Source organism: Cyprinus carpio, unplaced genomic scaffold (genome assembly GCF_018340385.1).
Source record: "Cyprinus carpio isolate SPL01 unplaced genomic scaffold, ASM1834038v1 S000006585, whole genome shotgun sequence".
Classification (NCBI taxonomy): Eukaryota; Metazoa; Chordata; class Actinopteri; order Cypriniformes; family Cyprinidae; genus Cyprinus; species Cyprinus carpio.
In genome coordinates this window covers 853,912-998,090 of record NW_024879238.1, presented here as the reverse complement: position 1 = coordinate 998,090, position 144,179 = coordinate 853,912, and the positions used below count along the sequence as shown (strand labels likewise).

General features: G+C 40.1%; 2 protein-coding genes and 4 pseudogenes across 2 annotated transcripts; 4 read left to right on the top strand and 2 right to left on the bottom strand.

The window, feature by feature from the left end:
* Nucleotides 1–29,199: 29,199 nt before the first annotated feature.
* On the bottom strand, nt 29,200–59,730 carry LOC122144056 (annotated as a pseudogene).
* A 13,434-nt stretch (nt 59,731–73,164) lies between these two features.
* Nucleotides 73,165–75,743, bottom strand: LOC122144055 (annotated as a pseudogene).
* An 8,288-nt stretch (nt 75,744–84,031) lies between these two features.
* On the top strand, nt 84,032–85,368 carry LOC109062318 (proteinase-activated receptor 1-like). Its single transcript, XM_042754702.1, has 2 exons — nt 84,032–84,125; nt 84,344–85,368. Exons 1-2 carry the CDS (start codon nt 84,077–84,079, stop codon nt 85,366–85,368), a joined length of 1,074 nt encoding a protein of 357 aa, XP_042610636.1. The 5' UTR covers nt 84,032–84,076.
* Nucleotides 85,369–125,180: 39,812 nt separating this feature from the next.
* LOC122144054 lies at nt 125,181–126,446 on the top strand (annotated as a pseudogene).
* A 2,849-nt stretch (nt 126,447–129,295) lies between these two features.
* LOC122144071 lies at nt 129,296–130,826 on the top strand (annotated as a pseudogene).
* An 8,710-nt stretch (nt 130,827–139,536) lies between these two features.
* Nucleotides 139,537–139,868, top strand: LOC109089465 (proteinase-activated receptor 1-like). Its single transcript, XM_042754731.1, has one exon. It carries the CDS (start codon nt 139,577–139,579, stop codon nt 139,829–139,831), a length of 255 nt encoding a protein of 84 aa, XP_042610665.1. The 5' UTR covers nt 139,537–139,576; the 3' UTR covers nt 139,832–139,868.
* Nucleotides 139,869–144,179: the final 4,311 nt, after the last annotated feature.

Here is a 144,179-nt window from a genome sequence, read left to right as displayed (position 1 = left end):
TGGACAGGTGTGACCATAATCGCTGGGGGAATTGGAAGTGGTTCTACCAACTCTGGCAGGCAATTGCCGAGGTGTTCGCGGACTGAGCATTGCAGATTGGACAAGCATTTACATAGCTACTGACGTCTGGTAGATAATGTGTGCCACCAAAAGGTATTTCAACTAAAGCAGTAGAAGCGATTAATCCCAGGATGTCCAGAAGCAAGAAGTGCGGAACCCATTGATGATTCTGGTTGGCGTAAGACTGGATGGAACACAAAATTTTCCCTAACTGACATCTCCTGGAGGGGAATGGGTGCCATGATGATGGAGGGTGGTAGAATAGTTTCAGGACTCCCCATCTGTGAATCATGCAACGTCACACGGATATGCAGTGCATGCTGCCTTACTATTTTGCTCCCTGGGTCGTATGTAACTGCAAAATTGAATCGAGTGGGAAGAAGAGTGCCCATCTTGCTTGGCGGGATCTGCTAAACGCTAAGCATCCTTGATATACTGTAGGTTTTTGTGGTCTGTAATGACTTTGAAAAGGATGGTGAAGAGCACCTTCAAGCCAATGTCTCCCATTCTTCAAGATCAGATTTGATGGATAGCACCCTTGTTACCAATGTCGTAATTGCTTTCTGCCCAAAGTTAACTTTCGAGAGTAGAATGCACATGGATGTAATTTACCTGGTGTTCCATGACGCTGAGAAAGAATAGCACCAATTCCACAGTCGGAGGCATCTACCTCTGATGATGAAAGGAAGTGTAGGATCAGGATGCTTAAATTGGCTACCGTGGTGAAACTGGACTTGAGCCTGTTGAATGCTGATGTAGCTGCCCCTGTCCATACTAGCTTCTTTTGGGTTTTCTCTTTAAGTAGTGATGTGACATTGGGTGAAGCTATTGTACTGAAGTCACGGATGAATCTAATGCAGAAGTTTGAAAGCCTAGGAATCATTGCAACTCCTTGACATTGTTGGGTTTGGGCCAGTCCAAACAGCTTTACTTTGGTATCATCCATCTTTACCCTGCATGGCTACTATTGTATCCAAGGAATTTGGTTGATGTGACATGAAACTCACACTTTTCAGCCCAACAAAAAGATTCATTTTGGAGCAGACGTGGATAAGACAGTTCTTACATGACTGATATGTTCCTCCATAGAGAGCATGAGTAGACCAGGATGTCGCCTATATAGACAATCACATACTGATACAAGAGATCTTTGAAGACTTCATTAACGGGTTGACTGGAAAACTGAAGGTGCATTGGCCAATCCATAGGGCATAACCAAATACTCGTAGTGCCCCCCTACTGGTGAGGAAAGCTGTCTTCCATTCATCCCCTCACACGGATTCCTGATGAGATTATATGGCCGATCTGAGGTCCAGTTTAGTGAAATAGCGAAGCCTCGTGAATTGTTCCAGAGAAGAAGGAATAAGAGGCAAGGGATGGTGATTCTTAACTGTGATCGCATTGAGTGCTCGATAGTCAATGCAAGGCCTTAAACCGCCATCTTCTTTGTCAACAAAAAGAAGCCAGATGCTGCAAGGAGAAGTGGATGGTCTGATAAACATTCAAAAGAAAAACAGGAGAAATAACTTAACTAAAAAATAGTAGTGGAACTCAACTCGAGTAAATGGAACTGTTACAAACAGATAATGCATAAATAACAAAGTACTTTTAGAAGATATGCAGAGCATAAAGCTCGAATTCCCAATAAAGTTTGGGAAGGTCAACACACTCTGTTGTGGACCCCGAAAGAAAAAAAAAATCAATAATAAATCAAAAAAGGTTAATAAAAATAATAATAACATATATATATGTATATATATATATATATATATATATATATATATATACATATACATACACACATACATATACATACATAAAAAAATGTATAAAATTGTAATCGGGTTTTGAAAAATCAAAGTGTAAAAGGTATACTATATATCATACACAGAAATTCTCTTCCCGTTAATGAAAGCAACTGGCCCATTAAACCCAGCTTTCTTTCCTTCCCTTCTTGTCTTTTGAACGAGTGGCCAGAGTTTGTTTCCCTGAGCCTCTTTGTCTTCCTCCTGAGAGATCTTCCAGGATCCGGAATTTTTCTTCTGTTTCCCCAGCATCTCAGATCGCTTGACTTCTGCCCATATTGCATCCACGGTAAGTCGCGGGATAAAAACTGGACGATGATACGTGCTGGTTGGAATTTCCAGACTTGGGGCCAAGTCTATCTGCGATGCCAACCATCTCCTGTAATTTCTCCGCGGAATGTGGAGAGAGGTTCCTGAAAGCTCAATGATAACCATTTTGACGCTCTCCAGCGAGTTGATCAGTACAGGACCTCAGAACACGGCCAGAAATCCCCATCAGGTCCGGGCTGCTTTCCTGACGCTCACTCCAACCTTGTCCCTCTGACACAGTGATTACATGATTATCGCTGCCTGACTGCTGCTACCAGACGCGCTGATCAGGGCAGACTCAGCTAGCTGCCTTGATTGTTTTCTCAAAACGTCAGAAATAGTTTAGCTCGTCAGCCAGCAACAGATCTGCTCTCACCTCTGCAGAGGATTTATTTCCAAAGGCACAGATGGTTCTCAGCCTCGCCTACACATCGCTTGGGGGGGGTCATTAAGTTGAAAATGCAGACTCTTATTTGTTCCTTGTATTGATCTTTATGGCTCTTACTGCATGTCGGAGAGCGGTACACAATGCACAATGTTCTGTCCACCCACAGTTTCTGATTTGAGAAGGTCCCAATAATTATTGTTTCCAGTTGTTTGCTTGGCTAGCATGTTTACAAAGCTTGATGCTACTCCGTGACCTCTGCGATGTCAGAGGAACTCGCTCGAAACATGTCCCAGTCTATCGTCATCAATAGCCGCCTCGTAGCATGGCTTCGGGAGTGGATGGACCAGCACGCCACCACCCTCTGCACCAGGGGTTCTTGAATGAGCCTTTGTTTATATTCCGGTGTGTGAGGGAAAATGGCTGGCATTGTCCGATCTTTTTCAAAAGCTGGTAGTGAGCAAGCTTTGTAGGTATTCTAAACTGAGAGTAGCAATGATCCATTGTATTCCGTCCTCTGGTTGGACAGGATACATGTTGATAAATGTTCGGGCATAACCTGCCTGAGGTTGGCTTTGTTAAAGTCCCCAGCGATGTGATAGAAGCAGCGATCAGGATGTTTGTTGATGTAACCACTGAGGATACTGTCGAAGCTTAAACAAAGCCAAGCTTGTGTCTGCCTTGTGGTGGAATGTAGACAGCAGAAACGATGATCGATGAAAACTCCTGGGGCAGATATAGAATGGGCGGCAAATAATGGATAAATGTTCCAGATGAGGAGCAGTGAGCGACAGAGTGGAGATATTCCTGGAGTCACACCCATTTCTTGTAAAAACATGAAACACACTCCTCCACCTTTTGATTTTACTTCAGCCTCGAATTGTTCTGTCCATTCTGTAAAAACAGATAAGTTATCAGACGCCATTATTACAACAGAGTCTGGGACTGAGGTCGCGGAGCCACGCCAAGCTTCAGACAAACAAAGGATGTTACTGGAAACTTATCCTGGCTCTAAGATCGCCCATCTTATTCTCCAGCAGAGATTACCACCGGCGCAGCAGAATGCTCGCATAGGAGGGCTACGTGCTCTTTTTCTCAGTCTGCTGCGAATCCCAGCACGCTCGCGTGGTGTTTCTTGATCCATCACCTCGGTGGTTGTTCAAGTGGCCATTGTTCGGCACTTCCAGCGTTCTGAAGAATCTCAGATGGCCACTGATGGGTTGGAGGATAAATTTATTGCTTACCTGAAACAGGTCAGTGGCGCAGTGTCCAATGTCCAAAGTGTTCCCTTGTCATAAATGATCAGTGCAGTCATTGTGTGAGTAAAAAAGAGAAAGCTAAAGTAAAAAAAATCACAGAGAAAAAAAATCAAATAGATCATGGTGAGAGAAATATATATATTTATATATATATATATATATATATATATATATAAAGAGAGAGAGAGAGGAGAGAGAGAGAAAAAATAACTGAGTCCTAAATGTCATGTCTAATGTTCTCTTTCCCTCAAGAAGTACTTAAACGCTTACTTCTGGAGCAGGTTGTAGACTTTCTTTAGCATGTAGTGATGAAAGCAACAGTAGAGAAACCTCCATCTATCGAATTAGCAGGATTAAAACAAGCAACAAACATGGTCAGATTTATGCTGTTCTGAACGCGCATTATGTAGATCTCTTTACCAGCGCTTCTGCAGATGCAGCTTCACCAGACTCTCTCTTTCTGCCTTAAATCGCAGGTGTGTTTGATCAGGAAACTGCAGTGTTGAAGCAATTACTAATTCTTACACAACTCTACATTTCTGTGTTCTTACAAGATGACTTCTACACTATCAGACAACAATTCAAGTTTCAAATATAACAGTATATTGAAATCTTTAATGAATTATAAGTAGGAAGAAACTCAAAAGCTGTTTACTACAGAGAGAATGAAGCTTAAAGTGAAGGTTAGATCAGATTGAGTGGATGATGCTGAACTGTGTGATATTCTTCATGACCAGTGCAGTGTAGAGCATAGCAGTACAGTAACAGTACTGACTAAGTATTCTCCACACTTCCATGCAAGCCAATCAAATAAGTACATGTAGAGTATAGCAGTACGACCACATGTGTTCCATGAGATATTCGAAGATGGCAACAAAACCAACTTCTTCAGAGAGTGACCAGAAGCCTTTGCTTGGACTTGGATGCTCACCTCTTAGTGTGATTAGAGTTTCAAACACATGCTGTTTCACAAAGGAGACAAGCATACATAGGGAGGATGTGTATGTTGTTAAAAGTCTGCATTCACCACTACTAGACCTGCCATCACCAAACTGAGTCTTGTCGCACATAAGCATTAGCATTCACACTCTACAGGGAACACTATCCAAAAACTGTGCATAGGAGGCTGGGACTGATACAGTACTCGACCACGGGACAAGACCACAGGAAACAGATGATTCTTCTGCACAATCTGACTTTGCTGCAGCCTGGGAGTGGTGCCGTTGACTTCGGCTGGTCAGAGGAGAAAACTGACCCCCGACCTGAGCCTGGTTTTCTCCCAAGGTTTTTTCTCTCCATTCTGTCACCGATGGAGTTTTTTTGGTTCCTTGTCCGCTGTCAAGCCTCTGGCTTGCTTTAGTTGGGGACACTTCCATTTACAGTGGATATCGTTGACTTGATTGCAAATTATTGCACAGATACTCATTTAAACTGAACTGAGCTGCATGATGACATCACTGAATTCAATGATGAACTGCCTTTAACTGTCATTTTGCATTATTGACACAATTGAGTTGAATGATGTGATTGATGAATTCAATGATTTAATTGATTTAATTGTTTTTTTTGTTTTTTTACACAATCTACTTGACTTAAAAGCATTTAGTAGCAGTGTTTTGAATTTATCCTCCAATGTGTAAAAAACAGTCATGTAGTCTGTGTTTTTGACAGCTTCGCCTTTGTAATGACTGAGGGGCAAAGTTTGTATTGGGATTCAGAATTTAGCTGTTTGTACCGTTGGGTGTGAAGTTTTAAAATTGTGTGTGAAGATTTGAGAAAATGGTATGAGTTGTTCCTAGAATTCGTAATCTAAGCAATTCTGAAAAAACTGTATAAAAGTTTGGGCTGCTAGAAGTTTCTGCTCATTAAAGGTGGAATTATTTAATCTATGAAATACAGTAAAAATAGTGAAACATTGTTATTTGGAAATATCTTTGCTTTCTGTGTGAATCTCTGTTAAACTGTAATTTATTTCTTCTGTGATGCTTAGCAAAAGTTGTGAAATATTTTAAAACATTTAGAATAACTGTTTTCTATGTGAATATATTGCAAAATTAAATTTTTAAAATTAATTTAAAATTTCTGATTATTATCAATGTTTGAAAACGGCTGTGCTGATGAATATTTTTATTGAAACTGTGATACATTGTATTTCTCAGGATTCACAGATGAATAGAAGTTCAAAAAGAACAGTACTTATCTGAAATAGAATTCCTACTGGAGCGCTATAAAATCTGTTTACTGGCTTCTGATCAATTTAATGCATCCTTGATAATTAAATAATAGTTTTAATTTCTTTAAATCTTACTACCAAAACAGCAGTTTATATTTGAAAGAACTATTTATATGGTACCTCAAGTAGCTTCAGAATACTATAGTATCACCCATGAGATGTGTTCAGAAAGCATAGTAATATTACCATGGTGCTTTTTTTTTTTTTTTTTTTTTTTTTTTGGCTTTCTTCACTGTTTCTTTTTCTGTTTTAAATCCACAAAAATAAATAAAAGTGAGTGATGTCTGTGGCTGTGGTTAAAATGTACACTGTAAAATTATTTTCTAGTAGTATTAAATAAAACAAAGATTATTGGAGTATAAGAGGAAAATACTATTTCGATGTTTTTCTAATCTCATAAAATCTACTTTTGATTTAATGTGTTCTGTGCTGCTTTTTGTAATCATCTGTGAGCTTTTCCAGCCGTTTCAGAGTGATTACCTAGTCTGAGCTTGATGTTTGTGAGAGATTGGTCATTAGCGGCAGATCGACAAAAAGGATGTCCCCATCACAGCTTTAATGCACAGCGGGCGATCAGTGTAATGTTCAGTCCAGACTCATCACACACACTCAGCATCATGAAGCAACACTGTGCTATCAAGTACAGTGTCTTCTAAAGAGTTCTGGCCGAGTTCCTTGGGACCTTTGTGCCAGTGGTGAGTATATCTGCATGCTTACAATCCTTCAGATTCAGTTCATACCGCATTTCTCATTAGGTTTCTGTGGCTCTTACTAACACTTCCTTTGCTGTTCCTCAGGTTAAAAGCCTTAAAAATCTTAAATCAGAGCAGAAAGCCTTAAATAAAAAATCATAATGGCCGAAAAATGTAATAGCAAAGGCAATAGACAATGTTCCATGAACTGCAAAAAATGAATATCTTTCTCAAAACATTTTCTTGTCTTCATTTTCAGGCACTAAATATCAAAAAAACATCCTTAAATCAAGATATATTCACTTTTAGTTTCAAGATTCAAGTCTTGTTTTCTGGAGAAATTGAACAAAATGAAATAAGGACATGATGGAAGCCAGAACAAGTATATGACAATGGGAAAATGAAAACTTCTGAGTTGATTTTTTTCAGAATCCATTGGCAGATTTTCCTTCTTTGCATTGTAAAAAGAAATGCGGTTGTAAGTTGTTATTGTGTTTAAATCTGGAAGTGTTTCTAATACACCTTCATCAGACCTGCAGAAACCTTGCTTTTCTGCACAGACTCACAAACAGAGTTCATGTTATAAATATATAAATGATTACTCCTCATAGTGTTATTGTGCAGCGTGCTGCTGATCAGTGATAGCTCATTGCTCTGTGTGTGTGTGTGTGTGTGTGTGTGTCAGCCGTTGCGCCTTCTGCGGCTCAGGGCTCAGACGGTGTTGAGCAGAAACACTCTCGGGAACCGCTGACCGTCACATTGGCTTCAGCACCGACCTCAAGGATGGGCGCCTATGTGGCCGGGCGCGTGTCGGGTAAACAACAAACAAACACACTAAAAAGCACACACACACACACACACACACACACAAAACAACAAACAAACACACACACACGCACACACACACACACACACACACACACACGGACACACAAAATAAAGTATTTCCTTCAAACCCAATCCACAGCAGCTCCTGAGTTTGCTGGGGTTCGATTCTTTCTGGGTTTCTGGATGAGTCTTCTTCTCTCAGATGATCTGAGATGTTTCTCAGCCAGTCTCTGAATGACATTAGTTTGACCAAACGCTGCTCTTGCTTGCTTTCTGAGGCCAGTCATATACAGGGCCTGAGCATCAGGACAGATCCATTGATCTGTGTGTGTGTGCATGAGTGTTTGTGTGTGTGAGTGTGTGTGTAAACATGTTTGTTTTTGTGAACTGTATTGGGGGGACATTCCACAGGCGTATTTTTTTTATTTGTGGGAAATTTATATTGTACATTAGCAAACTGTATATTCTGCCTCTATAGCCAGGGACACACTTAACGACTAGCTGAAACATTCTGAGTTCAACACACAAAGATATGGTTTATAAGCTGCTTTTGAAAAAATGGGGACATGGGTTATGTCCTCATAAGCTGCCCTCTCCTCCCCTTGTAATACTTGTGTCATACCCATGTCATTATACAAAGTTGTGTCATTATATGTCACAAAACACGCACTCCTGTACACTCTCACTCAAACTCACACACACACACAAGCTACATTACACACACACACACACACACACATATAAATAAATAAACACACACACAAACCTGCCTCAACAAACCTGCTGGGAAGTTTCTAAGTATGCCTCGTGGAAGAGCTTGATTAGCTGTTTCAATTGTGTTTGATTGGGTTAAGGAGATCTCTGCAGGACACCCGGCTCTCCAGAGAAACAGTTTTGGCACCTCTGGTTTACAGTGTGTATATTTAGCATATATTTAAAATATATATTTAGACTGGAAATATCTGTCATGAGGTGGTCACCCCCTGAACCCTACCCGCGGTCTCTGTGCCATAGTCATCCTGGGAAGCTGAAAGATCTGGAAGGAAGTTTCCCATCTATGTGACCTTTAGATGTTGGTAGCATTTGTGGGAGTAGCTGCAGTCTTTGGATTGTGATACTGCGGTGAGTTTGAGGAATACAGAGGTTTCCCTACATGTTTGATGTGTGAGATTAATGTGTGTGTGTGTGTGTTCCAGATGCCTTCATGGACTTCAACCAAGCCCGGGATTCTTATTGGGATCACAGGAATTAGCAGCCACTGGACACATCTTTGCCTCTACACCCCTGGTAGACACCTCCGACATTGTCCTGAAGCGGTTTTCCCGTGGATGGAGTCAGTCTGCCTGTGCATCACTGAACTGAAAACACACATTCAGTCCGCGGTTTCACAACCGCAGACTGATGCCATTTGACTACACGTACATCGACCGGCTGAACATTTCCATGAAGAAACTACAACACCAATCAGATGTGAACTCCATGACCTAATTCAGCTCCTTCTGTCCCCAATAAACAAAGTCATTACTCAAACATGCACCAACATGAAAATTGGTTACATTTTGTGCACTCAAATGCACCAACATGAAAATCAAGATTTTAACAAATTTATTTGTACTAGCTATTTGTATAAGCAACTTCCACAGAAAATTAAGTTTCTCCAATATTTAGTCATAATCTCTCCTCTCTAGGAGGGAACGAGGGAAATAAGAGCTTAATAAGTCTTTATTAATCCAAAGTAGAGAATGGAAACCAGGAGACATCCAACAAGTAGAGACCTCGACAAAACCAGAACTGAAAGGACTGGGGCACTAAAGACATACATAATTGGGGAGGCAAGAGACACACCTGGGATCAAATGCGCACACAATTAACAGGAAACAAGAGCACTGGGTCAATGGAGGCAAACAAATCATCAGACTGTGGTCCATAATCACATGACACCACACCCCTCCTGAGAAAGTTGAGTCCTGCTTTTCTTGTGGTAACAACAGAGGGAGGCGTGTGGCTGAGAACTCTGGGAGGAGGTTCTGAGGAGGACAGATATCCGGGGAGGAGTCGGCGGGCAGGAACTCAGGAGGGCAATGAAGGAAGGAGGAGCCGGAGGCAGGAGACAAGTGGAGCTTGGGGCAGGAGGAGTCCCAGCAGACCCCGAGCCATGGCCATGATGCTGGAATCCGCAGTGCAGCCATAACGGGGAGGAGGAGCCATGGAGGGAAAGGGAACCTGAGATGGATGAGGCAGAGATGGAAAAAAACCAATGAGCCAGGGAAGCTACCGGGGATCTGGGGGGCCAGAAGGAGGTGGAGGCGAGGGGCTCTAGCGACTAAGGCGAATATCCGGAGATCGGCAGGGGCCTACGAGAGCTGAGGACCCAAGGAGGGCTGGCGGAGGAAGGAGCCCAGCAAGAACCAGTGGGATGGAACAGCGAGGCAGCCCATCGATTGGACTAGAGCTGGCGCTCCAAAACCAGGGGAGATGGTGGGCTGGGCCTCTGGGTTTGGAGTGTCCACCCACAAAGGCAGTGAGAAGGGGGAATTTGGCAGGGACCATCCTCAGACAACAGGTGCTCTGTGCGGATGTTCAAACTGCCATCGGTGAGAACACACACAGTGGGTGGATCTCAGAAGCTGGTGATGCTTCTACCTGCATTCCAGAATAGCGTCTGGTGTGTGGGCCCCCAGGCCATTTCTCCCCTGGGCTCCAACACAGAAAAGGAGGTATTCAGGGCAAAGGAGGAAGGGGAATCCATGGGACACAACAGAAAGAAAACCCCTAGGGACAAAAACGAGAAACAAATGGTGGGTAAAACATGGAAGTTACTGTTTTTTGGGTGGTCAGCTTCTCAGCCTTCTGGGGAAAGAGGAACAAAGTAGCTGGAGATAATACAAAATAAGTCTTTATTAATCCCAAAGCCTGCCACAGCCTTTGGGCCGAAGCCCTGCTGCAAATGTTTCAGGTTTCTTGGGGTCTTTTTCCTGGGGAGGGGGGGTTCGGACCAAGGTCCAAAATTTTTCCCCTTCCCGGGGGTTAGGGAAAAATCTGCCAACAACTCAATATAAATTCAGACCTTCCCGTTTTGCCCTGCCCCTGCCGGGTACTTTGGGGTTTTCTAAATAAAATTGCAAAAATGGCCGAATGTCTCTGACCCCTTTTTTAGTCCTGCCCCACAAAACCAAGCCCTTTATAATTTAAAATTGCAGTTTTTTTGTGTATTTGGGGCCCCGAAACCTGACGAAATTCTTGAGGGGGAACTAAAACTTTTGGGCAACACCCTGCCACGACCAGTCTGCCCAGGGCTCATCTTATAACAGAAACGGGGGGAATTAGGGGGCCTGTGCAGAAAAACACATGGATTGAGGGGGGGGACTCTAGCATTTCGTTGTTTACCCCCCAGATGTGGCGTCACCTGGGGTTTTTAAAAGAAAATTTAAAACTTGACAGGCTAAAAACCAAAACACTGGCAGCAATATACGGAAAGTTTTCCATTCCTTTTTTGGTTTGCTGGATCTTACAAACTTATATATATTTTATATATATATAATATATATATATATATATATATATAAAATATAAAATATATTTTATATATATATATATATACACCCCAAAAATGTATAAAAAAAATAATAAAAATTCCAAAAAAGGGTTTTTCCCCAATAAATTTAAAAAAATTTTTGGAGGGAAAAATTTTTTAAAAATTCAAATAAATTTTAAAATTTAAGTCAAAAATATTTTGCATGTGCATTGGGGAATCTGAATCAAAAACCAGTAAAAACATTCAAACTTTCAGTTTTTTCCCAAACCCCCCCAGGAGTTTGCGAATAAAAGCTAAACCCTTTATTTTAAAGATTTAGCCATAAACTTTAAATTTCACATTTTTTTGAAAATCCAGTTTTAGTTAAAATCCTAATGCTTGCCCTTCACATTTTAAAACCCCAAGGTTTTTCTTTTTTCCGAAAGGGGGGTTTTGGCACCAAAATTTTTATTTTTTCCAGGAAACTTTAAAAAATTGTCCACCCTCCCCCAGAAACCCTTTTAAAAATCTAACCAATCGATGAGGACTTCAAAACCCCCTGAAGGGGTTTCCACTTTGTTTTTCCCATATGCATCAGATTTTTAACCAGGGTTCGGGGCAGCCTTGGGCTAAAGCCCAGGTTAGGGTATTAAACCACGGGAATAACCGATCCCATCTGCCATCAGGTGGGGGGGACGGGAATGCGGGTCCTTTATTCTAGGGGTTTGGGGGCGGGAAAACATGGGTTTGCTCCTCGGCGGGGACCGCTGGCTGTGGGCCCTTTTTTCCCTGCTGGGAAAGCGGCGTCTCAGGGGCCCTGAATTTGCGGTTCCCTCTAAACCCCCGCCAAGCCCCTGGGCCCCTGCCTTTTCCTTTCACCCGCTGCTGGATGGGGAAATGGGGGGGTTTTCCCGGGTATGAGTGATCGGGCCCGGTGATCAGGTTAAATTTAAAAATTGGAAAAGTGTGATCAGGTGAAAAGTGTGGTCAGGTTATTTTGTAATCAAGTAAAAAGTGTGATCAAAGAAATGAGTGTCAGTCAATCAAGAACCTTATTTTTTTAAATTTTTTTAAAAAGCGCTTTAAACAAAACAGATTTTTAAAAGCCCCTAAAAAACATTTTTTGGGGAAAAAACGGGGGCATCAATAATGCAAAATGACATTTAAAAAGGGGCAGTTCGTCTTTTAATTCGTGATGAAATCTCCATCAGTTCATTTAAATAGTTTTTTGGGGCAATTTTTTTGCAACCCGATGTGAGTGTGTTCACTGGGTGGGTGTGGTAAAGAAGCATGATCGGGTCAAATTGTGATAAAGGTTAAATTTTTGTTCAGGTTTTTCAGGTGTGTTTTTGATTAGGTGATCAGGTGAAAGGGTGTGACCCGGTACAATTGTGAAAAGGGTTTCAGGGGGTAAAGTGTGTCGGTTGTTCTAAGGGTTTAAAAAGGGGGGGGCCCCCTTTAAACCCCAAAAGGTTTTGGGGGGTTTGGGTTTTCATCCCGGGCAGGGATTGTAGGTGGGAAAAGGGTTTTTTTCCCCTCTCCCCCCCCTTTAAAACCACGAGGGGTGCCTTTAACGGCACCAATCCCTAAATTGTCCCCCCGGGGGCCCCCAGAAAAAAAAATGGCTCCCCACTGCTCCGGGTTTGTGTTCATGGGGGTATGTGTTCATTTTGGTTAAAAAATTTCCCCACAAATTCCGAGTAGGGGTCCCCATCGGGCCACTTTACTTCACTTAAAAGGGTTTTGTTCACCCAAAAAATTTAAAATTCTGTCATTAAATTTCCCCACCCCCAGGGCGTTTCAAACCTGTAAGACCTTTGTTCACCCGGAAAACAAAATTAAAATTTTTGATGGAAAACTGAGAGCCCGTCTGACCCTGCATAACAGCAAAGCAACTGAAAAAGTTTCCCAAATCCCGAAACATACAAAGGGAATCTGTAAAAAAAAAAAAAAAAAAAACCTGTGACTCAGTGGGTTTTATCTGCAATTATCAAAGCTATAAAAAAAATACTTTTTTGGCCAAAAAAAAAAATAAAAATTTATTCAACAAATTTTTCTCCTCCACGAACCCCGGGGCCTTTTTTGGGATATCTGTTCTAGTCAGCTGGGACACTGTTGCGTTTCGTCAGATAAAAATCAAAAAAACGGGGGAAAAAAACCCGGGTTGAACAGCTGAAAAGGGCCATCCTCCGTGATTTTCTTTAAAAACCCCGGTGTGCAAAAAAGAAAACGTTAAATAATTTTTTTAAAAAAGTTTATCCGTACTTAAATTTTGGGGATAAACCCACTGATGTCACATATTTTTTTAAAATCTCTTTGCTACGTTTCTGGATTTGGGGAAATTTTCATTGGTTTTTATGGGGGGTCACATTCCAGATTCCATAAAAAATTCTTTTTGTTTCTAAATAAATTTAGTTAAGGGGTTTGAAACGACATGAGGTGAGAAATTAATGAAGAATTTTCATTTTGGGGAAAATCCCCCTTTAAAGTATATCAATGCAGGTTTCGGGTGTTTGGTTTTGGTAAAATGGATCAGGTGTTCAGGTACGAATTGATCAGTTACGGGTCATCGGTATATGTATCAGGTTGAGTGTGATCAAATATGATGTGATCAGTGAAAAAAGTGATTTGGTGTGAGGTGTCGGGAGTTCGGGGAGAGTGTTTGGGGGTTGACTTTTTGCCATCTGCTAATACGTTGCATTACATGCTTCTAATGGCGACTCCCTCAGGGGATTTTTGGACTTTCCCTTGTTGACAGAGTTTCAGTCCCACATCAGTTTAGTTTGATTTAAATGAGCTCTGCGTCTTTAATGTCTGCCATCTCGTTGATGTTCTTGCGTAACATCACATGCCTCAAAACTTTAAATGTGATGAAAGTGCGCTTCCAACACTTTTGTTTGTTTTACTGTATTTGGGAAACCGCTCAAAATGTTTTTGTCAGGGTTTTATTACCTTTCTGAACCAAAAAACCCGAAAATAACGAAGAATAAATTTATATTGGAAACAACCAATGAAAAAAGTACATTTAAAAAGGAAAAAAAAAAAAAAAACAGACAGCTGTTCTTCACCAGTGTTATTTTAGCCTCATTAATAATTTTTAAACTTTTTACCACAATACATTAAATATTTTTATAGTAAAAAGGAAAAAAAAACGCTTTTTGATATAAGATTTTGGTCATTTGCCCACCCTAATAAACACAAGTGAATGCTTTGGGTAAATTCTAAAGTAACGCTCCCAAGCCTTATGAGCCTAACCCAAAAACAAAGCCTGGCTCAAATTTTAAATTTAACTTTTAAACAAGCTTGTAGAAAGGCAGTGTAAATGGAAAAGGACAAGTTTACATATTTCATTCCAGTTGTTTAAGAAAGTTTATTGGTTTGTCAGAGTGCTTAAGTCTGCCAAGGCTACATATTTTCTTTTCAATCATGGAAAAAACAGAAATCTAGACCCTGGGTTTTATTTTCAGTTATTAGTATGTTGTAGATCCCCGGTTAATACAATGTCTTCTGCTTCCTGAGGCTCTATGTGAAAGCTTTGAGATTTTTCATTGATAAAAATTTGAGACCCAGCATACGCCCTTCTCATACTTGAGATTTTTCATTGCGTTAGATTGCATTTTGCTTCCTGGTATGTTTTTGAACCTATTTCTCTACACAACTACTTAAAAGATAGAACTATTGTAATATCAAATCATCTTTTTTGTTCTTTTGATATTATACACCCTAAATGTTTTAAATGAATTGTTGATTCTGTTGGGCTGAGGATTGGTGTCTCTTTTAATAGGGAGTCTTTGCTTTTTGGCTCTGTCCTGCTGCCTTTAAAGTTACTACTGTCACTCCCTATATACTCAAGAAGCCTTCGCTGGAGTTCTTCTGTTCTGAAAGAAATGTGGGGATATAAGGAACTAGATCCTTAAGTGGTTTTCAGTCATGCCTCCATGACAGAGAAAATTCTTAGTCAAAGTTAGGAAACTTTTCTTCTGTTACTCATCTAACCTGCGGTCTTCCTCAAGGCTCTGTCTTGGTACCCTCTCTTTTCTCTTCTTGTACCCGTGTACTGCACTCTGGGATCCACTTTCTACGAAGACATGGGTTGTCTTTTCATTTTTTTATCTGTAAACGATACCCAGAAGGTACCTGCCTATCAAGAGAAATGATCCATTTCCTTCTTTACCACTAAAATGCTTAGATGGTAAAATCTGGCTGGTCCAAAAAAATGGTATCTTTAAATGAGAAGATAAGAAGGGTGTGACAATCCTCAGGCAACCAGTTTGGGCCTGGGTAGTTTTATCGGTGTCTTCATGTAAGAGCCTTGGTGTTTTGTTAGATGAGTCCTTAAACCTTAACAAATATATCTCCTCTGTTATAAGTTCTATTTTATTAACTTGGCCTGTTGTTAAAAAAAAATCAAACCTTTCTTCCAAATCATAAGCTTTAGAAGATGGCTGTTCATGCTTTTTCACTCATGCTAGACTACTGCAATTCACTATACTGTGTAGTTCTAAGTCTATAATTTATCTCCTAGTTCAAATGCTGCTGCAAGATTCCTTCATTCCGGACCCTTCATTGCTGCCTATTAAATTTGGAATTGATTTTAAAAATTATTTTATTTGTATATCATTTTTACATGATCTAGCCCCTATCTATTTATCTGAATTGCTTTACCCATATACTACTCCTCCAGCTGTTTAAGATCACGTTTAAGTTTTCTTCTTCTAGTCCCACAATCCAGACTCAAACGTAGAGGGGATCGAGCTTTCTCTGTGGTTCGGCAGTGGTTGTGGAATAACCTCCCTTTAGAGATTAGTCTTGCCCCTTCTCTGTCCACTTTTAAATCTCTCCTAAAACATATCTGGTTTATTTGGCTTATAAATAGTTTTCTATTATGGTCTTTGCTTAGTCTTCTAAGGGTTTATACTTTGTCTATCTTGTGTTATTATTATATTTACTTTTCTATTATCGGGGCGAGACGATGTTTTAATTGTGTAGTTGTGCTGATTTTTATATTCTTTTAATATTTTTGATATTGAAACTTGAAACTAAAAAATTTTTTTTTTTTTTTTTTTTTTTTTTTTTTTTTTAAATCTGGGTTTGTGTATGGAGAGTGTGTATTATCAGGGAGGATTTTCTGGAGTTTTGTTCTAAGTTTGGAGCCAAATTTGATCCTTTAGTGAACTTTGCTATCCTACGTACTATTAAAGATATATATGTAAGTAGTAGTATTTTGTAACTGTTATTGGTGGATAATAGTTGGTAGCGTGTGGAGACTGTAAAATTGGGGTAATATGGTCATATTTTCGGTAACACTTAATAATAACGTTCATTTATAGTCATTTAAATTATCAGTTAATGATAAACTATCGTTAAAACATGACTATACATTCATAAATGATTAATAAGTGGAAAATTTTAAATTTGGTAATGTTTTTATTTAATTTAGTTAAAATATTTTGTTGTTTTCCCTTAATTTGTTCTTTTAACTAATTTAATTTGGGGGGATTGTTTTTGGGGGGGTGCCCCTTTAAAAATTTTTTTTAAATTTTTTAAAAAGGTATAAAAAACAGGAAAAAAACAAACCCCGGGGATAAGGGGGGGATGGGAAAGTTGGGGCGATAAAAAATTTTTTAAAAATTTATAAATAAAAGGAAAAAAGGTTTTTTGTAAATTTTGTTTTGAATCGCTAAAAAACCCAATTTTTTAATTTTAAACCAAAGTGAAAAACCGCCATATTTAAGGCGAATTTTCCCCCGGGTTGTTTCAAAAGGCAAAAAATTTCAAGCTAAAGGAAACCCATTTTTTAAAGAAAAAAATTATTTTTTTTGGGAAGGGAAAAAATTTTTATAAATCCCTTAACCCAAAAAATGTTTTCCAGTGGCTTGTGTTGAAAATATTTTAAACGCACGGGATTTTTTCGTGGGAGTTTGGATTTAAAGAAGGAACCCAAACAAAGGGCCACAAAAATACATGGGGTTAAAACTCCTTGTTGGGGAAAGACACTGTCAAACCAAAGTTTTCAGGAAAATTACATTGGTCCAAAGATTTTCCCAACCCCCTTGTTAAAGTATTTTAAAAATAAAAAATTTTATTACCTTTTGCCCCCCTAATTTTTTAAATTTAAAACCTTTTAATCGGCCTTTTTTTTAAATTTTGGGAAATCTTTCTTTTAAAAAAATTTTGAAAGGGAAAACCCTGCGATTTCCCAACTGTAAAATTTGGGTTTTTTTGCTAAAAATTAAACAAAACCTTTGCGGGGTTTTGGGCGGCATTTTTGGTTTTCCCTTTCAAACAGTTTGTTTGCATGGGGGGTTGGTTAAGTCTGGCCCAAATCTGCTGCTGTCTACTGGGGGGGGGAATGACAGATGAAAAAAACCATCTGCAAAAACTAAAAGAAAATGTATTATGTTTTATAGGTCATTGTTTGGGGTTTTTTAATTTTTGGTTTTAGCTTATTGTCAATGATTTTTTTGTTATTTTTATTTTTCATTTAAATTTTCCCATTTTTGATTTTTTTTTAGTCTTTTTACTTCTACACTAAATGGCCCCTTTTGGGTACACCTTGTAGTACCGGGGTTGGCCCCCCTTTGCCTTCAAAACGCCTTAATTCTTCTTGGCATGGATTCAAAAAGGGTTTTTGGGGAAACTTTTCCCAGAGTTTTTGGCCCCTTTGGGGGACATGATCCCATCCCCGCAGTTCACCCAGTTTGCCCCTGAAACCCATGATGCAAATCTCCCTTTCCACCACATCCCAAAGCGCTCTACTGGTTTGGGAGATCTGGTGCTGTGGAGGCCATCAAAAAAGGAACTCATTGCCAGTTAAAGGGGCCCAGTTGGGGAGGATCTGAGTTTTGTGAAGTGGTGCTTACCCCTCCCTGGAAGAGCCTTCGAAGATTTTAATTTGTAGCCATAAAAGGGAGGGACATGGTCAGCAACAATACTCAGGTAGGCGGGGTTTTAAACGAATGCGGGGGTTTTTTTATTTAAGGGACCCAAAGGGGGCCAAAAAAATCCCCAAATTATTACACCGAAACAGCCTGGACCTTGGAAAGACAAGGGAGGAAGGGTTTTCATGTTTTTTAAAGCCAAATTTCCCCTTACCTTTTCTAAATTTGGCAAAAAAATGGGGGATCAAGAACCCAGGAAAACTTTTTTCCAATCTTTTATTGAAAAATTTTTGGGGGCCGGGGAATTGTATCTCCTTTCCCTTTGTTCTTAGTGACGGGAAAAGGCGGCCCCCGGGGGGTTTTCTTCTGCTGCTAGATCTTTTCCGGGGTTTTCAAGGGTTTTTCCGAGTTTGGGTTTTGAAACGAGTGGTTTTGATTTGGGTGCCTTTCATCTCAACCAGGGGGGTTTTGCAAAAAGAAAATTAAGAAAGCCAGGATAACAAAAAAAGGAGGCCTTTGGATTTCAATCAGCACACCCTGGCAGTTTGCAAAATTTGCAAAAACCGGGGATGACGGTGAAATATTAAAACCAAAAAGTGGATTTGGGATAAGTGCGTTCACGGCATTCTTAAACAGACCGGGCCGATCCCAAAAACATGATGAAAAAAATGGATCCCGTCCCCAATTTTCCCGCCAATGAAAAACAGCTTCAAATGGAAATATATAAAGAGGGAAAAATAAAATTAAATGGAAAATACAGCTTTTTTAAATAAAAAAGACAAATTTTTTATTTCAGATTATAGTTTAGAAAAAATTTCAATTTAGTGAAAAAATCCTAAAAAAAAAATTTTATAAAAAAAGATCGTGTGATAGTTTAAATATGATGGGTTTTTGGTAGTGGGACAACTTTTTTACTTTACATTATTTTAACGGTTTTTTATCAAAAACAACTTTTTTTTTGCCCCCATAAAATTTTTCACTTAAAAAAAATTTAAATTCCCGAAACATCTGGGGGAATTTGGTTTGGACATTACTTTTTACAATTAGTTTTAAAATTATTGGAAAGCGTTTTTTATAAAAAGGGGGGGCCCCTTTTTGGTTTATCCTAAAAAAATTTACTTTTTGGGGCCCCCACTACTGAAATGTTTGGCGTAGTTTCAGTAAATATAATATAATATAATTAATTAAATAATAAATATAAATATTATATTTACAATGTATTTGTAAGAAAAATTTTAAATTTAAATTTCAAATTTTAAAATTTATTATTACTGTTTCGAAGTAGTGAAAAAATTTGGGGGGGGGAAAAAATTTCCCAAAAACTTTCTCAAGATTAAATATGAGAATGAATTTTGCACAATTATATATATATAAAAAATAAAATTTTATATATATATATAAAATATATATATATAGGTTCAAAGACACTTTTCAGAAATTTGGGAAAAAAATTATATATATATTTTATATATAACAATAATAATAAAAATTTAATAAAATAATTTTTAAAATTTAAATTTTTTTAAAATATTTCAAAATTTTTATATTTTTTGGCTGTTTAATTTAAAAATTATCTAAAAAATAATTTAGATCTTTTGAAAATTTGGTCGTTTTTTCAAAAAAATTTAAAATATGTTTCAAAAATATTTAATACACACACACACAATATATAATATAACAAAAAAGGGAAAAAAAAAATAAAAAAAAATTATTTTTAAAAATTATAATTTTATATTTGTTTTTTAAAAAAAGGGTTTGGGTTGTAGATTTTTTTTTAAAAAATTTATTTTAAAAAAATCAATTATATTTTAAAGATATAAAAACAATTTTAACCTTATTCCTTTTAAAAATTTTTTTGGGAATTTTTTATAGTTGTGAAAATATAAATGTTGAGTATCATATTTTAATAAAAATTGAATTTTCCCAAAAAAAGTGAATTTCTATGTTTTAAATTTTGATTTTTGCGATGTAAAAACAATGAGATGTTATAACAGTTTAAAAGACTGGCCATAAAAATGATTAAAAAACAGTCTGTCCCCTTTTATCTCCCGTAAGTGGTCAGTGAGGGTGGATTAAGGGTCCAAACATATAAAGTGATTTAGAGATGAAGAAAAAAAAAGGGTTTTCAGAAAATGTGAGATGTTTCTGGGGGCTTTTGGGAAAATCATTTCCCCCCGCTGGAACAGGAAAAAATAAAAAATTCTGGAAACAACCGGGTCCCTCCCAAAAAATCTGAGGGGGGAGATTTGAGACTTTAAAACATGGTGATGGAGAATCAAAAATAAAGCTGAGCCCTTCAGTCAGTAAATGGAGATATGCCGGGGTTATGTGGGCGTCTGAGGCCCTCGGAAAAAGCGGGGGCTTGGGAAAAACCCTTTTCGTTTTGGGTGGCTCCGTCCCTGGGGCTGGTTTTGGAAGGAGATTTGGTCGGGCCCCGCGGATGAAAACCCAGGGAATCTTTTATATATATTATATAATATTATTATATTTTTATATATATATATATTTATATATATACATATATATGATGGAGGGTTTAAAAAGGTTAAAAAAATATATCACACAGGGTTGATTTGGGTTGTGGCATTAACTTTGATCATTTTTATCAAGGGAAAATTTTCCCCCGGCATTTGGGTTTTGGGAAAAAAGTTCACCCCCCGGGGGATTTTATGTAGCCCGGATTTTGGGGGTGTTGGTTTACTTTAAATCATGTTATCAAGTTTTTGACATCAGGTTTTAAATTTTCTATTTTACCTGTTTTTTTTTTTTTTTACGTGAATTGATGTCTTTTCAACATTGATTGGCTTTTGGAAGCAGTCAACATGAATGAAGCAAAGCATTCACTCAAAACTGATGAAAACGGGTTTTTAATGATTGATCAGATGATTGGTGAGATCTGAGCTGAAGCCAAAACCTCGAGGAAAAAGGGTGGGGAAAGCCTCCGGAGGAATTTCTAAAAACTTAAGCCAAAAATTTAAATGGGAAAATGATTTTTTTTTGAAAGGGAAGTTAATATCAATTTAAATCCCAAAATTCTTTTGGTTTCTGTGCATAAAAACGATCCCCCCAAGGGCCCGTTTAATTTTTCTGCTTCATTACAATTAAAAAATTTTTTGGTCCCGCAGCACGAAAAAACAGATCAGTAGCACCCGGGTATTTTTAAACAATGAACCCAAAAATACTTGTTGGGTCAAAAAAATTTCCTTTCTCTTTTTTGGGCCCAAAAAACATTAGGATATAAGTAAAAAATCATGTTTCCCAGGAAGAATTTTTTACATTTCCCACCCTTTTTATCAAAATTAATTTTTGATTAGTAATTTTTGCTTTCTAAAACCTTTATTTTAACAAATTTAAAAATGATTTTCTCTAATTTTTGAATTTTTTTTCACCCCCAGATTCAGATTTTTTAAATGTTCATCTCAGGGCAAATTGTCCTCTAACAAAAACCCTACATAAAAAGGGAAAAGATTTTTTAGCTTTCAGATTATGTAATAAATCTCAATTTCAAAAGTATTATGACTGGTTTTTTTGTGCTCAAGTCGCAACTGATTTCAACCAGAAGGGTATATTTCTCATCTCTCTGTTAGGACGTGGTTCTGCAGTGTCTCCGCTGGAGGCTCTCATCTCTCCAAATCAGAGGCAGGAGTTCCTGCGCTGCGGATCAAACATCAGAACACAAACAGCATGGCCAGCTTCAGCCCAGTCTGTTTATTAATGCAGTTCAAGTACTCCAAAAAAATTACATCTCTTTGCACAATACGTTCTGAAATGTTGCATTAAAAAATGTTCAAAGTGAACAAAAATTTAGGTACTGTATAAAGCAGTGAACATTAACAGACAGCGGTATTAATTTTTTTGTTTGTTTTTGGTTTCTTTTAATTCGTTTCTCAATTTTAGTGTTTGGCTTCTATTGTCACCCTGACTTCTGGACCTCGATTAAGACTTTTTTTCACAGTGCTTTTCCTCTAACAAAATTCCTCACCAAGTATACATAAAAAAACAAAAAAAAAGAAAAAAAAACAAAGGAAAAAGTCAAATACAGTCAAAATATTCTCACAGTCCAGACCGCCACAAAACCACCGAGCGGGTTTTTCTTCCTCGCAGATGGCAATCGCGATTGCAGTCGGCTTCTGGACTCCAATGAACGAGCAGCTAAAACAACAAGAATGAATAGTATCAAAACCAGCAGAAATCACTCCAGTTACTGTACAGAGTTCACGCATGTGAGGAAGACCAGTCCGTCTCCGCGATGATGATGATGATGAAGGTGCGTTTTCTGTCCGAGTCTGTAAACCAAAACATGTTAATGTGGAAGCTGTGAGAATCTCCGCTTTCCCATGATGCTCTCGCAGTGATTTCAGTCTTCCTGAAGTGACTGTATACCTTTCTGCAGGTTTTCTTCGCCGATCCCGTTCTTCTACAGTTAAACACACATTAAACTCCAGAGACTCGCGGTGCTCTTCATGCACACGTTCCTCATTAGTGCAGTGTGGTGGAAGTAGGGATGGTAGCATAGCGAAACCACTTTTTAACATTTAATCCTACAACATACTAGCATCTACTCGCCACTGCTAGTACTTATTCTATAGCTATTAGTACCTCTTAAAAAAAGATAACAGTACCTATTCATTAGAAATAAGTACGTATTCCACATGGTCCTGGCAAGATTTTTAATTTTATTAGTAAGATTTTTAATTGAGCTATACAGTGGCCAATCTGACAAGTTAAAACGGTCACAATATCTTTTTTTTTTTTACTCTATTAAGGTAAGAACAGTTACTAGTATCAATTACAAAAGACATATGTCTAAAAAATAAATACCTAAAAGTAGTGACTAATGTTTTTAAATAGTAAACATTCATTAGCTACTAGTACATACTTAGTTATTGTTAGCACATTATTGAAATGAATACTAGTCAGAACTGAAGTTAATATCTGAAGACAGCTCTCAATAGAAAAGTGGCAAACAATTGAAATGGGCTCTATGAACATCATAATAGTACTAGTCACAAACTGAAATAAGTAATAGTATCTAAGAAGTACTGTAACTTTAAAAAGGTTGCTAGTTAGCCCCCCCACCCACACCAAAAACTCCCTTATAATGATATACCAAGTACTAAGAGATGGACGAGCAGCTGGGAACAACTGGATAATCAATAATTACTATTTCTTATGTAATAACAATTAGTACCCCTAAATAGTACCTAAAATAATAAAGCACGAGTAGGCCGAAGTTTTCAGGTTTAAATGTTGAATGGCTTGCCATAGAGGTGTGGGAGCTATAGACAAACAAACACGAACGCAACACAGAATGAAGCTTGGTAATGGCAGACTGACACAGAGCCGCCTCCGTCGTTAGTGTTATTGAGTCCTGAGTGTTGTCAACAAAACTGCAACTGGAAATCTCTTTATATCGACAGTGACGAAGAATAATCTGGTTCTCCTACATCTATACAAGCTAATATTGGTTTCTCTTTATAGCGCAACGTCGGCTGAAATGGAAGGCGAAATGTGTCTTCTTCTGCTCTTATAAAATAAAATTCCTTTTTTCCGTGCTGGGGGGGGAAAGCACAATCCTTAAAAAAAAGAGTCTTGAGAGGAGTTTCATGAAAGGATGACAAAGAACACTCGACTAATCTACAAATACCCACCCGTAAACCTTGGCACTCGAGGTGGAAAAACAGAGAAATGCTGCGCGGATGGAGAGGAGGGCAGTCTGAGGAAAGCGTTATCGTCCTGGTGCTTCGGTAAAGAAGGCTCTCACGTCGCCATCTGGCTGCCTAAAAAAAAAAAAAAAAAAAAAACACAACCATCTGGTAGTTCCTACCCCGGGGGGGCCCTTTTTTTTTTGGTCTCTGGCGCTGGGCCTGGCGTGGAGCGGGCGCGCTGGTTCTGTTGAGCGTGTGCTGGTTTTCGGTGCTTGCTGTGCTGCTGCTGCTGGCTGAGCTCGTCGTCTCTTCCGAGTACCTTCACCCAGACAGACAAACATACAGACAGAGAATGGGCTTCAGGCATACACAACACATTGCCTTCCCCTCAAATACTCAGTTCTGAGATCACAGACCAAAACACCAACAAAATAATGTTCTTTGACTCCTTACCATAAGTCAAAAACCATTTTGATCAATGGTTTCTTCAGGCGATAATAAACTTTACCTAGGGTCAGAAAGTAAAGAAACTTTTCAACAGGAGTGGGAGTATAAAAATAAAGTTACAAGACTATCTATTTATTATTGGATCTTAAACATAAGATGTATCACTAATTAGTATTATTTCGAAGAAAGAAATACATTGTTAAGGTTATACTGAACCATACACTGAAACAGGGTATATATGAGTTCTGTAGATATTATACTTGTGTTACAGATTGTTTTTCTTAGATATAATCCGTGTATAATACAACTACAGTGTTAAAAAACTGATTGAAAATATTTGTTTTTTTGGTTGAAAAACACACACAACAAAAACTCATGTTAATTTACTTGTTGCCTACAGTCCAATGTATTTTATCCACCACTTAAACTGAACTCCTCTGATTGAGATAGTAAAATAAGACTAAGATGAGTATTGTAATTGGAGTGTACAACTACACTAAAATAAAAATGAACATTTTATAAGCTTGTTTTATGTATATACTTGTACAATTGACAATAATACAACAATATTTTAATAGTTATTTTCTTCAATTGTAAGAGTTCAAAGTTTTATTTTTTGGAGACAAGTTTGCAGAGAGACCTGTACGTTTCTGACAGGGTAGATTTGTTTAACAGGAAGCATTTTTTAAAATCCATGCTATGAAAAGCAGGAACTGCGGTAATCCTCTGTCCACAAACATGTGGGATATTGTGAAAAAAGTGTAACAATTGCATGCCAAAAGGCATGTTAACCTTGCAGCAAGAGACTGAGTGTACTGCATTTACTGTGAAGTGAGATGTCAAAGCACTGGCTATAGACACTTGAATACAGCGGTCTTTTCACTCTGGTCTCGGTGTATCCTACTGCAAAACCCCCACTGATTGGTTCCAACGTCTCAGTAATGGTGACGTGAGGAGATATGTTCCCTGCAGAGGTTGAGGAGGAGTCAGTTTTGGGGTTGCGGCTGGTCGTGTGAACACTGCAGATCTTAATGAAATCCATCCATCAGCATGTATGAGAGCGATTCCATCAGCGATAACTGCGCCACCAGATGAGCCTGGTGACATAGAATGAACTACCAACAAACGCTTAATAGGCAATAACACGTTATACCACTCTCGAACAGACAGAATAACACACTCCCAGAGATAGATACCGAATAAACCTCTCGGACACAAACGCCGAATAAACACACTCGGACACACCCGCCGAAAGACGGCTCTCGGTCACAAACGCCGAATAAACACACTCTGACACAAACTCCGTGCTAAACGCTTCTCGGGTACACAAACGCCGAATAAACGCTCCTCGGACACAAACAGCCGAATAAACACTCGATCTCGTACACATACGCCGAATAACCACACTCGGACCCCAAACCGCCGAATAAACAACACTCGGACACATACGCCGAATAAACACACTCGGACACAAACGCCGAATAAACGCTCTCGGTCACAAACACCGAATAAAACACTGGACACAAACGCCGAATAACACACAACTCGGACACAAAACGCCTGAATAAACGCTCTCTGACACAAACGCCGACTACAACACCTCTCGGACACATACTCAGACTAAACCGCTACTGCGTACACCAACGCCTGATATAAGGACGGCCTCGACACAAACGCGAATAAACCCCAAACCCTCTCGACACATACACAGAAAAAAAACACCTCGACACATACGCCGAATAAAACAATCTCGGGCACAAACGCCGAATAACACTCTCGGACACATACAACGAAAAAAAACACTCTTTCGGACACATACTCCGAATAAACACACCGACACAAACGCCGAATAAACACACTCATCGGACACATACACCGAAAAAACACTCCTCGAACACATACGCCGAATAACACACTCGGACTCTAGGGCCGAATAAACGCTCTCGGACACATACACCGAATAAACCTCTCGGTCACAAACGCCGATAAACACACTCGGACACAAACGCCGAATAAACACACTCGTACACAAACGCCGAAGAAACACACTCGGACACAAACGCTCGAATAAACGCTCTCGGACACATACGCCGAAAAAAACACTCTCTGTCACAAACGCCGAAAAACACACTCGGACCAGAAACGCCGAATAAACACACTCGGACACAAACGCCGAATAACGCTCTCGGACACAAACGCCGAATAAACCACTCTCGGACACAATACGCCGAATAAACACACTCGGACACAAACACCGAATAACACGCTCTCGGACACAAACGCCGAATAAACGCTCTCGGACACAACGCCTGAATAAACACTCTCGGACACATACAACCGAAAAAAACACTCTCGGACACATACGCCGAATAAACACTCTCGGTCACAAACGCCGAAATAACACTCTCGGGACACAAACGCCGAATAAACACTCTCGGACACAAACGCCGAATAAACGCTCTCGGACACAAACGCTGAATAAACACTCTCGGACAGTAACACCGAATAAACACTCTCGGTCACAAACACAGAATAAACACTCTCGGACACAAACGCCGAATAAACACTCTAGGACACAAACGCCGAATAAACACACTCGGACACAACAAACGCCGAATAAACGCTCTCGACACAACGCCGAATAAACACTCTCGGACACAAACGCCGAATAAACACTCTCGGTCACAAACGCCGAATAAAACACTCTAGGGCACAAAACGCCGAATAACACTCTCGGTCACAAACGCCGAAATAAAACACTCTAGGGCACAAACGCCGAATAAACACTCTCGGTCACAAACGCCGAATAAACACACTCGGACACAAACTCCGAATAAACACACTCGGGACACAAAGCCGAATAAACACCACACTCGAGACACAAACGCCGAATAAACGCTCTCGGACACATACGCCGAAAAAAACACTCTCGGACACAAACGCCGAATAAACACTCTCGACACATACACCGAATAAACACTCTAGGCCACAAACACCGAATAAACGCTCTCGGACACATACACCGAATAAACACTCTCGGACACATACACCGAATAAACGCTCTAGGCCACAAACACCGAATAAACACTCTGACCACAAACGCCGAATAAACACTGACACAAACACAGAATAAATACTCGGTCACAAACGCCGAATAAACACTCTTGGTCACAAACGCCGAATAAACACTCTCGGACACATTCACCGAATAAACACTCTCGGACACAAACGCCGAATAAACACTCTCGGACACAAACGCCGAAAAAACACTCTCAGGTCACACAAACGCCGAATAACACACACTCGGACAACAAACGCCGAATAAAACGCTCTCGGCACATACACCGAAAAAACACTCTCGGACACAAAACGCCGAATAAACACACTCGGACACAAACGCCGAATAAACACTCTCTCGGTCACAAACGCCGAATAAACACACTCGGGACACAAAACCCCGAATAAACGCTCTCGGACACATACACCGAATAAACACTCTAGGCCACAAACGCCGAATAAACACACTCGTACACAAACGCCGAATAAACACTCTCGGTTCACAAACGCCGAATAAACACACTCGGGATCGGTACGCCGAATAAACGCTCTCGGACACATACACCGAAAAAACACTCTAGGACACAAACGCCGAATAAACGCTCTCGGACACAAACGCCGAATAAACGCTCTCGGACACAAACACCGAATAAACACTCTCGGACACAAACACCGAATAAACACTCTGACACAAATGCCAAATAAACACTCTAGGGCACAAACACCAAATAAATGCTCTCTGACACAAACACTGAATAAACAGTTTGAAAGGCTGCATGTTCTGCTGTACAGTCACTGAGCCGCTTTAGACAGCACACCAGTAGCGCTTCAACGCATGAAAACACACACAATTATGTCAAAATGAGCGGTTTTGGCGAGTAACCTTGTGAACAGTCTTAAATGAGTTACAAAGTTTTAAATGACCGTAAAGAGTTGGGAGAAAATTGGATACGTGTCAGATCCGCGTCATATGCGTCAGGTTTTAAAGAGACAAGCTGATTTTAAAGTGAAACCTGCTGAAGTCTGTCACTGATGTTAATCAAAGAACAAAAGAAAAAGAGAAATACTTGGACTGTGCTAGTCGCTGATTACATTTTTTAGCTTAAATAAAGATTAATATGTATAGTTTATGCATATATAATATAGTTTATGTGAAGATTGTTTTAAAACCACTTAAATTAAAAGTTGTTATATATTTCAGAGTCTATTAAATGTTAAAAATAATGGATTTCAATTATACTGTAATGCTGAATGGCTATAATTAATAGGTAAAATTGAGGCAAAAAATGCACCAGCAGGAAAAATGAAAAAAATTGTAAATATGTTTAGTCATTGTAGTAGTAATAACTGCCTGTTTTTGCAAAAAGAGTTTGTGATTGTTGTAGTAATTTGTGAATGTTTTTGGTAATTGTGTTTGTTGTAACTGCCTGTTTTTGCAGTTTTAGGCCCTGGGTAAACGTATTCGTACCGTACGGTTCATGGGGCAAATTCCAAATGGAAGTAATCATTCCAATGCCTTTGAAGGGCAGAGCCCTGACAACGCAGCACGGTGTCCGTCAGCAGATGTTGCTGTTTTACTGGCATGTCTTTTTATTGTTGTTAGCATAACTGTTGCAAATAGACATACATTTTATATTTTGAAAAAGTTTTAAAATAACGCTATATAATATATGAAAACTAATATATATAAAACTTTTTTAAATATAAACGGTATATTTTTTATGCAGGTGTACGTCAGTGACATCTGCTGATCGACACCGTGCTGCGTTGACCAACAGGAACATCCCTGCCGAAGATAATGTGGTAATTACGTCGTTCCCCCTTGCCAAGTGCATTCCAAACGACTACATAATGGCACACATGTGCCCTGCTCACGTCCAAAGTCCCCAATCAAAGGCATTGGGATGATCTCTTCCATTTGGAATTTGCCCCGTGAGCTGTACGGTATGAATACTTGTACCGTTACAACCCCTAATAAACACTCATAACAACCGAATAAACACACTCGGACACAAACCCTGAATAAACACTCAGAAACAAACACAGAACAAACACTATCAGAATCAAACACTGAATAAAGACACTTAGACACAAACTCAGACGATCTGAGACGACGGGACACGCACCACAATCCACTCTGCAATGTTCTCATACAGCTCCGGGTTGAAGATGGCCTTCTTCAGGCGTGCCAGAGGACCGTCGGCGTCCACCAGACGGCACTTCAATGAAGACGTCACAGTAGCCCTTGAAGTCATTGCAGGGCGAGCCGGCCTGGAGAGTAGTGACCTTCTTATTGAAGAAGCGGGCGAGACGCTCGGATCCCGTGCTGCTGCAGGTGCTGGGGTTCACTGTGGACACAGGTTTGCATTGTGACAACATTTTCTGATTTAAACTAATGAAGTGTGTTGTGAGTAGGGGAGTATCTTTAATTTAAGCATGGTTATTTAATTGAGTGTGTGTTTATTGTACAGCTCTCTATGATATGTAGTTCTGATTGGTCAATCTTAGCATTAAGTAATAATATATTCACTGATAAAACACAGTCCTGTTTCATACAAATGCAACTGGCACCATCTTATGTTTCATTTAGTAATTGCACTGAAAAAATAAATGAATGCAAGTTACAGTATCATGCTCCAAACATTCCTGTGTATGCATAATATATACAAAAAACAATATGAACTTGATTAAAAAATCAGTAGTCTCCAATTTCTGGATAATACAGGAATGTGAACTTGGCAGCATGATCTTCATTAATGCAACATGTGCATTTGGTACTGATAATTACAATAATTCTATATTATTATTAATCATCAATTGATTATGGGAAATTGTGTTGTGTTAAAGCATTCTGAATCTTGACTCGATGGAAATGAAGCTACTGTAAGTACAGAGACGTGTAAGAAATTACAGTAATATGCAATGTAGAAATATTAGCAGTGTTTTAAACAGGGTTTCAGCAAGTTTTGTTCAATTTAAGCATTTTTACGAGCTTTTTAAGAAAGAACCTCAAATGAATAAATTAAAGGTAACACAATATGTCATTATGTTGTTAAAATAACTTCTACTGTATCTTCTGATCATACTGCAAAACGTGCTGCTCTTCAGTATTTTAGTCTTGTTTTCCAGTGCAACAAGTTTTCATTCCTCATTAGCAAATATTTGTTCTTGTTTTAATAGTAAACTCATGTCATTATGCTTAGAAAACTAGACTTCTTCATTTTGCATCTCCAGTAAACACATCTTGAATTAAGGATGTTTAGATATTTGAACTGTAAAACAAGGCAAAACACTGAGGAAGATGTCATTATTTTGCAGTCCATGCAGTATTTAATGCAGTGACTTCATGAATTTCAGATGTTCAGCTCTGATTTAAGAGCTCTTATTTTGTGGAAGAGTGCCACTGAAACTGTTTAAGACCTGCAGGACCCCTGTCTGAGTGTGCATATGATTATTGGTGATCTACATCACAATCTGAAGCTCTGTACTGACTTCTCTCCATGCAGCACACGTGGCAGAGCTCGGTCTCGTCTTTGCCGTCCACACTGGCACAGGTGCAGACCTCCAGGCCGTACTTCTCACAGATGGATCCGGAGCAGCCCTGAAACACAGAGCAGGAGTGAGACGCTCCATCGGTACATCGATACCATGATGAAACACCACAGAGATTTGACAATACGAGTCTTGATATACAGCGGTCTCAGTATCGATATCACGCACATGTACAGCAGTGGACTGTGCTTAATTTGAATACAAGAACACCTTTAAAATGGAGAAGAAAAGTGCAAGGTTTTCTGAAAAATAATGAATACAGAATAATTTATAGGCTACGACAAGGTTTAATCTGGCCGCAGAGGAACACAACTGGATTGCCTGATATAAAGAGACGCAATCCCCAGAACAATGATTTTTTAAAATATTAGAATGAGTACATTACAGTATAAGAGTACATTATTATCTTCTTCATGTAGGTCACTATAATGGTGATTAGATGTTTTCACAGCGCTGCGGGTCACTCAGTAGGTCACTATAAAGGTGGTAAGAAGTGGCTCACTGGCCGTGAAGTTGGCTTTGGGCTCTGAGGTGGGGCACTGGGCCGAGGCGCCGTTACACATGCCCTGATGAGCACACTCCGACTCCTCGCGACACTTCTCGTTCCGGCCCTTGTAGGAGCACTCGGCCCTGCAGCAGGGGCCCTGACTCGGACTGCACACACACAGCATATCAACACATTCTGGCATCATGCACATGCTTACAGTGAACTTCCACGACTTCTCACACAATATTCATGACCTTATGCTCTGCTACTTTACAATGAGAATAAAAATATTCTCAAATTTATCATAGCATGTTTATTAAAATGAATGACTATTAATGCTACTTCTTTGTTTTCTATGTTTTAATAAGTGCAAGCTGCAACTGCACCAGACGTTACTCCATGCAGAGAACATTTCATCACATCACTGAATATTGTCATTTAAATCAATAATATGAGTTCAACTCAGGGCCTGAATTTCATTTTGGAAACTATTTTGGTCTAACAGTAGAATTCAGGTACAAAAACATAAAAAAATTGAATAAACTATCAAATACAAAACAGATTCTTGTTTCAAAAGTTATTCAGTCAGCAGCAGTGAATGTTGTTTGATAATCATTAATGACAGACAGCACAGCTTTAATAATGCTGCACCCGACCTGTGTCCGAGGCGCTCCTATGGCGCTTTTCCACTGCACGGTACGCTTCACTTTTTGGGGTTTTTCCACTGGGTTCAGCACCTGGGTACTTTTTTTAGTACCACCTCGGTTGAGGCTCCAAGTGAAAACCGTACGGTTTACCAAAACATGACGTGTAAACTCTGCTGATCACGGATCGTCACTACCTGCGTCACTGAACTTGCGAATCAAACACAACGGTTTCGAATGAGCGCACCTTTTTTAACAACCAAAAAATGGCTGTTTCGTGGTCTATTGAGGAAGTACAGACGTGCCTCTTATTGATAGCAGAGGAGCGGATCCAGCAAGAGCTTGATGGGGCGACACGGTATAAAGTTTTTCAGCAGTAGTGGCGGCACAACTATAACAACATGTAAATAATCCCGCCCACGTTAAAGTGGTACTAAAACTGCAGTGGAAACGCAAACAGAGCCGAGCTGTGCCGAGCTGAGTCGTACCACGCAGTGGAAAAGCACCATTAGAAGTTCTGAACCTGCTTGGGCCTTGGGTTTTTTGGATCCAAATGGACCCGTGAAGACCTCTACCATGAATATGGATCCAACAGAAATCACGCTGGAGAAACACACTGAGCACTGAGTGCTGTACCTGCAGACTTTGTTGGGTTTGAGTTTGCACTTCCTGTTGTCTGGCTGATTGGCGTCGTAGCAGCACTCGTCTTTACACTGATCACTGTAGCCACAGTCACACTCCTCGCCCGGCTCCACCAGACCGTTCCCACAGATGGGCTGTCCAGACTCTGACACACACACACACACACACACACACACACAGTGTCAGTGCTCCAGCTGAAGATCAGGACTCACTCTCTCTCCGTAAAAAACCCGCCGCTCTGAGACTCACCTACGAAACAGCTGCCACTCTTCTTCTCCAGCACCTGGCTGATGTTCTTGACGCTGCAGACGGAGAAACTTGTTGTTGTTTCAGCTTGTCTCCAGAAGTGGCTCGAGCGTACATGATGTAGTTCCCTCGCTCTTTCTTATCCTGGCTCTTGGACTCGCCCGGAGTGCACTCCGACCCAGAGTCATGCTGTGGATCATCATCATCACAATAATCATCATCATCATTATCATATTAGGGATGCATCGCTCCGATACTGTAATTTTCTGCGGATCTGTTATCGGTCAGACGAGACCAATCAAAATCCGATATTGTGCGTATAGAAGCTGTTCTCGTAGTTCAATGTGAGGTACGGATTAATATTTAAGTCATTAAATTAAAGTTCACATAAACTCTTTCCACTGTGGCTGTCTGTCATCCTCCTCCATTCAGCACCAGAAACAGCTCCTGTGTCGCGTTCGGTTACTACAGTCAAAACCACCAAACTCTCTTAAGAGCGCACAGTAACTGAGGTTTAAAACTGTTCAGAGATAAGGCTCATTAAACTAACACACAGATTTAATACACTACGTATCAGTATCTCTTCCCTTTGTACTAGTGATGTCCGGTTTGTGAACCAATCGTTCGATTGGACCGGTTCTTCTTAGTGAACCGGTTGAATCAGTTCACCAAATCGGACTGAATCGTTTGAAATGGTTCGTGTCTCCAATAAGTATTAAATTCACAAATTACTTAAGTTTATTCACTTTTTTAACATGGCTGACACTCCCTCGGAGTCAAAAAAAAAAAAAAAAAACTATATCCTGGAGTAGTATTTCTTCTTTTCACTCAAACAGTGCACTGACTGAACTGCATCATCAGATACTCAGAATTTTCGGGATCGGATCGGTTCTGAAAAAATGGTATCGTTGCATCCCTACATCATAACCATCATCATTAACATCATTAACATCATCACAATAATCATCATCATCATCATCTTCATCATCACTAGGGGTGGGCAATATACGGTAGACATGATTTACCGGTAGAGATATTGGACTTATCGTCTCAATCGTGGTTAAATGCTCATGTGACATTACTGTGCTTATCGTTTGTATGCATTTTTTAAGCATTGCAGTCTAAAAAACAAGTGATTGGTTTGCACGCTTCTTTAAGTATTGCGGTTTAAAAAATTTTGGTTAGCTCTTAAAGTGACAGCAGTCTAAAATTTCTGCTGTCTGTCATTCGTGTTTTACTCAAAAACAACACAAGTGAAAATCTCTCACTCACTGCTCTTGACTAAATCACTTTTGGAACTTTAATAAAAAGAAATATATATTTAATTTAGACAGTGAAGAATATGCAGTTTTTATACATATTTTTTTTTTTTACAATTTAGTGTGTAGCATTTCTTATTTGTTTATTCTACTGTAATTTTTGTTCTGTTGCTTGTAATTAGTTTCTGATTCTTAATCACTGACTTTCTGCTTGTCTTCAGTGAGAGTATTTCTATGGTATCATGTTCTATGGTAAATGCTGAAAAACTATATTGTGATATGTATTGTTACCATGAAAAAAGTACTTATATCGTGATATAAGATTCTGTTCATCTTAATCACCCCTAATCATCATCATCATCATCATCAATCATTACAATCATCATCATCATCATCAAACTATATTGTGATACCCACCACTCTTTACACACTGAGATGAATTATAATCCTGAAAGTATTTAAATTTACATCAACAGGGTTTCTGCTGGTTTTATGAAGGTAAATTTAAGACTTTTTAAAGACCTTTTTAAAAACAAAACAAAACAAAAAATTATAAGGAATAAACTGAATTGAAACCTGTTCTGTCAATCTCCATTACGTTTTAATCAGTTCACAATAACAGCTTGAATATCTCTGCTCATAAACACTAGAATATGGACATAGCTTTTACTGTTCCTTCTGAACAAACTGCTGCTCTTCCTCAGTGCTTCCAGTGCATATGTCTGAAGATACTTACATCAAGATACATTTACATTTACTGGAGAAACTAAATTACATGTGTTTTATGAAAAATGGTCAACCAAGGACAAATAGAGTAAGAAAAATCAACTGAATTTGAAGGTTTGAATTTGTTCTTGTTTTAAGCAGAAACTGTTATATTTCTCAAAAAACAAGACTTTATAAGTTCAATCTGCATCTCCAGTATAGTTCTCTTGATTTAAGATGTTTAGATATTTGTACTGAGAAAGAAGACAAAAAGTCCCTTTTTTGGTTGTGAATACAATTATGCAGCATTTAATGACTTTAGAACTTGAAGACTTGAGACCTTTTTAAGGCTCGCAGAAACCCTGAATAAATCAAGGAATAAACTGTAAATGAAGTCTACTGTGTGTTGTTCTCAGTCAGATCTCCTCATGTCAGGGTGACTCTGAAATAAGACACAGTCTGGACCTTCCTCCTCACTCACCGGGGAACCGAAGTTGTGTCCGACCTCGTGAGCGAAGGTGATGTGTGAGACTTTGGGAGGCACGTGTGAGGCGTAGTTCTGCACCGTGATGATCCCGGTGTTCAGAGACTTCTTCTTGCCATCAGAATACAGCTTATTCTTCTCACAGATTCCCCCAGAGCTCCCTGAGAAACACACGGCAGCAGCATCAGAGGCCTGAGGGAAAACACTTCATCAGAGTGAACATCTTTATAATGCAGCACAGTTACCGGCTGGAGCGCCGACCCAGGCCAGACCCAGCACACTCCGTCATCAAAGTCCCCGGTCAGTGAAGACGTACGCCAGACAGTAATCGTCGTGCATTCTGCTCCGAGTTCAGCTCCAGGAACTTCTCCACACCGATGTTAGCGAAGCGGAAGGGGTTGGAGCGATCGCGCTCATCACTGGTGGTGTTTATCTGAGACGAGTCGAACGACACAACGCTGTCAGGAACCAGCTGCTGCGTCTAAAGCTATTAACAACTAACAACATTTGTGTTACTGAAATATACTATATATATATATATATATATATATATGAAATATATATATATTATATATATATATATATATATATATATATATATATATTGAAAAACAACTGGTTCAGCTAGTCGCTAATGCAACATTTCTCATTTTCATTAAGATGATCTGGAAGCACATTTCCACCACATTAGAAAAAATATCATGCTTTGATGAATAATTATGACGTGAAAATTTGTAATTATGAAATTAACACTTTGTATTATTATAATTGTGACGTATGTTTTTTTTTTTTTTTTTTTTTTTTTTTTTTTTACTTTTTATGTCATAATTTTGACAAAATCTGAAATGATGACAAAAAGTCAAATAAATGACATAAATCATAACTAGGAAATACAAACTTGAAATTAAGACAAAATTTTGACTTGCGTAATAATTCTGACTTTTTATGTCATAATGATTTAACCAAACGTTACGAGGGGCTTTCATAAAGTATTAAAATAAATTAAAAAATATATAGAAATATTTACCTAAAAAACATACCTACACAACAAAATGACTACAACTTTAACTGAAATGAAAAAGGAAAACTTAAACTTTAAATGTTACTGTTCCTATAACAGTATGTCAGTGATAGTATAACATCTGGAAGTGTTTTGAGCTCTGCGCATGCACTCATTAAATGTGAATCACCCGTATCCTCTTGACCATGAAGCTGATGTTGCGGATGCCCATGAAGTCCGTGCCCTGATAGATGGCATCGATGGCCTTGACGTGACTGGAGATCTGCGCGGGAGACAGAGCATCATCATCAGCATCACCACTCACTGATCTAGCCGTCTCAGGTCAGGACAGGACAGATCAGGTCAGGTCAGAACGGGACAGGTCAGGTCAGGTCAGGACAGGACAGGACAGGACAGGACAGGACAGGACAGATCAGGTCAGGTCAGAACGGGACAGGTCAGGTCAGGACAGGAGGGACAGGGGACAGGTGGGGAGGGGAGGTGAGGTGAGGTGTGGTGTGGTAAGGGGACAGGAGGTGGTAAGGGGAGAGGTGTGGTGAGGAGATGGGTCAGGTCAGGTCAGGTCAGGACAGGACAGGACAGGACAGGACAGGACAGGACAGATCAGGTCAGGTCAGGTCAGAACGGGACAGGACAGGTCAGGACAGGACAGGTCAGGTCAGGTCAGGTCAGAACGGGACGGGACAGGTCAGGACAGGACAGATCAGGTCAGAACGGGACAGGACAGGTCAGGTCAGGACAGGACAGGACAGGACAGGTCAGGACAGGTCAGGACAGGACAGGACATGACATGACATGACATGACAGGACAGGACAGGTCAGGTCAGGACAGGACAGGACAGGTCAGGTCAGGTCAGGTCAGGGTCAGAACGGGACAGGTCAGGTCAGGACAGGGAACAGGGACTGAACAGGTAGGTCAGGACTGGACAGGTCAGGACAGGGAGGTAACAGGACAGGTCAGGTCAGAAGGGGGGGGGGGGGGGGGGGTCAGGACAGGTCAGGTCAGGTCAGGTCAGAAACGGGACGAACAGGTCAGGTCAGGACAGGACAGATCAGGGACGGGACAGGACAGATCAGGACAGGACAGATCGGGTCAGACAGGACAGGTCAGGACAGGACAGATCGGGACAGGACAGGTCAGGTCAGAACGGGACGGGACAGGTCAGGACAGGTCAGGAGGAGGTCAGGACACAGGGACAGGACAGGTCAGGACAGGACAGGTCAGGTCAGAACGGGACGGGACAGGTCAGGACAGGACAGGTCAGGTCAGGTCAGAACAGGACAGGACAGGTCAGGTCAGAACGGGACAGGACAGGTCAGGACAGGACAGGTCAGAACGGGACAGGACAGGTCAGGACAGGTCAGGACAGGACAGGACAGGACAGGACAGGTCAGGACAGGTCAGGTCAGGTCAGGACAGGACAGGACAGGACAGGTCAGGACAGGAACAGGCAGGGCAGGGGGCAGGACAGGTCAGGTCAGGTCAGGTCAGGACAGGACAGGTCAGATCAGGTCAGGTCAGGTCAGGTCAGGTCAGGTCAAGTCAGAACGGGACGGGTCAGGAGAGTACAGGACAGGACAGGTCAGGACAGGACAGGTCAGGTCAGAATGGGACAGGAGAGTACAGGACAGGACGCACCTGAGCGATCACGGCCTCTCTGCTCGTGTAGTACTTGTAGAAGAGGTGATCAGTTTGGATGAAGAGCTGGCAGGTGTTCTTCTCCACCTGCGTCATCCTCTTCTTCCTCAGTAAGACGTGGTCATCTGTGGACGTGATCGTCTCCTGAGGGAAACACAGACGCCTCATCACCTGAGAGTCAGCAGAGCTTTCTCTGAACAAACACTGAAGCAGATGTCTGACCTTGAGCGGATCCTCCAGCGCAGACGCCTGATATCTCTTCATGCGCTCGAACACAGACGAGTCCGCACAGCCACCTCCCGGCCCATACCTGTGAGGATAATCTGATCAGGTGACAGAGAGGAACAAAGAAACACCATCAGAACCTGCTCAGAGCAGATGGACTTCATCATGATGTGTTATCAGACTCTGAGCAGATCACATGAGTTTAACTGGGATGCCCAATCCAGTCATAAAGACAGACGCTACAATTTAACATGAAATTTGCTAAAGTTTGGATGAATGAATCAAAAGTAGGTCAGTTTACTTAAATCTTGTCTGTGAATATGAAACCACAGAAACAGTGTTTAAATATGAATCCTGTGTTCTGTGTGTCTCTGTGTGAATGAATGAGCAGGCGCACAGTTTAGTGCAGTGGTTCCCAACCTTTTTCAACTCGCGGCCCACACAACCAAACACATGTTTGCGCGGCCCACTGCAAAAAAATGAACTGACCCCGCTATTGTTGGGTTAATAACTTAGTACTCAGAAGCTAGATTGTTAACTGTATTTACTGAATGAACTAGGGCTGTGCGATATGAAAAAAAAAAAAAAAAACCTATTGCGATTTCTTTGATCAATTTTGCGATTTCGATTTTAATCACAATTTTGACACACACAGATATGCTTTACAGTCATGAATGCATTTAGGATGAACTTGAAACTAAATATTTCCAAAAGAAAACCAATTAGAACTTTATCAAAAAGTTTCTAGAACAGACAGACGTCTCTAGAACAGACATAAGTCAAAATAATCACTATAGTAAAGGTGTAACAAAATTTCTAGACTTATGGCAAAAAATATAAATAAAAAAATCCTGTGTCCAGGGACTTTTTTTCTTTTTGCCATACATTGTTCATAGAGCTCATTAATTGTAGCGGTGCCTCAGGTGTTGAAATAGATTTGTTATAAATTATACAGGTTCACATGTAGGCCTACTCCGTCTGCAGTGCGTATACAGTATGTGTATGCGGTGCAGCAGCGAGAGCACATTAATGTAATGCGAAAGCACATTAAATTAATGCACAAGCGCGAATCTCTCTGTTCGCACGCAGATTTCTTTTGCTCTGTCACAAAACCAGACGTGCATGCTCAGATACACCCTGCTCACGCCCGGAGAGAGTGTGCACACTTAAAACGTGTTTCCTCTGCTCAAACTGTGTCCTGTGCACTCACAACTCTCTCTATGCTCATGTGCTAGATATTAATTCTTTTCACATGTTTTTATTTCTAGCCTTTTACCGCGTGCAGTGTGAACGCTCTGATCCGTTAACATGGGCTCGGAAAAAGGCGCATCACAGACAGTGTGTGAACCTGGAGTTAGGCATATGCCCAGTCTGTTGCATTCTGATTGGATCGGATAGCATACTGCGGGAGGTCAGGGCGCGGGAAAAAAATCATGCTATAAAGCGATTTAGAAACCGCGCACGCTCAAATCGTGATTTTATGACGATTTCTATCGCACAGCCCTAGAATGAACTGGCAAAGAACAGAAAATAACTCTGGTTTATTTAATTATATATATGAAATGATGTTATTATGTTATGACTTAGACATTTTTACATATATTAACAATATTATTATTTATTTTAATAGTAATTGGCGGCCCACCTGCAATACCATTGCGGCCCACAGGTTGAAAACCACTGGTTTAGTGTATTACACACACACTGAAGAGTGTGATGCTCGCGGTGATTTAATTCAAATGGAAGAAACGGAATTTGGGAAAAAAATTAAACGGATTTGATATGGCTCTAGTTTAGGGTTAGCGGTCAGTTAAACAGAAAAACATGTGACCACCAGATACACGACCGACCAATCAGAATCAAGCATTTCAGAGAGATGTGTCATAAACTGTTAACTACATTGAAGCTGTTCACAGCACATAATTATCACAATATGTATATATCATAGAGGCACACAAAAACCCCTTGAGTAAGAAAACAAATAGACATTTTATAAAAATCCCAAATATATGAACTAACATTGTCAATGTGCAATTCTTTTGTTACAGTATTCATGAATCTGTTAGTAAAAACACAGCTGCTCATTGTTTGTTCATGTCTGGGGTTTGTAAAACGATATTACCAAAAACTTTTGTTTTTAATTATGTATTAGTAAATGTTGAAATTAACATGTTAGTCAATAATTTAGGAGTATTTTTCATTGCTAGTTCCTGTTAACTAATATTGACAAGTACAAATTGTTACCAACAAATCAGTTTATGATTATAAATAAGGACAATCCGTAACAAACTGATCCAAAAACTCTGCTTAAATCAATCAGACGCATGTGACAGTGGTCTTGAGTTAGTAGCGTCTCTCTCAGGAACACTCGTTTGGTTTCAGAGGAACAATCGTAGCTTAGAATGAAGCTTGGTTAAAAAACACGACTCGAGACATTTACATTGTTGTTTCAGCCGTTTGGTCCTGAAGTGCTGAAGGCCGGTTAAACACGCAACACAATCGCAGCAGAAATCACCCTGTGACCTATGAACGCTGTACATGTGTCAGCATCTGTCGCTGGATAAACACAAGCAGTCTGGTGAATAATGACGAGAGAAACGTCACGCCCTGATGAAGATGCAAGCTGAGCACAGAGCTGTTTCTCCTCCTGTATGAGGTGTTCAGTGTTTCTCACTCACGGATGTCGTCCTCGTGGTAGATGACGGAATGGAACGGGACGTTCTTGTCCTGCAGATATCTCTCGACCGGCTCCACGTAAAACGTCCCTCGATGGGTCTGAATGAAGCCCTCGAACTTTCCGTCCACGACCGAGCCGTGCGTCAGAGAGCCCTGTTCACCTGAGGACAGACGGACCCGGATCAGACGAGATGAGCCAACAACATCACAGACAAACACACAAGATCTGCTCGTGCTTCTGAGAGAGAGAGAGAGTCTCTTCTGCTCACCAGGCTGTGCTTATTAGGGCTGTCAAAATGGCTGAAAAACTCTCAATTTGAATTTTGTACTTGTATATTATCAAATTTGAATTATATTCAAATTTAAAATGCATAATTTCAGTTCAGTTTTCAGTCAGTTATTTTCATAATTTTTCAATTTCATATTTCTCTCCTGAGGCCACAAGAGGGTGCATCAAAGCATTAGCATTGGTTTCAGTTTTGATGTAAACAAGATCTTCTCCACATTGATGTTCTCTAGGGCTTGTGGACAGCAGCGCACCCCGCCCGCGTGCAGGCAATTTTAGACACCGTGAGGACAGTGTGTGTACAACAGCACATGCATGAGGTGACTGATGAGACAGAAGTGGTACTGCGTGTTGAGTTCGTCCGCATTTTGAAAGCCGTGACGCTGCTGGGCGCAAGACGGAACGCGGAATGTGAAGTATACCCGGGACGGGCCTTAAAGCAGCCTCCTTAACGCACACCTAAAATTTGAATGCAACCTTTTACATTCGAATGTGGATTTTTATTTTAAATTCGACAAAAATTCGAAAAAAAAAAAAAAAAAATTTTCGGAATTAGTGATTATGCCATTAAAAATACAGTAGAAACTGTGAAATATTACAATTCAAAATATCTGTGATCAAAACATCATTACTCCAGTCTTCAGTGTCACATGATCTTCAGAAATCATTCTAATATGCTGATTTGCTGCTCAGCAAACATTTCTGATTATTATCAATGTTGAAAACAAAACATATTTTTGTTGAAACTGTGATGCACTTTATTTTTCAGGATTCACAGATGAATAGAAAGATCAAAAGAACAGCATTTATTTGAAATAGAAATCTTCTGTAGCATTATAAATGTCTTTACTCTAACTTTTGATCAGTCTAATGCAGGCTTGAATTGATGAATGAAAGTAAGGTTGGACAATATGGCAAAACAAAAGAACGTTTGACTGATTCTCAATTTTTACTATTATTAACTAGTCAACTTGAAAATGTAACTACAACATGATTCAAGTAACTTATTCTTTATTAACCCTCTAGTTTAGAAAATTCTATTCCAAGTGCAGCACACATGAAGTCATTAATATGATGTAAATGTTAAACAAATCACTTGTTAAATATCTCTGCAGAAAAGATGCATGAACACAACTACATCTTGTACAAACGTGTTCAGAAATAATACGAGGAATGCTTTGTCAAAATAATTTAAATTCAAAATGTAATGTAAGTAATGAATTTAGTGTCTTAATCAGTAGTGTAAACACACTGGGACTGATGAAGAATGATCTGGAGTATATCACCGTATATTTCTCCGGTGTAGATGTGTGAGGTGTCGTAGTCCAGCTCCTGTCCAGACATCTCCAGCTTAAAGTCGTCTGAGAACAGCCTGGTGTCTCGCTTCATTCGCAGGCTGAAATGTCTGAGAGATGGAGACAAGCAGCAAGAAGAGATGAACACACACACACACACACACACATACTGTTTTCATGCATGTTTTAACTTAACCTTTTAATTTAGTAAAATGCTTTGAGATGCAAATTTTAAGTGCGCTATAAAAATAAAGTTTATTGTTATTATACTGATTTATGAAACAATACCTATGAGCCGTTCATGTCATGTGCAGATAATTAGTTTCTCTTATGCCAAGATGAATTCAAGGTGTTGATGACAGAGAAACACTACATTAATCCATCGTTAAAATCTTCTGGTTCCACTTGTTCAAAAGGTTTAATCTGGATCAGAGTGATCTGGATGTGGAAATCCTGTGTTTTGCTATCTAGGATCAGGTGACCCATCTTACTTCTGTACCGGTTTTTCAAAGCAACATTGGACTGGATTAGGGATGTTCATTTTGGTTATTTTTCCTAACCGACAACCAACGCTTGTTAACCAATTATTAACCGTTAACTGTCAAGATTGTTTTAAAATAGAATTGAATTAAATTAGAAGTGTAAGTGTCTGTGACCCATTAAAAATACTAACGCTTGTTGGGAAGTTGTGGCCTAATGGTTAGAGAGTTGGACTCGTAACCCAAAGGTTGTGCGTTCGAGTCTGGGGCCGGCAGGAATTGTAGGTCAATGTACAGTGCTCTCTCCCTCATTAGCCGCGTTTCCACTGTCGGGTCAAAAGCGGGCGTGCTAGTGCGTGCCAGGGCCAGTCGCGTTTCCACTGTCACTTCCGGGGACTTGATTGAACCTCGTCCGGGGCTTCCTCGGGGCCAACGGCCAGGGTTTTTTGGCCCGACGAAAACCTTGGGCCAAAGCCGGCCAGCTGGGGCTAGAGGAATGGTTATGAACAAAAGAGGAGTTTCTCCGCGTCTGGAGCGCGCGTCAGAGCCGCGGATCATTTCAGGCTCATCTCAGAGAGTCAAAAAGACTGTATTTATTTAGTAACACATTTTATCTGTCATAAGTCTCGTCTCGAGAGTTTAGCTCCGCGTAGCCTAGGTCATAAAAATATAACAATGGTTTTTGTTTGGGAGCTTTAATAAAAATATATAAATTATAATTCTTTCTAAATGTGATGTATATAGGCTACTGTGACTACAAATAAACATGTCACGTCACTTTCACTTTCAAACAACTGAACATGAGGATTCACATCTCTCTCTCTCTCTCTCTGTCTCTTTATTTTTATTTTCAAACAAATGAACACACACACACACACACACACACACACACACACCACACATATATATATACACAACACACACAGTGCCCTCCATAAGTATTGGAAACAGTAAAGACACAAAATTGTTCTGTTTGCTGTGAAATCAAGAAATCTGTAAATATGTATACTGTAAAAGATGATATGAGACAAAACTACAGAATGTCACATTTTATTATTGTGGGTGATTCAAACACAAAGATGTTTTACCAGCTAAGAAGATCAGCACTTTTAGAGTTTCATCTCCCTATCTGATGTGAGCATAAGTATTGGAACAGTTGCCTCACAGCTCTTTCTAAGTGTTCAGCTGTGTCCTGTTGCATTAAGTCTTCAGATATTAACAGCAGGGAATGTGTCTTATCAGTTATATCCATTGATTCTGCATTGGGTGTTGGTATTGGAAAAGTAGGATTAAGATGAGGAAGCCGACTTCTGAAAGAAAAGCAAGCATTTGGATGCTGAAAGAAAAGAGGAAGTCAATTAGAACTACAGGAAAACAAAACCTCCCAGAAAGCTAGGGTGATGGATGAATGCTGACAATCTACATCCCACAGGGAGATTGGACACAGAATTACAGAAGCTACACAGCAAGATGCAAACCTCTGATCAGCACCAAAGATAGAAAGGCAAGATTCTTCACACAACTGTGAGGCAGTAGAGTTTTGGAAAAACTGAGATTGATTGGACCGATGAGACAAAGATTAACCTTTAAGTGATTTGGAAAAGCAAAGGGGTGGAGAAGAAAAAGGGAACTGCAAATGATCCTAAGATACAGCTCATCTGTAAAGCTTGGTGGAGGTGGTGTCTGCATGGGCACGCATGGGCTGTCTCTGGAACAGTTGCCTCTTCATTTTAATGATGACTTAATGTATGATGGCAGTAGCAGAATGAATTTGGGAAGGGTACAAAATCATCTTGCTACCCATATTCAAGAAAATTCCACCAGACTCATAGACAGCACTTCATAGTGGATCAGGACAATGACCCAAAAACACCCTGTCAGTTTAGTCAAGGACTTTATCAGGGCAAAGTAAAATGTAAGTCAGAATTAGATTTGCCCAAATCAATCTCCAGAAATCTGGATTGATGCTCTGATTTCAATCTACAGTCCACAGACAGAAATTTGACTAAAGAATTAGAAGAAGCAACACAGCAAAGTTGGAATTGGGCTCTGATTAAAGAACCAAGCATTTCAAAGGCATAAGACCAAGAGTCTGGTGATGTCTGTTGGTTGCAGACTCACTGGTCTGATTGCATGCAAGGGATCTGCAACTAAATATTAGCTTTTAATCTTTTACGTCTTATAATTCTTATGCTCACATCAAATAGGGGGATGAACTCTAAAAGTGCTGTCCTTTTAATTTGGTAAAACATGTCGAAAGACCTCATAATAAAATGTGACATTCTGTAGTTTTGTCTCATATTCATCTTTTAATCATATTTGCAAATGAATTGAACTCCACACAGCAGAGAGAACAATATTGTCTTTACTGGTCCAATACTTATGGAGGGCACTGTACATACACACATATATATATATATATATATTATACCAGTACTCAGTGTTCAGACCAAAAGTTTGGATCACATTACTATTTTTAATGTTTTTGAAAGAAGTTCTCTGCTCATCAGCCTTCTGTCTGAAAAAAAATTTTTAGTCAAGTTTCTTCTGCTCAAAGCCTGCATTTATTTGATCAAAAAACAGAAAAAAAATGTAATATTGTGATATATTATTACAATTTTAAATATTGTTTTTTAAATTAATTATCACTTTAAATTATCATTTATTTCTGTGATGCAAAGCTGAATTTTTAGGATCATTATCAATGATCCTTAAGAAATCATTCTAAATATGATGATTCATTATCAAAGTTGGAAACAGTTCTGCTGCTTAATATTTTTTTCAGAACATGTGATACTTTTTTAGGATACTTTGATGAATAAAAAGTAAAAAAAAAAAAAGAAGCTATGTTTTTAAAATAAAAATATTTTGTAATAACAATATACACTACTGGTCAGTAATTTGGGGTCATCTGGTAGAGCTTTAACTTGGAAATTTTTTTTTTTTTTGATTGTTTTTTTTATTATGCATGGTTGTGTTTGGTTTATGGAATATTTTCCATGAGCCAATGATATTATTAGAATATATATTATTAGAATTTTTTTTTTTATTTTGAATAAATGCAGTTCTTTTTTAACCTTTTATATCATCAAATATATTAGACAGCAGAACTGTTTCCAACACTATTAAATCAGAAAACCTTTTATTCATCAAATACTTAGGGGACAGCAGAACTAATCCAACACTCATAATAAATCAGAATATTAGAATGATTTCTAATGATCATGTGATAGAATGGATGTTTACATGTGACACTGAGGCTGGAGTAATGATGCTGAAAATTCAGCTTTGCATCACAGGAATAAAATATTTTTTTAAAGTATATTCAAATAGAAAAAACTATTATTTTAAGTTGTAATAATATTTCACACTATTACTGTTTTTTCTGTATTTTTGAGTCAAATAAATGCAGGCTTGATGAGCAGAAGAAACTTCTTTCAAAAACATTAAAAATAGTAATGTTTCCAAACTTTTGGTCTGTACTGTATATATATATATGAAAAAAATATATATATTATATTTATATATATTTATATATATATTATATAAAACATTTGTAATATTTATATATATATAGGCCTATACAAGAAATATTTTTACTTAAATAATAAATTAAGAAAATGAATGAAAAACAAGTAGCCTAGTATGCAGAGTTTCTGTTAATTTTTATACTGCGTGAAATGAACCCAGACGGCAGAAAGCGGCATCCTGTTTTTCATTAGGCTTATTTTACAAAAGCACAAAGATTTGTGTTTATTGTGAATGTCAACAAGTAAAGGCAAACCTTTTACAATTCCGATTATCTTTATGACTAAAAGGAGTAGTTGCTTCCACTGTTAGAAGGAAAAACTCCATTGATTGCGCTGGCGCCGCACGTGCGCACAAAGTTAAGCTTTGCTACCTTGAAAATGCAGCCTGTTCATTATCATAATAAAATACAGTCAGTCAAACATATGGGGTTAAACACACTGCTCAGTTTAAATAGGCCTATGTAGTAAAATCTGTGCCGTTAAGTGTTATCACCGTACCGCCGTGATGTTATGCAAAACATTTAGTTTTACGTGGATATTGGAACGCGAGTGAAGTAGGCTATGTTACATAATAAATAATAATTTGGCAAATACATCATTAAAAAGGAAACATTTGATTATGTGTCGAAGGACAGACCCAACGTTGGTTTCCAATTAGTTTTAGCCTAAATTAATTCATTTTGGCTTGTCGTTTATATTGTTATAACTTCTTATATTTTTAATTCTTGTTCTTTTCTAAATACTGTTGATTGAAATGATTTGTTGTGGAGTGAGGGGAACTGAAATAACCAAGCTATGTTTACAGTGTTTATTATAATGTTTGTAAACTGGCATTAGGTCTATTCCGGAATGAAATAATAAAATGCGACTTCTTATAGCGTACTCGACTTCTGTATTTTTTTTGCTAAAAAAATATTTTTTTTTTATACAAGAAGCTGATTTGAACCATGCAGCAAACCTTTTTAAACCGTTTAACTGATTGTATTAATCGGTCAAAATTCTTAAAATGAACATCCCTAGACTGGATCCAGATACACACTTTCCAGGTTTTCAATCTGAATTACTAGTGCTCTACTACTACTTGTTCTGACTGGTCCATCTCTAAAGATGTGATTAAAGTGATAAAAAAAAAAAAAAGCTGAATATAATATTTTTGTTTGATATTAACAGATGTTTGGGGATTTAGGGACATGATGGCTGTGCTATTGAGCCGGCATCGTTTACTTTGTTGTCTGTTTTCTATACCGGCACGGAGACCTCTTTAAATGGTTTCGTGGTGCTTGTTGTTGCATTTTAAAACACAATTGCAATGTTTTCAACTGACATTATGGCATTTAAAATAAAATCATCCCAAACACAGGCCTAACTGTGGCGCGTGAGGCTGTGCTGCGCAGAGAACCACTTCCATCAGTGCTGCTGCAAGCAAAACACTGCTCAAATTAAACATTTTTATCGGAATTATGACCAGTACTTAATTTGATCCTGCTTGGTTCTGTTCCGGAAAATGTCAGATTTAAAATTTTTGTGGTCCGGTAGGCCTATTTGTTTTTTTAAAAATCCGGCATTTACAGTGCATTAGATCATGACAGTGCGTGGCGTGCATACGAGGACGAGTGAGTGAGGCGTGTTTGGATGTATTTGGAGGTTATTGCTCACGTCTCATTCGGCACAAATCCTAATGTTTCCATATTCGCAATGTATTTGAATGTTAAACTATTTTTTATAATGCAAACTAGGCTTGTACTTTACATGCATTCACATATAGACGGAAAAGATTATCCTCTCACATGAGAAAAAATGTCCTTGGCACAACAGCAGAGTGGACCGGTATACTACGGTCTATTTAAACTGACCAGTGTAAGCATTTATATGTTTGGTTGACTGTATTTGAAGTTTGAATTGCTAGAATAAGTGCGCGCGAGGCACCAGAGTGATTGAAACAGATTGAAACAGACATAAAAAAAAAATAATTGTGCACACTCACAATAAAAACAGAAGATTTGTGCTCTTGTAAAATAAAGCAAACAAACAGAATGCGCGTCGTCATGTTTGTGCTCTTGTAAACTTATGAAGCGCCGCCACACATTTCTGTTTTAAATTCGTTATCTTAATTATTTAAGTCAGATATATGTAGTTTTTTTTTTTTTTTTTATTTTTTTAACAAATTGTTATTTTTTATGTTAGGCCTATTACTTATATAGGCTATACATATTACTTAAATCATCCCATTTTGTCCCAGGGCTTGAAAACCTGTGCCCTAGTTAGCTCCATGCAGAAACTAGTGAACGATGCTCGGCGTCACCCTTTAGTGACATCACTGAATGCTCCAGGAAAACGTGTTGTCAGGGTCGGGTCTCAGTGCCTTTTAATTGCTGTTTTGAATCCAGCATTTATTATTTACAAATTATAAGCTCTGATTATGACAAGTGTGGTATAAAAGCTTTGTTTATTAAAGAAATAATTGGTTAGCTGGAAAATGTAACATCGCACCATACTTTTGGATGCCGTTCCAGCCCGTAGACTACATTTACACGGCTTTGTTCTGGTTTGCCGGTTGGTCACGAATTTCCACAAATTCAATAATATTTAGGCATTGTGGTTTTTTTCCTAAATCCTCACTGTCTAACCCTCCAATTTTCGCAGGTTTATTTTATTGGCTTTCACTTTTAATCACTGTTTTTGCATCTCTTACTGTGGGTAAACATGCGGGAAGGGAAATAAAATAGAATGAATTAAGAATTCGTTTGATTTATCAGTTGTTCATTTGTTCCGGGTTATTTCGAAGGAACAAAATCATGGGTTACTTAAGGAACAAATTAATGAAACATGGACAGTTTCCACAAATAATAAATCGTAGGAAATGGATTAACAAGTTGTAGGATAGCCTTTCTGTCCTGTGTCCCACAGCCCTGCAAAGCGCATGATATGAAACTATTATCTGCGGAAATTACTTAGTTACTACATTTCTATTGCTTTCCATGTTGAAGAACTTTTGTGTTGTTTCTATTTTAATGTTCTTTTAAAGTTTAAATCAGTTTAGATCTTTATATGAATCTCCATTATAGATCAGTGGTTCTACAGTCTTTTGCCCCGCTCAGACACGTGTTTAGTGTAGACATCACCCAACCCTAAAACTACATGTTACAAATTGTTTTATTTTTTGGACCAGTTTTATTACATTTTTTGTTCCGGGAATCCACCCTTCTGCTGGGATCAGAATAATCCAGGTTTTTTTGGACCAAAAGTACCCAATCTTTCTAAGACATTTTGAACAACACAACCTGAGGATTTAATCCAGATCCAAACCAAGATTGGATTTTGTGATCTAATCTGAATTCAGAATGTTTTTTTGAACAACCCATTTTGAAGATTTGATCCAGTCTGGTGGTCTATCTCCGATCGGAAGCGGAGCAGGAAGGATCCCTCACCTGCCGTGAGCGTGGAACTCCAGCTGCAGCTCACGCTCCTGCAGAGACAGCGCTCTCTTGGCTCTCTGGTGCTGACTGTGCAGCAGATCCCTGTCGTACGAAAGACCCTCGTAGTGACGGATGTACTTGCTCAGGGGGTTGCCATAGTAACCTGCCAGAACACATGTGACAATGAATGAGCACCGTCTGCGATTGGCCCGCGGTGATCACATGACTTGTGAGAATAAAAACAAGCTCAGGCACCACGTCAGATATCTGCAGCTACAGTGACGTTACATGGAATAATAGCCACATCATGATCTTAACTAATACAGCACTGTGGAATATGAAAGGAACACGTTATTATTCATTTAATCTGATACAAACATGAAGGGAATTCTCACGATTCGTTCTGTCAGTGTAACGCGTGAGCCGTAGTTCAACATTCAGATGAACTTACAAAGCAAAGCGGCCTTATATTCATTCTTCTAATAACATGTTTAATATATGTCTAAAAACTAAGGCCGATACTGATATCTAGAGAGCAGTGCAGCCCAGGATTATAATCATAGAAAAACATAAAAAAAAAAAAAAATAACCTAGATAGTTGCCAAATGATCTCATTTTCATTATGTTTAAGAATAAAATGGCTAAGACTAAAACTGAAAAAAAATAATAATAATAATTTTTTTTTATATAAAATCTAGACATAAGACAAAAAATATACCAAAATTTACTAAAACTTCAAAATGAAACATTCTAAAATTAAAACGAAATTCTAAAAAAATAAAAAATTTACAAAAATACACAATAATAATTTTCTTTAGTATTTATTTTTAGAATTTTAAAGTTTTAGTAATTATTACTAAAACTTTAAAATTCTAAAAATAAATACTAAAAAAATTATAATAGTACATCAACACTGGTGTGACCAATATATAGTGATATATATTACAATATCAACTTGAAATTAGATTTCTACATTTATTTGACATGATCGGTGCTGTGGCTTTGACTAGGAAACCAGAATGCTGCTGATGTTCTCAGATGCTGATCAGTATATGGATGTATGACTGATAAACTGCTCATCTATGATACAGATATATGATTATTAAGATCTGGATGAGGCCCGATCCATCTGGAGCAGGTTCATTAAAACCATGGAGCTGCTGAAAACACAATCAGCAGCAGCTGTCCATCTGTCATTACTGAGAGACAGCGTTATATACCGTACAGTAATCATCAGCAGCAGTCATTACTGAGAGACAGCGTTATATACCGTACAGTGATCATCAGCAGCAGTCATTACTGAGAGACAGCGTTATATACCGTACAGTGATCATCAGCAGCAGTCATTACTGAGAGACAGCGCGTTATATACTGTACAGTGATCATCAGCAGCAGTCATTACTGAGAGATAGCGTTTATATACCGTACAGTGATCATCAGCAGCAGTCATTACTGAGAGACAGCGTTATATACTGTATATAGTCATCAGCAACAGTCATTACTGAGAGACAGCGTTATATACCGTACAGTAATCATCAGCAGCAGTCATTACTGAGAGACAGCGTTATATACCGTACAGTAATCATCAGCAGCAGTCATTACTGAGAGACAGCGTTATATACCGTACAGTAATCATCAGCAGCAGTCATTACTGAGAGACAGCGTTATATATACTGTACAGTAGTCATCAGCAGCAGTCATTACTGAGAGACAGCGTTATATACCGTACAGTAATCATCAGCAGCAGTCATTACTGAGAGACAGCGTTATATACTGTATATTAGTCATCAGCAACAGTCATTACTGAGAGACAGCGTTATATTACCGTACAGTAATCATCAGCAGCAGTCATTACTGAGAGGACAGCGTTATATACCGTACAGTAATCATCAGCAGCAGTCATTACTGAGAGACAGCGTTATATACCGTACAGTAATCATCAGCAGCAGTCATTACTGAGAGACAGCGTTATATACTGTACAGTAATCATCAGCAGCAGTCTTACTGAGAGACAGCGTTATATACCGTACAGTAATCATCAGAAGCAGTCATTACTGAGAGACAGCGTTAATACTGTATATTAGTCATCAGCAGCAGTCATTTCTGAGAGACAGCGTTATATACTGTAACAGTAATCATCAGCAGCAGTCATTACTGAGAGACAGCGTTATATACCTACCATTATCATCAGAAGCAGTCATTACTGAGAGACAGTGTTATATACCGTACAGTGATCATCAGCAGCAGTCATTACTGAGAGACAGCGTTATATACCGTACAGTAATCATCAGCAGCAGTCATTACTGAGAGACAGCGTTATCCCGTACAGTAATCATCAGCAGCAGTCATTACTGAGAGACAGCGTTATATACCGTACAGTAATCATCAGCAGCAGTCATTACTGAGAGACAGCGTTATATACCGTACAGTGATCATCATCAGCAGTCATTACTGAGAGACAGCGTTATATACCGTACAGTAATCATCAGCAGCAGTCATTACTGAGAGACAGCGTTATATACTGTACAGTAAATCATCAGCAGCAGTCATTACTGAGAGACAGCGTTATATACTGTAATCATCAGCAGCAGTCATTACTGAGAGACAGCGTTAATATATACCGTACAGTGATCATAGCAGCAGTCATTACTGAGAGATAGCGTTATATACCGTACAGTAATCATCAGCAGCAGTCATTACTGAGAGACAGCGTTATATACCGTACACGTAAATCATCAGCAGCAGTCATTACTGAGAGACAGCGTTATATACCGTACAGTAATCATCAGCAGCTCGTCCATTACTGAGAGACCAGCGTTATATACCGTACAGTGATCATCAGCAGCAGTCATTACTGAGAGACAGCCGTTATATACCGTACAGTAATCATCAGCAGCAGTCATTACTGAGAGACAGCGTTATATACCGTACAGTAATCATCAGCAGCAGTCATTACTGAGAGACAGCGTTATATACCGTACAGTAATCATCAGAAGCAGTCATTACTGAGAGACAGCGTTATATACTGTACATTAATCATCAGCAGCAATCATTACTGAGAGACAGCGGTATATACTGTACAGTGATCATCAGCAGCAGTCATTACTGAGAGACAGCGTTATATACTGTATATTAGTCATCAGCAGCAGTGTGATGTGTTTATGGGAATGATGGAGAACCGTGGAGTCTCCTCCATCATCACTCCTCATCTGAAGCTGGATGTATAGCTCCTCTGTCAGCCCAGGACCCTCGCATTCCAGGCTCTTGGGCACACTGCAGCTCAGAGAAGCGTTCAAAGACCAGAGCCGCAGCGAACATCGACGGGAACCGGCGGATTTGCAGGAATAACGGAATAACGGTCTCGCGTAGCATTAGCAGCGCTGCTATAGCGCAGCTGAGCCCATCACCGATTCAGATCCGAACCGCTCTAAACACACATTCACACTCACCTCGAGCGGACCTGAGGGAGCACCAGGAGGCGCGAGCAGCACCGACAACACGGCCGTCATCGCGGACAAACGCATCTTTAGCGCATGGATGATGGACGGGGTTAGGTTAATTATTGTTTTACAACTTCGGTCCGGGTTTGGGGCTTTGCGTTCTGACGTCAGGACGCACAGAGCATGTCAGCGAGGCCCCTCCCCCACGCCTTTATTCCGCAAGCGCAGTCAGAGCCGAGATTTACAGCAAAGGCTGAGCTAACTGAGAAAAAATGCAATAACAAACATATTTGAAATATTTTCCAAAAACAAATTGAAATCTCCTAGAGGGATTTTTTTACTCTATAATTGAGAATTGCTGGTTAATTACTATTAAATACTGGGATAGGGTAACTTAACCTAATCCTATACTAATAAAATACTACATTTCAAAATTCTACAAACCATGTACCCTTCTAATTAATTAATATCAAGAGTCACTGATATTGATGATGTATGCAGTTTGTGTAATGCTGGGAAAGGTCTCTTATTTTCTGACTGTAAGTAATGGTGCTTCATATAACATTATCCAGAGAGAACACAAATGTTAATGATAAATCCCTCCCTGTGATGTTTGTACTGGCTACTGTATACTAGGCCACCAGGGCACCATACAGACTTTTAGATACAGATTAAAGAGTTTGCTGATTTTACATCCGAGTTAGTGCTGGCTGCAGATAAAGTTTTAATTGTTGGTGATTTTTAATATCCATGTTGATAATGAAAAAGATTTGCCATTGGGATCAGCATTTATAGACATTCTGAACTCTATTGGGGTTAGACCACACGTCTCAGGAACCTAATCATTGTCGAATCATACTCTAGATTTAATACTGGTCACATGGAATGATGTTGATGGTGTTGAAATTATGCAGCCAGAAGCGATGATATCTCAGATCATTATTTAGTTTTTGTGCAAACTTCATATAGCTAAAACTGTAAATTCTACTTCTTGTTACAAGTATGGGTAGAACCATCACTTCTACCACAAAAGGACTCTGCTTTGTAAGTACATCTTCCTGATGTATCCCACTTCCTTAGCATATCCAAAACCTCAGAACAACTTGATGATGTAACAGAAAACTATGCACTCTTTCTTTTTCTAGCATTTTAAATACAGTTTGCTCCTTTACGCTTAAGGAAGGTTTTAAGGAAAACAGTCTGACACCCATGGTATAATGAGCACACTCGCCACCCTAAAGAGAGAAGCCTGGAAAAAATGGAGCGCAGCTGGAGGAAACAAAACTAGAGGTATTTCGTATTGCTTGGAGGGGAAAGTAACCTATCCTACAGAAAGCATTAAAATTGCTAAATCTGACTTGCTTTTCGTCTCTTTTAGAAGAAAACAAACGTACCCCCAGGTATTTATTCAATACAGTGGCTAAATTAACGAAAAATAGAGCATCACAAGTTTGACATTTCCCCAAAAGCACAGCAGTAATGACTTTATGAACTACTTTACTTCTAAGATCGATACTATTAGAGATAAAATTAGTTAACCATGCAGCCGTCAGCTACAGTATCTCATCAGACCAGTGCACTACATTAGGGTAAACATTTAGGTCTACTAGATGTACATTTTTAATGTCGGAGCGAGATCTGAGCGTTACAACGCTCCGCTTTGCTCCCATGCTCAGGCGCCCAAAGCAAACGCCCATTAATATTACGCTTGCGCTTCGCCATAAACCCATTTCCCGCTCCGACATAAAATTTATCTAGTAGGCCCTAATGTGGTTATATATATATAAATATTTTTTTTGCAATAGCCTGTTAATCAATCTGGACAGCTATTGTGAATGTGAAATCTGTGAGATTTTGTTTTTTAAAAAACCCTTCTATTTGTTTTATTTCGTTTTGTATTTATTTTGTTAAAATTATATCTAGCATATTTTCACAGATCATCTTGTGTTTATTTAATGGTAAAGTTATTTCCTAGTTAATCATTTGGTGCATGTATGCAAAAGTAGGGCCTGCCTGCTTAAAAACTGAGGTGCGGTTAGTTGCGGTTGTGTTTTAACGGTTTATTGTTTTTTTAACAAAAAAAAAAAAAAAAAAAAAAAGTGTCATTTGTGGTGCTTTGTTTATCATCGGTTACTTCATGTTATTTAAATGCAATCATGTTTAAAATTGGGTACTTCTGGATGTTTAACTTAACGAATATTTAGTCTGAGTACCTATTTGTGTACATTTTTTCACAAGCTCTGCGATAAAGTCCGCAGAGCGGGCAGGAGTGGACACACAAACATTGCTGGAGCGGCGGGCGGGCGGTTTAAGAAAACAGTCCGCGCAGGGCTCTAATCTAAACCAACAACGTGTATGTTAGACCCTATCCCATATAAGCTCCTTAAAGAGGTGCTTCCAGAAGTCATAGATCCTCTTCTCGACTATTATTAATTCATCATTGTCATTAGGATAAGTCCCAAAACCCTTCAAACTGGCTGTTATTAAGCCTCTCATCAAAACCACAACTTGACCCCAAAGAACTAGTTGATTAAGACCAACTCTGGAATCTCCCTTTTCGTCCAAGATACTAGAAAAGGTAGTATCCTCACAATTATATTCCTTCTTAAGAAAAATGGCATCTGTGAGGATTTCCAGTCAGGATTTAGACCCTAGTCATAGTACTGAGACTGCTGCTCCTTAGCGTTACAAATGACCTGCTCTTATCATCTGATCGTGGTGTGTATCTCTCTATTAGTGCTATTGGATCTTAGTGCTGCGTTCGACACATATTGACCACACTATTCTTTTGCATAGACTAGAACACTTTGTTGGCATTAATGGAAGTGCATTAGCATGGTTTAAATCATACTTATATGACCGCCATCAATTCGTAGCAGTGAATGAAGAGGTATCATAATCGATCACAAAGTGCAGTATGGAGTACCTCAGGGCTCAGTACTAGGGCCGTTACTCTTCACGCTTTACCATGTTACCCTTGGGAGATATCATCAGGAAACAGACGGTATTAGCTTTCACTGTTATGCTGATGATACTCATCTCTATATTTCGTCGCGGCCCGGCGAAACATACCAATTTGAAAAACTAACGTAATGCATAGTCGATATAAAAAAAAAAAAACTGGATGAGTAATTTCTTACTGCTAAATTCTTGAAAAAAAAGAGGTGTGTTAATTATAAAACCTAAAACTCTGCCATGTAATAACCTAGAAAGCGGTCTAAGACTTGATGGCTGCTCTGTCAATTCTTCAGTCATCATTACAGTGAGGAACCCTAGGTGTGCTATTTGATAGCAACCTTTTCTTAGAAAGCCACACGTATTCTAGCATTGTAAACTGCATTTTTCCGGGGCATACAACCCAAAGGGGCATAATTGGTCCTTGTGGGCAGTGATGGTGGGCCCATTGGCCAGGGTCTGGATCCTCTGTTGTCTGGCTAGCTGAGTATAAAAAATTCCCATTGCCGCTGAGTCTTCAATCTGGCTGCATCTTTGTTCTGTCACAGTGAAGAAAGAGGCAGAATGGTCCCTTCTTTTAAATAAGAAAAGAAACCAAAGCTAACAAAAACAACCCAGGGGGCGGAAAAGAAAAAAAACAGGCAGACTAGAACTGCAGATCTAATAGAGCATAAACACCACGATTAGAAAACCAACATATCATCACAGGGATTGCAGGCCCAGGAGAATACATAGGGAACCCAACGCAGGGAGACACTAGGTGAGCAACTTAAAACAATCATGTCATGTAACCAAGATCGGTTTGGCGCCGGAGCGAGTGAATGTGAGAGCACATGGCCACCAAACAAACACAAGGACTTAGCCGCTATACGCACAGGAAAAACAGTTGTCCTTGCTGGCCCGCCTGGGACACCCAGTGAAGACTCTGACAAATAGCATATGCTCTTCAGTTTAAATGAGGAATTGTTAATCCATGACGTTTAGGACCTCAGGTTAGATCCACGAATGCTTTATTGGGTGGTTGTTCTGCATGCTTAGTAAACAAACTCCAGTTAGTCCAAAATGCAGCACTAGAGTTCTTACTAGAACCAGGAAGTATGACCATATTAAGGCCGGTTCTGTCAACACTGCACAGGCTCCCTATCAAACATCATATAGATTTTTAAAATCTTGCTTATTGACTTATAAAGCCCTGAATGGTTTAGCACCTCAGTATTTGAATGAGCTCGTTACATTTACAGTCCTCCCACGGCCGCTGTCGTTCTCAAAAACTCTGGCAATTTGATAATACCTAGAATATAAAGTCAGCTAACTGCGGGTGGCAGATCCTTCTCCTATTTAGCGCCCAAACTCTGGAATAACCTACCCTAACATTGTTCGGGATGCAGACACACTCTTGCAGTTTAAATCTAGATTAAAGACCTATCTACGTTTAACCTGGCTTACACACATAACGTACACTAATACACTTCTAATATTCAAATCCGTTAAAGGATTTTTAGGGCTGCATAATTAATAGTAAACCGGAACCGGGAACACTTCCCATAACAACTTTCGATGTACTTGCTACAGTCGTTAGCAAGAATGGCATTTTACGCTAATATTAGTCTGTTTCTCTCTTATTCTGGAGGTCACCGTGGCCACCATATCCAGTCTGTATCCAAGTCAGATGGTCACTGCAGGCACCCAGATCCAGTACATTATCCAGCCCAGATGGTGGATCAGCACCTAGAAAAGGACCTCTACAAACCCTGAAAGAAAGCGGGGACCAGGACTAGAGCCCCAGAGACAGATCCCCTGTAAAGACCTTGTGTCTCAGACGACCAACGGGTCAAGACCACAGGAAACAGATGATTCTTCTGCACAATCTGACTTTGCTGCAGCCTGGAATCTGAACTGCTGGTTTCGTCTGGTCAGAGGAGAACTGGCCCCCCAACTGAGCCTGGTTTCTCCCCAGTTTTTTTCTCCATTCTGTCACCGAAGGATACTTGACTTGACGCTTAAAGTCATAAACAAGTTTTGGCTGGATTTGGTAGAGAGTTTATATTTAATTTTAATGAATAATAATTGTTGCTTTACTTTAAAGGATGTTATCTTGTATTATGAAAACAAAAGCAATAAAGATCTAGAATTTATTGTTAACCTTTTTATTTAATTTGCAAAATTGCAAATATAAAACAAAAATACCTGTTAAATTTGTTTTGTTCTGATTTTGACTTTCATATTTCTTCAGTTAGACTGTTAAAGAAAAAATAAAAAGGTAACGGTGACATGTTTTAAATGCTGATACAATCTTTCTATCCCCCTGTTATTTTTGTAAGATCTTTATTTATTTAAAACTAAATTGTGAGCTTTTTTTATCTTTATTTGTTTATATTTTGTATTGCTGACGTGAGAGCATGTTTCCTTTTTTCCTCCAATTAAAAAAAAAAAGACAGTGATGCATTAAGATCAAATCTTAGTTTCAGAAGTGTTTAATTTTCTTGATGACGTACTTATAGAAATAATATACAGTGAAGATTATTGTTATAACAATAACAGTAGATTTAAGTCCAACTACTGGTAGTCTAATACCCACAAGCACTATTAGTGCGCTCTCAAAATATTTTTCAGAACAGCAGAATATTCATTTTTGGATGTGAAGAATTTTCACCCACTGCACCTGTTACCAGATCTTTGGGTTTTTTTTGGGATGGTGCAACACCATTTCTGTTATTTGTAGGAAACAAACCAGTATACTTGCCTGAGTAATGAAGCTGACCGAGCAAATTTGTGTACAGCTGAACATGGTTTTTATGATAAAATATCATTTTAATTATACCCCTAAATGTTACGCTGATTTAAAAATATTTTTTTATTAATTAAAATTTTTATTTTTATTATTGGAGTTGTTAAGTCAGATTTGTGTGCGCATATAAACCACACTTTACATATCCATACCAGACACACAGTGCCTATAATTACAACCTCTCAATCTAACTGGAATTGGTGTTTTCCTTCAGCTGAAGCAGAAAAGCCAGCGTTTTGCTCCATGGACCAAAAAAACTGTGCCATCATTGAGGAACACAGTAAAAATCATTGTCTTGGAATTATAAGGTTCTATCTGGGCGTTTGTCAAAATGGAGTTATTATTCTTATTCTGTGAAAACTTATTTACATTATGAGATGTTTCTTTTGTTAGCTGAGTACATTTGGGCACTTTAAAAAAAAAAAAAAAAAAAAAAGGGTTTTATTTACATAAGTCTATGGCAATTCCAACCTTATGATTCTAAATGCTACGAGAATGTTTATTTGATGTTCAGAACACAATAGCTCCAGTAATTGCTCATTGCCCCCTCAGGCGTTTTGCCTACCACTCACTATATTTGAGGGAAAAAATCATGTCATTCTGAAAATATAATTATATTTATTAACTAGTAACGTACTCCCTAAGCTCTATTGTACAGGTCTTACTATCTCATATAACAGCAGGTAAACAACAAAGCTTTAAAACACTTTTCATTCTACTGCTTGGAATGAGATAATTTACTGGTGATAATTGTTACATGAGATAATGTTTACTGCTGTTTTGTCTCAGGTTCATCACCAGTGTAAGCTCCATGGTGAAAACTTCTACATCACTCTCGTACATGGAGCCCAGTTACAATCAAATTTTATCTTGACCTTTATCTTAGATTATTTTGGGGAAAAACAGCGACCCCCCCCCCAACTCTTCCCTACATATCTGACATGAGAACAGAAAGAACAATTAAATAAGACTATAATAATAATAATAAGTGATAATAATAATAGATAATAATATTATAATAATAATATATAATAATACTATAAAAGTGATAATAATGCCTGGATACAGAAACTTGATATGATTACATCCATATCTCTAAATATATATTCCTCTACATACAGCTAGATATACTAATGCATATGTTATTTTACATAGTACCTGAGAGAGAGGCAATCATTAGAAATGGTAGAAATTAAAATTACAGATTTTCTGTGTGTTGTGATTTGTTAAGTCAATGGAGATGACACTGTTTTTTCATGATGTCCTAGTGCACAGAGATCTGTACCATCTGTAAGCGTAAGATTCCCTATTAGGTGTTTAGTTAGGTTAAGTGGCTCATTCCTTGGATTACAGAAACATTTCAACATTGGAATATACATATTTTTATTTAAAAAGTCAGTTTTTTTTTTTTTTTTTTTTTTTTTAGTTTTAGACACGCTTTTTTTTTTCTCATCCCCATAATGGACAAAATGGGATTGGTTTAAAAAGTATTTTACACAGAAATTGTTAGAAAACAAACATGTACCTACTGCTCAAAGCTGTCAAAGCAGCATTACAGTATTAAATATTAAAATATCTGTTTCCTTTGGGTGGCAATAATCGTCTGAGAAAAAAAATAACAATAGTAAACACTCATTTTTCAGTTAAAGGCAGTTCATCATTGAATTCAGTGATGACCATCATGCAGCTCAGTTCAGTACTTTAAATAGGTATCTGTGCAATGACTTTGCAATCAAGTCAACAGGTACGGTGACCTCAGAATAAGAGAGAAACAGACTAATATAGCATAGATGCCATTTCTTCTAACGATGTAACCAAGTTGATGGGAAGTGTTTTGCGGTTCCGGTTTACCTAATTAATGCAGCCTAAAAATACTTAACGAATTTGGATATTAGAAGTGTATTAGTGTTGATATGTAAAAAGCCAGGTATAAAGAGTATGGAGTCTTTAATCTAGATTTAAACTGCAAGAGTGTGTCTGCCTCCCGAACAATGTTAGGTAGAAAAAAAAAAAAAGAAAGTGACGTGACATACAGCCAAGTATGGTGACTCATACTTGGAATTCACAATCTGCTTTTAACCCATCCAAAGTGCACACACACAGCAGTGAACAAACACACCCGGAGCAGTGGGGTATCATTTATGCTTCTGGCGCCCAGGAGCAGACTTTGGGTTCAGTGCCTTGCTCAAGGGGCACCTCGATGCGTGGTTGAAGGTGGAGAAGCGCTGTACATTCACTCCCCCACCTACAATTCCTGCCGGCCCGAGACTCAAACTTGCAACCCCTTGGACTGCAGAGTCCAACACTCTAACCGTTAGGCCACAACTAAACTATGCAGAGCTGTGGCTCTCCAGGAACTATTCAAACACACCTGATCCAGCTGATCAAGGTCTTCATGATTACTGGGAATATTCCAAGCAGGTGTAAGTTGGAGCTGGTTGGATCTAAACTCCTGCAGAGCTGTGGCCCTCCAGGATTGTGAGATTGTGAACTCTGTTCTAGGTATTACGAGATAAAACAAAATCATTTAAAAACAGGTACAAAACTACGAAATGCTTCAAGCTCATGTAGTTCTTCCCCTTTTGGATCAAACTGGGAACTGATGCAGAAGTGAAACAACACAAAAAACAGTGTTCTTCACTATCTTAAGAAATATTTCTTAATAGTTTCTTAAAGTTCCACAAAAACAGTATGTGGTTCATAAGAGTTCATTGTCACCAGAGTGGGAGAAATGCAATTGAAGTAAGCCATTTGACCCATTGCTGTTTGGGAGGAGCTGTTGCATTCATATGTCAAGGCAGCAACACATACATTTACAGGGACAATCCGACGGGTTTCTTTCAGAAATATTTTACAATTTCTTTAGTTTCACTTGCATTAAGCTCAAGGAAATTCAATGTGCACAAATCCATAAAATTAATCACCTTAATCTTAATCACCTCACTTTGTTAATCTTTATTATTATTATTAGTATTGCATCTGGTTTATTATTTTTAGTATTGTTTCTGGAAAAGAGTATTGCATCTGGCAAATGCAGTGTCATCAGAGAATTTCTGAAAAAGAAAACTAGCGGAATTGTACTGAAAGTCAGATATATGTAGAGTAAATTCAAAGGGGGGGGGCCAGTGAGTAGGTGCTGTGCAGGTAAAACCTTACTCCCCTGATCTCAAGAGACGCACTAGCGACTGACGCTGAGTGGCTGAAGTCATTTAGCTCCTTGTTAGTTGCCGTGCGCCACCTCCCATTGCCGGAGACCCGGGTTCAAGGCCCCACTCACTGAGCGAGTGCGGGGTGTGAGCGGTGAGGACCCGGGAGAGAGGGGTTACAAAGGTTGCCGTGACCCGGGATGGGAGTGAGGTCTTTTTTAGGGGGGTGAGTGTGCCAACGGAGGCCAGCGAGTAGGTGCTGTGCAGTTAAACCTCACTCCCCTCAAGAGAGTCTCCAGTAGAGCCCGGGGAAGCATAGCGACAGACGCTAGTGGCTGCAGTCATTTAGCCCCCTTGTTAGTGCTGTTCGCCTCCCATGCCGGAGAGAGGGGATACATTGGCACATTTTTTGTTTGTTGAGAGTGGATTCCCAAGTTGGAATAAAAATAGGATGGTCTATAAAAGACCTACTCCCAATTTGTCGCAACTTATGCTGGTTAGGGAGGATTTGTTAGTTCCACAACCGACTTACATTTACCTTTCGGTAATTTCAAGTGTTTTGTGGTAGCTGTCAACAATGTAATTTTTACATAGAAAACCACAAACTTTTAATCATCCCTCTTCTGGTAAAAGTTTTTAAGATCCGAGGAACTATTTCTTGTAAAACAACCAACGTTATTTATATGTTGCTCTGTCCTTCTATGGACTGGGCTACATGTGGAAAACAAGTAGACAACTTAAAACTCGTATTGCTGAACATAGATGTGCAATTAGGCACCAGGACCCTAGAATCCCGGTAGCACAACATTTTTTCCAAGTTTAAACAATCCGTTTCAACTCTACTGACAGTATATTGGCATCGAAGCAGTAAAATTACCTCGAAGAGGGGGGTGATATTCATAATCTACTTTTAAAAATGTGAGCATATTGGATTTATACTTTGAATACTTTATCTCCTAATGGTTTCAATGGCTACGTTTACATGCAACCAAATAATCGATTTGTAATCAGATTGTCAGCTCAAACACATTTGAAAAACCTTCATGTAAGCACCTTTATTGATCCGATTGAGATTGATCGGAATGAAATTTAGATCGGATTGAAGGGGGTGGTTTATTCATCTTCTAATACGATTGAGAGTGCATGTAAACACTCAATCGATTTGAACCACGAAACAAAAAGGACTGCGCATGTGCAATGATGCAGAAATAAAGTAATGATGTATGACGCACGGAATGAGCAGCTCTTCCTCTTGAATAAAGGGTTGTATAAATGCATGTGCTGTCATTATAAAACTCTCCTTTCACTCAGCAACTGTGAAGTGGAGCAGGACAACCTTGTTTTGGATACTCATCCACAGGCAACCCGGTTTGGGGCGCGGAGGGGCTTTTTTTTTTGTTTTTTTGCGTGATAACCAAAGCAGCACAGCACAGCAGTTTACAGGTAGGCTATATTTATCCATAAATGGGTAAATATTAATTCTGCTGTTAAAAACAAATTAAGAAACCATTGTAGGAGAGTGGTTATTATGTGCAAATAGTGAGAGAAACTCTATATTATCTATGTCACTTTCATTTTTCACTATTTGGTGCATGTCCGTGCGCATGTCAGAAAAATCTATTCCGATTTGAAAGTGAGAAAGTGAAAGTGAAAGTGTGACGTGACATACAGCCAAGTATGGTGACCCATACTCAGGGAATTCGTGCTCTGCATTTAACCCATCAAAAGTGCACACACACAGTCAGTGAACACACACACTGTGAACACACATCCGGAGCAGTGGGCAGCCATTTACCCTACGCCCAGGGAGCAGCGGGGGGTTGCTGGGGGGGCCTTGCTCAAGGACGGCCACCTCAATCATGGTATTGAAGGTGGAGAGAGTGCTGTACATTCACACCCCCACTCTACAATTCCTACCGGCCCGAGACTCAAACTCACAACCCTTGGATTGCAAGGCCAACAACTTCTAACCGTTAGGCCATGGCTCCCCCATTTAAATATTTCTCTATATATCTGGAGCTGTGGTGTGCCTATTTTGATGTTTTGTTCTTATTTTTGTGTGGTAGAGCACCCACATTGAGCTTTTTTGGCCTAATTGATGTGCACTCTTGGACTGTTTTTTAAGGACAGGACAAACTAAAAAAGTAAAAGTACCATGGAACAACAAATCATGGCTGCCATCTGTGGCGCCATCTTGAAATGCAAAATATTCTTAAGAAATTTAATATTTACAGAGACCAGTCAATATTGCAATTTATGTGTAATGACCTACTTTGAATTTGTTAAAGTTCGGGTGAATGAATCAGTGACATTCTGCGTTATACATGTAAGTTCTGTTTTTATGACTGGATTCTGCAATTCCATCCACGTTTTCCGCATCACCTAAATCATGAGGAGGGCCATATTATAATGGTTCTTATTGTACTTATGGTTGCACTGCAAACCACGGCGCTATGCATCCGGTGTCGAGCCAGTGTTGATGTTTTTAAAGTGGGTAGTTTAAACCCTGCTTGATTTTTAATGTTTTTAATTAAATATCTGTATGGTTCATATCGTTCTGCTCTCAAGGGAGTTGAATGCAACTCTGCAATCATTGCTTATTTCTTGTTAGGGGATAGGGCATGAAATTGAACGCGCGTCGACTCAAAAAAGATGGCTTGTGCTTATCGTGCATGCATTGCGGACTACTGAGGTGATGTTAGTACTCACCAGTTACCTAGTTTGTATAGATTTTGCTGAGTGTGTTTGCCTCTCCAGGAATAGCGCGCATTTGGCAGCAGTGGTGCCGTTCTCACTTGATTTCTGAGATAATCTAGCATGTGGGTTGGAGTGGTCTGTAACTCCAGTGGGAGCTGAGCATCGACGTGTTGCTGTTGCGGTGAGAATTATCTCTAGTGCAACGCGTTTGGTGGTTGATGGCGAACATGAAAGCATTTGGTGGAAAAAGTGAAAGTTACTTGCGTAAGCAGTATGGTACCCATCCAAAGTGCGCACACCACACCACTGTAAACACACACCCAGAGCCAGTGGACAGTCATTTATGCTCGCTGTGTCCCGGGGAGCAGTTGGAGGTTTCGGTGTCTTGCTTAAGGGCAACCTAAGTCGGGGTATTGAGGGTGGAGAGAGCGGCTGTACATTCACTCCCCCCAACTACAACTCACAACCTTGTCAATGAAACATCTACTTACCTCCCTCTTAGAGTATTAACATCTGCTTCTCATCATTCCTCGCCCTTAAATGCACCCTAAAAACCACCCACCTGACCAAGATTAGGTAGGAGACTTGCCTCTGCGCTTGCATTGCAGTTCTCCCATGCTGGACCTACGATGCTTGCTTTGGTTTAGCTTTATGTATCTCTTTAACCTGCGTGTACACATAACACACTAACTACGCTTCTAATATCAAAAATCCGTTAAGGTTTTTTTAGGCTGCATTAATTAGGTAGACCGGTAACCAGGAACACTTCCCATAACAACCTTGATGGTACTTGCTACATCATTAGAAGAATATCGGCACTCTACGCTAATAGTAGTCTGTTTCTTTCTCTCTTATGCTGAGGTCACCGGGGAGGGGGTTAGCCACCAGATCCAGTCTGTAGTCCAGATTCAGATTTGGTCACGGCATTCACCCAGAGCCTTTACGTAATCCAGCCCAGATGTGGAATCAGCACCTAGAAAGGACCTCTACAGCACCTGAAAAGACAGTGGAGACCGAGACAACTAGATGAGCCCCCAGATCCCTTGTCAAGACCTTGTCTCAGATGACCACCCGGGACAAGACCACAGGAAACAGATGATTGCTTCTCACACAATCTGATTCCATCTGCAGTCTGGAATTAAACTGCTGGTTTCGTCTGGGCCAGATGAGACTGTGCCCCCCGACTGAGCCTGGTTTCTTCTCCATTCTGTCATTGATGGAGTATTTGGTTCCTTGTCGCTTGTCACCTATGGCTTGCTTAAGTGGGGGACACTTCATTTACAACAATATCGTTGAACTTGATTCAAATGATTGCAACAGATAACCATTTATAAACTGTGAACTGAGGCCTGAATGATGGACATCACGTGAATTTCAATGATGAACTGCTCTGTCATTTTTGCATTATTGACACACTGTTTCCCTAATTAATGTTGTTCAGTTTGCTTTGTGACAACACTGTTTTTGTATAAAGCGCTATTTAAATAAAGTTGACTTGACTTTACTTGACTTGACTTGACCATAGAACTACCTAACTGAAGAGGTCACCCCCCCCCCGGACCCCCAGCGCTCTTGGGAGCTTCATCTTCCAGATTAAATCTGTGAGTTTGAGTTATGGCGCGGGAGCTGTGGTTTTGGCGAGTACGGTTCCTTTTCCCTTTTCCTCTATTGCTAGGTTTTATGTGAATTCATTTACCAGCTTGCTCAACATTAGTACGCTACTTGGACCTGTTCTTTCTGTTTTTTCTGATTCTTTTTGTTTTTTATGCAAGCGACCTCCCCTGCTAAAGTCAGAAACAACTGTGGTGGTGGTATCATCACCCACCAGTACTGGATCCAATCTGGATAATAGCCCGGCATCTTTGGCTTCATGCTTACGGACTCATGGCAGCCAATTCGCTGGGCCTCTGTGAGAGCCTTTATATGATTATCAAGTGCACAGTATAACACTGGCAATCACATGTCATATACAGCGTCTACATTCTTGTTGCGCCCTTTTTTGGAGTGATAATGCTTCGTTATGTGGGCCTTCCATTGTGTCCTGGCTGGGTATTTGCTTCAAGAAGCTGCGCCCAGACAGGATGCGCGATCCAGGTTTCAACCCTAGGCGTTTCGCTGGGATTTGATTCGATCCTTTCAACCATCATGTCACATTCTTTTGAGCTAGAGCGTCCTCTCGCCGAGGCATTTGATTGGCGCAACACTCCTCCTTGGTCCACTCTTGCAGTTTTGATAGATGTTCAGGACCCATGGGACCCCCTCCCTTGTCACACTGCCCCTTTGGTCGAACCGGTAAAAAATGCCCCGCGGTGTATTGGACATGAGTACACTGTGTTTCCCTTATGTATGATTGAGATTGTTTTTCTCTGGAAACCCTTCCTGAAGGTGCTCCGCTCTGCATGATCAGTAGGCTCTCCTGCAGGAATGTGGTATTTTGTCCCATGTTCTTCTACAGGTGCCTCTGCGGGTCTGGTTAAACGTGGACCCATGCTCCTCTTTCGAGATCTACTAAGACTTGTGTTCAGCTGCAATCAGTTGATGGTCCTCCTCATTGGACCATGCTAGATGACTTCCCCTTCTAAAGCTAGCGCTGGACTTCTGGTCGAGCCAAGAAATTGCTCCCTTACTGTGAGGTTTCCTATGACCCTATCGTTCCCAATTTGTGCTTTGAGGGCCTGCCTCAGCCTAAAAGCCGAGAGGGCTGCTCAAGAGAATTCAATTCAATTCAAGTTTATTTGAGATCGCATTTTTTCACGATAAAGCATGTGCAAAGTAGCTTCTTCTCGACAAATTATGTTTCGACAGGATAATTTAGTAGTAGCTTAAGCAGTGTTTAAACAGAGAGAGTTGTGTCCTGAACCAGTGTTGGGGTAGTTACTCACAAAATGTAATTAGTTACTACGATTACTTCGTGTAAATTGTAGAGAATTAACTTGTTACTAGTTACCTGCATTTGAAAAGTAAACCACACTACTTATTACGTTCCTTTCCCTTTTTTATGGCCCTATGAACTCCGTTTTTATTTTTTTTCCAAATTCCGTTTTTTTCCGGTTTTTGTTACTTTTTTTCGGGATGCCATTGTTTTTTTCGTGTTTTATTTTTTCTCAACTCAGCTACGTGCGATTGTTTTACGTGCACTGTTGAGAAACCGCACGTGAAACAATAACGAACGATCCGTAAAATTTCTTCGTAAAAACGTTTTCCATTACGCCGTTTTTTAGATCCATCGTTTATCGTAAACCCCTGGCCCCAGAACTTTACACACAGGCAATACGGGGCTTGTGTAATGCAGGAAAGCACTTTCCTGATAGTCTAGTTAAAGTAGTGTAGTTTTACAAGATGATTAGTGACATGCGTTGACTATTACTTACTTACCCAACAACAAGTAATCATAATGTTCTGTAATATCCGTTTACTTTTGTAACTCGTTACCCCCGAACAACGGGTCCTGAACCCCGTCAACTTATCAGTAAGGCCTTGGAGCCAAATGCAAAAAGCCTCTACCCCTCCTTTAGTTGACTTATGCTATCCTAGGTACTAACCCAAAGTCCACTAGAGTTTTGCGACCTTAGGGATCTTGACTGATTGGTAGCATGGTAGAAGGCTATTTTTGATACACCGGAGCCAAACCATTAAGGCCCTTATAGGCAAGTAATTATATTTGGTAATGATACGGAACTTGAATAGGTCGCCATTGCAGAGCCTGTAAAATTGGGGTAATATGATCATATTTTTCTTGACCTGGTAAGTGAACTCTAACCCCTGCCATTCTTGGACTACCTGTAGCTTTGCTGTAACTGAGATGCAGGACAACCACCTAGCAGTGCATTAGCAATAGTCCAGTTCTGAGAGTCATTGAACTTCGTGGACGTGCTTTTTCTGGCAATCAGAAACCGGTAACCAGCTTCGTAGCTTGGGCAATTTTTCTTAAGATGGAAGACTCCTGTTTTTGTAACAGGAAATATAGAGTTTCAAAAGACAAGTTACTGGCTAATATAACACCCAGATTTTTTACTGTAGATGACGTAACAGTAACCTCCCTCTAGTTGCAAATTGTCATTAAGACGATTGTTTTTTTTTCGGTTACTGTTTTTTTTGGTCGCATAAGTAATATCTCTGTAAGTAATCCGAATTTAATAGGAGAAAATTATTGGTCTAACCAATCTTTATAATTTTTAACACTCTGTTAGCTTAGATAATTTTATTTTCAAGTTGCATCGGTTTCTTGTTGAGATATATGGTTGAGTATCATCATAAGCATAACAGTGGAAACTAATCCCATATTTTCTAATTAATATTACCAAGGGGTAACATGTAATATTGAAAATAGCAGAGGACCTATGACAGATCCTTGTGGCACTCCATACTTATATAACCGGTTTACCTAATTAATGCAGCCTTAAAAATCCTTTAATGGATTTGGATATTAGAAGCATATTAGTGGTGTTTATGTGTAAGCCAGATTAAAGAAATAGGTCTTTATCTAGATTAAACTGCAAGAGTGTGTCTGCCCCCGAACAATGTTAGGTAGGTTCTATTCCCAGAGTTTTAGGCGCTAAATAGGAAAAGGATCTGCCATCCGCAGTTGTTTTTGATAGTTCTAGGTATTATCAAATTGCCAGAGGTTTTGAGAACACAGCGGACATGGAAGGGGTGGTATAATGTAACAAGAGCTCGTTCAAATACTGAGGTGCTAAACCATTCAGGGCTTTATAAGTCAATACAGCAAGATTTTAAAATCTATATGATGTTGATAGGGATCCTGTGCAGTGTTGACAGAACCGGGCTAATATGGTCCATACTTCCTGGTTCTAGTAAGAACCCTAGCTGCTGCATTTTGGACTAAGCCTGGAGTTTGGTTATTAAGCGTGCCAAAACAACCACCCAATAAAGCATTACAATAATCTAACCTTGAGGTCATAAACGTATGGATTAACATTTTCTGCATTTGACATTGAGAGCATAGGCCGTAATTTAGATATATTTTTTAGTTGGAAAAATGCAGTTTTACAAATGATAGAAACATGGCGGTTCTACATTTTACCTTTATGCATTTAGCAGATGCTTTTTATCCAAAGCGCTTACAACTGCATTCAGGGCTTATACATTTTTAATTTTATTTTTTTTACCAGTATGTGTGTTTCCTGAGAATCCAAACCCAAAAACCTTTTTACGCTGCTAACGCAATGCTCTACCACTGAGCCACAGGAACATTCTATGGAGAGATTGCTATCAAATAGTCACACCTAGGTTCCTAACTGATGACGAAGAATTGACAGAGCAGCCATCAAGTCTTAGACAGCGTTCTAGTTATTACATGCAGAGTTTTTAGGTCCTATAATTAACCCTCTGGAGTCTAAGGGTATTTTTGGGGCCTGGAGAAGGTTTTGTCATGCCCTGACATTTGTGCTTTTTTCAGTTTCTTATAAATATCTAAATGGCTAAAGTCTAATCTCACTGTAATCAGCACAAACTGGGCTATAATAATAATAATAATAATAATAATAATAAGAATAATAATATGTGAGCAGCATGTCAAGTCATCTTTATTTATATAATAAGCTTTAAACAAAAAAGATTGCGTCAAAGCACTGAACAACATTAATTAGGAAAACAGTGTGTCAATAATGCAAAATGACAGTTAAAGGCAGTTCATCATTGAATTCAGTGATGTCATCATGCAGCTCAGTTCAGTTTAAATAGTATCTGTGCAATAATTTGCAATCAAGTCAACGATATCGCTGTAAATGAAATGTCCCCAACTAAGCAAGCCAGAGGCGACAGCGGCAAGGAACCAAAACTCCATCAGTGACAGAATGGAGAAAAAAATGGTCGCATTAGAAGATAATAAAGGGAGACGTGAAAAACGGACATCGCGTTGTCTTCATATGGATTACTTTATCACAGAATATTTGTTTTCGGCAGCACTTGTTTAGTTTAAAAGTAGACATGTCAAGCTTTCCATAGATATCTCTCTCATATCTCTTCGTTGAGTATTCACTGAGTTACAGTTCATTTTAATGACATGTTTGTAAATGAAGATCAGCGCAGACAAAGGCTGCAGCAGCACTCCTTTTTGTTATCTTTATTTTATAAGTGCACAAAGTTTTGTTGTTATGTCTGTATCCAAAAAACAAGTACGACCATTTACAGATTCGATTGATGTATTGCCTCTTATCTGTACGATCAAAACTGAAAGTGTAATTTAAGTTCTTTTCGGGGTTATCAGGAGAAAATGGCTCATAACGTGTATATGCGTTAATCGACTTCAGAGGGTTAACACCTCTGTTTTTTTCAGAATTTAGCAGTAAGAAATTACTCGTCATACAGTTTTTTTATATCGACTATGCAGTCCGTTTGTTTTTCAAATTGGTATGTTTCGCCGGGCGGCGAAAAAATATAGAGCTGAGTATCATCAGCATAAAAAGGTGAAAAAAGCTAACACGTGTTTCCTTATGATATCTCCCAAGGGTAACATGTAAAGCGTGAAGAGTAACGCCCTAGTTCTGATCCTTGCGGTACTCCATACTGCCCTTGTGATCGATATGATACCTCTTTATTCACTGCTACGAATTGATGGCGGTCATATAAAGTACGATTTAAAACCATGCTAATGCATGCATCCATTAATGCCAACAAAGTTTTCTAGTCTATGCAAAAGAATGTTGTGGTCAGTAGTGTCGATTGCAGCACTAAGATCCAATAGCACTAATAGAGATATACAACCACGATCAGATGATAAGAGCAGGTCATTTGTAACCTCTAAGGAGAGCAGTTCTCAGTGCTATGATACGTTCTAAATCTGGAAATCCTCACAGATATCATTTTCTCTAAGGAGGAATATATTTGAGAGGATACTACCTTTTTCTGGTATCTTGGACAGAAAAGGGAGATTTTGAGATCGGTCCTGTAATTCTTTGGTTCTTTGCGATACTGTAGCTGGTGGCTACATGGTTAAAATTGTAACTCGAATAGTATCGATCTTAGAAGTAAAGTAGTTCATAAAGTTATTATTGCGGTGATGTTGGGAAATGTCAACACTTGTTGATGCTTTATTTTTCGTTAATTTAGCCACTGTATTGAATAAATACCTGGGGTTATGTTTGTTTTCTTCTAAAAGAAACAAAAAGTAATCAGATCTAGCAATTTTTAATGCTTTTTCTGTAGGATAGGTTACTTTCCCACCAAGCAATACGAAATACCTCTAGTTTTGTTTTCCTCCAGCTGCGCTCCCTTTTTCCAGGCTGCTCTCTTTAGGGTGCGAGTGTGCTCATTATACCACAGTGTCAAACTGTTTTCCTTAACCTTCCTTAAGTGTAAAGGAGCAACTGTATTTAAAATGCTAGAAAAGAGAGTCCATATTTTCTGTTACATCATCAAGTTTTTCTGAGGTTTTGGATATGCTAAGGAATTGGGATACATCAGGAAGATTACTTACAAAGCAGTCTTTTGTGGTAGAAGTGATGGTTTCTACCATACTTGTAACAAGATGTAGAAATTACCAGTTTTAGCTATGTGGAGTTTGCACAAAACTAAATAATAATCTGAGATATCATCGCTTGGCTGCATAATTTCAACACACCATCAACATCAATTCCATGTGACAGTATTGAATCTAGAGTATGATTTCAGCTATGAGTAGGTCCCTGAGATGCTTGTTTAACCCCAATAGAGTTCAGAATGTCTATAAATGCTGATCCCAATGCGTCTTTTTCTTTATCAACATGGATATTAAAATCATCAGCAATTAAAACCTTATCTGCACCCCGCACTAACTTGGATGTAAAATCAGCAAACTCTTTAATAAAGTCTGTATGGTGCCCTGGTGGCTTGTGTACAGTAGCCAGTACAAACATCACAGTGGATTTATCATTAACATGTGTTTCTCTGGATAATGTTATATGAAGCACCATTACTTCAAATGAGTTATAATTGTAGCCCGCCCTCTGAGAAATACTGAATCCATTGATATAAATAGAAGCAACACCTACCTTTACCTTTTGGACGTGGCTCATGTTTATAACAGTAATCTTGGGGGGTAGATCATTAAAAATAATATATCATCAGGTTTTTAGCCAGGTTTCTGTCAAACAGAATCTAGGTTATGATCAGTGATCATATCATTTACAAAAAAAATGCTTTCATAGAAAGGGACCTGATATTCAATAAGCAAAGCTTTATCATTTGTTTATCCATATTACATCTGTTTTTTATTTGTTGAACCTCAATTAAATTGTTACTCTTAAATTGGTTTGGATGTTTTTTTGTATTTTCTAGTTCGGGGAACAGAGACTCTTTCACCTAGATTTCACACTATAGAGACCATGTGCTGAGAATTAACTGATTTCTGTGAAATGAGGCGGCTAGCAGACGGTCGATTTAGCCGGTCTGTCTGCTTCCTGACCTGGGCCCCAGTTAGTCAAGTACAAACTCTAAGACTATGTGCCATATTTCTAGAGAGAAGAGCGGCACCACCCCAGGAAGGATGAAGACGATCTCTTTTCAACAGGTCAGGTCTGCCCCAAAAGCTCGTCCAATTGTCTATGAAACCTGTTATTTCTGCGGACACCACTTAGACAGTCCAGCCATTGAGTGACGACAGTCTGCTATGTATCTCATCACCACGGTAAGCAGGGAGGGGACCAGAGCATATTACAGTGTCTGACATCGTATTTGCTAGTTCACACACCTCTTTAATGTTATTTTTAGTGATCTCCGACTGGCGAAGTCAAACATCATTAGCACCGGCGTGAATAACAATCTTACGTATTTACATTTAGCATTAGCCAGCACTTCTAAATTGCCAAGATGTCAGGCGCTCTGGCTCCTGGTAAACATTGGACTATGGTGGCTGGTGTCCCTATTTTCACGTTCCGTACAATAGAATCGCCAATAACTAGAGCACTTTCATCAGGTGTCTCAGTGGGTGCATCACTAAGTGGGGAGAACCTGTTTAATGTTTTAGACCCACGACTATGCCGCCTCACAGTCACCCAGTTGCCCTGCTTGCAGAGGCGCTGTTACCAGAACCAAACAATGTACAGGATTCCGTGAGCTAGTCACATCCAAAGCCTTATCTAGAGCCCTCACATTCTTACTGTCCTCAGTTATTAAAGTTTGGATGCTTCTCTAATTCTAAAATCTTCTCTGTCAGCCTAACTATTTCCCTGCATTTATCACATGTGAATCCCTCGTCACCGACAGAGATAGATAAACTATACATGTGCCAAGCGGTGCAAATAACAATAGCAGGATCATTGGCTGTAGTCTGCCTACCATAGCCTCGCACTATGACTCCAAAATTAAGAAGGCAAAAAACATCATCACTGACCCCTATCACCCAGCACATTACTAGTTCTCTTTACTGCCCTTGGGGAAGAGGTACAGAAGCATCATCAGTAGAACATCACGGTTCAGAGATAGTACCTACCCCCAAGCCATACGGTATTTAAACATGATCTGAAGTTAGAACATTGAAAGCTTATATTAAACTAAGCTCATGAACTAGTTGGATGTTTTCCACCCCCACCTTTTACTTACCCCAACCTCAACTTGTCTTTTGCACCAAGCACTTGTGGACTGGTTCAGAAAAGACTTTAATGTGTAATATGTGTTGTTGTTCATGTCCGTGTATTGGTTGTCTTGGGGGGTATATATGTTTTGGAATGTGTTGTTGTATTAAGTTGTATGTGTGAGCATACAGTACCAAGACAAATTCATATCAACTGTAATGTTGAAATGGCTAAATAACTGTGGTTAGAATCTTTCATCAATCACTGTGAGTAATGGCTTCTCAAGTTCAAGTTCAAGTTCATCATTTGTTTGATGAACTGGAGCGAGAGAGAGGAGAGGAGAAAAGAAAAAAGAAAAGAAAACAGAGATAGGCACAAATGGAAACGCTAATGATAAGCTAATGAATGCTAACACGATGCAGGTGCGCTGCACTCGCGGATTTAGAATAAAAGCGGACGATCAAATTAACCAGATTAAATTAATAGATAATATCAGAAATATGGTGGGAATTAAGTTATATTTTATCACTTTAAACATCAGAGAGTGATAGTAAGATAGAGGTTATACAGAAAAACAAAGCTACATGGAGCTACGATCACAAACCAGCAGCACGGCAAACAGGAAGCAGGAATAACACTGTCCAACAGCCAAAGGTTGGAGAAGCGCACAAAGGTTGTGTCCAGGGTGAGAGGGGTCTTTGATGATATTTGTGATGTTTCTTCACTCTGGGAGCTGTACAAGTCCTGAAGACTGGGCAGGTGCACACCAATGATCCTTTCTGCAGTCCTCACAGTCCACTGCAGAATGTCAAATCAGTTCATTCAACTTTACACTATATAAATGTAGGACACTGAAAAATGGTTTTACAGTAAATGTTGTTAACATACAGTAACTATACACAGATACTTCACCCAAATTTCAAGACATTTATTTATATAATTGGGTTTAGTGTGGGTCTCGGGTCTGGCCTTGACGTGGCGAGGGGGCTTGCGTGTTCCAGTGACCCTGGAGAGCGATACCGTCGGGAGCTCGCTCCTGGTAGAGCCATCCCAAAGGCCCTCCGCAAGTCCCTCATCAGCTGGACACCCCTGAGCGACAGATTAGTGTCGGCCCTCTTTCTCCACCAACATGGCAAGATGACAGTAATTGTTGCTTATGCCCCCACTGATGTCGCTGATGAGGATGCGAAGGATGCCTTCTTTGACCAACTCCATCAGGCTGTTGGCCAAGCCTCACCAATGCCAACGCCACTCTGTCTAGCAGTGATCGGTCCACAGGCTCACCTGTCGGCACAACCTTTGCTGACAGGTCCACAAACGACAAACGGTAACCACCTACTCCTTCTCTGCCACCACAAACAACCTCTGTGTTGCTGATACCTGGTTTCCCCGGAAGCTTATCCATCACTGGACATGGTACAGCCCAGATGGCAGAACCAGGAAAGCGCTGGACCATATCCTCATCTCTCGACGCTGGAAGCTGTTTGTCACCAACTGCCATGTGTACTAAGGAGCAGAGCTTGGCAACACAGACCATCGCCTGCTGGCCTAGCTCAAGTTAAAGCTGCGAGCCAACCAGCTCACCAAGACTCAGCCTTGCCTGGACTCCTCCCTACTCAGTGATCCAAACATTGCCACAGACTTCAGTTGCGCCATTCGCTGCACCTTTGATAACCTGGCTACCGACAAGGTGAACAAGTGGCAGACCTTCAAGGAAAGTGTCATCCAGTCAGCTCACAATGTCTTGGACACTCGACATCATCGACCGGCGGTGTGTAAGCCCGGCTCCGAGGTGACCTGATGGAGTATCAGAGACTGAACCGCCAGCGCAATGTGGCTATAGCCGAGGATAGGGAGAAGTTTTGGCAAGCAGAAGCTAAACACCTATAGTCCGCAGCCAATAACAACAATATGAGCCGTGTCTTTAGTCTTCTGCACCAAGCCCGTAATGGCCCACGCGTCAAGACAGCCCTGGTGAAAGATTCTGATGGCAATCTTATAGCAACTGAAGCAAAACTTCCTCAAAACACTGGAAAGGGCACTTTAGCCTCCTTCTGCAGCACGGTACCTCCCTGGCTGATCCATCTTATCGGCCGCTCATGCTGCAGCCCCTAATGCTGCCTGCAGTACAGACCAGGGATGTAGTGCAGGCTAAACACACGTAAACGCCGTTTACGCACCTCCCAACATTTGGAAATAGCGTTTACCCACCTCCACAGTGCGTTTATCCACCTCTAAATTGAGTTTTATCCACCTCTAAATAGCCTACAGTTCCTAAGCCATTTTAAATTAAGCTTATGTGATTTTAGTTTCATATTGTTCATTATTAGTTTCATAGGTTGTTTGTTGTTAAACCTAAGACAAAGTCTTTCATATTGCGCTGCAACTGTCAGTGTTGACCACATTGCTTGCAGTGTTGCCAGTAGTAATGGGAAGTTTGGATCATTTTAACTGACTCTGATCTTTCTGTCTCGTTCAGCAAAATGAACTAATCTTTTCTCTTTCCGTCTCTATGGGACTGACAGGAAGAATAAAAGACTCGGACCTCACCTGTCGATTCAGAACCCATCTGTTGCATAATGCACATGTGCGGTCCACACCAAAATGAACAAATCATTCTCTGAGACAACTTGGTAGTCCCGAGTGATTTTTTGATGTAAAGTCAATTCTTGTTTATTGTTAATTTTTAAGCATGTGGCTACCATCACTTTGAGAGTCAAAAAAGTGCGTTACTCTCAGACCCCCGGTGCATACAGATAACCACTAACAGTAGAGCCTAAAATCTAGATCAAATATAAAATATAAGATAAAACTATACAATAAGGGAATGTAAAAAAAAGACATAATAGAAAAAATAAAATAAAAATAAGGTTAAATAAAAGCAGCGCAAGGCACATGGCAGTTAGAGTGCAAACCAGTGAACCAAACGTGCAGATCAAAAGATTTTTAGTGCATAAAAAAAATAGCTTATTCAGTCTGATTAAAGTGACAAAGGGCTCAAGAGCAGTTATTTTATTTATAACTGACTGATGAGGTGGTAGAATGACGTCAGTTCCATGGTGAATGAGGTAGTGAGCAGACCAATACTGCACAAAGTGACTGGTGCATGTCATCGTATGTCACTTTGTGCATCGGAGGGGGGGGTGGAAGGACCTGGAGATGTGGGATCTGGGGGGGGGGGGGCTTTTCATAGTTCAGTGGTGCCTGGGGCAGAAGAGGGACGGGGGGGCAAGTTCGGGAGCGAGTTCAGCTTCCTGACAGTCTGATGGATGAGGCTGTCCTTCAGTCTGCTGGTCCTGGCCTGGAGACTCCGCAGTCTCCTCCCTGATGGCAGCAGACTGAAGAAGCTGTGTGACGGGTGAGTGGGATCACCTGCAATGCAGAGGGCCTTGCGAGTGAGACGGGTTCCATAAATGTCCTGGAGGGAGGGGAGAGAGACACCAATGATCTTCTCAGCTGCTCTTACATTGTGTTGCAGAGTCTTCCGGCAGGACGCGTTGCAGGCGCCATACCACACAGTGATGCAGCTAGTCAGAATGCTCTCGATGGTGCCTCTGTAGAAGGTGTACAGTGATGGGGGGTGGGGCTCTGGCTCTCCTCAGTTTGTGGAGGAAGTAGAGACGCTGCTGTGATTTCTTGGCCCGGTGCTGCAGTGTTGTCGGTCCAGGAGAGGTCCTCTGTGATGTGCACACCCAGGAACTTGGTGCTGCTCACTCTCTCCACAGTCGCACCATTGATGGTCAGAGGAACATGCTGAGTGTGCGCTCTCCTGAAAGTCCACAACAATCTCCTTCGTCTTCTCCACGTTCAGAGAGAGATTGTTGTCACTGCACCACCCGGCCAGGCGGCTCACCTCGCTCCTGTAGTTTGTCTCATCTCTGTTGCTAATGAGACCCACCACAGTCGTGTCATCCGCAAACTTAATGAAGAGGTTGGAGTTGTGTGACGGTGTGCAGTCGTGGGTCAGCAGAGTGAAGAGGAGGGGGCTCAGCACACATCCTTGGGGGGCCCCAGTGTTCATGTGTGATGGTGTTGGGTGTTTTGTTGGCGACACGTACTGCCTGAGGTCTTCCAGTCAGAAAGTCCAACAGCCAGTTGCACAGCGAAGTGTTGAGCCCCAGCTCGACCAGTTTGTGAATGAGCTGTTGAGGTATGATTGTGTTGAATGCTGAACTGAAGTCTATGAACAGCATTCTGACTTTTGAGTCTTTTTTCTCTAGGTGTGTGAGTGCTGAGTGGAGGGTAGTTGAGATGGCATTGGTCGACCGGTTGGACCAATATGCAAACTGGAATGGGTCCAGGGAGGGGGGGAGGGCAGACTTGATGTGGTGCATGACTAGCCGTTCGAAGCACTTCATGAGGATGGGAGTAAGTGCCATAGGACGGTAGTCATTGAAGCAGGATGGAGATGGCTTCTTGTGCCATAGTGATGTTGTTATTGTTTGAAGCATGTGGGAACAACAGCCTGACTAAGTGAGATGTTGAAAATGTCTGTGAAGACATATTAAAATATCAAAATGAACGAATCTTTCATGAACGACATGCAACAGACTGCATCAAGATTCAAAAATGGATATCCGGCTAAGGACTTCATGAGTATTGGTGTTGGTGGCATAGGGCGTTGGTTATTGGAGCAGGATGGAGATGGCTTCTAAACAGTACTAAACTTCATGTTTTTGAAGTTAATTTGGTTCACGGTAGATTCATGCCACTGACTTAAGTCACCTCTACCTAGCTAGTTAATGTTATCACTAGCCGTTCACGGTTTCGCGGGTACGGTAAACGTCCATTAATGATAATAATAATAATAATAATAATAATAATAATTATAATAATAATAATAATAATAATAATAATAACGTTCGTTATTTTGAATAGAAATCATCACTCATACAGCAGCCGTTCATCTTAATCTCGGTTTATTTGTGTTCGTATACATACAATATCCACGATCCGCCAGGGCTATATAGTCCAATGGTGCGCACATTTGGAGAAATAATAATTTTATGATATGTTTGTAAAATATTTCGTCATACAGAATAACATTTCTATTCATTTTGCACTGATTTATGCGATCTGAAGAGTTCAAACAGCTAACAGAGCTAGCGATTGCACTCATCTTATTGATTCGCGTCAGCTGTGACATCAGTGTGATATCATTAGTTTGTAAAGCTGTCAATCCTCTCACGTGAACCACGTGACCAAAAGGATGTCCTTTTGCAATGACGCTGTCTGTGTCATTTGCAGTCTGTCATTGATAAAATATATGAAAGCATATTATCAGCCTTTTCTAAAACTTCTCCAAAGCCTCCCATGATATGGTCTTACAATTATAAAATGCATAATTTTAGAGATATCATCCTCAGATTTGAAATGAAGCATGACCACACTTGTAGCTACACTTTAGTTGTGGTTAGTGTGTAGTTGATATCCTACATTCAAACAAAATATTTTATACATTTAGTAAATATATTCTTAATATTTGTTTTTGTTTTGCTATCGCATTTAGACTGGGTACCTAAACATTGAATGCATACTAAATAATTTATTTTAATGGTTTGTCTGAAAGGCTTAGTCTATAGGCCTTATAATGTGACCAACTACTTCACAGGATGTGGTGTGCTAAGCTGTTTTCTCTCCATTTTAACTTAATTTTACAGACAGAGGTGAGACAGACAATTATGCAGAGAGCCCAGAGAGAGGAGATATAGAGAGGAGAGAGATAGAGAGAGGAGATGAGGAAAGAGGAGGAAAAGAGGTAAGACAAACAGAGAATGAAGAAACAGAGACAGGACAATTTGAGGGAGAAGGAACAGAGAGAGGAGAAGCTGAGGATGAAGGAACAGAGAGAGGAGAAGCTGAGGATGAAGGAACAGAGAGAGGAGAAGCTGAGGATGAAGGAACAGAGAGAGGAGAAGCTGAGGATGAAGGAACAGAGAGAGGACAGACCGAGAGAAGATGCCACCCACACATTTGGACTGAAAAGCAACAGTCAGTTTAAAAAAGCTAACCCTTGGCTAATTGTCAATGATGATTTTCTTGGGTGTCGTACTTGCCAAACTGTCAAATGCCTTGGAGTGTTTAAAGAGACGGGCATGTCTCTCTCAAATGAATGGTCGCAGACAAAAGTTACATACTGCCACAATGGCAATCACCAATATCAGCTGTCATCCTTAAGGAGCAAAATCTACAAGCATGGGACATCAAAAAGTCACAAGGCAGCAGAAAATACAGTGAACACAAAAAACACAATTGATGTTTCCATACAAAAACAAGTGAAGGAGGAAGCAGAGAAGACAGCCTCACTGTTTCGAACAGCATACATCCTAGCAAAGAACAACAGGCCATACACAGACCAAACAACTAACCGATTAATTGAGAAAATATTCAACAGATTAATCGACTATGAAAATAATCCCAAATCCCTAATCATTAAGTACAAGTGCATTGCATTGGAACCCCTGGATATAAGCCTCCCTCTCTATCTCTCTTAAAAAAAATTTGTTCTCTCTGTTTTGTCATTTAGTAAACTTTATAGATTTCAACCATATTATTCCTTCTTTAGTCTCTTTAACAAGAACTTAGATTAATGTATGAATTGAATAGTGATTGTGTGACCTATATGAGGGAACAACCAGTGATACCCTTGGTAGTAATATCAAATGATAGCCTATAGCGATGTCATCAGGATACACATACACCGGTAGGCAGTGGCCCACCTTACCGTGATCACGATGTGGTCACCCAGAATTTATAGTTTACCCACCTCTTTTTTTTAACCACTACACCTCTGGTACAGACCCTGTCACACCAGAGGAAGTCAGAGCCACTCTGTAAAAACTTAACAACAGGAAAGCCCCCAGCATCTGTGCAATAACCACCGAGATGTTAAAATCAGGCGGTGAAAGCATCGTTGAGTGTCTTACCCACATATTCAATGAGGTGTGGGAGACAGAGAGGCTTCCCAGCGACTGGACCAGAGGAGTCATCTTGCCCTTCTGGAAACGTAAGGGTGACAGGCTAGTCTGCGGCAACCACAGAGGCATTACCCTTCTCTCCATCCCCAGCAAGCTCTTTACCAGGATCTTGCTCACTCGTGCTCTCCCAGCCATCAGAAGCAGCTGCCGTCCCCAGCAGGCTGGCTTCATGCCTAACCGCTCCACAATAGACCAAATCTCCGCCGTTCGCTTGCTGATAGAGAAGACCTATGAATTCTGTAAAGATCGCCATCTTTACATCAGGTTCATAGATCTGAAGGCTGCCTTCGACACCATCCTCCACACTTCACTGTGGAGTATCCTACACGCCCTTGGAGCACCACCCAAGATCATTGACCTGTTCAAGTTGCTTTAAAGCAACGCACAGAGCTGTGTCCGCATTAACGGCAGAGATTCAGACTGGTTTTTCCCATCTCCAGTGGCGTTCGCCAGGGCTAAGTGGCTGCTCCTAACCTCTTCAACTCCATCATTGACCATCTGATGTCCAGGGTTTGTGAGCGGGTCCCGGAGTGTCCTTCGGCAGTTACCACCAGACTGACTTGGAGTACGCTGATGACACCATCCTGCTCAGCAAGCCTACAGCCAGCTGAGAGACACTCTGGGCATATACAGTGAAGAGGCTGAGAAGCTTGGCCTCCAGGTGAGCTGGACGGAAACCAAGTTCATGTATGTCGGTGACAGACCGCATCCACCTTCTCTGCGGCTTGGCAATGACATTGTAGAGCCTGTCAAGAACTTTGTGTATCTGGGATCCATAGTGACAGACAACGGGGACCTAAAACCAGGGATTACCCGCAGAAGAGCCCTGGCCACGTCAGCCCTGCAGTCTCTCTGGAAACCACTCTGGCGGCACCAGACCATCTCACGCAAGACGAAGCTCCGGATTTACAACTCAGCAGTACTCTCCATCCTGCTTTATGGTGCGGAGACTTGGCCCTTAAATAAGACACTGGCTGCAAGATTAGATGGCTTTGATAGCAGGGCTCTCAGAACCGTCGAGAACATCAGGTGGCCCCAGCGGGTTTCCAATCAAGTGCTTAGAGCCCGCACGTGTCAGCCCAGAGCATCCTGCCTGGCTGTGCAACGTCGCACACGCTGGTTTGGCCATGTCCTCCGCCTCCCTCCTCACCATCTGACGAGAGCCATTCTCCAGTTTGATCCGAGGGCCACAGGCTGGAGACGACCACGAGGTAAACCCCGCACCCGATGGCTTGACATCCTTGCGGACGACCTCCAACAACATGGAGTTGCTGTGGAGGATGCAGAGCAGCTGGCACAAGACCGTCAGCACTGGAAACAACTGGTTCATCTGGTCGGCTCAACGCACAGGGATGGGACGGAAGGCCCCCCCTACCCATCGCAGGAGCCAAAATAGAATAGAATAGTTTAGTGTGGGAGTAAGAAATATCAGTTAACATTGGCTTTTACCATTAATTGTAATAGTCCAGTGATATTTGATCCTTGTGATGGACTGGGCCATCTGTAGACCTCCAGTACAACCCTAGAACAAGTGGTGAGGATGGATGGATGTTCATATGCACGGGGAGTCTGAAATCATATGATTTCATCTCACCATCATCTTGGGATTGCATAAAGAGGAAAAAAAAAAGGAGAGAAGCTAAATCCTGTGGCAACATTTCCAATACATTTGGAGAAATCTACCTGCAAATCTAAATAATACAAACTAAAACATTAATAAAAAATGCATTCATGACATTATTGAATAAAAACACTTTTATTCATGACATTTTACAATTTACACAAATGCATATAAATGCTAAAAGTTTTTGGCTTTGCATATAGATTTCTCCAAATGTCTTGGAGACATTGGCACAGGATTTAGCGTGTCTCTTTTTTCTGTCTCTTCATGTAATCACTGTTGTATTTGATGATGGTGAGATCAGATCTCTGTGTGGTCCATACTGTTTTTTGTTGGACTCCTTGTGAATACAGAAATCTGATTGGCTTAGGCCTGTTTGTTGCTGCTGCCATTTTCTCCCTGGAGAAGAGATGTTGTCAATGAGATATTATTCCTTTATTTATCCAGGAGAACAACAACAACAACAACAACAACAACAACAACAATAATAATAATAATAATAATTACAATTAATGGCAAAATCAAAGTTTGAACATGTTAATATATTTCTTTTGGCAGACTAATGCAAAAGATTAAATAAAAAAACAAAAAACAAATCTAACATGCTGTCGTATCCAATAACCCATTAATGTGTGAATTTTTCTCATCCATGATCAGTTCTCACTTGGTAACTGTGAAAATGAACCAGGTAAACTAGAAATTCACTTTGATGATCTTCTCGTAGAAGGGATTCAGAGAAACTGGAACAAAGAAGTCATAAGGCAAAAGAAGAAGAAATGAATGGGAAAACAGGACAGAACCTCAACTGATGGAGCAACAGGAAATTGTTTTTAGAATAAGTAGAATGATTCAACTTCTGCAGAAACAGGAGGATTTGAATAAGAAATTTATGAGAATGCTGACGGAAAGGATTGAGTTGGTGAATTTTAATTTGGAGTTACAATCTCTCACAAATGATATCAGAGCTTTGAGATTGCAAACATCTGCCACAAACTACTTGGCACAAGCTGATTGGTTCATGTTGCATATGCAGCTAATGAGCTTGCTGCTCTACATTAAAATTGCTGGGTAGCATTCACTCGAACATTTCGCAGCACACTTTCTTCTGAGACCCACCACATTCCCCAGCTACTATAGTATTTACTATACTAGTATTTCAGAATCTCTAGCTTTAGAATCTCTAGACGGATGTCTAAATTTGTGAAATACTAGTAACTGATAGCTAATCAGCAAATCATGGTGGACTACAGTGAATTTCCTTCATTTACAGATCATACATTCAACGGTAAGTACATCAGTGATCTCGTGAGTGACATGATTTTCAGTTGTGATTTGCTGATGTGCTGAAAATGAAATCACCTTGCTCATTAGGTAGAAGACTGCAACAGATATCTATAACTCTGGTGATCTGTAGTTGTTATAGTGAGTAAGATCTGTAGTCAGATGGGTTTTGATATGCACTTAAGCCAGTAAATAAAAGGATTGTGTTGTGTTTTGTTACAGATTCTGGCCTCATGATGTATTTTAAATTTGACCAAAACCATGACTGGACTATAAGATCCCTTGAGTCACTGGATCTCTTCCTTAAAAGCTTGATTGTCACATGCGTCATGCCCTCGATCTACATCTTCATCATCCTCGTTAGTCTGCCCCTGAACGGTTTGGCCATGGTGACGTTCACCTGTAGGATTCGAGAGAAGAAACCAGCTGTGATCTACATGTCTCATCTGGCGTGTGTGGACCTGCTCTTCATCCTGCTGCTGCCTCTGAAGATCCACTACGAGATGAATGCTTCAAACTGGGTGTTCGGTGAGGCAGCCTGTCGTTTACTCAGTGCATCTTACTACGGCAACATGTACTGCTCCGTACTGCTGATGATGTGCATGAGTGTGGACAGGCTGCTGGTCGTGGTATTTCCCATCGCGTCTCTGAACTGGAGGAGTGCAAGGAAAGCCACATGTGTTTGTGTGGTGGTCTGGCTGCTGACGCTCGCTGGCATAGTACCACTTCTCATAATGAATCAGACAACTACGTATCAGAATCGCATCACCTGCTCTGACATTTGGGCAGACCCTTCAATAAAGTCATACCTCTTTGTGTTCTTCGTCCTTCTTTGCATCAGCTTCGTCCTGCCGCTGGTTGTCATCTTAGTGAGCTACTCTATTATCATCTATGTGCTCTGTACTAAACATGATCACTCATCATCTTCCTCAGACACCCGAAGGAGGGCTGCAATAATGGCTTCTGCTGTGCTGACTGAGTTTGTTGTGTGCTTTGTACCATCTAATGTCCTCCTGATGAACAACATTGTTAGCATAATCAAGGGTGGCAATGGGTGGGATACCTATCCACCTTACATGTTGGCTGCGTGTTTGGGAAGTGTAAGTGTTTTTCTGGACCCTCTTCTGTACTACTACGGATCATCTCATTACAGAAAGCAGATCTGCTCTGTGTTTCGTTGGGTCAGAAAGGCAGAAAGAGATATCATACCATTAAACACAATCACACAAAATCTAAAACGCATCTAAGCTGCCCTGTAAAACAAACAAATAGCCTAAATAAAAAGCAGATCTTACTCTGAAGTAAGTAAAAGTGTGAAAGAGAGATATCTATCTATCATGTCACGTCACCTATATCCCTGTCTCTCTATTAATAAATACATAAACACAATAACAATACCTGAATTATCATTCGACTGAAGCCATGTGAGCATTGATTTTACTGATGTCTTGGATCTACATTTGCATGGCTGTGATTTAAAACTGTCCTCTAGGTCGCGGTGTTTATCAATATGTTTACCCAACATTGGCTAAATAAACCATACAACTTATGGTAGACAAATCTGTTGTTTAATGTAGTCTTTTATTTTAATTTGGTTATTTTTAACGTTATTAACACAATATATACCACTTGCAAACGTCTGCCACAAAACCTGAAAAAGGCTTAAAAGGCAGTAATGAGATATACATTCTGTTAGAGTTCTGCTCAACAGTTAAGACTGCCGTGTATGTATAATTTTTGTTAACTGTACCATGATTTTGCACGAAAGTGCATTTTGCAATAACATTGAAGAATGGACCTTCTTTCTTAAAGTGTTGTATTGGGATATGTTTTATCTTATCTTAAAAGAAATGTTGCAATGTAGTTAGAAATGGTTACTTGCTTAGCCTATGACTTTAAGATGTAATTGTTTAGATTAAAAATAGAGATAGATTAACTTGCTTTAATGGAAAAGATGCTGCAATTACGTCATCTGAACTTATGCCACCGTGATGTAACTAAACTTAGAGTAAGGTCATCATGTATCCATAGCAACCTGAGCACGTGTATGTGTGTGTGTGTGTGTGTGTGTGTGTGTGTGTGTGTGTTTGTGTGTGTGTGTGTGTGTGTGTGTGTGGGTGTGGGTGTTTGTGTTCACCAAAAAAGGGAATGCAAAAAGAGAAGATGTATTGTTTTTGTGACTTTAAAATGTTATGGTTGGAACACATCCAGGCCACAGTTCGGGGTGAAGACTTTACACTATGTACTTTTTATTGTTATTTGCTATGAGTTATTGTTTTAATAAAGCGAAACCATTTCCTATGGTGATGCGTTAAACTTCTTTTAAACAAGTCTCTGAGTAATTTATTAGAAATAAATCTATTATATCATTTTATACCTGAAGTACAACTGATCGCCATGAAAATAGCCTTGATGCTGGCATGCGTTAAAAACTGAATAAATAAATAAATTCAAGTACAATGTAAACTGTATTTTTAGTTGATTATATTTCTGCAGAAAGAAACAGTATTTTTGATACAGTATGTTTAAACAGTGAACAGAACGCTTTGATAGAGCCATTAGCTGTGTAATATATTGGCTGAATGCTCAAGATTGAGTGCAAATAAAATCAGGGATGAGAATGTTACAAATCTCCAAGTTACAGTATATTATTAATTGTGCTGCTCGTGTGCTTTCTTGTACTGCTCCTCAGGAACACGTTACTCCGATGCTTTCACAGTTCTTGATTTTAAAGTTCTAATTTTAACATAGAACTGCAGCAGCATATCTTTGTGATCCTATTAGTCCTTACAGTCCACCCACACTCTCTCTCCATTCTGCTCACTCTTTTACTTCATCAGCTTCATGTCGTGGGAGAAAGAGCTTCTTCAAGCCCCAAGCTATAGAATGCCTTTCCTTCTACCATCAGAAATACTTTAAAATGCTGGTTAAAACAATTATTTAAGGTTGCTTTTAATCAACTGTTGTTTTGTTCTTGTTTTAATTGTTGTGCTTTGGGTTAAAGATGAGGGCATTACAAATAAAATGTAGCTGTAGCAGGACTGTCATAACAATTCAAGAACCAAATCAGCCCTTTGCTGAAGACTCAGTGCCATATTTCCATGAACACACTGTCTGAACACATGACTGAAAATCATAGCTATCCTCACTTAGTGTTTTGCTTCAAGATGGCGGAACAAGCAACAACAGAACAAACCACGGCAGAGAAAGAAACAAAGAAATCTACAGCAGGGGCCAAGCAGTCCGGAGTATCCAGTGAGGATAAGAGGGCTTAAAAATGTGAACTCTGTGAGATGTTTTTAATCATTAGAGCAAAGGATTTTGTGGAAAACTGTATTTGTTCCAAATACGACAAGATCAAAGAATTACAAGAAAAACTTTATTCCAATGCACATGAAGCGCCAACAAATTACTGAGCTGAACACACTTTTAAATGAGATGTCAAAAATTCAAGATACTTTTAATTCTACTGTACTGATTGGATCCACTGGCATGGGCATACAAAACTCTGCACTCCTTGCATCAACTCTAACAGTACAAGAGCAGTGTATGGATACGCTGGCCGAGGAACTCCTCACCACTGACTTCAGATGCTACAGCTCCTGCTGTGAGACACTCAGCGGGCTCTTGCTCAACACCATGCCCAAGGGAATATCAGTGGAAAACGGTGTGACTGGTGCAGGAAAGAGAGCAATGCATGAAACTCGGCCACCTCAGAAATTTAAATTGGCGAATCGTTTCGGCGTGTTTGAGTCATGACTCTGAGCAAACTTCTATCACTTTACCTTCTACGTTTCCTCCACCTTCACTAACCAACGCCTGCCTCCACTGTGGTAATCGGTGATTCCATTGTCTGAGGGCTTTCATTCCCTTCTTATGGAGCTAAAGCAGCAGTCCATTGTTTTCCAGGAGCTAAGGTACTTGGGACATACACACAAAACTCTCTGATGTGCTTGGAAAACACACAAACGCAAACACTGTGATAGCACATGTTGGTAGCAATGACACCTCATGCCATGAATCTGAAACTTTAAAAGGAACATTTTAAATCTTTGCTCATTTCTCTCACTAAGACTGGGAATATTATTGCTATCTCAGGTCCACTGCCTACTTACAACAAAGGTATTGAAAAATTCAGCCGTCTCCTTTCCTTTAATACATGGTTAAAATCTACATGTGACAAATACAATGTCATCTTTATAGAAAAGACTGATCTGTTTTGGGGCCGTCCAGCACTTTTTAGGCGAGATGGCCTGCACCCAAATCAAAGGGGTTCTCAGATGCTTGCACATCATATTGAAAAACATTTTATCTTGACTACCTACCCAATGTACAACTGTATTTTTCAGTTAGGTTACTATATTAGTAAGTTACTATATTAGTAAGAAAAACACAGTGGGAATACATGTGCATAATCTATTGAAAATTCCCACTTCTAGTACTTCAACACCTATAGTAACAAAACCAACAGAAATTAAAATGGCTCTCTTTAATTTAAGGGCATTAACAAACAAATCCTTTTGTATTAATGATCTTATCAGTGATTTTAACTTGGACTGTGTTTTCCTTACTGAGACCTGGCTGGGCACAGATGCAGCTTCCACACTGATTGAGACACTGTCCTGCCGGCTATATCTTTTCATTTTCAACTAGAAAGGACAAAGGGTGGAGGGACAGCAGCAATTTACAGGAGAGCAGAGAAACCCTCAAGGTTAAGGGATATTGACCTTGGGACATTTAATGCCTTTGATTATATTTTTATTTTTTTTAGATCTTGTCTTTTTGTAGTTGCATTGACATTATACAGATCATTATCCATCCCCCGTTTTCATAAAGGATTCTCTGACATGCTGTCTATCATTCATATGAGTTATGAAAATTGTTTTTTAACTGGGAATTTTAACATACATGTTTGACAATTCATCAGACATAAGAGCTAAATAATTTTTAGAACTGTTAGAATGCATGTCTTTTTTTAAACAGCATGTAAACATACCCACACATAAACGTGGTCACACATTAGATTTAGTAATAACATTTGGATTACTTTGATACTCTGATATTTTAATACTTTGGTACTTTTGATTCAAACAGAATTTTAATTACAATTTTATTAATGTTTTGATTAATACGGGCTCAATCCATCATAAATGGATTGTTATTAAAAATGTACTAACATTGTATTTATATTTTCTATATTTGAAGGTTGTTACTATTATCAAGAACTTTATTTCCAAGTTATGATTTGTGGTTTCTGTTCTCTATATTCTTTTTAATAAATTTACATATTAATTACACCTTGACGTCTGAATTGGATTAAATTTGCATCACTACCAAATAATATGATTAACCAAATGCAATTAATCCAAAATACTGCTGCTCGAATATTGACAAAAGCCAAAAAGAGAGGTCACATTACACCTGTATTATAGTCATTACACTGGTTACCTTTTAGTTTTCGTATTGATTTTTAAAATCTTTTATTAGTTAATAAGGCATTGCACGGACTTGCTCCAGACTATTTTTTAAAAATGCTTACAGTATATGCAGTGTTGTGAGTAACATTACAAAAGTAATGCATTACAGAAACGTATTACTTTTTGCTGTAACGCAGTAAAGCATTACTAATCAATTTTCAGTAATATTTTACTCTGTACATGTTCAGTAACGCTTGCGTTACAACACACTTTCAGCCCAAAATGTAATTGTTCAAAGAAAACGAAAAGAAAAAAAAAATAGCAAGACCGCAAGACATTAATGAATCAAAATGCAGCAAATAAGTTCTATTTCCTGTTCGTGGTCAGTCAGTAGCTGCGTGTGGTGTCCACGTTGGAAATAAAGACTAAACGAAAGCGTCTGATATATTTGTTTAGTGATTTTTTTTTATTCATTCTCCCCTCTCGCTGGTGGAACTGAGTGGTGGTGTGACGTAGTACAATGAAGGCATGTTTAGTGTTACAAGAGTGCCGCGAGGATACTGGCATGACGTGGGATGATTTCTGCCTCTGTGCTCGAGGTCAGAGTGAGGCTATTAGCTCCGCCCAGCTCGCTGTTATTCCTGGCTCGCACTGTCCAGTGGGAAAAGCAGCTAAATGGGTGAAGATAGCAGAAGACTGTACATTCACGAGATGGACGTACGTTTGCGCATCTTGTCATTTTTACAAATGCATATGGCATTAGAGTTTACATATAGTCCTGTTGTGTTTAATAGCAATTCACAGATATTGCCAGATAATCGCTTTACCTCTACCATGCTTTAACAGACTTGGATCGTTTGTGATTCTGGCTGTGTCATCTGTTCTTGCATTGTCTTGAGCCTTCACTTTGCCAATTATAAGCTATATTGTTAGTAGCCTGGATAGCCCACAGTCATTATGCTACACCATATCGCCCTCTACTGGATGTAAAATGCTCTGCGGTACATTTTGTCATTTCAGAATAAGTTCTACTTCTGTAGTTATTTTGGTGAAAGTAACTCAAAAGTAATACAGGATTAATTTAATGAGTTACAATTCTGAGACAGTAACGTGTGAACAAACAATTGCCCAGAGGAGTTTTTATATTGTTTTATTGACGGATTGTACAGGTTCAAGTAGAAACTGGCTTCTTCACACAGCCTGTGCATTTGCAATTGGTGCTTTTGAAGCCTACGGACTGTACAGGTTCAAGTAGAAACTGGCTTCTTCACACAGAATGTGAATTTGGAGTTGGTGGTTTTTAAGCTCAGAGCCTCCACGCACACTCTCCGATTTTTACGTCACGCATACCATAGCAGACACGCGAACGCAGAAAGTATAACAAGCTTTAGGTCCGCTGATTATTTTCTTTTAACTGTACCTCATAGCAGAACTACAAAATTTGGTGACTTTTTTTAGCAGTTATGCTCCCCACCTCTGGAACAACCTTCCAAAGAGCATAAAATGTGCTGAAAACATTGATATTTTAAATCTAAAATAAAAACTTATTTTTTTTAGACTGGCCTTTCTGTAAAGACTTATTAAACCTCTAAATATTTCATGTGTTTTGTTTTGCCTCATTTTAATGAGTTATTTTAATCTTTATAAACTTTATCGTATTTGTGGTAATTTTAATGGGTCTATTTTATTTTTGTTTTAATTCTGTTTAGTTTTTTTTTTATTAATTGCTGTATCATTTTGGTTCTCTCATGTCTATAAAGCACTTTAATTACATTAACTTGTTTAGAAAAGTCCTGTATTAAATAAAATTAGCTTGTTTGCTTGTATTATCTGTGAGTGATATGATTGACACAAGAAAGCAGATGAATCTTCATTAGATCTGGAGGATCTGCAGGGACTCATGTCTTTCTCTGTTAGATTCACAGGTCAGTTCAAGCTGAAGGAGGAGCGGTTTCTGGAGGAGGTCGGCGCTAACAAGGGGGGTGGGAAATGGGCAGCAGCTCTCGATGAACTGTAAATGTAAGAAGATGGTCACCACTGCTGAGAAGGTAAGAGAGAAGAACTGAAAGAGTGATGATTGAGAGGAACAGAAAGAGGAGAAATAGGAAGCTCTAAATCAGTGCTGGGGAAGTCGTGGCCTAATGGTTAGAGTCTGATTTGTAGCCCAAAGGTTGTGGGTTCGAGTCTCATACTGGCAGGGATTGTAGGTGGGGGGAGTGAATGTACACCGCTCTCTCCACCTCAATACCATGATGACTGAGATGCCCCTGAGCAAGGCACCGAACCCCTGAACTGCTCCCCAGGCACCGTAGCAAAAAAATGGCTGCCCACTGCTCCGGGTGTGTGTTTATGGTGTGTGCGTGTGTGTGCACTTTGGATGGGATAAATGCAGAGCACCAATTCTGAGTATAATCAGAACATACGGCCTGCAGGATGATTTGACAACAATGATACAAAATACATTTGAAATTAAAACTGTATCGTGGCCAGAATATTTTGCCTACACAAATTATTGTTACTAACAGCACATTTATTCCCTGTCCATCTCATTTTCTGTGTCTCCTGATGGAGAGTTTCTCTCTGTTTCTAGAGAAGCAGCAGGAGACAGTCACAGCTCTGGATATGTCTATAGACATTTCACTCCCTGAACCTCCAGCATTAAGCAAGAGCTCATGGACACGGGTCAGGTGTGAGAGCGTAGACCCAAAGAACCCCCCCATCCCCAAAAACACACACCACACACACACACACACACGTTGTGTTTCCATGTATAATGGGAACATTCCATAGACGTAAAGGTTTTTATACTGTATAAACTGTATAGCACCCTACACTAGAACCCTACCCCTAAACCTTCTGCATTTTTAGATTGTTAACTATTTCGATAGTCCACTTAGACATTCTACTAACAGTAAGGAACTTTGCAACTACATGTCAACTAGTTGTTAGTAGAGTATTAGTAGACTGTCTGCTTTAATATTTCCTGACACTTCTTTGTCAACTTATACTATCCTAAGCCTACCCTAAGTCTACTCTGAGAGTTAGTAGATCTGTAGTTGCAAATGAATGAGAACATGACATGTAGTTACAAAGTTACTTATAGTTAGTAGAATGTCTAAAGTGGACTATCGAAATAAAGTGTAACCTTTAGATTTTCAAACAAAAAAAAACAAAAAAATTTTTTGTATGATTTATAAGCTTGTTTCCTCATGGGGACCTAATAAATGTCCCCACAAGGGCAACATTTACTGGAATTACTATCCTTGTGGGGATATTTGTTCCCCTAATGTGATAAATACCAGGTAACACACACACACACACACACGAAGACCACGTGTCTCTCAGTTCATGTGTCTCTCAGATTTACTTTCCAAGGGAAGATTGGGGCTCATTCCTTTCCCACCATGAGCTCTTCCAGCAAAAGAGGCAGCTGTCCAAGCAGCCAAGGCTGTCCTTATCGGTGAGGAGGAGAAAGAGAGAGTGTGGATCTCTCAGGTACACACACAGCTTTTCAAAGTATACTCCATTTGATACTCATCCTTGTTCAGTGTCTGCACTTTTTTTCTGCAAACGGTGCGGTTAAGTGCTGACTGCTTGGGGAGGAACTTAGAAGTATAAAACACTTCAGATCATGTGTGTGAGCTGCAGTACATTGTACACACGTGTAGGGAATTTAGCTTTTTTTTTTTAGAGAGAGAAACCGAATCTTAAGATTTGAACTGCATTAATTGGACTGATTCCAAATTTAATTAGTTTATACTTCCTCAACGGTTCATCCAGCGAATGTAAAAATCAGTATATCTTCACAATTCTGTTTATACTACTTCATGGACAACGAGAATACAAACAAAATGATAATTTATAAGCTACGAGCTAGGTAGCACGGGATCTAGGCAAAGTTTAACTTTACAATACACCACACAAGTTAAAGTTAAAATCTGTCAGTAGGTTAGTTGTGTGTAGGTTTATACTGTTTTACTTCATTGTTGTATGTCTGTATTTATGTAGCACCGTGGTCCTGCGAGGCACAACATTTTGTTCCACTGTATGTCCACACATGTAGCAGAATGACAATAAAGCTCAACTTGAACTTGTATGGTCCTGTTTACACATCAGAATCAGAGATTGTCTTAATACAGGGAGATGAGAGGCTCTGTATTACTTGCTATTGGAGAAAGTGTAACGGCTAACTCGATCACGTGTCAGAGTTGTGTGAAACTCGATGGCTGTTTACTGATCTCATAGGAATGAATGCCATAAACTGAATCCCACCTGTCACAAAAGTGAGTGACTTCTCTTATAAAACTGATTTTTTTTTTCTCTCTCTGTGGAAACACAAAAAACCTTAATCCAGTGTCCGTTATATTTTTCTTTATTTCTGTCATTCAGTGCTTTTTAAAACTACAACACAGACCAGCTTTCCTTGATATGGTTCAAGAGCACAGTGAATCTTTCATTGTAAAATCTCCAGTGTTTTAAATAAAGGCTGGATTGATCAGTAATGATTGTGAAATGTGAGGAGAGCTGTTCAATGATCCGGATCAGTGTTGATCACAGTCACGCTGGAGTCTCTTCTGCTGGAAAATGAGTGTGATGAAAGTCTGAACTTCATCCAAACATCAAGAGACACATCTCTACTGAATCCACAAAAGAAACAAACTAAAGCCTTAAAAGAAGGACATCTTTCTGACTCTTTTCTTTCATTCATCTTCTCTTTCTTCAAACACACATTGACTCAATATTCACTCTCATTCCTTCATTACACTCTCAGACTCTTTCTCTTCCAGTCAGAACCAAATGGAGCTTTTATAACATCTCTCATTGATGTCAAACACCTGCCCACACTAATTAAACCTGGTTAAGATCAACTCATTAACTAACACTTTCACTTAGTGATGGAGAAACACAGCTTTTCTAAACTCTCCATCAATTGAACCGAAATGATTCAGTGTTTGGAATCGCTGGCCATGTCTGATGATCTATGATGTTGAAATGAGTTGAAATTTAGTGAAAATTATGAAAATTTATGAAAATTTATATAAATTACAGCACAAACCAACTGCAAATGTTTCACAAAATAGTACATGCAATGTACAAATAATAATGTGTTTTATTTGGCAAACTAGGTCATTTAGATACAACCAAATATCATTTTCCCTTTTCTATTTTACACAAGTATTAAATTCATGAAATCAATTAAAATCATCAGTTTAAACCGTTAGACACTTGTTCATGTGTCACCAGATCAATATTTCTCATTCTGAAATGTTTGCAAAGTAAAGGTTGGAAACAGTGAGACGTAACGAAGCCTCGTTTGAGGTTTTAGTGATTTGTTGATTTTTTGTGTTTAGATCCAACCGAGAGAAGTTTGAGGAAATGTCAAGCAAAATCGATTCAAAGAATTTAGGTGAACTTCACAAGACTGGACTGAGGCTGGGGTCGAGGCATCAAGAGCCACCACACACAGACTTGTCAAGGAATTTTGGCTACAGTTGTCGTATTCCTCTTGTTAAGCCACTCCTGAACCACAGACAACTTCAGAGGCGTCTTAACCTGGGCTAAGGAGAAGAAGAGAACTGGACTGTTTGCCCAGTGGTCCAAAGTGCCTCTTTTCAGATGAGAGCAAGTTTTGTATTTCATTTGGAAACCAAGGTCCTAGAGTCTGGAGGAAGGGTGGAGAAGCTCATAGTCCAAGTTGCTTGAAGTCCAGTGTTAAGTTTCCACAGTCTGTGATGATTTGGGGTGCAATGTCATCTGCTGGTGTTAGTCCATTGTGTTTTTTTGAAAACTAAAGTCACTGCACCCGTTTACCAAGAAATCTTGGAGCACTTCATGCTTCCTTCTGCTGGCCAGCTTTTTGAATATGCTGATTTCATTTTCCAGCAGGATTTGGAACCGAGAGATCAGGGCAGGCAGCTGACAGACAGAGTTCAGGGAAGACAGTCCGAGTCGGGGCAGGCAGAGAACAATCAGGGAATCGAGAAACAGTCCAAGGTCAAAACACTAGAAACAATGGAGGCCTTTGTTTGACAGTGGCCTTCAGCTCATCTGCATTGTTTGGTCTCTTGTTTCTCATTTTCCTCTTGACAATACTCCATAGGTTCTCTCTGGGGTTCAGGTCTGGTGAGTTTGCTGGCCAGTCAAGCACACCAACACCATGGTCATTTAACCAACTTTTGGTGGTTTTGGCAGTGTGGACAGGAGTTAAACTCGTCATATGAATGTCTGCATGACATGTAATGATACCAACACCATGGTCATTTAGCCAACTTTTGGTGCTTTTGGCAGTGTGGGCTGGGGTTAATCTTGCTGATTTTATGAGTTTTGAGAGATTGTTAATATTTGGACGTTTAATAACCGTTGAAAAGACATCCCTGCGACACGTCCAGTCATTGTTGAGAAACATATCCATAATGAAAATTGAACCGATGTCTTTGACGTCTTCTGGCCATGAATTACACGTCTTTTCTGCACGTCCCTGGACGTCTAAATTTGCCATCTTCTGGATGTCTATTTTGTGTTATTTAATGTATTAATTTAAGTAGCTATAAGCCTGCATATAAAACATTGTGAAAGGCACATCTGAACTTAATTTTATTTTATTTTTTTATTTTCTCAAAATGTTTACTCTCATTTTCTTGGCCCACAAACACAGCTCTTCCAGGAGTGGGATTCATGTGTTCCACCACTGATGCATGGAAGTCAGAGCTGTGGCAGTACTAAGTTTTTTGTTTGTTTGTTTTTTCCTAACAGTCATAAATACAATTATAAATAAATAAAACAAGTACACACAAAAAAATTTGTCCCCATATCCATGTTTGTACATACATAAATGTGCATGAATTTAAAGAGAAAATATATGATTTAAACTGAGTTTTTTATTTCAGAACAAGACAACCAGTGGACGCATGCTGGACACTTTGTCATTCTTTAATGACAACTGCTACCACCACCAAACACTGCGGAGAGCATGCCACCACTTCTTGTCATTTACAGTTTCGGTTTGACTTCATTTGCTTCCAGTGTGGATACCACCCAGCTGTGGAAATAGCAGATGTTAACTGGAAACTGGCCTTCAATGTCCCACGTGAGATTATTTCTTGTGTCTGGAATTCAGCCTTTGTAAAATGAGAATTATTATGGACATTTCTTTAACTGATAACAATATACATATTTATGACTCATATCAGGTTTGGACTGTATTATGACATTCATCAAAATTATCTTAAATGTAGAAAGCTGTGGTATGAACATTACACTTATAGGTAAGAGAACACAACACAATCAAAATGTTTGAACAAATGCATTTCAGTGTTGTGTGTCTAACTAAAAGGAACCACAGTGGCAAACCCATTCTCCACTGTGCTTTGGCACCGTGGATGGGAGAGCACACCAGACTTGGAAATGTTCTTCCCAAAACTGAGGCCAAAAAAGCAATGAAAAAGAAAAAAAGATGACATCAAGCTCCCCCCCAAAAACATAAATGTGGACATAATACTAGAACTGTTACAATTATGGACTTCTATTCCTTTTGTGTTCTCCTTATTTGGTCATGTTCCGTTCCTTGTTTTGTTAATTGATTACTCCCCACCTGTACTGAGCTGCATTTGGTTTCTGGGAATTATAGAGAGGAATTATTGGACCTTATAGACTGGTTTGGGGAGGCAGTTCCTGATCCTCCTGTTTCTCCGCTGGTTCCGCCCAGCCCTGATCCTCCTGTTTCTCCGCTGGTTCTGTCCAGCCCTGATCCTCCTGTGTTCCCTCCCAACCTCCCCTCTCCCGCCTCCTCCTAGACCTGTCAGTTCCTCTGCTCCTCTTCCGCTGGTTCCGTCCAGCCCTGACCCTCCTGTTTCTCCGCTGGTTCTGTCCAGCCCTGATCCTCCTGTGTTCCCTCCCAACCTCCCTCTCCCGCCTCCTCCTAGACCTGTCAGTTCCTCTGCTCCTCTTCCGCTGGTTCCGTCCAACCCTGACCCTCCTGTTTCTCCGCTGGTTCCATCCAGCCCTGATCCTCCTGTTTCTCCGCTGGTTCCGTCCAGCCCTGATCCTCCTGTTTCTCCACTGGTTCCGTCCAGCCCTGATCCTCCTGTTTCTCCGATGGTTCCGCCGTCCAGCCCTGACCCTCCTGTGTTCCCTCCCATCCTCCCTCTCTCATCTCCTCCTAGACCAGCCAGTTCCTCGACCTCATCTCCGCTGGTGCCAGTCAGTCCCGCAGCTCACCCTCAGTCCGCGCCATCTGGGTGCGATGGTTCGCCGCAGGACTTCCAGTCTCCAGCTGTGGATTCCCTGTCTCCGCCTCCAGCCTCCGAGCCCTGGACTCCTCCTCGGTCCTTCGACCCAGAGGCTCTGCCTTGGCTCTTAGCTCCCTCGTCTCCGCCGTGGCTTGGCATCCCACCTGCTCCACCGGGCTCCCTCGTCCCTCCGGCTTCACCTTGGTCAGTCGTCGACCATCCGCCGCCTCGGGACTCCATTCCTCTGGCTTTGCCTCGTCACTCCATCCCTTCGGCTCTGTCAGGCTCCTCCTTCCCTTCAGCTCCACCTCCATACTCAGTCACTCCGGCTCCGCAGCGGTCTTCTGGTGCCCCGCCTCCGCCTTGGTTGCCTGAGCCTTCTGCTCCGCCTTGGCCCTCCGGATCCTTGGTGTCACCCTGGCTCTGCGGCTGCTCTGCTCTATCTTGGGCTCCTCGTCCATTGGCTGAGTCTCCGTCAGTCGGCCCCCTGGTGTTGTTGGCTCCTCCTCCACCATGGCTCCTCCCACCATCGACTCCACCATGGGCCGCTATCCTGGCTGGCCTTTGGATGTCCGTCTGGCTCCTCCTGCTCCGGGCTCCTCCCTGGCTCCTCCCTCCATCCACTCCACCCTGGTTCTATGCTCTGTTTCTTCTCCATTGCCTGCCCCTTGCCTGCCCCTTGCCCACCTCCTGAACCCCCACCCTCCCTCCTCTGGACTATTTCTGTCTGTGCGAGGACGCACCGTTCAGGGAGGGGGCAAACTGTTATAATTATGGACTTCTGTTCCTTTTGTGTTCTCCTTATTTGGTCATGTTCCGTTCCTCGTTTTGTTAATTGATTACTCCCCACCTGTTTCCATTCCTCTGATTACGTTCCTTGTGTTTAAATACCCCGTCTGTTTAGTTTCAGTTTGTCCGCTATCGTTTGATGTTTGATGACATTGTTTTATGCTAAGATGATCTGTGTTTGGTTGTGCCCCGGTTCTACTGTGGATCATTAAAGTACCCTTTTCTTTATCTCCTTCGTCAAGCGTTTTACTAGCACACCAGCCCCTGTAACAAGAACTCATTGAGTCAAAGAAGGTATACATTATACAAATCATGATACCTTCTGGAATAGCCTTCCTGATAATGTTCGGGGTTAAGACACACTCTCTCTGTTTAAATCTAGATTAAAAACACATTTCTTTGGCCAAGCATTCGAATAATGCATCTCATAATTTGTGACTGCAGTTGTATCTGATCAAATGCACATTATTATTCTTTAGCTTGGGTTAAACTAAATATTTTTACTTGGTTGAAACAGCAGCTATGCTAATTATGCAGCTGTGTGTATGTTAGTACAGGTGCTGGTCATATAATTAGAATATCATCAAAAAGTTGATTTATTTCACTAATTCCATTCAAAAAGTGAAACTTGTATATATTATTCATTCATTACACACAGACTGATATATTTCAAATGTTTATTTCTTTTAATTTTGATGATTATAACTGACAACTAAGGAAAATCCCAAATTCTGTATCTCAGAAAATTTGAATATTACTTAAGACCAATACAAAGAAAGGATTTTTAGAAATCTTGGCCAACTGAAAAGTATGAGCATGTACAGCACTCACTACTTAGTTGGGGCTCCTTTTGCCTGAATTACTGCAGCAATGCGGCGTGGCATGGAGTCGATCAGTCTGTGGCACTGCTCAGGTGTTATGAGAGCCCAGGTTGCTCTGATAGTGGCCTTCAGCTCTTCTGCATTCTCGGGTCTGGCATATCACATCTTCCCCTTCACAATACACCATAGATTTTCTATGGGGTTAAGGTCAGGTGAGTTTGCTGGCCAATTAAGAACAGGGATACCATGGTCCTTAAACCAGGTACTGGAAGCTTTGGCACTGTGTGCAGGTGCCAAGTCCTGTTGGAAAATGAAATCTGCATCTCCATAAAGTTGGTCAGCAGCAGGAAGCATGAAGTGCTCTAAAACCTCCTGGTATACGGCTGCATTGAATTTGGTTCTCTTAAAACACAGTGGACCAACACCAGCAGATGACATGGCACCGCAAACCATCACTGACTGTGGAAACTTTACACTGGACCTCAAGCAACGTGGATTGTGTGCCTCTCCTCTCTTCCTCCAGACTCTGTGACCCTGATATCCAAAGGAAATGCAAAATTTACTTTCATCGGAGAACATAACTTTGGACCACTCAGCAGCAATCCAGTCTTTTTTGTCTTTAGCCTGTTCTGCGCTGTCTGTTGCTCAAGAGTGGCTTGACACAAGGAATGCGACAGCTGAAACCCATGTCTTGCATACGTCTGTGCGTAGTGGTTCTTGAAGCACTGACTCCAGCTGCAGTCCACTCTTTGTGAATCTCCCCCACATTTTTGAATGGGTTTTGTTTCACAATCCTCTCCAGGGTGCGGTTATCCCTATTGCTTGTACAGTTTTTTTCTACCACATCTTTTCCTTCCCTTCGCCTCTCTATTAATTTGCTTGGACACAGAGCTCTGTGAACAGCCAGGCTCTTTTGCAATGACCTTTTGTGTCTTGCCCTTCTTGTGCAAGGTGTCAATGGTCGTCTTTTGGACAACTGTCAAGTCAGGAGTCTTCCCCATGATTGTGTAGCCTAGAGAACTAGACTGAGAGACCATTTAAAGGCCTTTGCAGGTGTTTTGAGTTAATTGACTGATTAGAGTGTGGCACCAGGTGTCTTCAATATTGAACCTTTTCACAATATTCTTAATTTTCTGAGATATTGAATTTGGGATTTTCCTTAGTTGTCAGTTATAATCATCAAAATTATAAGAAATAAACATTTGAAATATATCAGTCTGTGTGTAATGAATAAATATAATACACAAGTTTCACTTTTTGAATGGAATTAGTGAAATAAACTTTTTGATGATATTCTAATTATATGACGAGCACCTGTACGGTGCGTACATATTTACGCCAAGTTTATTTTTTATAAATCACGATATGTGCGTGGAAAATTGCCTGTACATGTTTCTATGCCTATTTTGTGTGTGCGCAACATTTTTAGATATGTTTAGTGAATGCGCTTGATCACTTTTCCTGTTGCATGCTGGTTTAATGACAGTGCACAATAATTCATCTTCAAACTAAACTGCAGATCTCATGTTTTGAGAAAATATTTTAGTGAGAACAATGATCAGTGATGCACACTTCGATACTGTGCTGGACACTGCTGGATTTGGTGGAATGGTCTGTATATCGTCTGGTTTGAACAGCTCCAGTGATAATAGCTTACTGTACAGCCGCAGCTGTGTGAAGGCATCTCCACAACATTATGAAAAATGCCTCTGTATTTGAAGGATACAACTTTAAGAAAATGGTAATTTGCATGTTTTCTTTTTAAAATAGGCTACTTAGTCAGTGACACGCCGAGTCAGACAATTCTATTTACACTGCAATAAATATAGGCTAAAAATAGCAAAAAGATGTTCACCTTATCAACAAAACTGCATAAATTAAATTGGATTTTAATTGTTTAAAACAATTGAAATACTAGTTGGCCACTGGAAAAGAATCAGATCAACTGTATTCTAAAATATTTATCTGAGAACTATTTTAAACAGTTTTGTTTTATGGATTTTTATATATTTATGCTAAAACATAAAGATACTGGATGATTTTTAGCAATAAAAATTGTGTATGGCACAAATGGCATTTACAGTCGGTATCTCATATTTCTTTAATGTCTTGTACCTTTAACGGTGTTAAATATTGTAATGGTAACCCAATAATGGGCACCACAAATTTTGTAGCCAAATTAAACAGAGGCAGTATGAATACACAACTTTGAAATGTAAATAAATATTTATTTAAACTTACAAAAGGGCAATCATCCAAGCCCAATAATATAATTAAACATGACAAAAAAATAGAAGGAACAAAGTCTTAACCAAAAAGAAAAATCCAAATTAATTTCAAATGCAAAATAAAGTTTCCAAAAATAACTTCCTTAACAAAAAGCTAAATTTCAAAATAACTAAACAAAATGCCCAAAATACCTGCAACCCTCAGGCCACACTCTCCACTGCAGCAACAAACACCGACTGCCTTCCATTACAAAGTCATTCACATTTATACTGGTGGCCAGCACCATTACCCCATGGGGAGGGACAAACTCACATACAACACTTTACACGTTCACTTAAATATACAGAGTCTAAAAGAAACATATTGGCATGATGTTCTAATTAATAAATCCACTTTGATGTTATTAAGTCATTCACATTAAACAGGAAATAACAGCAACAACTCGGCCGCGTTTGCCCCTGAAACCCCCACGGTCAATTAATACATGGTAGATTCCCACCCTAAGCGGAACCAATAATTCCTGCCATTTGTTTCCTACCGGGACTCTAAAAATCACGGGACAAATGCTACATGGGAACAATACACATAGTTTACAGGTATTCCATTCACTCTCTGATCAGTAATTACAATAAACTCTTGTATCACTAAACAGTCTCTGTGTGTGTTTGTGAGTATGTGCGTATTAAAGTCCATGTTGAACGTGCGGTCTTTCCGTGACCGTCACAAATATGGTGTCACGTGGATGGGAATGTGCATGAAAATGATATGCAGATGAGGTTATGCATAGTAAAACTAGGCGTTGTAAGCTCCATATATGGTGATTTCGGGGAGGAGTCGGGGTGGAGATGCACATACGCACAATCTTCCCCTGACTGGGATTTATAAAGGGATTGTTTGCGAAGGTTCTGGCATGGTTTTATAAATCTGAAAACTTTTGTGCGTACGGAAAATCTAACTTTTGTGCATACATACACTTTTAGGATGAAATCTATGGAGAGTTTTATAAATGAGACCCCAGGTGTAAATGCCCTCCGAAACGCATTCGAGACGGATATAATTCTGATCGCTCAAACCACTTCAGGAGGAGGTCTGCGACGCATTCCAGATCAAACTGGACAAGTGTAAATGCATCTGGTTGTTGAAACCACATGCAGATTTAACTCTTCCTAAAACGTTAAAATAAGAAACGTGTGAGAGTGTGTTGTAGGCTACATGACATTATAGTCAGATATGACAGCGCTAATGCAGCACACATCACTGCGGACGAGTAGCTGAGCTTCTCTTCAGCAAGCCGACGCGAAAATTGCCGTAAATGAAACTGAAAGACGCAGACACTCACACAATCATCTTCATTAAAAACTAGTGTGACTAACCTATCTTTCCACTGCTGATACCGCTCACTCTCCTATTGTGGGATTTGATCTTGAAATGCACTGATAATTAATAAAATGCAGCGTTTTTTGATTTTGTTGACGCAAACTCCTTTAAATTTAAATATAGTGCTGGAATTGAAGATCGGATTTATATTCATTTTGTGACGACACATTAATGTGGCCAAACGTTTTAACAAATCAGATAGATATCCGGTCAGCGAAAATGCATGAAGTGACCAGGTGTAAACAGGCCCATAATGTCATCATAACAGTGATGGACAAAGTACACAAATCAAGTAGCCTACTTGAGTAATAGTACAGATACATACAATAAAATATTACTCCAGTAAAAGTAAAAGTACTCCTTTTTCATTTTATTCGAGTGAAAGTACAAAAGTACTTGATTTTTTATGTACTTAAGCAGGGCTGCCAACTCTCGCACATTCAGCGTGAGACTCACTCAATTAACACTTTTCTCATGCTCTCATGCCACACATCCATTTTCTCACGCAATCAAAAGCACCCTTAGTTAAAACTATAATAATAGGATATTGGCAAAACAAATTTGGTAAGGGCTCCTGTACGTATTTGTGTTTGCGCTCTGGAAAGCATAGAGATTCTTTACAACGCATTTTCGTAGCGCTGAGCAATGCAGCCAATCACAGTCGTATCTGTTGACTTCTTGAACACCTGTGATTGGCCATTTCATTCACTGACCTCTAAACACGGACTTGTTTTTTTTTTCACCGCATGCTTGCGAATCATCTCTCTGTATGTAAATAAGAGATTCATTAAAATGAACTTTCTGAGATCGCAATGAACTTAAGTATGTGACACCTTTTTAGTGATTTTAAAGGAATGGCTATTTGCGGACATTCTAATACATTCAGAATTTGAATAAAATTTTGTTTTTCGTGCTGCTAATGGCCATATACCCTGTAAAGTTTCAGGAGTGACAGCCTAAATCCCTCATAAATGCGGGATTAATTTTTGAATGGGAGATAAATGTAATTTCTCAAATAGATGTTCAAGCTATGCAGATAACAGATTAATAGAAATATATTTGAAAATAACAGGCTAAATAATTGCAATTATTTATAAAAGTAATGACTATCTTATAATTCTTTGTACATTGCTATTCTTGTAGTGAGAAAAGTTAATAGTTTTGCAGCACTGCAACAGTTATTTTCCATAATTTTATATAAAAACACAGCAGGGTAAGATGAGCCATTTTTTACTTATGTGGTGCTCAAGATAAGGGGAAATGATGCAGAAGTACAATGAAAGTATCTAAAGTAATTTCAGGATGTTTCCTATCATTTTAAATGATCACAATGTATCTATGACAAAGGGTTCTAAAATATGGCTTCTTATAAAAAAAAAAAAAGTGCTTCTGTGGTTCAATTTGCCCCCAGGGTGGCGGTAATTGACCCAAGTTGGTGGGTAAGATGCACTATCTGAGTGTAAACTGACCATCTCATTGAATTTCTTTTAAAAACTAATTTAATAATCAAATTTCCTTTTCATATTTCGTTTCTTAAAACTAACTTAACATAAATTAAGCTTAAATTCTTTTCAGCAATGTTGAACCGGCCATTAGGGACTTACAGGTGGAAAGATATATCTTATTATAATGTGACAAAAAGCATCTTCTGGTTCATATCAGAGAAAAATTTGGTGCACTTATTCACTGTCCCTGTTTAAATAAACTACAAATAAACTCATATATACATATGATAAACTTAATCAGTTGTGTAATATCATATTAAAATACTAGTTTATACTTCAGAGGTTTAACTACTTCAAGTTAAAATGCTGGCTCAATTTACCCCACAGCATTTGGCTCACTTTGCCCCATAGCTGCAATTTTGGAAAAACACTATTGTTTACCAATTCAGGCTAATTTTTAGCTATTATATGTTGTTAAATCACCTACTGTATATGCATCATAAATATTTCTTAGACCTGGATAAATTTACTTTGATGTAACAGCCTGTTACGCTAAAATAAAAAATAAAAACATCTGTTACGCTTAAAAAAAAAAACAAAAAAAAAAAAAACTGTTTTAAAGTAAATGGGCGCCTTCCACTCCTCCCCTGTGTTTCTTCTTTTCACAGACTGGCAGAAATAATGGTTGGTTCCAAAATATATGGTCACATGACAGTAAATGTATACAGTTGGCAAGATACAAAGTGTGGTCAATTTACCCACTTGCTCATCTTACCAAACTCTCAACCCTACGACAGTAACTACTAAGCATGTCCAGATGTCAGACAAAACTCTGGTGTGTATATATATATATATATATATATATATATATATATATACAAAATATATATATAGTATTAAAAAAATTGCATGTGCGTGCGTGCATACTGTATATATATATATATATATATATATATATATATTAAACATACAGTATAATATATATTATATGCTGTATAATATTATATACCCCCCCCCACATGGAAATTCTCACTCCAAGTTGAACTCAAAAGTTGGCAGCCCTGACTTAAGTAAAAAAGTACTGATAGATTTATTTTGCAATTTTATATAGGCTACTTAATTGAATTTTATATTAGCACATTTTTTATAATCCTTCTGCTCAAAATACCTGGGGTTTTCCCAAAATAACCACTATATGGAGTCAAGATATATTTTTGTTTTTGATATGGACTACATTGATGAGAGTGATGTTCACTGTGAAGCTTACATTGGAATGTACCTGAGAGAAAACAGATCTGACCAACTAATCTCCACCAGGAAGAAAAAAGTGTTTTAAAGTTTGCTGTTTTGCAGAACATCACAGTTATATATGATATGAGAATGAGGCCTGAAGTTAGGAAGAACATTTTCAAGGGATAGTTCACCCAAAAATGAAAATGCTGTCATTAATTACTCACCCCCATATCATTTTAAACTGTAAGACATTCATCAATCTTTGGAACACAAATTAAGATATTTTTTGATGGAATCTGGAGCTGTCTGACCCTCCATAGACAGCAATGTGATGCCATGCTGATCAATTCTTGTCCATTCCGAATCAAACAGCTGAAACTCAGGTGACACAACCACCTGACATCAGTGATGTATCTGTTCCTGTACAGACCTCTGTAAATGACATTTCTTCAGCACCACCAACCAGGGAACAAGATGTTAACAGTGACACATCAGAGTCTCAGATAAACCATGGCAAACTCAACATTTTCCATCAGTGCAGGTCAGACGTTATCCAGCCAGAGTGATTAAACCGCCCAACCGTCTGACATTATAAGGGCATGAGAAACTCCTGCTGGACTGAAATGTAATTAATTATGTTAGTGAGCCTGTTCTGACAAGGGGCAGAATAATCCCCGAACTGGCTCGGCGTCAAAAAAAAAAAAAAAAAAAAAAAAAAAAGCATAATTTTTGAGTAGCTGAGACTGCATTGTTTTCTTTTGTTTCTTGATTAAGAGGGGAGGAAATGTTATGTATGTAATATTGTTATTCCCCATTGTGCCTGCGGGTGGCACTGCCACTTGTAATTGTGAAGTGTGTTCCTTAAAGAAATAAATGCAGAAGAAGAACAGTATCCCTGAATGTTGGTTGTGTTATTTTAACGTGGTTTAACCCAAGAGTTTTATATATGTTTTAGTCAGTTAAAAACATAACAGATCGCTGTTTTTCAATGGAAAGCTTATAAACATAGACTGTATAAAAAATATGGACGTAGTGTCCGTGACGTCACCCATAGAGTCCTGAAGAACATTTTTGAAGCTCAAAGTGTGCAGAGCGGGCCGTCGCCATCTTGGCAGCGCGTCACCTCGAGACTCTCCCGGATAATCGATAATGTGCAAAAAGGCGGGAGCTGGTTGCTGAAGCCACGCCCACTTAGCACGACGGCATTGTCAACAGCGGCAATCCACCTGTCACTCAAGTGGCCACGCCCTTAATTATGCAGAACTTTAATGCTTAATATAATTTAAACGGCTGAGTTATAAAAAAATTCACCCCCCTCATAGTTGTCATGAAGGGCAAAATTAGCTATATAGACCAACATAATTTTTTTGAACCAGGCTGTAAACATGTTTTTTTCTGCTGTAAAGTTGGGTTTTTTGAAATTGGGAGTCTATGGGATTGACTCCCTTTTGCAGCCAGCCTCAAGCGGCCAGTCAATGAATTACAGTTTTAGTCACTTCCTTGTTGGCTTCAGGAGAGAGAGCGGGAGGTTGCCGCTCGCTTATAAAGAATGTATTTGCTAAATTTCTGTAAGCACTACACATCAAAACATGAAGAATGAAAACGCAGTACATATCAGATTCGTCATAATAACGAGTCATAAACACATGCACAGCTGTAAATCCCGGTTTAGTTAGAAAGGTAAGGGTCCACTGAACGAAATCTCATGGAGCTCGTTTAGTCCAACGAAGCAATAACGTTGTAATATGATGATAATTCCTTTATTTACATTTCAGTTCTTCAGGGACAGAATTGTTTGTGTCCGTTATGGAATAACTCATGCTCAGAAACTGTCTTGGTGGTAAAAAAGGGCATGGTTTTGTAGCGTACAGTGTCACAAACAGAATGAGACAATCCACAAAAAAAAAGTGAAAGATAGGCGGAAGATTGTTTATTTGTGTTGTTGTGTTCTGTCGTGTCGTGACGCGTGCTCTGACGCACCTGTTATCTGATGGAGGCAGAACTTAGCAATTGCCTTTTTCTTTATTCTTTTATTTTTCAACATTTTTATATACAGTCAAGGCCAAAAATATTGCCCCCCTTGGTAAATATGATAAAAAAAAGGCTGTGAAAATTCATCTGCATTGTTAATCCTTTTGGTCTTTTATTTAAAAAAAATTACACAAATGTATCCTTTCATTGGATAATAAGAATTTAAAATGGGGGGAAATATCATTATGAAATAAATGTTTTTCTCTAATACACATTGGCCACAATTAATAGCCCCCTTTTATTCAATACTTTTTGAAACCTCCATTTTAGATTAGATTAGATTAAATTCAACTTTATTGTCACTGCACATGTAAGGTACAAGGCAACGAAATGCAGTTAGCATCTAACCAGAAGTGCAATATGCAGTAAGTACAGAATATACAAGGTCTACAATATGTACAATAACTATACAGATAAGTATTATGGACATAATTTACAGATTTAAATATTATCAGCATGATATACAGATAGGTGTACTTTGAACATACTATACAGATGGATTATGTGAAAGTGTATGTACACTATAGGCAGAACTATGAACATATGAACATAATTTACACTAGTGCAATGGACAGTAAAGTGCATAGAAAATATTTCAGTGTGCAAATGGGTCATTCAGTGTTTCTGGATGAACAGACAGTAGTGCAAGTAATAGCAAGTTTACTGTTTTTTTTTTTGCTTGTTGTAAATAAATAAATAAATCGGTCAGATGTAGTGATGAAGTGGGGGCAGGAGTCTGTGTGTATGGTGTGGGGGGTGTCAGAGGGCAGAGTTCAGCAAGGAGACAGCTGTAGGGAAAAAGCTGTTCCTGGATCTGCTGGTCCTTGTCCGGAGGCTCCTGAAGCACCTCCTGGAGGGCAGGAGGTTAAACAGTCCATGGTCAGGGTGAGAAGAGTCCTTTAGAATGCTGCGAGCTTGACGTAGACAGTGTTTCCTCTGGGTGTCCTCAATTTTGGCTGAACTAACTACTGTGATGCGTTGGGCAGTTTTCACCATCCCCTCTGCAGTGCTTTTTTGCGGTCAGCCACTGAGCAGTTTCCATACCAGACTGTAATACAACTGGTCAGGATGCTCTCGATCGCACACCGGTAAAAGTTCAGCAGTATGGCTGAAGAATTAATTGTTAAATTCTTTAAACACCTGTAGAAGAGGCGCTGGTGAGCCTTCTTGACCAGGCTGGAGGTGTTTGTGGTCCAGGACAGGTCCTCCGAGATGGTGGTTCCCAGGAACTTGAAGCTGCAGACACGTTCAACAACCATCCCGTTAATGTGGATGGGGGTCATGCGTGCTTCCTTTCTTCTTCCTGAAGTCCACAATGAGCTCCTTTGTCTTACTGGTGTTAAGGAGCAGGTTATTGTCAGCGCACCATGTGGCCAGGTGCTGTACCTCTTCCCTGTAGGCAGTCTCATCGTTGTCACTGATGAGGCCAATCACCGTGGTGTCATCTGCAAACTTAATGATGGAGTTGGATCCATGCACAGGCTTGCAGTCGTGGGTGTAGAGGGAGTAGAGTAATGGACTCAGCACACAGCCCTGTGGTACGCCGGTGTTAAGTGTGATGGTGGTGGAGTGGGTGTGGCCTGACCTAACATGCTGAGGCCTGTTGGTCAGAAAGTCCATGATCCAGTTGCAGAGGGAGGTGTTAATGTCCAGGTCTCCAAGTTTTGTGGTGGGAGGGAAGGAGGGAATGACGGTGTTAAATGCTGAACTGAAGTCAACAAACAACATCCTAACATACGTGTTGTTTTTGTCCAGGTGTGTGAGTGCAGAGTGCAGCACTGTGCATACTGCATCCTCACACGTCCAGGAATGCCGTCCGGGCCAGCAGCCTTGTGTGCATTGATCCGGCTCAATGCAGTGTGGACATCTGTGGAGGTGAGTTTGAGAGGTTGGAGATCTGCTGAGTGTGTGATTTTGGTGGCCGTCTCCTTGCTGTTGCTGTTGAAGCGAGCATAAAAGTCATTTAGCTCGTTAAGGAAGGAGACGTCCGTGACCATTGGAGTGGAGTTGCTTGACTTGTAGTCACTGATGACCTGGATGCCCTGCCACATGCGTCGGGGGGTCAGAGTTGGAAAAGTGTTCCTCTACCTTCAGCTTGTAGCAGTACTTGGCCTTTTTGATGCCCCTTTTCAGGTTAGCACTGGATTTACTGTAGGCCTGAGTGTCATCTGACCTGAAGGCAGTGTTGCGGACTTTCAGCAGAAGTCGCACCTCCTTGTTCATCCATGGCTTCTGATTAGGGTATGTTGTTATCTGTTTTTCTGTTGTAACACTGTCAATGGTGGTGTTGATGTAATTCAGTACAGAGGAGGTATAGATTTCAATGTCCGTGTGAGAGCCACAGGCAGCCTGAGAAGCAAACGTACTCCAGTCAGTGTGTTGAAACCTGTCTTGAAGTAAAGAGTCTGCTCCAGTTGGCCACACTTTGATGGTCCTCATTGATGGCTTCACACGGTTGATGAGGGGTGAATACTTAGGGGGTGAGATAAACAAAGAAAGGTGATAAGACTGAGGTGGGGAAGGGGGTTGCGGTGTAAGGTCCATCAATGTTTGTGTAAACATGATCCAAAGTTTTGCCTCCTCTGGTGTGGCAGGAAACATGCTGATGAAATTTGGGGAGAACTGTTTTTAATTTGCAGTGATTAAAATCACCCGCGACAATAAAAGCAGCCTCCGGGTGAGCAGTCTGTTGTTTACTAATGGCTGCATGAAGTTCGTTCAAAGCAAGCTTGGCTTGCATCCGGTGGAATATAGACTGCAGTTATAATGGTGGAAGTGAACTCCCGCGGCAGATAAAAAGGTCTACATTTAACCATGAGAAACTCTAGGTTAGCTGAGCAGTGTCTCCCAACAATGACCGTGTTCATACACCAAGCTTTGTTGACATAAATGCACAATCTACCACCTCTTGTTTTGCCGGAGTCATCTGCCGTTCTATCTGCCCGGAACGTGTAGCGTCCGGCTAGCTCAATAGCATTAATGGGTACGTCGCTGTGTAGCCATGTTTCTGTGAAAACCATGACATTGCAGTCCAAAAGTCTCTTACTGTGGGTGATGCGAAGTCGTAACTCATCCATTTTGTTCACCAGTGACCGCACATTAGTGAGGAAAATGCTCGGTAAAGAGATCCGGAGCGGTGTTAGCTTTAGCTTAGCTCTTAGACCTCCGCGCTTCCCCCGCCATTATTTACGATCTCGACGCCGCCTGCGAGCACTTCCGCCCGGCCGGGTAGAGTGCGTAGCCTCAGGTGTTCTGGCAATCTCAGGGAAGAGTCAAATATTGGTGATGAAACTGTCGATATCCAAAAGCTCCCATCGGGTGTATGATGTTAAAGCAAAGCTGTTCAGTATGAACAGACCCGAGATGAGCAGGAATAATACTGCAAAATTGCAAGAACTGGAGAGACGGTGAGCCTCGCGATGTGTACGCGCCGCCATCTTGGTTTATCTTTTTTATCTATTTGCCAGTTTAACTGGTCTAAATTTTCTCCTATAATGCCTGATGAGGTTAGAGAACACATGACAAGAGATCAGAGACCATTCCTTCATCCAGAATCACTCCAGACCCTTTAGATTCTCCTCTTCAGTTCACGCCTCTCATTTTCCGTAGGGTTCAGGTCAGAGGAATGGAATGGCTATAGCAGAAGCTTGGTTTTGAGCTCAGTGACCCATTTCTGTGTTGTTTTTGAGGTTTGTGTTTGGGTTATTGTATGGTTGGAAGATCCAAACATTGCCCATTATAAGATTTCTAACAGAGTCAGTCACTTTTAGATTTTTTATCTGTTGGTATTTGATAGAATCCATGATGCCATGTATCTAAACAAGATGTCCAGGACCTCCAGCAGAAATATAGGCCCACAACATAAAAAAACAGCAGTATATTTCATTGTACACATGGGGTACTTTTTTTCTCTGTGTTCACCAAACCTATCTTGAGTGTTTGCTGCTAAAAAGCTCATTTTTTAGTTTCATCTGATCATAGAAGCCATTCCCCTTTTAAAGTTCCAGTCATGGCTGATAACTGAATATGCTGGAGTTTTTGGATGAGCTAGGAGAATTTTTCTTGTAACCCTAACAACATGTGTCACTGCACATTAGGACGATATAGACACATGTCCTCTTCCAGGCAGTTTTGTAACATTTTCTGTTGGTTGGAAATTCTTAATTATTGCCCTGATGGTGGGAATGGGTATTTTCACTGCTCAAGATCTTTTCTTTAAGCCACTTCACCAATTTGTGAAGCTCAATTAGCTTTTGCTGCACATCAGAAATATATTTTTTGTTTTTTTCTCATTGTGATGGATGATTAAGGGAATTTGGGCTTTGTTTTCCCTCCTCTTTATTCAGAGATATTTTACTCATAAGAATTTATAGGGGGGTCAATAATTGTGACCAACGAGTATTTGAGAAAAACATTCATTTCATAATGACATTTCCCCTCCGTTTTAAATTCTTATTATCCAATGAAAGGATACATTTTTGTGAATTTTTTAAATAAAAGACCAAAGGATTAACAATGCAGATGAATTTTCACAGCCTTTTTCGATCATATTTACCAAGGGGGCCAATATTTTTGGCCTCGACTGTATGTGTGAGTGTGTTTTATGTTGAATGTGCCTGTATCTGCATGATTACTATCTGTCTGAGCGCAAATCAGCTCGCTATTACTGTGTAATCACAGCTATCGATGTGAACGCCATCTATATAGAGTGCGATTTATTGACTTTATGGCACATTTGTATTATTACCATCTCTATAACTGGCCATCAGCACATCAGCACCTGTTTATTGAGTTATTATGATGGTTGCAATTTTAAATTAGGTAGGGCACTTTCAGCTGTGAGTCCCATAATGGGGGGTGCTGGCTAACAGGTTAATAGAGTGTAGGTTCCTCTCATCACACCAAGAGTTGTTGACAAAGAAACAAACGCCCCCACCTCTGCTTTTCCCTCCGAGCTCTTTTGTTCTGTCCGATCGGTGCACGGAGAACGCTTTTGGTTACTTGACATAACCTTGGTTCCCTGAGATAAGGGAATGAGCGTTATGTATGGGAAAATCTCCTTTTTCCATTTTGCTGAAGCCTGATTTGTTCACGTTTGTGTAGCTGCACAAATTAATGGTGTTTCAGCCCACCAGAAGGGAAGGGGCCAACCGCTATATAAGTCGGCCCATAGCGCCATTCATCAGATCAATTCGACTGAAGTGACAGTCATCGATTCGTGCAGCTTATAGTGAGGCAAGTGACATAACGCTCGTTCCCTTATCTCAGGGAACTGAGTTTACGTCAATTTACGTTAAAGTAAGGTTAGACAGATAGAATCCGCGCCTGCAGGGCGGGGACGTCTAAGTTAAAGAATTGGCGGATTTAAAGTTAAAGTGGACAGCGACGACCAGTCGGTGGCCGCACAGATCTCACTGATAGATATGCCGCTGGACCAAGCCCATGAGGTGGCCATTCCCCTTGTGGGCATTCCAATCCTTCAGATGCATAGGCCAAAGCTATTGCATCAACAATCCAGCGGGACAGTCTTTGCTTTGTGCCTCCAAAGCAAACAAACAATTGTTCAGACTGCCTGAACAGTTTGGAACATTCCACATAGACTCTCAGAGCCCTAACAGGGCAGAGCATGTTGTTTGGTTGCTGCTCACCGTCTGTGGGGGGGGGCGATAGTGGTATTACTTGCACTCTAAAACAAGTAGAGACCACTTTATGTACATAGCCCTGTCTCGGTTTTAAAATGACCTTGCCGTCATTAAGCCCAAACTCAAGACACGAAGCACTGACTGACAGCGCTTGCAAGTCACCCACTCGCTTAACCAATGCCAAAGCAAGGAGAAGGGCCATTTTAAGCAATAAGGGCCACAAGTCAGCTGAACTGAGTGGCTTTTTAAGGCCTTTAGAGCCATGGATGAGTCACAACATGGCATTGTCTGAGAAATTCCCTTCAGAAATTTAACAACCAAGTTGTTGCTGCCCATTGAGTGGCTGGCCTCGAGAGAATGATTCCCCGCGATGGCTGCCACATATACTTTTGAGCGTGGATGGAGCGCACCCCTTATCCAGCAGCCCTTGCAGAAAAGTCAGCACATAGGACACATTACATGAAAACGGGTCCAATTGCTGTGCAGAGCACCAGTTGAGGAATACCGACCATTTCTAGCCATAGAGCAGTCTCGTAGATGGCACTCTTGCCTCAAGAATGGTATTACTTACTCTCACTGGGAGCCTATCAGACTTCTGTAGAGACACAATAGGCTCCACAGCTCTAGGCGGGGATGCCAAATCATGCCTTTCGCCTGCGAGAGAAGGTCCCTCCTCAACAGGATGGGCCACGGGTCCATCGTTATGAGCTGCATCAGCTCTGGAAATCAAGCCTGGTTCCTCCAGAGCGGAGCTACTAAGAGGAGGGAGCATTTGGTTTCCCTGACTCGCCTGATGTCTTGGGGAATTAAGGACTTGCCTGATGACTTGGGGATGACTTGGGCATCTCACTGTATCAAGAAAAATGTTGGCAATGAGAGTTGTCTTCTGAGGCGAAGAGGTCATCCTCTGCCTTCCCAAAGACCGCCCAAATTTGCTGTACCGTCTGAGGATGTAGAGCCCAATTGGCCGGGGCTACTTTGCTTCTGGACAGCATGTCCGCTCCCAGGTTCAGCTTGCCTGGCACATGAACTGCCCTTAGCGAGAGGAGTTCCTTCTGTGTCCAAAGCAGGAGGTGACGAACCAACCTGTATAAGGTGTGAGACCTGAGGCCGCCTTGGTGATTGGTATAAGACACCACTGTCATGCTGTCCGAACAGACCAGAACATGGTGACCCTTGATGGCTGGAAGGAAGTATTCAGGGCTAAGGAGACTGCCAACATTTCCAAGCAGTTGATTTGTAGGCATCGCTGTTGAGCTGCCCAGGAGCCGAATGCCGGATTGCTCTCCAACAGCCCGCCCCACCAGGAGTTGGATGCATCTGTTGTGATTACCTTCCTTCTGGAGGCCACGCCCATCCTCTCTCTTGTTTGGAACAGGTGAGTGGTCTTCCAGGGGGCCATGGCTTCGATACAGCGGTGGCTCAAAAATCAGTTTGAATGGGCATGCTCTCTGCTGTCAGATCACAGAGTTTGACTGATGATCCTTTATTAACATAAAACCCAGGATAGAGCTGCTGCATGGATGTGGTCTGGACTGTGTGGATGACATAGTATCTGCACCGTGATCCACAAACACTCCTATCCTACTGTTGATGGGAAATTCCATATGAAATTGTGCCAGAATGAATAACTGGTGGGATGACAGATCAAACTCCAGGAATTATCTTTAAATCCAAAAACACACTCATCACTGTCTCCTTTCCTGCTGATGCTCTTAAATGACACTGATAGTGTCAAATCGAAATTTTGTCTGGCAACAGAATAGCCTCGAGCAGGTCCGATACCAGAGACGCGTTTAGTATCGGCCTCCCATCTGATTTTTTATTTTTTTTTTAATTTTCTGTGCTTCCACAAAGCACCAAAGTCATGCGTGACCCCGAAAGCGTATCGTGAGTCTGTGTATATCGTCACACATTTATCTGCCATCAGTTTACATGCTTCGGTCAATGCGACCAGTTCCGCTGCCTGCGCATAATAGTGTGATGGTAATTTGTCAGACTTCAGAGTTTCAAATTCAGTCGTTATAGCATCACCCACTTTTATTCTGCCCTGTTTGTGGATCTTTCGAGGCAGACCCATCCACAAACAGGACATTGTCACAATTATCAAGCGGTATGTCTAAAAGGTCTGGACGTGGTGTGCACACCTGTTCAAGCGCTGACAGACAACAGTGATGTTCCTCGCCATCCTCCTGTGTGGGCAGAAGGGTGGCAGGATTCGAAGTTGTGCATCGTTTCACAGTTATGTTTGGCATGTCCAACAAAATCGTGTGATACCTCAGCCATCAGGCTGTAGACAAATGTGACATTCTCTGCTCTTGCAAAATCATGGAGACTGCGTGTTGAACCATTAAAGTCAAATCAGAGTAGCCTACAAATTCTCTCGAGGCCATCACAGCCAGCTTGGCCACTGCCACTGCTCTCAGGCAGTGTGGAAGTCCTGCAGCTACAGCATCAAGTTTTGTTGAGAAATATGCCACAGGTCGTAGCCTGTCACAATGAGTCTGCAAGAGAACAGAAGACATAAAACCATTCTTTTCATCGACCATCTGTACAAACGGGCAGTTTATGACAGGAAGGCCTAACGTTGGGGCCATAGCCAATTGCACTTTCATGTTATCAAATGCTTCCACATCCTCGCTTGTCCAAACAAGTCTGTCACATGACCTCAGCCCTTTCCCTGTCGTTAGGGCTCGTAAAGGCTGCTCAAAAATGGCATAATTAGGAATGAATGTTCTGCAGTAAGCACACATTCCCAAGAATGACAGCATCTGTTTCTTTGTAACTGGTTTTAGCACCCCTTTTATGGCCCGCACCCGTTTCTCAGACAGTACTTTGCTATTTGGTTTGATAACATGCCCCAGGAAGGTTACTTTCTGTTTCACAAACTGCTGCTTTGAAAGACTGACCTTGTGTCCCCCCTCCTCAAGATGCTTCAGGAGAGTCACAGTGTTGACAATGCATGTAGTTTTATCTTTGGCACAGATTAATAAATCATCAACGTCAATTGTTGTTCATTCAAACTCGCAGAGAGCGCACACACATTCTCTGTCCAGAAAATCTTCAAATTTCACACTTTCATTCTCCACACCACTAAACCAAGTTTCTTCATACTCATGAGTCTCGCTCAACTACGACATGTGACGTGCAATGCATTTTATCAGGCGTCATAAACTCTGTGTTGATTGGTGTTGTTCGATCCTTAGCCAATTTCAAAATCATCTCTGCCCAATCAACATCTTTTATCTGCCATTCGTAAGCCCACAGCGGCTCAAATTTAGAACATGTAATTTGTGGTGCTTCCTCAATGCTAATTCCATAGGAATCAGCATTGAGGGTCAAATTTAATTCACACATTAAATCTCTGGCCATTAGAGGCGCGGGACATTTGGGCGACCAGAGAAACTTGTGTTTCAGAGTTCGACCCCCCTCCGTCTCACACTCTAAGGGCTCGGTGAATTGTTCAGAGATCAAATGACCTGAAGCCGAAGTGCTTTCATACACTTTTCCTGTCATTTTCGGCACACATGGCAAGTCACATGGTCGTAAAGTGCTCTGGCACGCTCCGGAATCGACTAAAAAGTTAATTACTACTCCCTCGACTATCATTGGGTATCTTGGCATTTGAGAAAACCCAGTGCTTTTGTACAGTTTTTAAACATTCATCAGAAACACTGCTCAAAATTTCATCATTCACAACATTGCTCAAAACACACAAAGATTTGCAAGCAGATTCTTCATTGCAGATAGCAGAAAGTAAATCAGTGTATGTGTTTGTGTTTGTGCGTGTTTTGCGTGTTAGAAATAAATGTTCACTTCCCTTTCTTGTAGTCAGCCACCGACCCCCTCGAACCGGACCATCTCCGTCCTGCTCTCCGTCTCTTTCGTTTCAATCAGACCTTACATTCGGGCACGCACTGCTCCAGTGCACGTCTCTCCTGCACACTCTGCATTTGGTACAGTCTCTGAGCGCATGGTCGTTCGTAGCACACACATAGCACCGCGATTGTGAGTGGTTTTCTGTCTTTCTTTTCCTGCAGCTGGTCTTCGGCGTGCATCAGGGCTGAAGTTAAGCGCCCGTTCTTCCACTCCACGTAACTTGCCTTTGCTCCCCTTGAAAGTTCTGGTCTCAGTCCTTTCAGAAAATAACCCAATAGAAGGCTTTCCCACGTGCTTGGTTTGTTCCCTCTGTCCGTAGGCTCTGTCAAGCCGCTGTGTCTTTCGGAGCTGTGACGCTGAACTTTCCACTTTTAATCGTCTTTGCTCGTCACTCTCGGCCTGCTGGTGCTCGGTCTTTCTGAATCAGTTGTGTTGGGAACCATTTCAGACGCGTCCCCGAAAACTTCCTGTTCTATGGTTCTTCGTCGTCTCCCTTTCTTCTTCGGTGTTTGTGGCAGCGGGCGCTGAGGATTTTACCGGTATTGGTGTTTGTTGCATGTGCACTGCTGCGTCTGCCGCTGCTCGCGCTTCTCTCGCTTCTGCTTCTTCTCGTGCTGCTGCTTGTGCTGCATTTTGTGCTGGTCTTTGGAATGGAGAGCAGTCGAGATCGTGGTCCAGTTTCAGGGCTGTCAGCTCTGCCACGGGGTAGTGATGTTTATAAGCTGGCGGTGCTGACCCGATCTCAGGTGCATATTGGAAAACACAAAACACACTTTTCATTAGTAGCATTCTGCTCCGTTGGAGCGGTTTTCTCACATACATTCTCTTTCATTTTTTTTTTCATTTCATCCCTACATGCCAATTCTTTCTGCATTTGCTTTCGTTCTCGTCTTTCAACCTCTTCTAACAATTATTGGAAAACACAAAAAAAATTTTATTTTTTAGAGTTTTGTTCATGAGATGCTTTTACTGCCACCGGGTTCTTTCTGATCTCAGCCGAGTCACTCTGGCCCTGAAAGCAGTTTTGGCTCTTCTCTCTCAATTTTCGAGGTAAGACCAGAGCCTGGTGCTCTGAGATGATCACTTCGTCAAATCTGCTCAGGACCAGAAGAAACCGCCGTGAGATCCCATCCTCGTCGCCAAATTGTTGTGGCAAAAACAATTATTAACAAATAGCATCCCAGTGTAAGAGACAAGGAATCAAATTATATTGTGTGTTCACAATGTTCCAGCAGCTACCCTGAAACACAACAGACCTGAAATCACACTGAAAACAGACAGCCTTATTATACTGCTATCACCCCCCCACTTCTTACAAGGTTCCTTCTCTGTAAAGTTCCACTTAACCCCGTAAACCAAACCTAGCTGTTTTCAGAAAAAACAATGGTCCTTCTAACCCCCTGGGCTTTATTATCTTCACATCTCTGAGGTCAACAAACCCTCTGTCTTTCCTGCACTAAAGTGTTCAAAGGCTCTTTGTTTTACTGTGTGATGTCTTTGTTGCATTCCAGGTGACATACATAGAAATACACAAGTTAAATCAAAAGGAAAAATAAAAATATATAAAAACCCACCCAATGTCTAAGAAAGTAAATAAGAAAGAGTAAAATATAAATTTTTCTACAACAACTATTAGCGCATTGAGGAAAAAAATACATGCATTTAAAACCTTAAGTAAAAGTGTTATCCTTCATACTGTGATGTATTTAAGGTATGAGGAGTAAAAGTAACCTATGTATTCTGCAGAAAAAAACTTCATGATGAGTATGGCTTTCATTAATATTACTGCTGTGTACTGTATGTTGCATTTTACTTCTGAATATGTTTAGGGTTATTACATTTGTAAGGGTCCACCCGCCAGCCCAAAAAGCGGAATCCAGCGGCCTGGTCGAAGGGTTTCTGCGTGTATGTCTTATGTGGCGCTTCTGTAAGAAATGTTCTTAAATCCTTAAAATTTGGGTTCCAATCAAAATTCTGACTCCATGAATAATTTAATCTGACTCCAATTGTAGATGATTCTTTCAACTTTGATTTGTGTTTTAATTTAAAAAACTGATCACTGTTATAGGTTGTGTAATAATTTAAATATTTGAGAATTCTGAAAATCCCATACTTTCAATTATTCGTTCATTAGGGACCAGGTATCGCACAGGAATTACACTCAGCTGATAGTGAACCCACGGACACAAACTCATCAGTTCCGAACTTACTTAGAGGATGCAGAGTGGTTATAATACCTTTAAGTGAGCTATACCCTGCATGCTTGTAACAAAAATGCATTTTTCCTATAACCACGAGAGGTACACCGTGATAATCAGCGACAGTCAGAAATCTGAAGCACCTAATGGTGTTCCCCATCCATTGGTGCTTCAGTATGATCTGTCCTGAACGCAGATTTGCGGAATTACCACTACACATTAATCTACTTGAAAAACGATTTCAGAAGAGATCAGAATAAATCAAATTTAACAATTTATTATTTTTACCAGGCATAATCAAACAATAATAAAAAAATAAAGAAGAAATTCAATCAATTCAAAATGAGAATACATCAGTTTACAAGAAATGCATTAAAATTTAGCTACACAACTGATCAGCATAAATCACAAACCTAGAATACTAAAATCATTTTAAGGAGTCAGCATACCTGGCAAATAGAGAGACACACGGCAATCGTGCGGGAAGTTCTGTTTATAGATGCTTCCTTGAATGTTTTGCCAATCCTCTTTAAATACCCATATCAAAACAAAACAATCATAAATTTAACATAATAAAAGCTTCACAGGACCTTTTGATCTGGCAAAGATCTTATCAAAGGGCAACCCATAGCAGAAGAACAGAATTTCTTCTCAGATTTGAGATCTTTATTTTTGGTCTGTTCTACTAAAATGGGACTGAGATCATATTTCCACTGTAAGATTGATACAAAACATGAAAAATTTATGATCATGAACTCTGAAGATATAGCAACTTGAGTTCTTGGCATTTCTCTGTCAACTTTTAGTGACCTGGACCATGTGCCCAGGGGGGAAGGATAGTAGAAGGGATCGATGAACAAATGGTCTTTCTTCCAGATCTTCCTTTCTGATTAGAGAGTTTATTCTTTTGTGGCATGACATTTGCATTGCGAGATTTCTTGAATATTTGGCTACACAAGGAGATCAAAGCCAGAGTTTATTCTTTTGTGGCATGGCATTTGCATTGGCAGAGTTCCTGAATGCTTGGCTACACGAGGAGATCAAAGCCCCCCTACACATTTAAAATACTTTATATAGACCTACTGTTGGGCCGTTTAATGTACAACAGTCCATGATATTGTAAAGGACATTGTTTTTGTATTGTAGCTGTCCTGTGAGAAAAAAAAAAGAAACAAAAAAAACTCAGTAGCCTACTTTCATTTGTATGTGAATACTTAAGGAATGTATTTCGTTACACTCCACCACTTTGTTATTTAGCAGATGAAACGAGCAAAGTTTATTGCTAGAATATTAACAAACAGTTGCTACAACTGCGAACCATATCAAGGCTGCTTCCGAAGCAATCGGACCGTCTAGCCTATAAAGGACTCTTCTTGTTGGCTAGCAACAAGAAGAAAGGGGGGAAGTCATGGCCTAATGGTTAGAGAGTTTGACTCCCGGGTGGTTAGGACAAAAACTACATGGAAAAGATACTTTTTATCACGTCACGTAGCGTCATGTCTGGTTGGGGTAAGTATGTGGCACACAAGAATATGTGATGGTCTGGGGACACAATATCTGTTTGGATTTTTAGCCAAATGTAAGATTTGCCAATTTTTATAGATTATAGATAAAGTCTGTGAGTTGTGTTCTGTACCATATCAGCATCCCCCCGAGTCTCTGCCCTGTGTCACCTCTCTTAGTTTGGTGGATGGTAAAATGATTTCTCTAAACCCAGTTGGGCAGCCAGTGGGCAAATCTCTTACATTCCATGTTTCTTGAAGTATTATAATGTCAGAATTCTGAATTTCTGTTTTGAAATCTGAATGATGGCTCTTAACAACAAAAATGGAGGTCCTAGGTCCTTGAATATTCCAGCATGAGATTTTTAAGGAATATGAGCCCATTGATCACCTTTGGTATTTCAGAAACAATACAAACATCAGTATGCTGAATCGACAGATCAAGCTGAATATTTTAAATATTATGATACGTATCTAAGAATAGCTTTTAAAATAAATGTATAAATAATAAATGTCTTATATATATATGTGTGTGTGAGTGTGTGTGTGTGTGGCAAGAAGAGAGAAAAATTCAGTTCAGTTCAGTTCTTTTATTTAACCAGGTTAAAACTCATTGAGATTAAAATCTCTTTTACAAGAGTGACCTGGCCAAGAAAGCAGCAGCATATAGTAAAAGTATACAATTATACAATATACAACAAAAACATAAAAAAACACATTCATAAATCACAACAACAATTTACCAAAGGATAAAACATATAATTTGTTAAAAAAAAAAGCTTAAACTCATTTAGTGATGGTAACGTGGTAAGCTTTAGGGTATCCTGTAGGTAATTCCAAGAGGAGGCGGCATTATCTCTGTTCGAACCCTAGGAACTTTGAGATGCATCAAATCATTTGAGCGGAGTTTGTAGCGTCCGTTGGAATTTGAGAAGTTGAGAGACAAATAATGTGGATTAAGACTGCAAATCGACTTATAAATAAAACAATACCAGTTAAAACTTCTTTGGGTATGCAAGGATGGTAACTCTGCCTTCTCATCTAAAATGCAGTGATGCGTTTGATAGCTACACCCAGTAATAAAACACAAGGCACTATGGAAAACGATATCAAGTTTTTTTTAAGTAATGTGTTGGGGCATTCATATATAGTATATCTCCATAATCCAACAAAGGTAGAAATGTTGCAGATACCAGATATTTTCTAGCATAATAAAAACCAAGTTTTAGCTTAAGTTTGGAAATGAATTTGAAAATATGCACTTTAAAACTTAACTGACTATCCAATACAATGCCCAGATATTTATAACACATAACACATTCAATTTTAGTGCCTTGCAATGATAAAATATCAGGAAATGTTTTGGTTCTTTAGAGGTCGAAAACATCATTACTTTAGTCTTATCTAAATTTAAAGCCAGCTTAAGTTGACAAAGGCGAGACTGAACAGTATTAAATATTGACTGTAAACATTGAAGTGCTTGCGAAGCTGATGACGCGAAGCAATAAATAACAGAATCATCTGCATAAAGATGATATTTAATGTGTGGGATGTTAAATAAAAAGAAAATAAAATGGGTCCCAAAACTGATCCCTGAGGGACACCCTTTGAAACTGACAGGACAGATGACATACAGTCTTTCAAGACCACAGACTGTGTTCTACCTGATAGATATTCAGCAAACCAATTTATAGCAGAATCAGAAAGACCGTGGCAAGTCTTTTTAATAGGATGCCATGATCAACTGTGTCAAAAGCCTTTGATAAATCGAGGAAAAGAGCTAAACAAATCTGTTTACCATCTAAAGCAGTAGTTATAATCAGTAGCACTTTCATTGCGGCTGTAATGGTACTATGTTGTTTTCTAAAACTGGACTGGAAGGGAGAGTGAAGTTTATTTAATTCCAGATAAGTTTTTAATTGTTTGTTCACTCTAAAAGTTTCTCTAAAAGTCTAGATAAGACACACAATTTAGATATTGGCCTATAGTTATTTAAATGCAATGGGTCACCCCCTTTAAATAGAGGAGAAACAAAGGTAGTCTTCCAGATCCTTGGAAGTTCACATGAAGAGATAGAAAGATTAAATAAATGTGCTAAAGGTTCAGCAATAAAATCTGCTGCTACCTTTAGATAAAAAGGTTCCAGCTTATCAGGGCCTGCGGGGTTTTTTTTGGATCTAACTGGGGAAGAGCTTTATGAACATCGGATACAGAAAAACTGAATGAAATCAAATTTTTGTGTAGCTAAATTACATGAAGTATCAGTTAAGGATGCAGTGAGGGGATTAGACAAAGAGCAGGAAGGTGGCTGAGACTCAAATAGGGAACCTGATGAAGTGAAATGTTCATTAAAACTATCTAAAATAGTGGTCTTCTCTGTTATCAGGGGGCCGTTTTTGGTAATAATTTTGCTAATTTCTGTGTTGTCGGTTTGCAACAGTGATTTAACCATTTTCCAAAACTAAACCGGAATATTTAGATTTTGTGATGTTTCGAGTAAATAGAAATCTGATTTGGCCTTTTTTATCTGTGAAGTACAGAGGTTTCTCAGCTTCCTAAAATGAAGCAAGTCTGACTCAGCTTTTGTGCTTCTGGCTTTGGCCCAAACTGCATTTCTATCCTGCAGAAGCTTGGCTAATTCTGGTGTAAACCAAGGATTGTTTTGGGCCTTTACTCTTATTTTTCTTTTTTTTTCTTTTTTTTTTTCAAATAAAAATTACAGAAGGATGACAGTCAACCCAGGAATACCAACTATATAGCCTTCACAGATTGTTTCCTTACAGGACAAGAGACATGGATGAAAAAAATAAAAAAAATTATTCAATGACAAAAACTAGAGAATAGAGTAAATAATTGAAAACCTCTTCAATCAAACAAAACAAGAGAAAAAATATCAATGTGTTAAAAGATTAGTTCAGCACTAGCTAGTACAAACTTCAGTAGAAATGCTTCACATTTTAACAATAAAAAAGATACAAAATAATTTGTACATCACAAGGGCAAGACTTGAGAAAAAAAATCAGGAAAAATAAATCAGACACTAAGACTGAGGATGGCCAGCAGGGGGAGACTCAAACACCAGAACAATCATTCAGTAAAGAAAAAATCATAAATAACCAAGCCAATACATCACCACAAACACCAGTGCACAGCACATCACAAAATAACCCATGAGTCAACCCCGCCCCCTTGCTCTTAAACACTCAAATCCTAACAAAAAGAAACCATTAAATATAGTATAGACACAAATGTACACGCATACATTTCTTCATCCTTTTTTTTCAGCATGTGCTGGATGTTCCTGAGGTCTCTGGACTGAGATGAGTGTGTGTTGGTGCTGGGGTTGATCAGTGATCTGCTGACTGCTTCAGCGTAGCTCTGGCTGTCTGGATGCTGCTGCTGCTGATGTTCATGTGAATGATGGGGTGAAGGAGCTGCATCCATCTATCTATTGTTCTGTTGTTCATTCTACAGTATCTATCTATCTATCTATCTATCTATCTATCTATCTATCTATCTATCTATGTATCTATCTGTCTGTCTGTCTGTCTGTCTGTCTGTCTATCTTGTTCTGTCAGTCTGTCCTTTGTTCAATATGCCAAGTCCTGTCATGAAACTCTAGATGGTGCAGGCTGGTCATTAATGCAAACTAATGATATTCACAGCATTAATCTACTTGGCACAAGCTGATTGGTTCATGTTGCATATGCAGCTAATGAGCTTGCTGCTCTACATTAAAATTGCTGGGTAGCATTCACTCGAACATTTCGCAGCACACTTTCTTCTGAGACCCACCACATTCCCCAGCTACTAGTATTTACTATACTAGTATTTCAGAATCTCTAGCTTTAGAATCTCTAGACGGACGTCTAAATTTGTGAAATACTAGTAACTGATAGCTAATCAGAAATCATGGTGGACTACAGTGAATTTCCTTCATTTACAGATCATACATTCAACGGTAAGTACATCAGTGATCTCGTGAGTGACATGATTTTCAGTTGTGATTTGCTGATGTGCTGAAAATGAATTCACCTTGCTCATTAGGTAGAAGAGTGCAACAGATATCTATAACTCTGGTGATCTGTAGTTGTTATAGTGAGTAAGATCTGTAGTCAGATGGGTTTTGATATGCACTTAAGCCAGTAAATAAAAGGATTGTGTTGTGTTTTGTTACAGATTCTGACCTCATGAAGGATTTTAAATTTGACCAAAACCATGACTGGACTATAAGATCCCTTGGGTCACTGGGTCTCTTCCTTTAAAGCTTGATTGTCACACGTGTCATGCCCTCGATCTACATCTTCATCATCATCGTTAGCCTGCCCCTGAACGGTTTGGCCATGGTGACGTTCACCTGTAGGATTCGAGAGAAGAAACCAGCTGTGATCTACATGTCTCATCTGCGTGTGTGGACCTGCTCTTCATCCTGCTGCTGCCTCTGAAGATCCACTACGAGCTGAATGCTTCAAACTGGGTGTTCGGTGAGGCGGCCTGTCGTTTGGTCAGTGCAGCTTACTACGGCAACATGTACTGCTCTGTACTGCTGATGATGTGCATGAGTGTGGACAGGCTGCTGGTCGTGGTATTTCCCATCGCCTCTCTGAGCTGGAGGAGTGCAAGGAAAGCCACATGTGTTTGTGTGGTGGTCTGGCTGCTGACGCTCGCTGGCATAGTACCACTTCTCATGATAAATCAAACAACTGAGTTTGATGATCGCATCACCTGCTTTGACACTTTGGTAGACCATTCAATGATGTTATACTTCTTTGTGTTCTTCGTCCTTCTTTGCATCAGCTTCATCCTGCCGCTGTCATCTTAGTGAGCTACTCTATTATCATCTATGTGCTCTGTACTAAACATGATCACTCATCATCTTCCTCAGACATCCGAAGGAGGGCTGCAATTATGGCTTCTGCAGTGCTGACTGAGTTTGTTGTGTGCTTTGTACCATCTAATGTCCTCCTGATGAACAACATTGTTAGCATAATCAAGGGTGGTATTGGGTGGAATACCTATCCACCTTACATGTTGGCTGCGTGTTTGGGAAGTGTAAGTGTTTTTCTGGACCCTCTTCTGTACTACTACAGATCATCTCATTACAGAAAGCAGATCTGCTCTGTGTTTTGTTGGGTCAGAAAGGCAGAAAGAGATATCTTACCATTAAATACAATCACACAAAATCCTCTCATCTAAGCTGCACTGTAATACAAACAAATAGCTAAAATAAAAAGCAGATCTTACTCTGAAGTAAGTAAATGTGTGAAAGAGAGATATCTATCTATCTATCTATCTATCTATCTATCTATCTATCAATCATGTCACCTATATCCATGTCTCTCTGCTAATAAATAAATAAACAATAACAATACCTGAATTATCATTCGACTGAAGCCATGTGATCATTGCTTTTAATGATGTCTTGGATCTACATTTGCATGGCTGTGATTTAAAACTGTCCTCTAGGTCGCGGTGTTTATCAATATGTTTACCCAACATTGGCTAAATAAACCATACAACTTATGGTATACAAATCTGTTGTTTAATGTAGTCTTTTATTTTAATTTTGTTATTTTTAACGTTATTAACACAATATATACCACTTGCAAACGTCTGCCACAAAACCTGAAAAAGGCTTAAAAGGCAGTAATGAGATATACATTCTGTTAGAGTTCTGCTCAACAGTTAAGACTGCCGTGTATGTATAATTTTTGTTAACTGTACCGTGATTGTGCACGAAAGTGCACTTTGCAATAACATTGAAGAATGGACCTTCTTTCTTAAAGTGTTGTATTGTGATATGTTTTATCTTATCTTAAAAGAAATGTTGCGATGTAGTTTAGAAATGGTCACTTGCTTAGCCTACGCATTTAAGATGTTGAAATTTTTAGATTAAAAATAGAGATCGATTAGATTGCTTCACTGGAAAAGATGCTGCAATAACTTCATTGGAACTTATGCCACTGTGTGAGGTTACTAACTGAGTTTAAGGTCATACTTCATGTTTCCATAGCAACCTGAGCACATGTATGGGTGTTTGTGTTCACCAAAAAAGGGAATGCAAAAAGAGAAGATGTATTGTTTTTGTGACTTTAAAATGTAAAATGGAACACATCCAGGCCGCAATTTGGGGTGCAGACTTTACGCTATGTACTTTTTATTGTTATTTGCTATGAGTTATTGTTTTAATAAAGCGAAACCATTTCCTATGGTGATGCGTTAAACTTCTTTTAAACAAGTCTCTGAGTAATTTATTAAAAGTATATCTACTATTTTATTCTATACCTGAAGTACAATTGATCGCCATGAAAATAGCCTTGATGCTGGCATGGCGTTAAAAACTGAATAAATAAATAAATTCAAGTACAATGTAAACTGTATTTTTAGTTGATTATATTTCTGCAGAAAGAAACAGTAATTTTGATACAGTATGTTTAAACAGTGAACAGAACGCTTTGATAGAGCCATTAGCTGTGATTGAGTGCAAATAAAATCAGGGATGAGAATTTAAATACAACTACTATTGTTTTTATTAAATGTTACAAATCTCCAAGAAAAGTGTTTAAATGAACATTGTATGTTAAATGAATTGTAATTCATGTTTAGTGATGATCTTAGCAGGCAGTAAGTTGTGTTTAAGAGGTCTTCATCCCTCCTGAGGTGGTGCCGCTCTTCTCTCTAGAAATATGGCACATAGTCTTAGAGTTTGTACTTGACTAACTGGGGCCCAGGTCAGGAAGCAGACAGACTGGCTAAAACCGACCGTCTGCTAGCCGCCTCCCGTCACAGAAGTCAGTTAATTCTCAGCACATAGAGACTCTTTCACCTAGATATCACACTATAGAGACTGTGTCTGTTCCCCGGGCTAGAAAATACAAAAAACGTCCAAATCAATTTAAAAATAACAATTTAATTGAGGTTCAACAAATAAAAAACAGATGCAATACGGATAAACAAATGATAAAGCTTGGCTTATTGAATATCAGGTCCCTTTCTACGAAAGCACTTTTTGTAAATAATATGATCACTGATCATAATCTAGATGTGCTCTGTTTGACAGAAACCTGGCTAAAATCTGATGATTAGATTATTTTATATGAGTCTACCCCCCCAAGATTACTGTTATAAACATGAGCCGCATCCAAAAGGTGAAGGTAAAGGTAAAGGGAGGTGTTGCCTCAATTTCTAACAATGTTTTCAGCATTTCTCAGAGGGCGGGCTTCAAGTATAACTTGTTTGAACTAATGGTGCTTCATATAACATTATCCAGAGAAACAAGTGTTAATGATAAACGTCTCAGGTTACAATGTAACCATGGTTCCCTGAGTGGGGAACGAGACACTGCGTCCTCTACGGGTCACTATGGGGAACACCTCAATGACAAAAACTAGAGAATAAATAATTGAAAACACTTCAATCAAACAAAACAAGAGAAAAAATATCAGTGTGTTAAAAGATTAGTTCAGCACTAGCTAGTACAAACTTCATTAGAAATGCTTCACATTTTTAACAATTAAAAAAAAAGATACAAAAATAATTTGTACATCACAAGGGCAAGACTTAAGAAAAAAAATCAGGAAAAATAAATCAGACACTAAGACTGAGGATGGCCAGCATGGGGAGACTCAAACACAAGAACAATCATTCAGTAAAGAAAAAAAATCATAAATAACCAAGCCAATACATCACCACAAACACCAGTGCACAGCACATCACAAAATAACCCATGAGTCAACCCCGCCCCCTTGCTCTTAAACACTCAAATCCTAACAAAAAGAAACCATTAAATATAGTATAGACACAAATGTACACGCATACATTTCTTCATCCTTTTTTTTCAGCATGTGCTGGATGTTCCTGAGGTCTCTGGACTAAGATGAGTGTGTGTTGGTGCTGGGGTTGATCAGTGATCTGCTGACTGCTTCAGCGTAGCTCTGGCTGTCTGGATGCTGCTGCTGCTGATGTTCATGTGAATGATGGGGTGAAGGAGCTGCATCCATCTATCTATTGTTCTGTTCTACACTATCTTCTTGTCGTTCCTATCTATCTATCTATCTATCTATCTATCTATCTATCTATCTATCTGTCTGTCTGTCTATCTATCTATCTATCTATCTATCTATCTATCTATCTATCTATCTATCTATCTGTCTGTCTGTCTATCTATCTTGTTCTGTTCGTTCTGTCAGTCTGTTCTTTGTTCAATATGCCAAGTCCTGTCATGAAACTCTAGATGGTGCAGGCTGGTCATTAATGCAAACTAATGATATTCACAGCATTAATCTACTTGGCACAAGCTGATTGGTTCATGTTGCATATGCAGCTAAATGAGCTTGCTGCTCTACATTAAAATTGCTGGGTAGCATTCACTCGACCATTTCGCAGCACACTTTCTTCTGAGACCCACCACATTCCCCAGCTACTAGTATTTACTATACTAGTATTTCAGAATCTCTAGCTTTAGAATCTCTAGACGGACGTCTAAATTTGTGAAATACTAGTAACTGATAGCTAATCAGAAATCATGGTGGACTACAGTGAATTTCCTTCATTTACAGATCATACATTCAACGGTAAGTACATCAGTGATCTCGTCAGTGACATGATTTTCAGTTGTGATATGCTGATGTGCTGAAAATGAATTCACCTTGCTCATTAGGTAGAAGAGTGCAACAGATATCTATAACTCTGGTGATCTGTAGTTGTTATAGTGAGTAAGATCTGTAGTCAGATGGGTTTTGATATGCACTAAAGCCAGTAAATAAAAGGATTGTGTTGTGTTTTGTTACAGATTCTGACCTCATGAAGGATTTTAAATTTGACCAAAACCATGACTGGACTATAAGATCCCTTGGGTCACTGGGTCTCTTCCTTAAAAGCTTGATTGTCACACGTGTCATGCCCTCGATCTACATCTTCATCATCATCGTTAGTCTGCCCCTGAATGGTTTGGCCATGGTGACGTTCACCTGTAGGATTCGAGAGAAGAAACCAGCTGTGATCTACATGTCTCATCTGGCGTGTGTGGACCTGCTCTTCATCCTGCTGCTGCCTCTGAAGATCCACTACGAGCTGAATGCTTCAAACTGGGTGTTCGGTGAGGCGGCCTGTCGTTTACTCAGTGCATCTTACTACGGCAACATGTACTGCTCTGTACTGCTGATGATGTGCATGAGTGTGGACAGGCTGCTGGTCGTGGTATTTCCCATCGCCTCTCTGAGCTGGAGGAGTGCAAGGAAAGCCACATGTGTTTGTGTGGTGGTCTGGCTGCTGACGCTCGCTGGCATAGTACCACTTCTCATAATGAATCAGACAACTACGTATCAGAATCGCATCACCTGCTCTGACATTTTGGGCAGACCCTTCAATAAAGTCATACCTCTTTGTGTTCTTCGTCCTTCTTTGCATCTACTTCGTCCTGCCGCTGGTTGTCATCTTAGTGAGCTACTCTATTATCATCTATGTGCTCTGTACTAAACATGATCACTCATCATCTTCCTCAGACATCCGAAGGAGGGCTGCAATTATGGCTTTTGCAGTGCTGACTGAGTTTGTTGTGTGCTTTGTACCATCTAATGTCCTCCTGATGAACAACATTGTTAGCATAATCAAGGGTGGTATTGGGTGGAATACCTATCCACCTTACATGTTGGCTGCGTGTTTGGGAAGTGTAAGTGTTTTTCTGGACCCTCTTCTGTACTACTACAGATCATCTCATTACAGAAAGCAGATCTGCTCTGTGTTTTGTTGGGTCAGAAAGGCAGAAAGAGATATCTTACCATTAAATACAATCACACAAAATCCTCTCATCTAAGCTGCACTGTAAAACAAACAAATAGCTAAAATAAAAAGCAGATCTTACTCTGAAGTAAGTAAATGTGTGAAAGAGAGATATCTATCTATCTATCTATCTATCTATCTATTTTTTTGTTGAGAGACATATATATATATATTTTTTTTAATCATGTCACCTATATCCATGTCTCTCTGCTAATAAATAAATAAACAATAACAATACCTGAATTATCATTCGACTGAAGCCATGTGATCATTGCTTTTAATGATGTCTTGGATCTACATTTGCATGGCTGTGATTTAAAAACTGTCCTCTAGGTCGCGGTGTTTATCAATATGTTTACCCAACATTGGCTAAATAAACCATACAACTTATGGTATACAAATCTGTTGTTTAATGTAGTCTTTTATTTTAATTTTGTTATTTTTAACGTTATTAACACAATATATACCACTTGGCAAACGTCTGCCACAAAACCTGAAAAAGGCTTAAAAGGCAGTAATGAGATATACATTCTGTTAGAGTTCTGCTCAACAGTTAAGACTGCCGTGTATGTATAATTTTTGTTAACTGTACCATGATTGTGCACGAAAGTGCATCTTTGCAATAACATTGAAGAATGGACCTTCTTTCTTAAAGTGTTGTATTGTGATATGTTTTATCTTATCTTAAAAGAAATGTTGCGATGTAGTTTAGAAATGGTCACTTGCTTAGCCTACGCATTTAAGATGTTGAAATTTTTAGATTAAAAATAGAGATCGATTAGATTGCTTCACTGGAAAAGATGCTGCAATAACTTCATTGGAACTTATGCCACTGTGAGGTTACTAACTGAGTTTAAGGTCATACTTCATGTTTCCATAGCAACCTGAGCACATGTATGGGTGTTTGTGTTTCACCAAAAAGGGAATGCAAAAAGAGAAGATGTATTGTTTTTGTGACTTTAAAAATGTAAAATGGAACACATCCAGGCCGCAATTTGGGGTGCAGACTTTACGCTATGTACTTTTTATTGTTATTTGCTATGAGTTATTGTTTTAATAAAGCGAAACCATTTCCTATGGTGATGCGTTAAACTTCTTTTAAACAAGTCTCTGAGTAATTTATTAAAAGTATATCTACTATTTTATTCTATACCTGAAGTACAATTGATCACCATGAAAATAGCCTTGATGCTGGCATGGCGTTAAAAACTGAATAAATAAATAAATTCAAGTACAATATAAACTGTATTTTTAGTTGATTATATTTCTGCAGAAAGAAACAGTAATTTTGATACAGTATGTTTAAACAGTGAACAGAACGCTTTGATAGAGCCATTAGCTGTGATTGAGTGCAAATAAAATCAGGGATGAGAATTTAAATACAACTACTATTGTTTTTATTAAATGTTACAAATCTCCAAGAAAAGTGTTTAAATGAACATTGTATGTTAAATGAATTGTAATTCATGTTTAGTGATGATCTTAGCAGGCAGTAAGTTGTGTTTAAGAGGTCTTCATCCCTCCTGAGGTGGTGCCGCTCTTCTCTCTAGAAATATGGCACATAGTCTTAGAGTTTGTACTTGACTAACTGGGGCCCAGGTCAGGAAGCAGACAGACTGGCTAAACCGACCGTCTGCTAGCTGCCTCACGTCACAGAAGTCAGTTAATTCTCAGCACATAGAGACTCTTTCACCTAGATATCACACTATAGAGACTGTGTCTGTTCCCCGGGCTAGAAAAATACAAAAAACGTCCAAATCAATTTAAAAATAACAATTTAATTGAGGTTCAACAAATAAAAAACAGATGCAATACGGATAAACAAATGATAAAGCTTGGCTTATTGAATATCAGGTCCCTTTCTACGAAGGCACTTTTTGTAAATAATATGATCACTGATCATAATCTAGATGTGCTCTGTTTGACAGAAAACCTGGCTAAAATCTGATGATTAGATTATTTTATATGAGTCTACCCCCCCAAGATTACTGTTATAAACATGAGCTGCATCCAAAAGGTGAAGGTAAAGGTAAAGGGGGAGGTGTTGCCTCAATTTCTAACAATGTTTTCAGCATTTCTCAGAGGGCGGGCTTCAAGTATAACTTGTTTGAACTAATGGTGCTTCATATAACATTATCCAGAGAAACAAGTGTTAATGATAAAGTCTCAGGTTACAATGTAACCATGGTTCCCTGAGTGGGGAACGAGACACTGCGTCCTCTACGGGTCACTATGGGGAACACCTCAATGACAAAAACTAGAGAATAAATAATTGAAAACACTTCAATCAAACAAAACAAGAGAAAAAATATCAGTGTGTTAAAAGATTAGTTCAGCACTAGCTAGTACAAACTTCATTAGAAATGCTTCACATTTTAACAATTAAAAAAAAAGATACAAAATAATTTGTACATCACAAGGGCAAGACTTAAGAAAAAAAATCAGGAAAAATAAATCAGACACTAAGACTGAGGATGGCCAGCATGGGGAGACTCAAACACAAGAACAATCATTCAGTAAAGAAAAAAAAATCATAAATAACCAAGCCAATACATCACCACAAACACCAGTGCACAGCACATCACAAAAAATAACCCATGAGTCAACCCCGCCCCCTTGCTCTTACACACTCAAATCCTAACAAAAAGAAACCATTAAATATAGTATAGACACACAAATGTACACGCATACATTTCTTCATCCTTTTTTTTTTTTCAGCATGTGCTGGATGTTCCTGAGGTCTCTGGACTGAGATGAGTGTGTGTTGGTGCTGGGGTTGATCAGTGATCTGCTGACTGCTTCAGCGTAGCTCTGGCTGTCTGGATGCTGCTGCTGCTGATGTTCATGTGAATGATGGGGTGAAGGAGCTGCATCCATCTATCTATTGTTCTGTTGTTCATTCTACACTATCTATCTATCTATCTATCTATCTATCTGTCTGTCTGTCTGTCTGTCTGTCTATCTATCTATCTATCTATCTATCTATGTATCTATCTGTCTGTCTGTCTGTCTGTCTGTCTATCTTGTTCTGTTCGTTCTGTCAGTCTGTTCTTTGTTCAATATGCCAAGTCCTGTCATGAAACTCTAGATGGTGCAGGCTGGTCATTAATGCAAACTAATGATATTCACAGCATTAATCTACTTGGCACAAGCTGATTGGTTCATGTTGCATATGCAGTAATGAGCTTGCTGCTCTACATTAAAATTGCTGGGTAGCATTCACTCGAACATTTCGCAGCACACTTTCTTCTGAGACCCACCACATTACTCAGCTACTAGTATTTACTATACTAGTATTTCAGAATCTCTAACTTTAGAATCTCTAGACGGACGTCTAAATTTGTGAAATACTAGTAACTGATAGCTAATCAGAAATTATGGAGGACTACAGTGAATTTCCTTCATTTACAGATCATACATTCAACGGTAAGTACATCAGTGATCTCGTCAGTGACAAAATGAATTCACCTTGCTCATTAGGTAGAAGACTGCAACATATTTATAATTCTGTTGATCTGTAGTTGTGCTGTGGGTGTCGCTGTTGGACAGTGTTATTCCTGCTTCCTGCTTGCCGTGCTGCTGTTTTGTGATCGTAGCTCCGTGTAGCTTTGTTTTTCTGTAGAATCTTTATATTACTATCACTCTCTGTTGTTTAAAGTGATAAAATAGAACTTAATTCCCACCATATTTCTGACATTATCTATCAATCTAATCTGATTAATTTGATCGTTCACTTTTATTTTTAAATCCGCGAGTGCAGTGCACCTGCATCGCGTTAGCACTCGTTAGCTTGTCATTAGCGTTTCCATTTGTGCCTATTGCTGTTTTCTTTCCTCCTCTCCTCTTTCACGTTACTCTCTCTCTCCAGTTTTCACAAGTTCATCAAACAACTGTGGTAAGAATCTTTCATCAAGCAGGGTGAGTAATGGCTTCTCCTGCTATTGTTATTTGCACTGCTTGCCACATGTATAGTTTATCTATCTCTGTCGGTGATTAGGGATTCACATGTGATAAATGCAGGGAAATAGTTAGGCTGACAGAGAAGATTTCAGAATTAGAGACACGCATCCAAACTTTAATTGAGGACAGTAAGAATGTGAGGGCTGTAGATACGGCTTTGGATGCGTCTAGCTCAGGGAGTCCTGTACATTGTTCGGTTCCGGTAACAGCGCCTTTGCAGCAGGGCAACTGGGTGACTGTGAGGCGGCATAGTCGTGGGTCTAAACACCACTCTTCTGTTCCGATCAAAACATTAAACAGGTTCTCCCCACTCAGTGAAGCACCCACTGAGAAACCTGATGAAAGTGTTCTAGTTATTGGCGATTCTATTGTACGGAATGTGAAAATAGAGACACCAGCCACCATAGTCCACTGTTTACCGGGAGCCAGAGCGCCTGACATCTTGGCAAATTTAAAAGTGCTGGCTAATGCTAAACGTAAATACAGTAAGATTGTTATTCACGCCGGTGCTAATGATGTTTGACTTCGCTAGTCAGAGATCACTAAAAATAACATTAAAGAGGTGTGTGAACTTGCAAGCATGATGTCAGACACTGTAATATGCTCTGGTCCCCTCCCTGCTTACAGTGGTGATGAGATGCATAGCAGATTGTTATCACTCAGTGGCTGGATGTCTAAGTGGTGCCCGCAAAATAACATAGGTTTCATAGACAATTGGGCAAGCTTTTGGGGCAGACCTGACCTGTTGAAAAGAGATGGTCTTCATCCCTCCTGGGGTGGTGCCGCTCTTCTTTCTAGAAATATGGCAAATAGTCTTATAGTTTGTACTTGACTAACTGGGGCCCAGGTCAGGAAGCAGACAGACTGGCTAAACCGACCGTCTGCTAGGCGCCTCACGTCACAGAAGTCAGTTAATTCTCAGCACATAGACTCTTTCACCTAGATATCACACTATAGAGACTGTGTCTGTTCCCCGGGCTTGAAAATATAAAAAAAGTCCAAACCAATTTAAGAGCAACAATTTAATTGAGGTTCAACAAATAAAAAACAGATGCAATACGGATAAACAAATGATAAAGCTTGGCTTATTGAATATCAGGTCCCTTTCTACGAAAGCACTTTTTGTAAATAATATGATAATTGATCGTAATCTAGATGCACTCTGTTTGACAGAAACCTGGCTAAAGCCTGATGATTACATTATTTTAAATGAGTCTACACCCCAAGATTACTGTTATAAACATGAGCCACGTCCAAAAGGTAAAGGGGGAGGTGTTGCTTCAATTTATAACAATGTTTTCAGGATTTCTCAGAGGGCAGGCTTCAAGTATAACTTGTTTGAAGTATTGGTGCTTAATATAACATTATCCAGAGAAACAAATGTTAATGATAAATCCACTGTGATGTTTTGTACTGGCTACTGTATACAGGCCACCAGGGCACCATACAGACTTTATTAAAGAGTTTGCTGTTTTTACATCCAGGTTAGTGCTGGCTGCAGATAAAGTTTTAATTGTTGGTGATTTTAATATCCATGTTGATAATGAAAAAGATGTATTGGGATCAGCATTTATAGACATTTCTGAACTCTATTGGGGTTAGACAACACGTCTCAGGACCTACTCATTGTAGAAATCATACTCTAGATTTAATACTGTCACATGGAATTGATGTTGATGGTGTTGAAATTATGCAGCCAAGCTATGATATCTCAGATCATTATTTAGTTTTGTGCAAACTTTCATATAGCTAAAACTGTAAATTCCACTTCTTGTTACAAGTATGGTAGAACCATCACTTTTCATACCACAAAAGACTGCTTTGTAAGTAATCTTCCTGATGTATCCCAATTCCTTAGCATATCCAAAACCTCAGAACAACTTGATGATGTAACAGAAACTATGGACTATGGACTTTTCTAGCATTTTAAATACAGTTGCTCCTTTACGCTTAAGGAAGGTTAAGGAAAATAGTCTGACACCGTGGTGTAATGAGCACACTCGCACCCTAAAGAGAGCAGCCCGGAAAATGGAGCGCAGCTGGAGGAAAACAAAACTAGAAGTATTTCGTATTGCTTGGAGGGAAAGTAACCTATTTTACAGAAAAGCATTAAAAACTGCTAAATCTGATTACTTTCGTCTCTTTTAGAAGAAAACAAACATAACCCCAGGTATTTATTCAATATGTAGTTGCTAAATTAACGAAAAATAAAGCATCAACAAGTGTTGACATTTCTCAACATCACAGCAGTAATGACTTTATGAACTACTTTACTTCTAAAGTCGATACTATTAGAGATAAAATTGTAACCATGCAGCCATCAGCTACAGTATCACATCAGACAGTTGCACTATAGATCCCCTGAGGAACAGTTCCACTCATTCTCTACTATAGGAGAGGAAGAACTGTATAAACTTGTTAAATCATCTAAACCAAACAACATGTATGTTAGACCCTATTCCATCTAAGCTCCTAAAAGAGGTGCTTCCAGAAAGTCATAGATCCTCTTCTGACTATTATTGATTCCTCATTGTTATTAGGGTATGTCCCCAAAACCTTCAAACTGGCTGTTATTAAGCCTCTGATCCAAAAAACACAACTTGACCCCAAAGAACTAGTTAATTATAGACCGATCTCGAATCTCCTCCCTTTCTTTCCAAGATACTAGGAAAAGGTAGTATCCTCACAATTATATTTTTCTTAGAGAAAAATGGCCTCTGTGAGGATTTCCAGTCAGGATTTAGACCGTATCATAGTACTGAGACTGCTCTCCTTAGAGTTACAACATGACCTGCTCTTATCATCTGATCGTGGTTGTATCTCTCTATTAGTGCTATTGGATCTTAGTGCTGCGTTCGACACTGTTGACCACACTATTCTTTTGCATAGACTAGAACACTTTGTTGGCATTAATGGAAGTGCATTAGCATGGTTTAAATCGTACTTATATGACCGCCATCAATTCGTAGCAGTGAATGAAGAGGTATCATATCGATCACAAGTGCAGTATGGAGTACCGCAAGGCTCAGTACTAGGGCCGTTACTCTTCACGCTTTACATGTTACCCTTGGGAGATATCATCAGGAAACACGGTGTTAGCTTTCACTGTTATGCTGATGATACTCAGCTCTATATTTCTTCGTGGCCCGGCGAAAACATACCAATTTGGAAAAACTAACGGAATGCATAGTCGATATAAAAACTGGATGACAAGTAATTTCTTACTGTTAAATTCTGAAAAAACAGAGGTGTTAATTATAGGGCCTAAAAGCTCTGCATGTATTGACCTAGAACGTTGTCTAAGCCTTGATGGCTGCTCTGTCAATTCTTCGTCATCAGTTAGGAACCTAGGTGTGCTATTTGATAGCAATCCTTTCCTTAGAAAGCCACGTTTCTAGCATTTGTAAAACTGCATTTTTCCATCTCAAAAATATATCTAAATTACGGCCTATGCTCTCAATGTCAAATGCAGAAATGTTAATCCATGCGTTTATGACCTCAAGGTTAGACTATTGTAATGCTCTATTGGGTGGTTGTTCTGCACGCTTAGTAAAACAAACTCCAGTTAGTCCAAAATGCAGCAGCTAGAGTTCTTACTGGAACCAGGAAGTATGACCATATTAGCCCTGTCCTGTCAACACTGCACTGGCTCCCTATCAAACATCGTATAGATTTTAAAATCTTGCTTATTACTTATAAAGCCCTGAATGGTTTAGCACCTCAGTATTGGAACGAGCTCGTGTTACATTATAGTCCTCCACGTCCGCTCCGTTCTTCAAAACTCTGGCAATTTGATAATACCTAGAATATCAAAGTCAACTGCGGGCGGCAGATCCTTCTCCTATTTAGCGCCCAAACTCTGGAATAACCTACCTAACATTGTTCGGGAGGCAGACACACCCTTGCAGTTTAAATCTAGATTAAAGACCCATCTCTTTAACCTGGCTTACACATAACATACTAATACACTTCTAATATCCAAATCCGTTAAAGGATTTTTAGGCTGCACTAATTAGGTAAACCGGAACCGGGAAAACTTCCCATAACACTCGATGTACCTGCTACATCGTTAGAAGAATGGCATCTACGCTCATATTAGTCTGTTTCTCTCTTATTCCGAGGTCACCGTAGCCACTAGATCCGGTCTGTATCCAAGTCAGAGGGTCACTGCAGTCACCTGGATCCAGTACGTATCCAGCCCAGATGGTGGATCAGCACCTAGAAAGGACCTCTACAGCCCTGAAAGACAGCTGAGACCAGGACTAGAGCCCCAGAGGACAGATCCCCTGTAAAGACCTTGTCTCAGATGACCACCGGACAAGACCACAGGAAACAGATGATTCTTCTGCACAATCTGACTTTGCTGCAGCCTGGAATTGAACTGCTGTTTTCGTCTGGTCAGAGGAGAACTGGCCCCCCAACTGAGCCTGGTTTCCCCAAGGTTTTTTTCTCCATTCTCTCACTGATGGAGTTTTGGTTCCTTGCCGCTGTCGCCTCTGGCTTGCTCAGTTGGGGACACTTCATTTACAGCGATATCGTTGACTTGATTGCAAATTATTGCACAGAAACTATTTAAACTGAACTGAGCTGCATGATGACATCACTGAATTCAATGATGAACTGCCTTTAACTGTCATTTTGCATTATTGACACTGTTTTCCTAATTATTGTTATTCAGTTGCTTTGACGCAATCTTTTTTGTTTAAAGCGCTATATAAATAAAGATGACTTGACTTGATAGTAAGATCTGTAGCCAGATGAGTTTTGATATGCACTAAAGCCAGTAAATAAAATGATTGTGTTGTGCTTTGTTACAGATTCTGGCCTCATGAAGGATTTTCCATTTGACCAAAACTATAACAAGATTATGAGCATCCTTATATCACAGGATCATTTCATTAACGGCTTGATTGTCACACGTGTCATGCCCTCGATCTACATCTTCATCATCCTCGTTAGTCTGCCCCTGAACGGTTTGGCCATGGTGACGTTCACCTGTAGGATTCGAGAGAAGAAACCAGCTGTGATCTACATGTCTCATCTGGCGTGTGTGGACCTGCTCTTTATCCTGCTGCTGCCTCTGAAGATCCACTACGAGCTGAATGCTTCAAACTGGGTGTTCGGTGAGGCGGCCTGTCGTTTGCTCAGTGCAGCTCACTACGGCAACATGTACTGCTGATGATGTGCATGAGTGTGGACAGGCTGCTGGTCATGGTATTTCCCGTCACCTCTCTGACCTGGAGGAGTACACGGAAAGCCACATGTGTATGTGTGGTGGTCTGGCTGCTGACGCTTGTTGGCATAGTACCACTTCTCATGATGAATCAAACAATTGATTATAATGTTGGCATCTCCTGCTCTGACATTTGGGCAGACCCTTCAATAAAGTCATACCTCTTTGTGTTCTTCATCCTTCTTTGCATCTACTTCATCCTGCCGCTGCTTGTCATCTTAGTGAGCTACTCTATTATCATCTATGTGCTCTGTACTAAACATGATCACTCATCATCTTCCTCAGACATCTGAAGGAGGGCTGCAATTATGGCTACTGCTGTGCTGACTGAGTTTGTTGTGTGCTATGTACCATCTAATGTCCTCCTGATGAACAACATTGTTAGCACAATCAATGGTGGCAATGGGTGGCAAAGTAAGTAAATGTGTGAAAGAGAGAAATCTATCTATCTATCTTTTTGTCTTGTGAGTCGCAGTGTTTTTGTACGTCGTCATCGCGTCTATCTGTTTTTAAGCGTGTATACAGTCGTGAGTTTCTGCTGGATGTTGGCAGAGCCACATTTTTAGAGTTAAACTCCGCGCACATGGAACAGCTGCGAGATCTCCTACATCATCACCGACCCCCACTGCTGCATCTCGCCCACAGCGGAGGCGCCACAAGCGGCGTGAGAGGAAGCAGAAGAGGGTTAAGCGCGGAGGTATCCGGGCTAGGCTAATGGCTAACCCACACAAACCAGCTATCCCCACCATCGTACTGGCTAACGTACGCTCTTTGGACAATAAACTGGACTTCATCCGATTACTACGTTCAACTCAAAGGACTGTAAGAGACTGTTGTGTTTTTGTATTCACGGAAACATGGCTCAGCGACAGCGTTCCGGACTGCGCCATTCAGCTCGACCAGCTGACGTGCTATCGAGCAGACAGAGCGCTCGTCGCGGGAGGAAAAACCCGCGGCGGCGGGCTTTGTGTTTACATCAATGTAGTGCCGCGATGCTGTCATGATCTGCAAACACTGCTCATCCCTGGTGGAGTTTATGATTATTAAGTGCCGGCCGTTCTATCTGCCGAGGGAATATACTGCCATACTGCTCGTTTCGGTTTACATTCCCCCGAACAACAGCAACAGGAACGATGCACTAAATGAACTGTACCAGCACATCAGTGAGCAGCAGACAGTACAACCCGATGCTTTTCTCATCATAGCTGGGGATTTCAACCATGCTGACTTAAAGAGTGTGTTTCCAAAAATACACCAACACATTAACTTTCCAACAAGAGGTAATAACATTTTAGACTTTGTTTACACCACACAGAGAGGAGCTTACAAAGCCCTCCCCCTCCCCCACCTTGGTGCCTCAGACCACATCACTGTCATGCTAATGCCTGCATACAGACCGCTCGTTAAAAGTCGCCAAACCAGTTCGGAAACAGATTCAAGTGTGGCCAGAAGGGTCGTCTGACGCTCTTCAAGACTGCTTTGATACAACTGACTGGAATATGTTTAAGCAGGCTGCCACTTACAATAACACCACTGACCTCCAGGAGTACTCGGAGACTGTCACTGCCTACATCACCAAGTGTATTGAGGATGTAACAGTCACAAAGACCATCACTGTCTGGGCCAACCAGAAGCCGTGGATGACAGGGGAGGTCTACAGACTCCTGGAGACGCGGAACGCTGCCTTCAGAGCTGGAGATGAGGTGGGCCTGAGAACAGCCAGGGCCAACCTATCCTGTGGCATCAGAGAGGCTAAGAGACAGTACTCCAGCAGGATAGCCCATCAATTCAGCGACAGCAGAGACACTCGGAGCCTGTGGCAGGGGATACAGACCATTACGGGACTACAAGCCCCCACAGCGGAACTGTGACAGCAACATCTCTCTGCTAAACGAGCTGAACACCTTCGCTCGCTTTGAGGCACAAAACAGCACCACTGCACAGAAGACTCCACCTCCTCCCAGTGACCAGGTGATGATGCTGACCCCGGACAGCGTGAGGAGATCCTTCAGCAGGATCAATGCACGCAAAGGCTCCGGGTCCTGACAGCATTCCTGGGCATGTACTGAGAGACTGTGCCAGCAGAACTCACTGATGTCTTCACAGACATTTTCAACATCTCACTTAGTAAGGCTGTTGTTCCCACATGCTTCAAAGCTACCACCATCATTCCAGTCCCGAAGAAGCCATCTCCATCCTGCTTCAATGACTACCGTCCTGTTGCACTTACTCCCATCCTCATGAAGTGCTTCGAATGGCTAGTCATGCACCACATCAAGTCTGCCCTCCCCCCCTCCCTGGACCCATTCCAGTTTGCATATCATTCCAACCGGTCGACCGATGATGCCATCTCAACTACCCTTCACTCAGCACTCACACATCTAGAGAAAAAAGACTCATATGTCCAGAATGCTGTTCATAGACTTCAGTTCAGCATTCAACACAATCATCCCTCAACAGCTCATTCACAAACTGGTCGAGCTGGGGCTCAATACTTCGCTGTGCAACTGGCTATTGGACTTTCTGACTGGAAGACCTCATGCAGTACGTGTCGGCAGCAACACTTCCAGCACCATCACACTGAACACTGGGGCCCCCCAAGGATGTGTGCTGAGCCCCCTCCTCTTCACTCTGCTGACCCACGACTGCACACCGTCACACAACTCCAACCTCTTCATTAAGTTTGCGGATGACACGACTGTTGTGGGTCTCATTAGCAACAGAGATGAGACAAACTACAGGAGCGAGGGTGAGCCGCCTGGCCGGGTGGTGCAGTGACAACAATCTCTCTCTGAACGTGGAGAAGACGAAGGAGATTGTTGTTGACTTCAGGAGAGTGCACACTCAGCATGTTCCTCTGACCATCAACGGTGCGACTGTGGAGAGAGTGAGCAGCACCAAGTTCCTGGGTGTGCACATCACAGAGGACCTCTCCTGGACCGACAACATTGCAGCACTGGCCAAGAAATCACAGCAGCGTCTCTACTTCTTCCGCAAACTGAGGAGAGCCAGAGCCCCACCCCCACATCATGTACACCTTCTACAGAGGCACCATCGAGAGCATTCTGACTAGCTGCATCACTGTGTTGTATGGCGCCTGCAACGCGTCCTGCCGGAAGACTCTGCAACGCATAGTGAGAGCAGCTGAGAAGATCATTGGTGTCTCTCTCCCCTCCCTCCAGGACATTTATGGAACCCGTCTCACTCGCAAAGCCCTCTGCATTGCAGGTGATCCCACTCACCCGTCACACAGCTTCTTCAGTCTGCTGCCATCAGGGAGGAGACTGCGGAGTCTCCAGGCCAGGACCAGCAGACTGAAGGACTATTTCATCTATCTATCTATCTATCTATCTATCTATCTATCTATCATGTAACCTATATCCATGTCTCTCTGTTAATAAATAAATAAACACAATAACAATACCTGAATTATCATTCGACTGAAGCCATGTGATCATTGCTTTTAATGATGTCTTGGATCTACATTTGCATGGCTGTGATTTAAAACAGTCCTCTAGGTTGCGGTGTTTATCAATATGTTTACCCAACATTGGCTAAATAAACTATACAACTTATGGTATACAAATCTGTTGTTTAATGTAGTCTTTTATTTTAATTTTGTTATTTTTAACGTTATTAACACAATATTTACCACTTGCAAACGTCTGCCACAAAACCTGAAAAAGGCTTAAAAGGCAGTAATGAGATATACATTCTGTTAGAGTTCTGCTCAACAGTTAAGACTGCCGTGTATGTATAATTTTTGTTAACTGTACCGTGATTGTGCAAGGAAGTGCATTTTGCAATAACATTGAAGAATGGACCTTCTTTCTTAAAGTGTTGTATTGTGATATGTTTTATCTTATCTTAAAAGAAATGTTGCGATGTAGTTTAGAAATGGTCACTTGCTTAGCCTACGCATTTAAGATGTTGAAATTGTTTAGGTTAAAAATAGAGATCGATTAGATTGCTTCACTGGAAAAGATGCTGCAATAACTTCATTGGAACTTATGCCACTGTGAGGTTACTAACTGAGTTTAAGGTCATACTTCATGTTTCCATAGCAACCTGAGCACATGTATGGGTGTTTGTGTTCACCAAAAAAGGGAATGCAAAAAGAGAAGATGTATTGTTTTTGTGACTTTAAAATGTAAAATGGAACACATCCAGGCCGCAATTTGGGGTGCAGACTTTACACTATGTACTTTTTATTGTTATTTGCTATTAGTTTTTGTTTTAATTAAGCGAAACCATTTCCTATGGTGATGCTTTTAACTTCTTTTAAACAAGTCTC

What these genes read in the sequence shown, in the direction of transcription:
- LOC109062318 (XM_042754702.1), top strand. Translation starts at nt 84,077, where the DNA reads ATGGTGGACTACAGTGAATTTCCTTCATTTACAGATCATACATTCAAC. An exon ending in TACAGATCATACATTCAACG is followed by an intron (nt 84,126 to 84,343) that starts GTAAGTACATCA and finishes GTTTTGTTACAG; the next exon opens with ATTCTGGCCTCATGATGTAT.
- LOC109089465 (XM_042754731.1), top strand. Translation starts at nt 139,577, where the DNA reads ATGCCCTCGATCTACATCTTCATCATCCTCGTTAGTCTGCCCCTGAAC.